The sequence below is a fragment of the Barbatula barbatula genome, assembly GCF_947034865.1.
Source record: "Barbatula barbatula genome assembly, chromosome: 16".
Classification (NCBI taxonomy): domain Eukaryota; kingdom Metazoa; phylum Chordata; class Actinopteri; order Cypriniformes; family Nemacheilidae; genus Barbatula; species Barbatula barbatula.
The window spans coordinates 9031016-9150948 of NC_136779.1; the positions used below are offsets into that span (position 1 = coordinate 9031016).

The window sequence follows — 119933 nt, forward strand, 5'->3', positions numbered from 1 at the left end:
ACAGATCTTTCGGTTATTTCAGGAGTAACTCAACAAACCACATGGACTTCAGCATGAGCAACAGACTCCCAGTCGGTTTAGAGAACTCGACACCTGCCTTCATGAATAAAGAAAACAAACCTCGTGACCGCGCGTTCAGTGAGACGGGAGAAAGGGGTCAACAACTGCAGGAACTCCTTCAGCAGAAAGCCGGCTCGCAGATTAACTCGGCCCGCTACAAAACCGAGCTCTGCAGACCTTTCGAGGAAAACGGTTCGTGCAAGTATGGAGAAAAGTGTCAGTTCGCTCACGGCTATTACGAACTGAGAAACCTGTCCCGCCACCCGAAATACAAGACCGAGCCGTGCCGCACATTCCACACTATAGGTTTCTGCCCGTATGGCCCACGTTGCCACTTCATTCATAACGCGGACGAGCGCAGAGCCGCCACGAGTAACCATCAGCCGAGACCTAGCCGAGAGATCGGTCTGTTGGGAGATAAAGAGTCCACCCTGTTTCTGACACAAAGGGAGAGACCGAAGCTGCACCACAGCCTGAGCTTTTCTGGATTCTCGAGCGCCCGCGGCACAGAGTCAACTCTGATTGACTATCCGATTTCCCGCACGCCCCCGCCGCCCACCTGCGCGCTCGGCTTCTACGAGGACGCGCTCACTCCAAATTCACCCTGTCTGAACGCGTTCGCTTTCCCCGATCAGGATCCTAAAGCGTTTCTCGCGCCCATTATCCCTCAGACTCAAAGCGCGTTAACGCAGCAGGCCGGCAGTGCCTTGTACGGCAACATCCAGACCAATGGTTGCCCTCCGTCACCTCCTTTCAAATTGAGCCACCTGCCCTCCATGCATCCTCTCTCAGAGTCTCCCGTGTTCGATTCCCCTCCGAGCCCACCGGATTCCCTCTCGGACCCCGAGGGATACCTGAGCGGCTCGTGCTGTTCCTCTGGCACAATCAGCGGCTCGGAGTCGCCCAGCATGGATGCAAATAGACGTTTGCCAATCTTCAGCAGGCTGTCGATTTCAGACGATTAATTTGCTATTATTCTCATAGCCTTTTATCCCAGTAGTGCCAACGTGTGTTTCAGGTCAACTGATTGTTAGCTGTTGGTTTGTTCCAAGTGTTTCTCATGATTGAGATCTAATATTTTCTTTACTCGTACAATGATAAACTAAGATATTGGCTTTTATAGGCCGTTTTCTATACATTTAAAGTGTCTTGAAAAACATTCCTAAAATGTTTGGCAGTGCCGCACAGAGGTGTAGGAAAGCACAAGCACTGGTTGTGAATGGATTGGGGACCCATAGTTTGACAATGGAATGTCAGTGCATATGTTTCTTTATTTTAAACTGAGTGGTATCATTGCATTTTGCATCATGGTTTGAAATCTATTTAACTTATTTATTGTCACGTGAAACTATAGCCTTGGGGGATATTTTGAGTCCATATGCTATTTATCAAGTCTAAAGCAATACATTTATATTCCTGTTTAAATTTGTGATCTCCAATATTAATCTGGAAACGGTTGGGTTTGTCTCACGATAATATATTTTTCTTTACTCGTTTATTTTACTGTAAATAGGTAAATAATTTAAGAAATTGTATGCTATTTATTTCAATTTTGTTTACTTTGTATATATTAAAAAGTGGGAGTGCCTGATGAGGTCACGCTGTGATTTCTTGTTTGGGAGGGGGACGATAGAGGATCAATGGGCATTTGTAGAATGTAGCCTGTCTTAAGGTCTTCGACCGTAAAGAACTAACTGACTTCACAGTATGACTTGGTTTTGTTGTTCTAGCAATGATAAAGACAACCAAAAAGTCAATTTGCACACAGTTATGTAATGTTTGCAGTCTAGTGTCAGAGAATGTAGCACACTCTTATCTTGAGGTTAATAACTAGCTAATACGTACCTGTTGGGCTCAAAGATCCTGCATAGTTTAACCTTTAAATTTGGTACATCGCTAAAGCGATCGAATGTAGCTTATAGATCAAGATGCCTTTCAATGGTGACAAAAATTATGTCTATTTTTAGATCATTTGTTCACACCATTCCTAATGAAAAATACTCTTGCTACTGTTCTTCTCAAAATGTGCCAGCCGGGGACATTCGGTGTAGTCGGTTCATAACCATACAGTTTTAGATGAAGTTATCAAACTACTTTGAATGTAATGAGTGAAAAGTCAGCTGGGGTTTGGTGGTGTTGTGTATACAAAGAGTGCAGAGTAAATTTGTACTGTATGTTTCTAATATTTCCCTTAATAAAGGCATTTTTGAACAAGATCTGCATGTCATCTTTTTCAGTCGGTGAAATAGAGAAGCAGCCCTTATTCGTGTGTATTTGTGGACTGAAAATGATTGTCTGCTCTCCATTCTGTCTCCTTCCTGTCCTCCTGCTTTACTTTGAGGAAAAAAATACATGTAGTACAAAAAGTAACTACAATGTCCTGGAGTTAGGTCTCTCCTGGCAGAGTTTTCAATAGAGGCCTTTTTGTGTGAATGGCAGATAGTGAAGTGAGGGGGGGGGGTTGTGGCTGCCCTCCACAGTAATATGTGGGAGGTCATTTATAGAGTCCTAGTTTGTCAAGCAGTGAAAATACAAACTCTTGATCCGGTTATGAACTAAAAGAAAAAAAAAGAAATGCATTTAGAACATAAGGCACACAAGTGTATCAGTGTCGAGGGTTTGCTTGTGAAGATACGGTGCCGTGCACATATTTACATCCTAAGAACATTTTAGGCAAACCTGGTTAATACTTCTGAAGGAGTCACAACCTATGGTGAGTGGTAAAACTGCAGGCCAAAATGTTTAGATTACGATTTGAACATCTGGTTGTAATGCATGCACATGTGCGGGGATGGGGGGGATTAGCGTGTAAATTTTCATGTGCAAAAGAAAGGTCATCCGCCATTAATGAACTACATCTCACAATAGCAGGAAATCGAACACAAAAGAAGATATTTTTTTAAATGTTTGTAACACCAAATCGTTGCGTCCCCATTGACCTGCATTGGCTTTGTGTCCATACAAAAGAAGTCAATGGAGACCAAAGGTTTTTAGTTACCAACATTTTTCGTAATATCATCTTTTGTGTTTTGCAGAAAATCACACAGGTTTAAAATGACAACAGGTTGAGAAAATGATGACAGAATTTTAATTTGAAGGTGAACTATTCCTTTAAGTAAACAATCTGCAGAGGTTTTTGGCTTTTATTAGTGGTGGCTATAGATAATCAATAATCAAGCACCAAGGAGTAAAACCTGAACTTTTAAAGCCAAGGATAGGTACAAAAGTTTACAAACCGTTTATTTGGGCGTGGCCATGTTTTCAATACGAGGGCACTTAGCCTTTGTATTTTGAGGAACAGAATTGTTTCACTAAAAGAGGACAGGCTCCACTTTGGCTCACGCTTATCTCCAGCAGCTGAGCACCTGTGACAAACAAACCAACTGGATTGTGCCTTCCTGTTTTGTTGTCAGAAATTGTGGTTTAGTAGAAGTTCCAGTGCTTCCATGCACAAGGCAAGGAAGTCCCACCCTCCTCCTCCTCTTCCTCAAGTGCTAGACCCTAAAATGCACTAAGTGAACACTTCCTTCCTTAAGCAAACAGTCCTATACTCCTTACCCTGTGTGTTCTGCCATTGCGGTGGCTGTATTGTCTTTAAAGCGTTATCTGAGAGCAACTGGTGGAAAGCCTGCACAATAAAGTTCAGTGAGTCATAAGAATGGCCTAAGCACATCACATCCATAAACACGAAATGCAAGTGGTGTTTACAGGCCTGATTCCCTAAGGATTACCACCCTCCTTGATTTAGTTTCCTCCGAGATGGGCTGAAGTCCATTGAAGAAACAGTGATGTTTGAACAGAAGACAAATCCAACCAAGAGTACAGGAAGACTCCAGAGGAGATTGATTCACATAGATAATATATTCAAGGACACAGAAATAAACAGTGGAGCAAGATGAATCTGTCTTGTCACAGTGCAAAACAATAAATGTAAAGACGACTTGGTGAGGTCTAAACCAAGAGTAATACATATAGCAAAAAGACTCTTTTGGGCCAAGAACACTTACTCAACCGGTTAACTCTCCAGAATTTACAATGTGCTTTGATTTCGAATTTGAAATGACTTAAAACTTTGGTTACAGTGTGCAAAAGTGAAATAAATCCATCCTCTCATGCGATTGGTTGCTTCTTTACCCTATGGGAGTTAGGTCAGTTCAAATTTACTTAGCTAATGAAGCAGCGTGTATGTTGACTCATACAGAGCTAAGCCCCCTGCTTACCTGACTGCTAAATAGGTCAAACACACACTTACGTCATTGTGAAGCGTAGCCTACATGAAACTGACCTTGAGTGCGAGGCTGATGAGTGAAAATATATTTTTTGTTTCACCTGACTGGAAATGAAATATTCACGTGCAATCATTACCGACCTCCTTCTGTGAGATGACTGGACATCTAGTTTGAAAAACCATCAAACGCTTTTTTTTTAAAGTTTTCACAGTAAGGAAAATATAAAGTTAAAAAAGTAGTTTAAAGTACCACCACAACTGTAATGTTAACAATACAGTGGACCAATAATGGAGGTTTCTTTAAAGGTCCAGTGTATGAAATTTTGCCGAATCTAGAGGTAAGGTTGCAAAATGCAATCAAAGGCTCACTCCACCCCTCCCTTTCGAGGCACTACGGTGGCTGAGGTGGACTAAGATGTTGTCACGTTTTCACTTGCCGAAGGAGATAATTGCTGTGTCTTGTTCAGCTCCCTTGCTCCCGAGATCATGTTTATGTATCATGCTCATGTTTAATCAAACCAGCTGTTACCTTAACTGCTGCTAAAATCCAGATTTATAAACGCAACATCGTTTGACAAAATCACTATACATTTTTACATTGAAGAGCGGATCTATGAGGTGATTTTGGCTATATCACTTGTTTTTCTCATGCAGCACAGCCTTTACGGCTGTTGCTCATCTCATCAAAGTGTTGTTGTGTTATGAGCGCTTTTTTATTTTAAATGCAAGTGATATTTTTATTGTAGATTTCGTATAGCAGAGACAATTCGTCGCATAATCAGAAATATGGGAGAATACACTGTTGATGTTACACATAGTTACAACTACAGAACCATAGTACAGAACATACGTGCGTACACCACACCGAGAGCTTGCACACAGACTCACACCAAGCATATAGAGAAGTGTGTGCTGGAAACTCTGCTAACCTTTCGTAAAAGTCATGATAAACCCGATCAGCCGTCTTCCCTTTCAATAACATCTCTGTCAATAACATCTGTGACTGCTGACGTTAAGGTGGAAAGGCAAGTTCACAGAGGAATGCATATTGAAAAAACACCACATTTTAATTTGCTCACTGTCATGTGAGAGAGAGGCGCTGTTGAGATGCTGCACGCAACAAGAAAGAAAGAGGCGCTGAGCGCTTGCAACTCTAAAATGAATTAAGCTGTTTTAAATAGTAATTTTTTAAAGGAATCATGAAAAATCTATTCATGGCCGCCAGTGTTTGATAGTGGGGCTGCGATGAATAAATCAATATGAGAAACAGACAACACAATGATATGTTGTTATGAATGATATGTCTTTTTGGACTACGGCTGGCCCCCATAGTCTAATTAATGAATGGGAAACACTGGCTCTGAATACATAGTTATGTAATGTTTATAACCAAACAGATCTTGCCCCCCTTTGACTCCCATTATTGGAAAATTACTTTATCATTTGTTTTGTTCTGTTGAACACAAAAGAAGACATTTTGAAGAATGTACGACAGCAAACACTTCTGGGGAAGCTTTAAATGAGCACATAAGTATTTTATCTTAGAGTTTCCATCCAACGTTATCTTACGTGATATCCCAAAATGCACATCCAACCTGGCTCATGGTTGAATTCTTCCTATTATTTTGAAAAGGTAAAAAATCTTTCATGTCAGTCGCTTGCCAACACCAGGCAACTGAATGTCAAAAGCAGACTTGTGGACCTGTCTCCAAATACTGCTCATGTGTCTTTACACAGATTTGGGTTCACTGGTTAATTCACACACATAAACCCAAAATGCAACCGAGGATTAGACATACTCTCTTCTCAACTCTCCTGAACAATAAGACAGTCACCAGCCGAAGGCCACATTGCCGCCCGCAGCTTTTGCAACACTTTAGCGGCAAAGGCCATCTGAGAGATTTGAAGACACAGAGTCTGGGCCACTTCACAGATGTTTATTTGAAGCTTCATTCAGATACTTCTTCCGTCCTTTCTGCGGTTCATGTTTACACAACGCTGGGGCTGTTTGGTTGTTCTTCTGGAAGCGCGTTGTATGTGCGCTTCATTTTTCGCATACTCCAGGGACTGGAAAGAAACTCAACACCACACAGTCATTGCACTGTGACTAGGTTTTCACAAATCAGAAAGGCATGAGGCAGCCAGAGGACAAATCGTCTCAGGGCGAATATCAGCGCATATAAACGATTTCCTGACTGACTCACATTCAAGGACGTTGCTCCTTCAGGAAAGAAGGATGAACCACCTTTATAGCACTTTGTGTTTGCATTCGAAATTCAAATTGATAAGACATGAGCAGAACTGTCCTATAAAAATCCTCACCGGGCAATAACTCCATCTGATTAATTTATAGATGTTTGATTTATGTAAACTTAGCAGCTTTGGGTTAACGGTTGCGTGGTTATTATAACACATTTAACATTTTGACTTTTTTGTTTATCAGCAGTATTTTGAAGTATGTTTTTAAAAATAGAGGTGGTCTCAATGTATCACACTTTGTGCATTACTGACATAATACACCATAATCAGGCATGTTGAGGGGGTAGGGTGCTTGAACACCTGCCTCTTTGGCCCTTTTGTGAAGGCAAGGGGCCCGTTTCAATAATGGGGTTCAACCAACACAGAGTTAAAAATTGGAACTCGAAATGCAAAACATTGAGTTTTTGTTTTAAGAACAGCTGATTTTAGTTAGTTTTATCAACTCTGGGTGGGCCAACCTTGAGTTAATTGTGTGCACCAGGACTACGACAAGCCATGATCAATGGAGCTCCGATATTACGATTCACCATGGCAACGGCACCAAAGAAAAAGCAACATGCAGCAGCAGAAAACACTTGAGAGCGAGACACACTTTCCGCTCTGCATACAGTGGATTTACTGATTTGCTGAAATGGTCTAGTGATAATTGTGATTCGTCATGGTGTAAAGGACACTTGTTAGGGTGTCAGACTTTCATGTCAAAGTCAGAATGATCACCAGTTTGAACCCTGCTCTGAGCAGATTTGGGTACGAAATTACCTACGTCCAAATTAATTCTTTATTACCTTTATCGGTTGATGTTATTGATGTAAGGATTGATGAAATGCTTTGATATATATACTCCGCTGTAAAGAAAAATAGTACAGTTTTAATATAAATATACAGGAACATTACAAAATTCCGCTTGGGTCCTAATTTGCTCTCTGGAAGTACATCCCTAATGCAGCCTCTTCACATACAGGATCCTCTATGAAAGCACATATGAGATTTTAGTCACTGAGATGGTGTCTGTGTGATCAAAATTTGTTCTATGCACCACTTGCGCTTTAAAGGGGGAGGAGATCGAAAGAAACTGATACAGAGTTTCAATGCTGTTTTTCTTATCATTATCATAAAAAAAATGAATAAATTCAGAAGAGGGTTAAACAGAATTATATTTTTAATTTGACAGCAAACATGGCATGTTTTCTACAACAGCAGAGACAGCAACTTCAGCAGCAACATCCAGAGCAGCCCCCTCAACATCAGCTGTTGTGCAAGATTGTAGGCAATAAGTTTAAAAACACTGTGGGCTGACAAAACTTACAGGGAAGTTATGTCAGCCCACAGTGTTATAAAACATATTGCCTACAATCTTATACAATATGTCATGATACAGTGGACACGTTTATTTCAAATAGTGACCATGTGCTACACAGCTATAACAGAAAGGAAACCTTAAGGTTAACTTAATTCACTTCAGTTTCTAATCCCAGACTTATTAATAGATGCAAACTTTAAAACATTAGAACGGTCTTTTCTGTTCTGTTTATTTTTCAAAAACTGCAAATGCATCTATTAATACAAGTATCAGCAAGGAATGCATCATGATATACAGTATTGATGTTTTGAACACAGCCCTATTTAAAGCCTTGTCCTATGCGCCCCTTTTTGACTTTGAGCACCTGCCCCATTTAAGGTCTCTGAAAAACACATAATATTTACGGATTTACAGATTTTTCATATATTAAAAAAATTGTCAAAAAACATAGTATTACAGAAAAAGACAGCGAATTTACTAGAAAAAATCTGTGAAACTGCAATTTTACCGGAAAAGGTTTAATTCTGGCGCCCCAGCTGCCACAAAAAATGTTTTACAGGATTTTTACAGTGTAGAAAACACATACTGTATGCTCACACATAATAAACTAACAATAAATACATAGTTATATTTTTTAAATCCTTGACATTGTGTACATTTTATAAAAAGCAATACAAAGTAATCTTATTATTTAACAAATGTACTCTTGTATTGAAAATCAACAGATTATTTTCTTTCGCCTTTGTTCTGAAAACTGTACCGTCAATGTTATCTTGTTTTTGTCATCTTTACTCTGTGTCCTGAGGCATAACCTCTAATGTCCCCAACGGTTTGCTTAAAAAAATGAAAGTTCATGCTTATTTTGTAGTGGGTGTGTCCAGAGAGACCAGAGCACAGTGACGTTGCATGTGTGGGTTCACACAGAAGTTGGGCAAGTCATGGTGTTTGAACTGCAGTAAATGCCCTCTCTAAATAGTGCTTTGTACATGAACACCCATCATTTTCACACTAAAATGCCCAATTTGCTCCCCTTGTTTTCCCTCCCAGCATATTCTACTGAGCATGGCAGAGGCAAACTGAGTAAACCACACAACAACACAAACATATCAGTTACACAGCTCAGCAGGGTTCTATATTCATGCAGCAAGTAAAACGCATGATGCTGTACATAAACAACAATGCATCACATTTATGCACTTGGCATACTCTTAATTTCAAAGCAATTTGTTGCACGTTCAAGTTCAATTTGATAGGCTTGTGTGTCTCATGGGGTGTGAACTAAGGATGATGGCATTTATAGAGCAACACTACTACACAAGTTGAGAGTATATCATTGAAGGTCCAATGTGTGAAATTTAGTGGCATCTAGCGGTGAGGTTGCGAATTGCAACAAATGGCTCACTCCATCCCTCCTTTTCAAAGTACTATGGTGGCTGACACAGGGCTAAGATGTCGTCACGTTTTTTTGCTGATGTGCTGAAGGAGATAACGTATTTATGAAACGCGCTCTGTGGAGCACTTTGTCTGTTTAGGGCTACTGTAGAAACAACACGGCAAATTCCATGTCAGGGGAACCACGAATGTAGATAGAAATTGCTAATCATTTGATGTAATAGAAACATAACGCATCATTTTGTAAGATCTTTATATACGTCTGAAAACAGAGTTATGTATATTATATTGCATTTCTGTCAAGAGATCATCCAAAAAATTACACATTGGATCTTTAATTCCAAAGCAATTTATAGCACATTCAAGTCTCCCGGCATGTGATAATCTCGGCATTAGTTAAAATACAACACAAATTGACGTACAGAATGTCTATCATCAAAAAGAAGGTTTAAGAGTGAAAGAAAGTGTCGTAGAAAAACCTAAAGTATTGAGGGCAAGATAATAAATGCACATGATTTATTTAAATTTATTATTTATGTATGCAGACACATGTACAAAGATCAACAAAACCCTCAAGGTCATAAATCTCACCTCAGTTACAGGTAGGACATGTATACACAACACCTCACCCCTGAAGAAAAAATAAAGAAAAATATGAAAAAAATCATGTTGGATTCAACTTGAGGGAAAAAATGATTCTTATGGTAAACTGGATGGCTCACAAACCACAAATCTGATGTAATGATAAGGGATTAACAACACACTGAAATGTTTATGGAGTAAACGGCAAGCTCTTCTCTTCACAACTTGAAAAAAGACAAAAAAACAAAAGCAGGCTGTGAAAGTGTACAGTAGAAGTAAAGACTTTGTCGTCGTCAAATAAAACTGACTGTATTTGAAATGTTTTGTTGGACACTCTAATGTAGTTTAATGGAAAAAGGACGTCGGACAATAAAGTGTCACTAGACTGCATTAAAAGCACAAAAGTAGTATGTAGAATTCCATTCATATCTTGAATGCACTGTAAGTATTTGTCAAATGCATAACTGCGAGGGCTGTTGCACTGTTGGTGTTGCACAATGCTATGTGAGAGAAAACACTCAGTTGTGCACTATAAGCAAAGGCTAGCAACAGTGTATTTAAAACACATTCCATTTTCTCCCCCAATTACGATTACTACCAATGAGATTTGCACAGTGCAGCAACACTCTGTATCTAGATTCTTGGGTGGATTATAGGTTGTATCTTGCTGCTCTACTGCTTCACTTGTTTTTACAGGCCCTCGTCCCTCACCTGATAAGCACCAGGCCAGACCAACAAGATTTCACAGTGCTGTCATCACAGCACCATTAATGGCAAAACAGCTGTGCGTAAGTACAGTTTTCACACATGCATTTGTACAACGCAGCATTGGCATGAATCACTGACAAGCTCTGTCACAACACTGACATTGACGTGTTTTTAAAAGACGTAAAGTGCAACAAATAGTGTTGGTCTCTCAGGTATGCCTGGTAGTTTAACCCTTTTAACCTCAACCAGCCGTAAAACCCATGATTAATGGTTGACCATGAGATAATGGAATTGTAAACCTTACAGCTCAACAGCTCAATTGTGGTTGTAATTCTGTGGCCGTGGGCACGTCTGCAGACAGCACAGATACCTGGTCCAGATGATGTCTCTGGTGTATGTTAAAAAATATCTGCTGAAAATGCACATGACAGAGATCACCAGCCAATCACTAGCAGTCGATTTACATCGAATTTGATGATTTGATATCGAAGTGATAAAAGTGAACACAGATGTGGCTGCTCTGAAGGTTTTAAGGGATAGGTCACCCTAAAATGATAATTATTTAATTGTTTACTAAACTAAATCACTTTCTTTGTTCTGCAAAACACAAAAAGAAAATATTTGGAAGAACTTTGGTAAGCAAACAACATTGGACCCCATCGACTTCCATTCCATTTCTCAAAATATCTTCACAAAAAGGAATATACAAACACAAGGGTGAATAAAAAATGACAAATTATTTACTTAAAAGTGAAATATACCTTTAATGTAATAGTTCTGTTTATGATATTTATTATTTAGAAAAATATTTGAATTTATTATATTATAATCAAAATGACAGAAACTAAATATAGCACAGACCCACCACCCTCTTCATCAAGGACAAATTAAAACGAATAATATTATTTTGAAAATAACACAGTGTTGATTGTTACTGTCATAAACTGTTGTAGGTAGATTTTACTTCATCCCAGTGGATTTAATCCTGATATTATGTCAACAAAATACTTCCTCACAGACTTGTGTTTGGAATCACACTTGTTTAATTCTACAAGATATGTGGGGGTAGAAAATATTGTACATGATTCTGATTCTATGACTAAGGAAAAACACATGAGAGATTCTGCCACACACAAGCTTTCTCTTGGTATCAGTGTGTATTTTCTGTCTTTTTGGCACATTTGGACAGCAGGAAGTGTTACACAAGTTTAACATGGATGACTTTGTGTATGGGAGCCATTTCATAAACTAGCGGGCCTAGAAAACCTTATAGGTATAGTTCATCTAAAAATGGAAATTATTAATAATCATTTACTCACTCTCTCTAGTCATTCCAAACCTTAAGGACTTTTTTTCTTCTGTAGAAAACAAAAGAGGATATTTTGAAGAATGTTAGTAACCAAGCAACGTACACTAACCCTCTTCTCTCAACAGCTAGTTATTAACTTTGTATTAGCACCTAATGTACTATTGCTCTTTTATGACATATCGCTTATTGCTCCCTAAACTCTTTGTAAGTCGCTTTGGATAAAAGCGTCTGCTAAATGACTTAATGTAAATGTACTTTTGTTGGTTTGCGCATTATATTAATGAATTAACACTGAACCACAGGAGTCGTACATGTCTTCACGGAACATCAAGTTCCAAAACAATTGTACTGACAGGTACGCCCATAAATTTGTGCCGTCTAAGTCAAATCATACCATGAACTGACGTAGATTTGTGGGGGTGTGGCTACACAAGGCGTTTCAGGCAGGTCTGGGTGATCATTCGCTTTTAGATAGAATGCATTTTATTCTGACATTTTTGCAATTATACGTGTCTCATATATGCAAGCGCAGCTTATATCACACCAAAGACAGAGAAAAATACGTATTTGCGTAAAACGGAGGGATGTTAAACTACTTGAGGGTGAGTAATTGATGGCGGAATTTTCATTTTTGGGAGGAGATTTAGAACAGATTAAAAGGACTGTTCACTCAAAAATAAAATTCTGTCATCATTTTCTCACCCTCGAGTTGTTCCAAATCTGTATAAATTGCTGACAGCGTTACCCGGCACAGCTATATTTTTACTCGTATTTGGCGGGTGTTCATTTCTGTTTGTGTGTGTATAAGAAGGACAAAGGTCAACTGTGATCTGTGTTCCAGTTCTTATATCTAGGTTGGACTTTCAACACTACCTTGACATGTGCCATACACACAGACTTGAGAACCACTCAAAATCAAACAGAGCAAAGGAATCATACATCTTTTAAATATGAATAAAATTGAAATGTATAGTGTATATAAGTATACACGTTAATAAAAAATCATGAATATGTATTTTAAAACATCCCACATCATGTTGGGAAGGCCAGCAACAGTTCAGATTATCAAAGGTTACTCTTTTAGAAGTGTCTGGTCCTCCTGAGCTCTTGTGAGAGAATGAGTAAAGAACAGTCTACTGTATGGAGCTTTTCTCCGGGGGGTGCAGGAGAGGAGGGAGCACACTTTCAAAGACTCCAATACAGACATCTGCAATCTGTCGCTTCAAGCAAACTTACCCCCTCGACCTTCTTTTCAAGCAAAAACCGCTGCCAATGAGGACGAAGAAAACCCAATCATGAATTCCCAGCGCTTGGCAGCCACCACATTCAGAACGTCCCTGTGTCTTTTGTGCCCGCTCTCAAAAAGGTTCCTTTTTTCTTCCCTCTTTCAAGCTTAAAGACCTTCCCTCTCTTTTCCATCCATCTGAGAGAGGGCTTGGAAGAGTCACAGGTTCGGTAATGAACTGCATGACAAAACTGTCATTAACATTTCCACTGAATGCGTTCCCTGACGGAATTAAGATCTCAGCTCTCCTGCATCTATTTCCCGCCTGGGATTTGTAGGGCTATATAATATCATATATAATTGAATTTCTATAATGTTATATTGTATGTTTTGCAAGTGTTAACTCATCACGCAGGATCAGGGTCCCAGACGTCACAAAGTTTCAAATGTAACACCATAAAATTAGATATTGGCCAAATTGTTAGGACTCTGTCCTTCCTGTCTCGAGCTTTCAAGCTCCCTGGGCAGAGTCATGACATTGCCACGTCTTTCGGGTTTCTGTTGTGTTATGTGTGGAGACATGTGGCTTTATGTGGTTACTTGATGCCACGTGTCTTCCTGTTATGTCTCTCAGCCCCACCCTCCTATCTCCTGTAATTTCATTAGGGTTTCATTCCCATCGTCTGTTTTGTAATTCACCTCGTTAGGGTTTTATTCCCATCAGCTGTCACCACTCTCCCCATGTAATCACTCCTCGTTAGTGTCTCCCTTTATATAGTCTTAGTTTCCCTCTGTTCAGTGTCGGTGCATTATCTATATATATGTCTATTGTCTATATGCCCATATGCCCAACACTGATGTCTTGCGTGCACGGTGTTATCCCCTGTTATTGGATAACCTGGTTCCTGTTTACAGTTTGTGAACTTATTATTTATCTTTCCTAAAGATTCTTGTTTTGTTTTTATCCCCCTCGTGGGAGGTGTTTGTTTCTAGTGTTTGGTTGCTAGTGTGTTTGTTCTTGTTTTTCCCCATTGCGGGTGTTTGAGTTAATAAAGTTTTTTGTTATACCTTCGTCTGCCTGCATCTGGGTTCTGTCCAAAACCATTTCGTGACACAAATATATTAGGAACTGCATATGGTCGTTGTCCTTCAGAAACCTTGTATGTCCGTATTTGCTGTTTTTCAGCAAATAAAAACATTGTACTTTTTAAGTGATTAAATACTGTTGTCAAGCACGGTTGTATACTTTTCGTTAGTTAGATATTTGCAAAACCCTTTGACAAACATAAAGGGTGACTAATAATGAATTAGGCAAACAATAAAAATCATGAAACATGGAGATACAAGGTTTAATAAGACAGCAACAATACATGATTTACAGTAAAACTGTACAAACAAAATATAGTTTCGTTTTATCATAGTTAGCTTTCATTTTTATTTTGTCCTTTTTGTCTTTTAAGTTTTATAGTTTAAGTTTTTCAAATAATATTTAGGGCAATGTTTTAATTTAATTTCAAAACACACAAATATTTGAATAGTCGTAGTTTAGGCAATCTAAAATAACCCTGGTAAATGATAACCCAACTTTTATGTTTGAAACCGAATCGTCCAAGCTTCACTAAAAAATAGTGACCCAAATGGTTAAACCCATAGTATAGTACAGTAAAAACTGTAAAACACTACTGTAGTATACTACAGTCACAGTAAATTGTATTAGTTTTCGTTTCTCTGTTCACTCGATAGGTCAGATGAGAGCAGGCCCACCAGCAGCCCACGATGCCAATTGGGTGCACCAGGCCTTGGCAATGAAGCCTCATGGGATTGTCCTTGAATGTTCCAAAGGCTGTCATGGAGACAGACATGCGGGTATTTACAGCTCGCTTTCTCTTGCCTCCTGTTCCATCTCCTGCTGTCCAGTTTGGTGGTGGGGGCGGGGACAGGGACGGACGGTCAAGGCTTTTGGGGTCTGTGTTCTGGGTTTATTTTCCCGTCATTGCTGCTGCCTGTGTCGTGAATCTCATTTGGTGGTTTATGGAGATTGACCAGGCAGGGGGTGTTTGGGTTTGTTGGGGTCTCTTTACAAGGCCCATCTGGACAGGTCTTGCAGCCCAATAAAGCATCAAAAGCACCCTGATATAAATCCACTTTGAGGTCCTCTGGTCTGGAGCAAACTGAAATGCCAGAGCTATCTACAAGCAAACATGAAAGTCCGTCACAGCTTTATGAAAACTCAACCCACTCAAGAGAGGTGAAATTGCTTTTGATTTGTCACAGTGAATTTGACAAACATCACAATCCATGCTTGAAACTAGATTCAAACACTAAGCACTAAATCCATCAACAGCTAAACCTCATGTGAATTTACATAGTTTGCCAAAGTAAACAAACAGGCATGAATCTGACAAGTAACTGTCTTAAACGGCATCGGTTTTCTTCCCAGGTGGTAGCAGGAAAGCATAACAATATAGACGTCAGAGTAAAACAGGTTCCTCAAAGAACAACATGCTTGAACATGTAATCTATGTGAATTTTAGTGAACGGTTCATAAAGAATTTCCCACGTCACATGCGGGAGGTACAGTGATCATATCACACTTCAGTTTACATAGGAACAGATGTCAAATAACTGACACATTCTTTAGAGGCGTGGAGAACATTTCATACTATCAAGCATCTAACTGAATATGAGAGGCTCTACAGCGCTAGCGGGCAAAAAAATAAAGGCTTCAAGTAGCATGTTTGGCAGGTTAAGAAACATTGTTTAAATCTGTCAGAAACTTGCACAGAAGTTTGACTAGAACAAATTTTACTTTGTTTGGAACCATAAAGTCATATTGAACATTACAATTATAGTCAAGTCAAGTCAGCTTTATTTATATAGCGCTTTTTACAATTTTCATTGTTACAAAGCAGCTGTACAAGAAAAAATGACTATAAGTAAAACAAAAGGTTATGGAATTCAAAACACAGGTCAAATATCAGACATACAATAAATTCCTATATGCAGTGTTAATTAAATAAGACTACCAAATTCTAGCAGCCCCCCCGGCCAGGCAAAACAGTGCAAAACAGTATGCAAACGGTGGCGAGGAACCCAAAACTCCATTGGAGGAGAAAAAAAACCTCGGAGGGAAACCAGGCCTAACCAGGGGATTCCAGTTCCCCTCTGGCAAAAACTGCAGCCTCTGCACAAGCTCAACAGTGCTTGCACAACAAGGCAAAAATAAAAAAAATTAGATTTAAAATTATAATAATCTAATAGTGGCTGAAGTTTTGTAGGGACGTCACTTCCTTCGTCCAGCATTTGTCAGGTCTAGGAATGGATTGCGCCCTGCCCGCTCCGCTCTTGTAACCTTGGAACAATGAGACAAGACTGGCTGAGAGTAGAGTACTGTTCTGCACTCTTTGATGCAACAAATGCATCAGTTGTTATTGGAAGTGTCCCTGGTTCCGGTTGATCTAACTAGTGCAGCCTAGATCTTTGAAATACATATATTATGATAATGTAGTGTATGCAAGATTAAAAAGACAAGAAATACATAATGTCTCTCCTGAGTGCTATCTATCAATGTGGGCACATGGGAACACGAGGGAACCCCAATATACTTCTTAAAGTGAAAGTTCCCCCAAAAATGACAATTCTGTCATCATTTACTCACCCTCTTGTCATTTCAAACCTGTTTGACTTTCTTTCTTCTGCAGAACACAAAAGAAGATACTTTGAAGAATGTTGGTAACCGAGCAGCGGTGGCTCCCATTCACTCCTACTGTGTGTACACAACACCAATGCAAGTGAACAGGGGCCTTTGCTGTTCGGTTAACAACATTCTTCAAAATATATCCTTTTTTGTTCTGTGGAATACAATTATACAAGAGGGTGAGTAAATTATGCCAGAATAAATTTTTGGTAAACTATAACTTTAACAGGGGAACACTGGAGCTCATAAGAAAGTACGTTGAAACTTTGAAAAGGACAAATTCTTAAAGTGGGCCATCAAATGTACCAGCATGTGTCATAGCTTTGACCAAGCTCTATGTACATATGCAACAAACAATCACTGGATTTTAAAGACTGGGCCCCTGCTCGGAGCTGCCCTGTGACAGCTGAGATTGGTTGGAATTGAAATCACAGTATGTAAAGATTTCTGCGACTGATCCTAAAGCAACAGACGTGCCCACACCTGCTCTTAACAGTCACACTCCAACCAGCTGAGACTTGCCCCCCACAAACAAACACAAATAAAGATCTAAAGTGTTGGCATGAGATAACACTGTGTTTGTTAAAAGGAAAAATAATTGTGTATTTTTACTGTGAGCAATGACAAAGACCCGTCAAACAGGCCCAATATGACACTTTTATAAGTGATTTACTAGGAAGGTTGTGTGTGTATTTACAGATATGGTTAATAGGAATGGGATGTTTTTTAAATACTTACATACATAGTGAAATGTTAAAATACCTTGAGGACATTTGACTTGCTCTTCAGTTACAATCTCCTAAAGCTGCAAAGAAAACAGAGACATTTTTTTAATTGAGATTTGCCCCGATTTGCAATGATAAGCATACAGAACCCAGTTTAACGGCAGTTTGTGACATTTCAAATCTATCGATTCGTGTTCATGGACTTCTTTTGAGTCACACAATATATACAATATACAATATGCATGTGTATATACATTTGGGAAGTCTTACATGTTTGACACCACCCCTTATCTCACCCCAAAGCCCCAAAACGCACGCATTTTATGAGGTGGCAAAGCAACGATAAATGCCCACCCTAACCCTGTCCCTAAACTTAACGCCACGGGGGCAAAATCATAATAAAACGTCTGAATGAGATCGTACGAATTAACACGAATGAGCCACCTCGTGAAATAGGTAGGAATTCCCATCAGATTGCATTTACTGTATATATATGAATAAATTCGAAAGATTTATATAATCACATCTATATGAAAATGATTGTATTGTAGAATACATAACAAGTCTTCGGACACAAAATCACTTGAGAATATATTTTGTGTTCCTCTGAGGAAGGATTCATACACACATAATTATTTTTGTGAGAACTATCTGTTTAACTCTGGGCCATTTTGGGGGATTTCCGCCTGAATATGGCATGCCGAATTTGAAATGCACACCATATCCACATACAGTGGTGTAAATACAACATTTTGGTGTCATATTCCAGGAAACCCCCTCCAAATTTCAAATGTATTGTATGTATTGCCAGTCATATGATTTTTTATTTAAATAAATTATAAATAAAGTCTGGTTTTGAAAGTGTATTACTCTGAGCCTGAGGGACCCAGGTACCTGCAGACAATTGTTCTTGATTCCAAAAGGTCTCAACAAATAGACAGAAAATATATTTTTAACTATCCAAGCTTTAATTTCACGTTGCTGACGCACCACGTTGATGGGAGACATTGGAAACAGGTATTTCACTTTTAAAACCATGAAAAGAGGTAGGAATGGACTTATTTTGTAGAAAACATAACCTAACTAAAACGATTTCAATTTCATACATCATAGTTCATTCGACTTGCATTCGATGTGTGGTAATATATCAATAAATCCAACAGGAGATCTTTTTTCTGTAGAATAAGACCTTTCATTTGATATAGAACTTGAACTTGTTTTATATTTGAGCTTTATGAAACATTTTCATACTCATAAACATATAAGATTTTAAAGGGGCTGTGACATGGGCATATGATGAATTTCAGCCTAAATAAGGTATTTTATGCACGATAAATGCAAAAATGGTGCACTTCTCAAGTACCTACTCTAACGTGGTATCATTTGAAAGCTTAGTTACAGAAATACATGTAAACATTAAGGGAATACTTTAATGACGTAATTTTGGACCCGCCTCACTAACACGGTGGAACACACTTGTTTATGTCTTTTCTGTTGTGAGGTTCATGTTCATAGAAAACCATGCAGACGCAGCATTTACCAGCAGTTCACATGATACGTCGTGGTCATGTCACAGGTGTACGTGATGTGATATCGTATCCACACAGCACCCAGAGAACACACGGTTGTGTTTTCTCACTCGGTTTAAAAGCACAGCTGCTCATTAAGTCACTTATGAGGTTTCTTAACACATGTGTCAAGCTCAAGGTCTAAACCACTGCTGCTTACGAGCTATTACCACCACTGTTACTGAGTAATGACGGCTATGGTACCTGAATGGAAAAACTAAAAGAACGAAATTAATTCTTACCCCGTCTCCTTCTCTCCCCCATGTGCACGCAAGCTCTTACAATATTTTACTGAAAAGGCTTTGCGGTGATTAAAACCCTCTTTCCTTTGGCTCCCCCAAGTAGAAGATAAAGGTGCATTCTGGGAACAATGATCTAGTGGAATGTAGCCCCAAACCCCTGCATGCTCCACTCTCCCCTCAACTAGAGAAAAGACTCTTTTGATGTGCAGTCTTATGCAGACAAACAGCTGCACGGCTCTTATGAAAGCCTTTTGCTTTTTATAAGAGATGGAGAGCTTGTGAGGTTCACAGGCGGAAAGATGAATACCGGTCTGAATTGCTTCTTAAATAAATCGAAAAAGAGATTGGAGCTAGCATGCACTCCCAGTTGCCAAGAACATGGATAAAGCATACACACATAAAGAGTGTGAGAAATCAATTCGGTTTCTAAGGAGCTCTTTGTAAACAGGAACATTGTGCTCATTTTGCTATGCTGGTGGCTATGTGGACCTTTTCTTTTCCGAATTGAACAGCTTTGAAACACAATAGCTGGAGGGGGAAAATTTGCACTGATTCAATCCATTGATTGACGTATTTTAGGGCTAATGTGTTTTATAAAGCCATGTTTAGGTGTCACAGGAGCTCTGTGTTTAGTTTTCTTCCCATTTCCATTCTGCTGCTGCCCTGTTGGCTCCTCCTATGACCTTCTTTTCCTCATGTCCCTCGAGTCGGTTACATAACTTATTTCCACTGACCTGCCCCCTTCTTTTCCTGCTCCAAACACACACACACACACATCACACACGCAGAGCTCTAACATATTTCTTCTGGATAATTCAGCTGGAGATTAGGCAGGCTGTGGGTCACAACCCTCCCCTGCCTGAATTGCCTATGTGAGTCTTTTTCAGAGGCCTGGACTTCATCAGTCCAGCACGCACAGTGTCAGGACTGCAGAGCTCCCTGCGTCTGCCTCCATTTTAAGGCCTGTCAGTTTAATGTGTTACTGTGTGAAGAATGAACTCTTGGAATGAAAGACAAAGGTAGAGGAAAAAAGGGCAAAAAGAAAAAGAGAGAAAGCGTTAGATATTTGATGGTTCAATGCCGATGGGACGTAACCTTCTTTTTGGGTGATGTAAAGGGAAATCCAGATGTCTACAGTCTGTCTACAAACACGTTCTATGGCCTCACATTTGTTTTTAATCTTTAGCTTTCTAAATTTATAAAATGACAGAAGGACCTAATCATGTTTGTAGCTAAACTAAAGAGCAAAGTGCATTGTATTGCTACGGTGAAATCTCACAAAAACTACTAACTAATGAAATACATAAATCTGCACGGATGTTGTTTTAAAGGTCCAGTGTATTAAATATAGCACCATCTAGTGGTAAGGTTGCGAACTGCAACCAACGTCTCATTCCATTCCTCCACCATCCCTTTCGAAGCATTACGGTGGCGGACACAGGACTAAGATGTCATCACATTTTCGCTTTTTGCCAAAGGAGATAACGTGTTTACGAAGCGTTCCATAGAGCAGTTTCTCCGTTTAGTGCTAATGTAGAAACAACGTGGCAAATTCCATGCAAGAGATCCCGCAGTGTATATAGATAGAAATAGCTCATTCAAAGGTAATAAAAACATGACACTTCACTATGTAAGGTCTTTAAAGACACCTCTGAACACATAGTTATGTTTATATATTGCATATTATTGTATATTATTATATTGCATTTCTGTAAATAGATCTTCCAAGAAATTACACACAGCTCATTTAAACTAAGTGTCCGTTAAAGGATATTTTGTTGTTTACATAATACCACTTACTTTATAAGTTTACTTATTTGTTATTTTTATTGATGCCGTAGCCAAGGTTAAAAATTACACGATGCATTGATATATCTGTGTCTCTGTTCTTCTTCCCCCTACAGCATATTCTCTGATGTCCACTGATGGATCTCAAGAGGAGAGAGTGCGTCATGGGCAGGTTATTAAATCCCATTTTGAAATAATATTTATGAGAGTAGGTGTTTAAACGGCCTGCGGCATCAGAGGGAGTTAGAGGCCAATCGGGTCAGAGGAGAGGACATCTTTGGTGATGGAACACATCTGGAGAGAAGATTCTCCAGGCCGTGCTTTCTGCCACATCATTGTGTGATGCAAATATAGCTAACAGCCTGTATAACTTCAACCTTACGTTTCCAGACTTCTGTGTTTCTGTGTACCTGATTCATTTCCTCTCATTTCACGCTTTGTTGTATATTTTGTGTGTTTACTGCAGATCTAATCTTCCAAAAGTATCTGCACAATGTCACAGATGCTGTTAAAATATGAATTTAATGTCCATGACGTCTCAAATTAAAAGGGAAAACATCAATAGGATTAATCTTTACCACCGATATCCATATGTCTTTCAACGCCACGGTTCAGACCAAAAATAACACTAGGTTTACAAAAGCTGAGAGTGAGAGGGATCGCTACAGATGGTACAAGTTAGCACGATTTACAATATTCTGTTACCCCCACACAACTTCTCACCAAACAAGTCAGAGATGATTTTTCATGAAGGATATTATGAGTAACTCACTCAGTATGTGCTGTATTTATAAACCCATGGGAGCCATTTTATGGAAACTATTTTCCAAAGCAGACTTTGCCAGATCTGTGGCACAGGACTCGTGCAGGAAAAGAAATTCCCTTTTTTATGCTGATCTGTCATCAGGTTTTTTGTGTCTGCAGTATTAGTTAAGGCAGCAGTGGGATTCATAACATCAGCCTGTCAGCCATAAGGGAAAAGCCTTTATCAATGAAAAAATCTGAAATCTCAATTGCGTTTCCTAGGTAACACTGAGATTAAAATTAAAGGGAGATTAAAGGTCCAGTGTGGAATTTTTTGAGGATCTATTGACAGAAATTCAATATAATAAAGATATTTTTCCAGAGGACCTTACATAATGAAGGGTTATGTTTTTATTACCTTAGAATTAGCTATTTCTGTATACATACACCGCGGTTCACCCTTAAAATGTAACATGTTGTTTCTACATTAGCCATAAAAGGACAAACTGCTCTACAGAGCGTGTTTTGTAATTATGTTATGTCCTTCATCAAAGAAGCGAAAACGTTACAACATCTTATCCCTGTGTCAGCCCCCGTAGTGCTTTGAAAGAGAGGGGCGAGTGGTGGAGTGAGCCTTTGTTTGCAATTCACAGCCTCACAGATAGATGTCACAAAATTTCATAAACGGGACTTCTGCTTAAGTAAACCTTAGTGATTTTTATCCTTAGAAAAAGATCCCAGTAATCTCAAATACAAAATTTAATACAGAGATTTCAAACTGCATAAATGCACAGACAAAATTAAATTAAATTAAATTCTAACAGTTAAATGGATTGCCTTTAGGACTGGGTGCGGAATCTCATTTCGCTGAAACCTGCCATTAACTTTGATGACAAGTGACTCAAAATGGCTAGCTGAATACATTTTACAAGAAAGTGAATAAACACGTTAACTTGCAAAGAACAACAAACACCGTGAGTGAAACTGCACAGTACAAGTCTGCAGTTTATATAATAAGGTGAAGCTACTGAAGATTAAAACTTGAATGGAACTATTATGACCAGATGCCAGCGAGTGACTCTCCAACCCTTTGGAAGAATTACTTGATTATAAAAAGCAATCCAGTGTAAGAGGGGAAATCCAGCATTCAGAATATGGCTTGGCCTGACAGAGCATCTGTAAATAGAGCTTCCATCCGTCCGCAAACTGTACCTCGCTGCCAAGTGAACATTTGAGAGTGACATGCAGGTCCCTGGTTTACGGTTGCACAAACCTGCGGTTCCAACAGTGGCTCGTAAAACACTATGTTAAATATGGAGTGACACAGTGAAACTGAAAGTCTGTCTAGACCCCGTACCTACTGTGACCATTACTTAGCTCACCACAGATTGTGGCAAACAATTGGTCGTGTTTGTTTTGCCTTGTCAAGACAACCCGGCATATTTAAATATGTTAACCAAAATGGTAATGTTACTCAATATGTGGTCCTGTTCTATGTGGAGACTATATCCTACTGTATTATTTGCCTATTTGGTATTTACTTTTCTAAAGTGTGTGTGCAATGTAATTATATACACAAGTGGTTGAATGACCCATGGATAGGTTTCGCTCTATAAGCTTCGCGTGAGACGCTAGCCACGCCGGCCCGGGTGAACGAAAATCCTCATGGCCTTTATGATCTTTGGCCTCTAGGTATGGATTAATGGATGGCCTTATCAGACTCATGTGAACATCAGTCATCTGACCTGCCTCAGAAAAAGCCACAATGACGAATAGAAATCCAAAAAGGAATGGTGATTCTTATATTTATATAAGAGACAAGTCATTCCACCCAAGATCATTTGTTGAAGTTACAAGAGTCACTCATCCCATCTGTGGCCACCAAAAGAAAGTCCTTCAATGCACACACATGCTAGCACATGGACACATACACACAGCTGAAGCATCAACACACAAAGAAAGCCTCTTAGAGGGAGCCCGGCGGCTTCAACAAAGCTCTCAGAACAGTGCTGTGATTCATTCTCTTATCGCTATCCAGGGGCCTGTGAATGGGCTGCTTCAGAGGAGTGGGGACTCTGGGTAATCTGACTCGCCACAGTTTATCTCCACAGTTGGAGTTTACGGAGCAGTGTGGGGCCGACAGGAAAGGGTTGGGAGCAGGATTCGGGCACATTGGGGAAGCTGATGTGCTGGGGTTGACAGCTGCAGATGACCCTGAGTGATGTAACCCCAGTGAGCTGCAGATGTTTAAGAGCACAGGAAACTGCTCGGAGAACATTATCATTGACCTTTTCCCCAATGCCCCCTGCCCTTACCAGGTGGACAGATCTAGACTCAAGCTGAGAAACGAGCACCGGCATAGCCGTCGACAACAGGGTCACTTCCCCTCTCATCTCTCAACGCTGGAAAGAACACAGGACACTGAGCAGAGCACAGCACTAGTGTAAGACCAACAACAACAACACAGATAAACACCACCACCTCTCAACTTTTAACGTTAGTCTTCTGAAGAAGTGACGTCTGTCTTTTCTGAAACTGTTGTGGAAAGATGGTAATAGAGAGATGTAAGACGAGAGGTGGTAGGGAAGGAACTGATGAGAATGGCGCTTCCTGTTTCTGAAGGAGATGAACACTGGGGGGTCCTGGAGTGGTCAGTCTGGTAACAACTTTTACATTTGTTTTGCTCTGTATTTATTGTAAGTGTTAGTCTACAATGTTAAATAGGAATAGAAATAGCTCTTTAAAAAACCTCCATCTGACCTCCCTGCAGCAAAAATAAATGTTTGTTAAAATAGCAAAAAGAAAGAGTTAAATTTGATGTCCATAATATATGAAATATAAATGTTCTTTATTTTTTTATCCTTACCGAATATAAAAAGCAGTAAATCAGTAGATACTACTGTTATTTCATAGTGCTGTTAAGACTTTCTCCAACAAGCAGAACCTGTTTTCCAGTTTGGTCATGTGACGTTCAACATATACCCTATTGTCTGGATCACGAGTCGAAGCATTGAACTGCACTGAAAACACTCAACTATGACTATCCACATCTACAGACTTGTGTATGTCAAAAACACCCAGAAAGAGAGAAAAAGTATGGTATGGGCATGTCTCTTATTCAGGGGGCCAGGCCCCACCAAGGAGTCTCAACAAACTTTCAAATGGGGCTCAAGATGACGTGACATAAAATCAGACAGTATTTTGAATAAGACATTCAAGTATTAAAATAAGTTATAAATTTAAAATCAAGATATATTTTATTTCATATTTTAACAACACGAGGGCGAATAAGTGATGATTTTTGGGTGAGCTATCCCTTTAACAGATGAAAAAGGAATGTTGCTTCTGTTTCTTATGATAACCATAAGAAGCAGGGAAGAGGCATTGACCCTACATTGGCAGGAGAGCACTGCTGTGTTTGTCATAGTCAGCTGGCCGACCAGCACCATGCTCTCAGATAACATGGCTCCGGAACGTTCCACCACAGGACGCCTGCTTTGTTGAGAATGATTGCTGGGACCCCTGTGGTCAGTGGTCACAGAGTGGAGGTCCTTCAGTTGCTTGAGTACGCTCAGCTGGAAGACAGTTTTACCTCACCCTCCCTGCCAGGACCCCACGCTGATGCACAGATTGAGTTGATTCGATAGCGCATGCATAAAGCTTCACTAAAATGTTTTTGGTTTTATTAACTTAAATCAGAAACTAAATAATTCTCATGTTGGTTTGTGCATTGATTATATAAATAAATTCTACGCTATGTTAATAAAAGGGCAATTTCTTGATTCCCATATGGTACAATTTGTAAAAAAAACGTGTTTGTCTTGCTGTCCTGTGAAATAAGGCCACCCCCTAGTGGACGCAGGTGCTGTGTCAACACTAAAGAAGACTGCTGTCTAACCGAGGACAGAAACCAGAGCCCAGTATTTTGGGTTAATGAATAACATGCAAACACATTTATTGCTCTATTTCTCATTAATCCAATCTCTCCCAAAGATAAATAACCCTCCTGTGCTTTTATTAGAGCAAGCTCTCCGAGCATTTTATTTGAAGTTAGAGAAGTGTTTCCACTGTAGAACTCCTTAAATATTTGGAAAGCTTACTTTACTCTGGACTTGGCTTAAGCCCTCCTTCTTTCATTTCTGTTCAAATATTTATCTGCTGTCCAGCAGCTCGCCGGTGAGATTGGCTCTGCAGTCACTCACAGAGGAATCATGTCTTTCTCGATCAGAATGAATGATTCTTATAATATCTTATAATATAGGCTGTATTTATATAATTGTTCATCATATAAGTCTTGTTTTTTAATAATGTGCGAGTCTACAAGCGCAATATAATGTTGCTTGTTTACTGCATACTATTTTGAGAATTTTTTTAAAGTTTCAAGTGCAGAATTCCGCAGATGTTTTCCAAACATTAGCACAGAAAATGTGAATGTGTAAAATGAGCAAAAACCGTTGTTGTAACGGAACAACGGTGGTACCCATTCACTTTTGTTTTGTGTCCATACAATAGTTCGGTTACAAACTTTGTTTAAAATATCTTCTTTTGTGTTCTGCAGAAGAAACTCATATAGGTTATTACAAGAGAATCTATATAGAATCTTCTTTTTTTGAGTGATCTATCCCTTGAACATTTAAAGGTATAGTTCACCCAAAAATGGTCCCCATTGACTGGACCCAAGTCATTTTTATGGGGACCATTTTGGGGTGAACTATCTCTTTAAATCATCTAGGTGCATCCAGTGTAAACAACTCATAAATGAAACAACGTCTTGGACGTGAAGAACCACACAGGATTTGCTGGAGATCCAATCAATTCTGACAAGACTCTCAAGTCGTTCTATGAAAACAAACTTTGAGCGTGCCGTGTTTGCTTGAGCCAGTAACCCACCGTTCTGTGCTCCCCCACACTCCACCTCCCTGACCCACCACTTCATCTGCCTTTATTAGACGAAGGCTATTTTTAAAACTAACACTGTTATGAGACATACGTAGGTAATTGAGGCTGCAGTTTCAGAGGCAGGTAGAATTACATAAAAAATTTAAGTTGGACTAACCTCCATCTGTTGACAGACAAACTGCATCTGTGTTCTCTATCGAGGCCTGAAGACTCTAGCATAATTTCAACCATCTCACAGACCTGAGTTCAGACAGACCTGAGTTCAGATAGACCAGAAGTTCAGACAGACCAGATAACAGCAATTAAACTGATTTAAATGTATTGACTGATATGAATGTTTTTCGTTTAGATTACAGATGGGATCAAATCATACATTGAACTACTGCCAATCTTTGCATCACCCCAGTCCACTAACTAAATATAGGCGTGATAAAGGAATACATTTCAGTTCAGGGTCAACATGGCCAAGCACATGCCACAACAGCCACAACCAATCTCACATTTGTCCCAGAGCAAACAAATGGGCTGCAGAAGCACGGGGAATTCCCGATGCAGTTACAATGTACCAATACAATTTACTCCACCTCAATAACTTTCCTCCCTTCCCACTTTCTTGCATTTTATTATCTTATTCTTTACTGATATCACTACACTCTCTGACAATTGGTTAGTATATTTAGATCAGCGGATTATGTAGTTGTCTTTAAGAATCGGTTTGAAACACATCTCTTCCGTCAACATCTGACCCATTATTACAGTATTCTACTTCTTTTCTACTTTCCTACCCCCCCAAAAAAATTATTCTTAGCTTTGAATACTGTGATAGTCTAACTGAGATCAGTTTTGCTGCATCTATGCATTGTTTTTCTTCAATAGGTGCTAATACAAAGTTACTAGTTTCAACAAAAGCTAGACCAATACCCGTTGAGAGAGTTCATTTGTCTGTCAAGTATTCACAGAAGAGATGGGTTTTAAGTAGTTTTTTGAAGGTTGTGAGAGATGTGGTTGACCGCACCGCATTAGGAAGAATGTTCCACCAGGAAGGAGTTGTGAAGGAGAATGAGCTGGAAAGCGATTTAATGCCCTTATGAGAAGGCAATACAAGGCACCGCTCGTTTGCTGAACGCAGGGTTCTTGATGGGGTGTAGGAGGGTGTGAAGGTCTGCCGGTGCAGATCCAGTGATAGTCCTGTAGGCAAGCACCTGTGACTTGAATCTGATACGGGCTTCAACTGGTAGCCAGTGGAGGGAGATATTTGTATAAATTTATAATTGTATATCATATAAAATTACTAAATGTATATTTCAAGACCCAACAGTGCCCTATGAGATGGAAACTATTCTGGGGGGACACAAGGGTTGTGAAGATAATCTGCCCTCATGATCTTTTGTGTGTCACTCTCTGCAGAACCATTATTGTTGACGATGTAGACTAATGGTACAGAAGCCTGCAGAGTGATCCTCGCATACGTAACAAAGAACGCTCAATGTGTTCTCATTATTCACTGTTCCCACAACAATTCATTCACAGGTGGCCCATAACACAAGCCATTCCGAAAATAAAACATTCACAGCACAAGCCGAGACTTTGATGGATCTCCTTAAAATCCACTGGAATCTCCATCAACAAGTCTGAATCTATCAACAATGCTAATGCAAATAATATGCTAATATAACATTTGTCCAGATGCAAAGACTTTGCAACAGTTAACAACCTTTTGTATGGGAAAATCTGTTATCATTTACTCACCCTCTTGTCATTTTAAACCTGTATGACTTTCTTTCTTCTGCAGAAAACAAAAGACACTTTAAAGAATGTTGGTAGCCAAAAAACATCAGAACACATTGACTTGCATTGGTTTTGTGTCTAATAGAAGTGAACGGGTACCGCTGTTGTTCGGTTACCAACATTCTTCAAAATAACTTATTTTGTGTTCTGCAGAAGAAAGAAAATCATACATATATTAGATCACAAGAGGGCGAGTAAATAATAGCAGAATTTTCACTTTTGGGTGAACTATTAATTTAAATACAATGAATAGAAGAATGAGGGTTGCGCTACAAAGACAAATAGATCATATAAAAGTCGAGATTGGATTGTTTTATGGCATTAAATACAGTTTGTGGCTTGAAACAGTGCATAAATATTAAATACACAAAATAAAATATCACAGTGCTAATGCTTGTAAAAGAAGATCAAGCACATTATATCTCATCTGACAATGTTGTTTTCTTTTAAAGGTCTAAATTGACAATCTAAGGGGGGTGTTGTGCTGTGAGATGTATGCAAACGTTGAGATAAGAAAATGACATTCATATTTTACACTCAAATTGTGTGTTTTTCTTGATGAATACTGATGATGATGAATGAGGTACATGGCATGTAGACCTCAGGCTTGTGTTATCAAATGTAAATGATAGTGTGTATAAAAGCAAACGGCCACACATATAAACTAAATTATTGAAAACTCTCTTTGTATGTGCCGTTGACTTTAAATCAACAGCTGTAATTTGAGACACTGATGCTTTGAAATGGTGAACTACACAGTGTATACAGACTTGGAGATGTAATTCGGAAGAAAAGGAACTGCTGAATGATAATTTTAAATCTAAAGATCTAAACCGAAAGAAAAAATGTTCAGTACCAGAAGGCTCAGTCTTTTTGTTACAAATGTAATTTTTGTTACAAATTTAATTTCCTATGTGTTCATTTGAAATTGTACCATACTTTTTTTGTTTTTTTTCTTGAGAAAAAAGTTTTTTCCTCATTCATAAGTGACGCGATAAACATGAACTGTATCAATGAGGTTGTTCTAAAACACACGGAGTACCACCAGCTAAATGTTTTTCTCATGTCAACTCATGTTCTGAAACTATGATCGATGTTAAGTAATTATGAGAAGCAAATATCTTATCCCATGGATAAGCTATTTATCCCTCATATTCTGTCTCCCGTAAAATACAGAAATTAAAAAAATATTGTACAACATAAATTAGATAAATTTTTGTTACAAAATTGCTGTTATTGTCTAAATAAAGGAAATATGAATGCATTTCCCTAATCTGCATATTGAGGTAACACTTCCCGTGTCAGTTAGTGAAAACAGATAAAAAATATGAAATTAATGAGATTAATATTTTCTTCCTGTTAAAATCATTCGAATGCACATCACATCTAAGCTCATTAAAACAACTTATAGAGGAGTCTATCATGACAAGTTTGAGACTGGACTCAATGTTATCATCTGTATGGATTTAGACATACGTCTTCAAATCAAGTAAAAAAACATTTAAAGACCATGCTTATGCCGCATATCTGTAGTATGATTACAATTGCTAGAATACAAATAGATAAAATATTACATTTGCTTCTCAAAAAGCTCTATTCCCTTCTCTTTAACTAATGGATTTTTTCTATCGCCTACATGCTTCATATGGAGACCATTAACCGTGCCATTTGAGCCTGGTTGCAGTGAAAAATGTTTAACGTCTATCAGGATGTCTGCTGTGATGTCATTACTAGACCTATGAGCACAGGGAGTATCATATGGGAGTAGGAGAGGTGGGAGGGAGGGAGGGAGGGGTACTGCTACAAACTGAAGCTTTCCAGATGATAGTACAAAAAAACCTCAAGTGATTTCATCTTAAAAGTCTGTTGATTCCTGACATGTTCATGGTTTTCAGGACTGACACGGAAAAATATAATGTAAAAGCTTTGCACCAACGCATAACCATAAGTCAGTCCATGTTTCAAAACACTTTCAATACTGCTGTTTGATGTTCTCTAAATAAAGCCAATGGCAAGAACCACCTAAGCGGATTTGACATTATAGGTCGTTTTCGAGGTAGAACCCATACAAGAAACACATGGTCATAAACTGTCCTTCTTGTGACAGTTTGGGGGCCCAGAAGCACCTGAAAGTGATCATAGGGTGAGGAAGGGAATATATTCCGTGACGAGGGTTTAAATAGTGGCCAATGCTGACACAACACTTGAATTCTGTGTTTACACATCTGTGCTCCGTCTCACTAGGCTCTTTGTTATTAGTAAAAGGAAGGTAAATAGAGGATGCTTGCTTATCTTTTCCCTGGGGATTTGATAGATAGATGCCCCTTTAACTCAATACAGTTGTGAAAATCTTAATAGTCTATATGTGCACATATATTACAATACAATATGTCATCCGATCAAAAAAAGAAATCTTGAACTAAAAGAAATGGATCCAGTCACGAATCATTACTCTCTGCTAGTTATTTTAATCTTTTGATAACTTTAACTTTTTTGTCAGAAGCCAAAGACACAAGGACGTTCGTGTTCATTCACACAATGCATGCCAAGAAATCAAAACAGCAAAGTAAAACCTGAATTCCGGAAAAGTTGGGGCGCTTTTTAAATTTGAATAAAATGAAAACTAAAGGAGTTTCAAATCACATGAGCCAATATTTGATTCACAATAGAACATAGATAACATAGCAAATGTTTAAACTGAGAAACTTTCCACTAAATATGCTCATTTAAAATGTAATGCCTGCTGCAGGTCTCAAAACAGTTGGGACGGGGCCATGTTTACCATGGTATAGCGTCTTCTTTTCTGTTTGAAGACATCTGGGCATTGAGGCTATGAGTTGCTGGAGTTTTGGGAATTTGGTCCCTTTCTTGCCTTATATAGGTCTCCAGCTGTTTTTTGAAGAGTTTGTGGTCGTCTTTGACGTATTTTTCATTTAATGATGTGCCAAATGTTCTCTTTAGGTGAAAGATCTGGACTACAGGCAGGCCAATTCAGTACCCGGACTCTTCTACAACGAAGCCATGATGTTGTGCTTTCCTGTAGCTCCGTGATAAGAGCATTGCGTTAACATTGATTGTGTTTACCGACAGGGGTTTCTGGAAGTATTCAAATGACATTCCTTTAGTAATGTCATTGACATATAATTATAAATATCGGTTATAAATATTCTTATATCAGCAAACTTTTAATTTTTTTAAACTTTGAAGTTTTATATTCCTTTATCGAACTGCCTGTAAAAACACATCAAAAACTTTTTTAGTGATTTTGTGTTTCTGCGAAATTGATGCATTTCTATTAGTCACGATTTCAAGGGTAATGGAAACGCAGTTACTGTTACATTCATATCCCTTGTGAGATGAGGAGAAATGGCAGACTAGTGAGAGAGGGAGATTTGGGCAACTGTGGTTTCTCATATGACCAACATTTATTTAGAGCTTAAAATGTGAGCCATGGACATTTGACCTCTCCGTCTGTTACTCAGCGGATCTAAAATTAGTTGTAATTGCAGCCTGAGGGGTGAAAAAAGGCACAATATACGGTCTGTCGCAGCCACGGTTTGGCGGCTACTCATTCCCAAGCATTTGGAGGGACAATAACAGCATGTCCTCCACTGGAAACATCATTGTAACTTCAGGCCCACTTTTGCTAACCACAGAAAGTACATTTTCTAGGAACATCACCCCCGGTTCACACACTCAGTCTAAACCAATCCAACACAGTGGGGTGTTCAGAAGAACATCCATCATCCATCACAGGAAATACAAAGTTTAAGAAGAATAAAGGCCTGGGAGGCATGATACACAAAATCAACATGCCATCAATACAACTCTTGCACTGTTTTTCGAAAAGTTTAATGAAAAAGTACTGACCTCAACCAGTCAGTTGAGATGTGTTGTGTAATATCTAATATGTGAATGCTTTTTACCCTGTGCTCTCTCTCTCTCTCTCTCTTTGATTTAAAGTTTACATGTCCTCTCCACATTTGAAAGTCTGAAATATTCCACAGTGATCTGACGCAGGTTATCTTGGCTCATATAAAGGGGGTGTAGGCAGGAGGTTCAGTCACTGGAAATAAAAACAGATGATAGAGCGATTATGATAACATGTCAAGCCCATCATGCAGAGAATAGCATTGTGTACAACAAAAGTTTAATACAGCCAGTTCTGCATGTCTCTTTTGAACACTTGTTTAAATATTAGATTACGTTCTAATAACGTAACATTCTTTTTTGCCAGGTGGTTTTTCATGGTGCAATGTTGAAGCATTTAGAGCTTTACATTTTTTTTATATAAAACAAACAAGATACAAGTTGTGTCATGTTTTCAGTCTGGGCAAGAGTTGAGCATTTTTGGGTGAAAATTGTTCGTTTGCGGTTCAAACACAAATCTTAGCGCTTAGGATTAAAGGAAATAATGCAGATTTTTCCGGCGAGACGTGATGAGCAAATGAAAATTGCGGCCAAGGTTTTTAATGCAAAATTCCACTGAATAGTTGTCTAATTTATCTGTGAGTCACACCTCAAATAAAAACCAGATGCCCCCGACAAGATGGAATTTCATCTATTTTGTGAAAAGATAGCGACCAAAAAGCCAAAAACAGGCATTTTAAATGAAGACATAAACCATATGCTTTGAGATAGCAACACACACACAAGTGACACAACCAAGACTCTCTACAATTGAGAAAGTATGAAGGACTGTGAAATAGCGAAGGATGTCTTGGTGGGGGAGGAACAGCAAGTTGCATGCACAAATCTTAGAAACAGCTGTTTCAGAGACTATGCCAAATTGAGAAAAAACAGAACCAAAAAATGTTCCATGGGTTCTGTTACTGTTGGTGAGCTTCAAACACAACACAAGTAGTGTTAACAAGTGTGTGATTAATGTTTTGATAATGTCAAAGAAATAAATAAAAGAACTGAAGTTGATGTCATATCGAAAGTTTTTGCGGACACGTAGATGTTTTCAGCATGAATGGGAATGAGTAAGAGTGAGTTACTGGTTTCATATTAATAGCGAGACGCTCAAATGAGCAAAGAGATGTTTCAAGCCAAAGTAACCACTAAACATAATCACACACATTCAGGCCTATTCATCAACTGTCAGAAACGCACACGCTGTGACCTTCCCCGTGAACTCCACAAGGCTGCTCAAAACGAAACAGATATTAAAGAAATGAATGGCATTGTGGGTAATGACACATGTATCTAAAAGAAGCTGACGGTCAACTCTGACTTTAACCACAGCATTGGTTAACTGGCCCTACATCCACAGTGAAAAAGTACGATGGCCAATATCTTATGACAGCTATGTGACCAGAGCACAGCACAACCTTCCTAGTTAAGGGGGAGCAAGAGAAAGAGAGAGATAGGTGCTACACGGCAAGGAGGCTCTCGGCCCTACTCTTGTCTGCACTTGCACACCAGATGCGCTCTGCCTCAGCTCTGGAATGTGTTTGTGAGAGCAGTTTAACCACTGACCCACCCAACCATTACCACAGAAATCTGATCCACACAATCCTCTCACCCTTCTTCATCGTGTGTGTGTTCTATCTGCTATCTAGCATCCTCTATATCCACTTTCTTACTATAGTATAATCTCTCCAAAAATGTGCTTAAATCTACCCACAAATTTCTTGTTTCTTCGACCACTTATTACTTGTACGTGTTCACTGGAATGCGAGCGCACACTTTACAAGCACCAGTTCGCGCTCATACAGACTCTTTCATTTCTGATTGTGTTTTAATGGTAACCCATGAGCCGTGACAAGGCAATAAAATTAAACTTGAGAAGTTAAAGATGGCCGTTTATTCTGCCACATAAAAGCAGAGGAGGAAGGTTTCTTTTTCCTTTTTCCCTGGCATAAATACAAAGCCCTAACAAGAACAGGATTAGTCGATGTAAAGTCAATAAAGCAAATTACAGCAAATAAATAAATTATGATCTGTTAGTATTATAATTTTCTCCAGTGAATATTGAACCCTCTAGTCTGTCATATGCTTCTCATCTTAAGTATTAACGGTTACAAATGTATAAATTAATTCGTTTTGATTACTTTTCACATTTACATCTGGCAAACACTTTTAGGCTTTTAACTAACAGTCTGTCCTAGGTATGAGCCTACATTCTATCAGTATGTGTGGCCCCTGGAATCAAGCATGAACGGTGTTGCTAAAGTAATGCCCTACCACAAGCTACAGGGTAATTATTTAATGCAACAACACCAAAATTCATCTTTCAAAGATAATTCGTAAAAAAAATACAAAACATGCAATAAAAACAAGCTTGGCGACCTATATTCCATCCTCCAGCCCCATACAGAATCTAAACTAGAACTGAAACTAAATGGCTGGACTGAGATAAAAAACATTACATAACAAAGTAACATTACAAAGTATTTTGTGTTTTATATATATATATATATATATATATATATATATATATAGGCCTATATATATACTTTTAAAAAATATATATATTTGCTGCGTTTCACCTCAAACGCGGACAATTAATGTCTGGATATAGTAACATTATGAGTATTTAATAGTAACATTAAAACTTTAATGTTACTAACGATTTAGTAGCATTAAAACCGATAAATCCATAACTTATTTCCGGGTTGAAGCGGCAACTATCGAATTTCTGAGAGTACGTTAAAACAACGTGCCAAAGACATGTAATGAGATCAAATGTTTCTGGATGGCAAAAACTGACATAAACATCCAAACAAACCTCTCACCTAGTGTAAACCCAAACAGACTGCATGACTTAATATTTTGAAACAGTAATTATGGCAAAAATGTACAATTACCTAGTTTACCTATGAACTGTATATATTTGTGTCACATTTTATCTGGATGGCGCAAGTTTTAACACGTGGTGAATTTCTCGGAAGTGAAATGACTTTGTTGCTTGAACTGAGGCAATTCTGACCCCTAGTGGTAACTAGAATCAAATCGAGTACACGGCTCGTTTTACCGTACGGTACCTGCCCTTTTTGTCATCACACAATGTATTTTTTTTTTATGCCCACCACATTTTCAAAATTGCGTTGCTTACCACTAACTTCAAGAAACCTAGGTGTTTTCGATTGAGTCTTCGTCAAACACCCAGAACAGTCATTTCAGACGCAATTTCCACAGAGATTCAAGCCTGAACAATGACCGCGCAAAACACTGCTCCAGGTGAGGCTCGAACTCACAACCTCGGCATTGCTTTGCTTTGTACTGCTGTATAAGTACCGCGCGCTAACCGATTGCGCCACTGGAGCTCTAGCGGCTCCAAGTAAAAAAACAGCTTAAGAATGAAAACAAGCGATGCAGTGTGATCGATTTTAATTGTCTTTAAAAATCTATTTTTTCGAAAATCATTTTTTGATGCTTTCTGCCTGTTCTCAATAATGCGTTCCACGCTCCTCTGTGGCAAAAGGACATAACTCTGACATCCATTTTTTGAAGTACAATTTTAAAGGGAAGAAATTTCCACACATCTTTATATGCGAATAGGAAAATGGGTGTGTTAGGTGAAATAACCCCTTTTAAATGGAATATGGTCGTAACCAATAATTCGTTTGGGGTGCTTGATATGAGATGTTAGCGATGTAAAGTAAAAACGCAAAAAAAGAGTTAGAGTTAGTTAGGGATAAAAAGAAAGAGGGTGGAACAGTCCGCCTACATTGGTTTCATTTCCCAACAGTTTGATGCAATCTTCCATCCGGTAGTAACTGAAATAGTACCAGTTGGTAAGTCTCGATTTATTCCCTTTATTTCCATTGCTAAATATATTAAAGACTAAGATATGAATAAAATTTCCTAAATATGTTTCATTAAACATTATTTCGCATTACCTTTCTGTAAATTTCTTAAATCATCATTTTAAAGGGAAACTCCACCCCAAAATTTAAATGCTGTCATGAATTACTCACGCTGTAGTTGTTCCAGACATGTATACATTTATTTGTTCGGTTGAACACGAAGAAAGATATTTTGGAATAAAGTTAGAAGGTCAGAAGCACCATTGACTGCCATATTAGGAACTTACAAAGAGTTTGGGGAGCAATAAGGGACAAATCTGCTTATTTGTGAAAATGTCTTTAATCTTTATTATGCATTTTGTTTTTTATTATTAAAAAATATATAAAATTCTAAAAGTTTGTTATTTCCCAGCAATTCAATGTAGAAAGAAAGAAAGAAAGAAAGAAAGAAAGAAAGAAAGAAAGCGTTTTTCTGTGTTTTTAGGTGGTGAAGTGAGGTAGTGCCAAATTCCATCATGAGGAACAACACCACTTGCATGGATCCTCTTCAACATGTTTCTTCATTCCTGAAGCCCATCTTCATTTTGGAGTTCATTTTAGGGCTGCCTGGAAATGTCTTTGCCCTTTGGGTTTTTTTCTTTAAGTCTCCATGGAAAGCCTGCAACGTCTACCTGTTCTGTTTGGTAACCGCTGACTTCTTACTGCTCATCGGCCTGCCTTTCCGCATAGATTACCTCTTTCGTGGTGAAGACTGGATATTCGGTGAAAACTTTTGCCGCTTCGTCCTCTACATCATATCAGTGAACTTCTCAGCCAGCATGGCTTTCATGACAATTTTAGCAGTCGACCGCTTCTTCAGAATACTTCGCCCACTCCATCCCATTTGTCGACTGAGTGTGAGACAAGGAATTATGATGGTTAGTGCAGTTTGGGTGGGAATTCTCTTACTTCGCCTTCCACCTGCTCTGACCCTGGATCTTCAGTCCCATACGAACACTTCGAAGCTCACATGTGAAGCTTCTCTCTCATGGAGATCACCATCATTGGGATTGAGGATATACAACTCAATACACATGACAGAGGTGCTGATAGCTTTCATACTGGTGCTCTTCTGCTTTGTGTGTGTTTTTTATCATGCCCGTGAACGCCAGTTGAAGGCCCATCGCAGGGTGAATCGAGCAGTGCGGTTGCTTTTGGTTATTGTGATAATGTTTGTTTTCTGTTTCCTACCGACTAGCATATCTGGTATTTTGCTTCAAGGGTTTCCGCGTTCTGAATACCTGCAGTTAAGTCTCCATATCTCTTTAGCTATAACCTACATGAACAGTGCACTTGATCCAGTCATCTACGTCCACTCTAATGCCTGGTTTAGAGATACTCTTAAAGCCAAATCCAATTCCGTGGTCCAGACGCAGTTCAAGATGAGTTTCAAGACTAACAAAAAACCTAAACATTAACCGGAGAAACAGTAAATATAATCTCATATATGTTATTAATGTGATATATTTATATTTAATGTATGAGTTGTATACATCCACAGAAATTATGAGGAGTCCATTTTACAAGTATTTTTTTAATTGATTATTTATAGGTATGTGTTTAGGTAAAATAATCATTTTTGTTTCAATGTGTGAACTACTAACTAATTTGAATTTATTTGCATAAAATTTGCATTAAAAACAGGTCAAAATAACAGCAAAGTTCATATTCACTTTTAAGCAAGACAACAGTAATATTTGTACATACAGTTAGGAATTGTTTAAATAGTTTTTTACATTGTAATCTCGTAATCTTGTCCTTTTTATCATGTTTTTATGAGTCTTGTCACGCTGTCTTTCACATTGCTGTTGGATGACTTTATTTCACTCCTGAGGTTTGATTTGGTTGAAATTCAACAGACACTGGACTGCATTGGCCACAAAACATCTAGAAATTCTGATTAAATTAAAATTTCGATATAGGTTTGAACATATTTTCACAGTATTATTTTATATTCAGAGTAAACATGCATTGAACTGTTTTCTTTACACAGATGTACAATCTGTACTGCGCTTTTTATTAGGCATATTTCAGTAAACGTGTGACATACAATGAAACACAACATAAATGTATGAGGCATAGAAATCAAAATGAGCTTATCTTTATCACGGTAACATGCTATATAAACAGCCTGGATAATGAATATTCCCATAGAGGAATGCAACGGTCTGAATTGTGAGAATCTCATTTGAAATGAATTACAGTTAATGCGAAAGTCAAGTGGAAAATAAATGCTGTTTCTTTTTCCCATTTTAAGTCAACATGCCAGTCATTTTCTAAACCAAAAGGTATTATTGAACACCTGAAATTGTAAAGTCTTTTGAAATATTCTAGATACATGATAAGAACAGTTATTTAAATTTAAGGGGAAATGCAAAAACTGGCATGACCTCCACAAATCATTATATCCAGTAACAAAACATCATCAGTTAAAAGAATCTATTGAACATGCTCCCAGTAAAGACCATTATTTAAATTAAGGAATCGTCAATAACATACAATACTGTCGGACAGAGATATCCAGTCCTTGTTTAAATACAATATAAAAACAGTTCACAAACATCTACTTGTCATGATACACACAGAAGATATAGAGAAATAAAAGAATCAAGAGCAAAATGAACTTACAAAGAGTACACTTAAACTTCTCAAAAGAGTCTTTTGAGAGTGGTTAGCATTGATCTGTACATGATACCTATGTGGCATGGCCAACCCCATTTAGTCCCTACAGCTGTTCTTATCAAAGACCTGCTGATGCTATACAGTACCTCGCTTCCAGGTGAAAGTGTTGAAATTAAGCTTGAGTATTCAGTACTTACAAAATGGCTAATTGCTTTATTTACCATGTGCCTTAAAGCTTTTTGTCCAGAAGAGGAAGCAAATGTACAAAAATTAAGAGAACTAGAAGCTTTTATTGGTTTGTGGCCTGTGCAATGCAGATTTAGGCAGCAAATGACAAACTGACAGAACAGGCTGAGGGATCATCACAGGCGAGCGTCAGTCATGGATGACGATCGGACCTCGCATCCGTAAACTGGGGTGGGGGGGCGCCAGTACAGGTACCTGCGCTGGCCCCTGAGGGATCCTACGTAGGCTGATCTGCTCACAAGGTTGTCTACACGCTCTTCTTAACTGTGAACGGGAGAGCATCCTTCTGGCTTTCCTAAAAGGAAATAAGAGAAATAAAACATAAAAATGATTAAAAATAGATTTTTGCAACACATGTCTAGACAGATTTTTGTATATTAAAGTATTTTTTGTGAGCAAGCGGGACTTAATTTATAAGACATTTGAAAGAAAATGTTTTAAATGTGTGATATTCTGTTTTCAGTTATGTGGTTTTATCATGTTGTACATGAATCATAAAATACTGATTAAGTATGACAAAATGGCAGTGATTCAGCATGTACATGAACTCATCTCTGACGGTAAGGTGGTAAATTGTTATTGATCATGTACAAACAAGATATTGCTAAAATATCAAGCAGAACTAACATGGTTTATTCTGTTTTGTGGGATCTTGATGTTGCATAAATTGTGTAGTAGAAACCGACAATAGACGAGTAGACACTGACACAAGTTGATGTGTGATGACAACATGCTTTCATAATTACTTGTTTGTGTAAAATATATAATGTAAAATCTATTCAACAATACCATTCAAACTTCAAAAAGTCCACGTGTTAAAATGCCTCTTTTGCATTGTAATAAATTTGCTTATTTGAGAAAACATCTTTAATCTTTATTATACATTTTGTTTTTTATTATTAAAAAATATATAAAATTCTAAAAGTTTGTTATTTCCCAGCAATTCAATGTAGACTCAGATGTTTGAATAGCAAAGAAAGAAAGAAAGAAAGAAAGAAAGAAAGAAGGAAGGAAGGAAAGAAAGAAAGAAAGAAAGAAAGAAAAAGAAAGTGCATGTTTTTCTGTCCACAGCTTGGCTTGACTCGGCACATTCGATAGATGTAACACCTTGGACTTAATAGGTGAAAATGACAAAAATAATGTTCTACTCATGACCAGTAGCAATGTAAGTAATGAAAAAGTGCCTGGGTCCCATGTTCATGCACAATGAATGAGTCCGACAGGTATCCATAGGGAGCGGCCTTTGGATTAAATTCCCTAATGAAAAAAACACGAACAAGGTCTCGAACAACAAATGCATGATTTTGATCTAAAATGTGCCGTGTGCATTCATAACATCCGTGTTTACTATATAAATCGCACTAAATGAATGAACCCAAGTACACATCAATTGGAAGGAAGTCACAGAAGACGCTGATGAATATGATGAGTCATATAAGCAACCACAAACACTACACAAACTACAAAGTGACTGAGTAAAAAACATTCAAGTGAAATGTAAAAAACTAACTAAAAAGTATAAAAAATGTAAATAAGAGGGAAACCTGGCAGTCTATTATGATCTTGTAAAACTGGTCTGAGCAACAGACCAAATTTAATTTGTCCCCGGGTTTCCTGCCTAGTTTAAGGGTATTCTTTCAGAACAGGGGCTCTAAATTTAGCCATGCATCTGTAGTGCTGGAGGCCAGAGGGAGTCGTGCGGGTCGTGGCTCAAATGGATGGGACTGTAATGGAAAAGCATTTTTCTTACGTCCCCTTACAGCTCCAGCTCACAGCTACTTAGACTTGGATTTTCTCAGCACCAAACCTCCTACAAATATCTGTATTCTAACCCACATTAGGAACATTATGCAGTTTGAGGTGTCAACGCCAAAAATAGCCAATCATATTCATTGCATTGGTTAATCCTGTGTCTGTTTTGGTCATACATTTTATGCATTTGGAAGACTCCACAGGTAATGTGGTTTAGCCTTTGTGTACGGTGTGTGCGATCTTACCATGAGAAGGTGTCTAACAGCTGCAGCAACAAAATGAGACAACAAACAGTCACTAGTAAGTAGTCAAGAAAAAACGGATCCATGAGACAGGGTAAATCAAAACGTCTAGTGTCCTCTACCCAACGTAACTAATTTGTAATTTAAATTAAAACATGTTTTATTTAATGTTCCAATCAGTACTCAAGAGCAAACAGGGATGTCAGTCATTTACATGGTGGATGCGGAAAATTCATGCAGCTGTGCATATTTAGTAAGGAATTCATTCAATTCTGCAGCTTGTAATCCTTTTATATTCCATTTCTGTTGACTGAGAATTAAAAGTGGATAAGTTAATATGTTCTGCATAATACTGAGTAATCGTCAAGAAATATTGTGAATAGGGTACTATGGATTACTGAACTATTCTGCGGTGCTTCGCCACAACATTACAGGAAATAAATATAATTTACATTGAGGTCTGTGTACTGTATTTCTGCAGAAACACTACCAATAAAGCGTTTAGACACACCCGCCTGTTTTTATTATAACTTTTTTTTACTGTTTTTACAATCGTAAAATAGTCGTGAAAATAAAGCTGAAATGCTCATTCAAAACAGCCAGCATTTGCCTTAAATAATTATTTTTATTATTACATTTGTAAGTTGTTATGTATGCCAAGCACTTTTGACTATCACTGTAAAAAACAACTATAGGATTTACCAATTTTTGTTTTTCATGTGCACAAGTCAAAATTGTACTTGATGCCTTTTGTAAAGGTTTTTTTCACACAGTTTTAAAGTAGATTTGACTTAATTTTTGTGACAAGATTTTGCACACTGTTTTTTAAGTAAAATTTTTGTAAAAGTACAAATAACACAATTTTTTTTGTCAATCGTACTTGATTTTTTACAGTGTACCCTGCCAACAGCTTAAAATAGTTTAAATTGTACTCGTTTACAACTAATGTTGAGTATTTATAAACATCTTAAACACAATTACAATCATGACTAACATAAAATCAAATGAAATCAAGTGTGTCTAAACCTATGGTAGTGTATGTTTGTGAAGTGTTATGTGATTAAGTTACCTGTGGAGTCTCTCTAGATTAAAACTAACCTCAATCTGCATCCCAAAATCAGGTTTCATTTATAGTAAACCAAAAGTGTTTGGTCCATGCTGCCCCAAATTAACAGGATCATGGATATTACTAAATATAGCATCTTTGTTACTGAAAGATCACAGACGTCTGTGAGATTGACTGACCCATTTCCTCCTTTGACAATTGCAGTTTAAGATCTCTAACCCGTCACTGTCAATGGGTATGACCAATGCAGTAATTACACTGTCACTAAAATCAGTCACTCTTATGTGATGGTTTAATCAAAATGATAGAAGGCTAATCAGATGTGTCATGCCATCTCGGGGATAATCTCTGCAGGTGCCAATCATGAAAGAACAGCACAAGGGCTTTTTGACACCGAGGGTTCTGTTCTGTATTTAATTTCCCTGACGGCTCCGTGCATGGGCCAGAGTAAAGTTAATCAAATGACTGCACAGTGAGCGAACAAGCCACGTGACAAGTTTGGGTCTGAGGGGTGGACAGCGAGGTGGGGTTGCACACCTCGTCTCTCTGGAAACCAGGAAGAAGCTGTCATCCGGGGCATCGATCCAGTTGGGTCGTCTCTTGCGCTGCATCAGGCCACTGCCACGAAGGTTTGAACCACCGGTGCTGCTTCCGTTATGCTGCTAGAGAGGAACAGAGATGAATATCTTAAATCTTCAGTCACGACCCAGACCTCCAGTGAAAGGCTTGTTGTCTTTAGAATTGTTTTTATAGATCGTTTTATAAACAGCTTAGAATCGCAATATAACAGTATTTTCGATAAACGTTATATTAAAAACCATAATTATAGATATTGTGTTTATATCATACAATTTCTGCACCTGTTTCAAGTTTTGCCTTAAGAGATACACATCTCTCCCTATGCCTCTATACACTTTTGAATGTAATTCATTGGCCAAAAAGTGAAATAAATAAACTGACTGGGAGCATTATTTATATGAATAAAATAAATAAACATTGAAATGAAGAGTTTATTTGCAAAAACAGATAACAGATATTGAAGTTATAAGTCATGCATAAGGAAACAATGTTATTTATTGTGCATTCCAATTAAAAACAATCAAACTGCAGTTGATTTGTTTTTATTAAGTAATAATAACAAAATAAACAGTTAACTAACACAATAAAACACAACAAAAACATGATAACATAATAAAAATGTGATGTTTATCATGAATTATTTTGCCCATGATAGTTGTGAAAAGTCTGAAGTTTTTCGTAGGCATTTGCATAAAAATAATATCTATATAAAAACTAGTGTTGAAGCAAGCCCACCATATTTACATTTGTTGTCTCATGAATGAACGGCGTCTGCCTTCGCGTTTGTTTAGCTGTCTCTCATTTCTCATTTCCATTGTACCCAGCCGCAATAATCTGTGAGAAACCTCTGAGGCTGAAGATTGAAGCTGTCACCAGAACAATTTCCAGCATCAGCAGCATTTGTGTTTGAAAGTCTTATGAGACCTAACTTTTCTCTTTCTCTAAGCAGCACAGAAGCCTGTGAGTTATTATTTTTCAGTACAGTAGAAAGAGCAGATTTACGGATCTGTATGCTTGAGTCTAATGGGATCTCAGAAGTGAAGTTTATGTCTATGATACTTACCGGAATGGGTCCCACGATATGAGCTGGGTTTTCTAAAAAAAGACATTGTGAGATATTAGTATGGTTATGTGGTTTACCTATTTTCTAACATTATAAACAGTGGGATACAAGTTATTGTATCGTAACAGTTTTAAAGAATCATTAATGAATAGAAATGAACATAAATTCATGTTTTAGTATTTGCCGTTTTCATTTCAACACATGATAATCCACGTTAGACCAGCACGGAGTGAGAATGTTGAAAAAAAGCATCTTGTGTACCACAATGCAAAATCAATGAAACCTGCGTGAAATTCTTCCGCTGAACACAGAATAAGATATTTTGAAGAATGTAGGTAGCTGGACCCCATTCACTTGCATTGGTTTTGTGTCCATACAATGAAAGTAAATTGGGGCCAGTGCTGTTCGGTTACCAACTTTCTTCAAAATATCTTCTTTTGTGTTCTGCGGTAGAAAAAAATTCATAAAGGCTTGAAATGACAAGGGAGTGAGATTTTTGGGTGAATTATTACTTTAAGCTATTTTTTAACCAATGACTGATTTTCAATGTGAAAATTTGCATCACACAGTATACGTTTAAAAGCACACAACCACCTTGTCCTGGTGCACCGGCCCTTCTCTCTGCGGACTCGACCCTGCTATGGTGATGATAGCTCCGTTTTCCCAACATGCCAAGCGGGCCGTGACTGGGAAGAGAGGAAAGAAGTCGCCGCGGGGGCTGCACCTGAAGGCCGGGGATGCGGTGAGATCGTTGAACGTGAGGTGCCGGACGAGATTCTAAAACATCAAAATATCAAAACATCACTGTAGCATTTTGGTTGTAGCAGTGACCTCGTACGCAAAGAGCAACAAAAAGTTCTCACCGAGATACTGCAGGACACTGGTCAGGGTGCTCCTCTGAGAGGATTTGGGCTTCATCGGTCGCCCCGTCATGCCTTCTGACACCCGGATCATATCTATTCATCAACCAGCAGTACAGGACAAACAAATGGAGACAGAGCCAAGTCAATGAGCTACAAAAAGAACTTCTCAAGCACACACGTACATCAACGCGAGCATACTCAATAGGTCAGCATGATGGATGCTGCTGTGATCCACCGCCCTGTGGTGACTTATCTCTCTGCGTTTCAGCACACAGAGTCGAATCGCATTCGCTTCACCGCTCATTCTTTAGGCCCCGGTGAGCATCCCCCCCACCCTGCCACCCCCCAAACTACAGACTATTGATCTGACCACAATGAACCCATTACAATCGCTCCAACTTTAAGCAGTTCGTTTTAAAATTCATTAAAAACTCCAGGAGTCGAAAGCAGTTTATGTCATTTTCTTCAGGCAGTTCTTCGTATTGTCTTGGCAGAGCTACTCGAAGATTTGCACTGATGTACTTCAATTCATTGCCTCTTCAACAATACATCTAATGTGGAAAAAGTGAACCAGGTATTGCATTATCTACAGACATAAAATCATTTTAAAATTGAGTGAAACCTTTGTGTCGGGCTATGCCTTTGGGGACGTGTTGAAATAGTGCTTCTCCGTTGGATTGTAAAGAGTAAATGCTAGTTTTAATTATTTTAATGGTGCAAACAGTATTGTATAGCTTGAATGCAAAAAGACTTCAAAAAAAAAAAATGAAATAAAAATTCTAATAAATATTTGACCTTATATGGCATTGGTGCATGCAGATTTTTACTGAACCTCATTTTGCTTTATGATTGTCTGTAAAGGACATGAGTTCCCATGCAAAACCAAATGGAATAAAATGACAAAAATGTCAGAATTAGTGTATCTCACACCTTGATGCAATGAATTTGATTATTAAGTGATTTTCATGCACATTTCTCATATATATCAGGCAACATGTGAAATGTTACCTAGTTAGCCAGCATGTTAAATGAAGTTGGAAGAAGGAAAGCAAATGCAAAGTTGCATTCACAGCAGCTTTTTATGAGTGTGCACATTCACTGAACACATCAACACAATGTCACGACCGGAGCTCATGCTATCAGAAGAGACAGACTTCACACAATCGCTGCTCTCGGTGTGCGTGCAACACGATGATGGACAGATACACGAGACACATGAAACTACAAGGACTCATAGGATGGTTTCAGCCATGGTTTTATTTGTGTTTGCTTGGGCACAAGACATTCACACAAAGAAAAATAAAAGAGAGACAAACCAAAGAGCATGCCCCCCGGGTCCCTCGAGATTCAGGACACCGAAACGTCTAGAACTTTTTATGGTTGGGGATACATAGAGTTGTGTATCTGGGGTGGAGACAGAGGTGAAATGGAAGCGCAGAATGAAGGATCGTTTGATCGGAGGAGGGCAATACGAAGGTGGGCTAGAAATGGGTGCTCAGGCGTGGGGCAGCTGACTTGCTCCTTGATTTACATGTTAAAACTGAATTACTTAAAGGTGCATGTGACGGAAATGGCCTCTGTGATGTGTGACCTCATCTGTGCATTATTTAAAAGCATGTTGGACTTGTGGTTTTATGATATTGCAAAAATGTTCCTGTCAATCAAACTGACTAATTCACTTTATTTCACAAACCTGGCACAATGTATTATTACTCTTTAGAATTATTGGCATCAATAAAGGGTTGAAAACCTAACCCTAACTCAAATCTATACAGTAGACTACTATAGGCACTATCAACACCACCAACGCTTGGTTTGGTAAACAAAATATCATCCTCAAACAGGGGTCTAAACTGCAATGCAGGTCTATTTCTCCTTCCCTCGGCTAAAATTTGATTAAGGCATTCTAGCATCACACTTCTCAAGACCAGGTGTCTTAATCAATTACCGCCATTGATCAACTTTCGCAGTTTTCAATTGACCATTTGATAAATTACAGTTTTAGTGTGCAAACTTTCAGAATAGGACAAACTTCAAACTTTGTCCCAAACAATATGCAATGTCTATATAGACCTCTAACTGATGACTCAACATTTTTCAAATGATTTTCCACTTGCTGTACCTCCTGTTAATTAGATCATACATTTTGCCAACACAGAGAAACCAATAGTCCATCACCCTTCCATTACTGAAACACAAAGAATAGCAGTTAACAACACTTCTCACAAATAAAAGAAACCTTCCTTCACTATGCCATTACATAGACACAAGACTGTCAATGTTATTTACATGATGGATCAGTTTAAGAATTAATAAAAGCAATTCCGTTAGCTACCTCACAATATAAGATAAATATTCTTTGTTTCTTAAGTACACCAGTTTGATGCAATGTATTCATTTGAGTTAAACATTAAAAGTTCTCTGTGCTTTTTCTTTGTTGTTAAGTGCATTTTTGAACTCAATTCTGTTCTCACAAAGGTACAAATGAAGTAAACGATTGACTGTCCATATACAGGAAAGACCAGTCATAAATTAAAGATGAGAAATAAACGCACATAATGTATAATAAAGTTTAAGTTCACCCCAATTATTGTATTCATTAATTTACCCTCGTGTTATTCTAAACCTGTGTGATTTTCTTCTGCAGGACACATTTTTAAGATTGTTGGTAACCAAACAATTTGGTAACCCATTGACTTCCATTGTATGCACACAAACCCACTGAGACATATCACAAAATATTTTATTTTGTGTTCCACAGAAGAAAGATCATGAGGATGAATGAACGATAAATGTTAATTTTTTTAGGTAAACTTTCCCTTTACCTACAATTCTGCACTTTTCTCTAGAGATTAGCTTGTGAAAGTTCTTTAACGGTTTTTAACCAAGTGCTATAGACCACACAACTACTCACACCTTATACTGTGCAATAATTCAATCTCAGTCAATAAATACATTTTGCAAAAAAGTAGGAAAACACAATGTAAAATGCCCAAAATTAATGTGTTCAAATGAAAAGTCCCATGCTAGTACTATTGACAATGATCGTTTTAGATATAGATTTCTGAAAATTATATATAAAATATCCCTGTTCAAAATGTTAGAAGATATCTGTTTTATGCAAAAGCTAAACGGCCTTCTGTTCAAACCAAACTGTCCCAAGAACTACACTGCAACCTATACTGCCACTCAATTCAGCCTATGTAAATACACAAATTCATACAAAAGAATGTTTATTGTTCACACTATAAAAAGAAACCCATAGTCCATCAATCAAACCCTGAAATACTTCCAAACCTGCCTACAGATGACAAAACTACATCTCCAAGCAGTACGAAGTGAAACATTAAAATGCTGCGATGTGATTGCAGGCCAGCATATTTGCTGAGAAACTAAAAGATATTTATGAAGGGGAAAAAGGAAGACTTTCTTCAAAAAAGGAATTGAAAAATATCAAAACATGTTACAAAAACATTATCCATAGTCAATTTAGTGCATCACAGTGTGCAAAATATAGCTTAATTCTAACAATGAAGCTTTAAATTTAAGGCTCTGACTATGATATGCATTTCAAGTATATTTACAATTTGGGGTTAAGCAATACCATAATATATTAAATTATCTTTTGTGTGCTCTTTGTGCATATAAAACGCTCTTCATCAAACACAAAAAACATCACAACATACTAAACCTAAGTCAACATGTATGCCAAAAGTGAATTTGAACTGAAAAGATGATTGAAACACAAATTATGGAGGACAGGCAGTCTTTATTGGAAATGGGGTGGGGGTATACAAAAACCGAAATAATAATATAATAACAATAATTATAATAATAATAATAAAAACAGTACAAGACAAGAATATGGAGGGGAGGAATGACAGTGAGATGTGGAGACGTGTGGTCAGGGAACAGAACAGCGGGGCATTGCGGGTGATGGGTGTGTGAGTGGGTGGATGTATGTGTGCATTTGTACACGAGGCTGAAGTTAGGAATTTAAAGAGCTCTTACACTCCGCCTTTATGGCGCCACAGTTAATGGGCACAAATGGGCGGCGCGCTGCCCGGCGCAGCCTGATGAGGTCACGGCACATGTGACGCGCCAGTTTGGTGAGGCGCGTTGCCTGCAGCAGGAACGCTTGCTTGGTCTTCATAGAGGACTTGGGACTGCCGCTGTTCCTCATCGGAACCATATGGGAAGACGGGCGGGGCCCGTGACCACGAGAACGCACCTCCTATAGAGAAACATTTGGAAATAAGGTGATTATACAAAGAGGAATCGAGGAGACATTTAAAATCATCAGGCTTAAATCTCAGTATTCGGATTGCACACCCTCGACCCCACCTCGTTCAATTCAATAACCCTTTCCCCCCTTATACGGCACATGACAACAAAATGTTGAAAAAAGTCCTTTTGTCGCGGTCAATAAGTTCAGCTACACAAGGCTAGCCAAACGAAGACAGAGAAAATAGATAGAAGGTCTTCTTCATATCTTGTTGGCTTGAAAGTAATTCTACAATCAACTTGATCCTTTCGTCAGACACATACTGTATGTCTCACTGTTGATCTGCACACTAAATACGTTTACTACTCACGGTGTGTGAAGGACTTGGAGGCGTCTTTTCCTCTGCCCCCTCGGCTCTGCTTGGCATCTTAAGCCCACCATACTTTTTCCAGTACATCCAACAGGACACGCACAAGCGACACTGCATGTTAGGAGGACCCCAAGAGTACCACTGGGGAGACTGTACAGCTGTAAACAAAAACAGGAGATTTAGTGATATCTACATAACCGGGTCTGATTATGAATAACTGGTCATATTCCGTCTTCGATAAAAATCCCAATGCGGCTTTATCCAAAATTCACAATTTGTGATTTTTAGCGGTGGTGCCATTTGTTTTTGACTTATTTATTTGTTCCTTGTCTTTAATGCAATTTCAGCGACAAAGGCTATTTTCATTGCCAATTTAAAGACATTCGAGGTACTTGTTACATATATTACATGTCGAGCCACTCAAAGAAATGTTGAAACTGCCACAAAGTCATTGTTTTTTGATTGAAAAAAAAAATCAACCTACAAACTGCTCACACATAGGGACAGGAGGAAACATGTTACCATTGAAACGCAAAGATGAAACTGGAAATATAAATGCAAACTCAACTAATACAATTACTATAGGCAGTTTTGACAAAAATGTTAAAGAATAAAAAACTTGCAGATAACTGAGGCCATTCAGCCTTCAAAGCTGAATGCAATTACAATCAAATCTTCAAGCAAACACTGAAAGAGGATTAAATGTTGAGAAAAATCTAAATCTCTTTATGCTTCCATCATGCATTCGTTACTATAAAACAATATTGATCCAAACTCATCCCTGTTGATTAAACACATTGGAAGATAAAAGGGTGAAAACGTGGCATCCCGTCCAATTGATCACATCGAGAGCCTGACATGTCCCCTGGGAAGAGTGAATTGATTGGATGGCTATGTTTACTGTAATTGGATGAAGAAGGTGCTTACTCACCAAAACAGCTCTCGCATGCGCGGCCGCCTCCGGCCGTGTGGAAACTGCCTGTGCCCGCTGCCCCATTCACAGTTGCCATCTTGCCGTTGCTTACTGAGATCTGGTTAGGGTTGGGTTTGTTGCTGTAGGGCAGAAAGCAAATTAGATTTCACACTTTAATTCATTACAAGAGAAGTGACGCATTTAAATAGTGCAAATTTAGGAGAGGCCTAAACATTTACAAGTATTCACACTTACTATGTGGGGATGTAGACTTGCTTCAGTTTGCTTTCTGCTTCGGCTGCTTTCAATCGTTTCTGAAGAAAACGATAAACGCACAAAGCTTATCAAGGACGATCACAGCCAACAGTCGGAATCTTTTTCGGTGTATAAGAACCTTTTAGCCATAAGAAAAACGTAAACAGCTACGCACCTGCTGAACGTATCTGTCTGTGGTTTTCCACATGTAATAATATTCGATGATGCTGGTCAGCGACTTCCATGGAAGCTGAAATAAAACATAAGTAACTTCAGAAGGACCACCAGGAGGTTGAACTGAAGATGCAGCTCAAGTTCATGTTTAACGGTCCAAAAAGCTCCTCACAATGGAGATAAACAAAATCTGAGCCCAGACTAGTGGAAGTGCTCCTATTTTGCATTTTCCATTAAAACACAAGCAAACGTTTAATTGAATAAGAAAAAATACTGAATAATGAAAAGTATTTGATCAGTAAACCTATTGTTTTGCAAACTCCTTTAAACTTATACCTGTAAACAAGAAAACTAAGGACCAAATTGTTATATTAACTTCAAGTTTTGTACACCACTATTAATTATAGATCTCTGTTAAAATCGTTGTGGAGTTTAAAGATCCAGTGTGAAATCTTTGTGATGATCTATTGATAGAAATGCAATATAATATACAAAACTATGTCTAAGAGTTTTTACATAATGAAGCGTTATGTTTTTATTACCTGAGAATGAGCTATTTTTATCTACATACACCGCGGGTCCCCTGGCATAATTCGCCATGTTCTGTCAGTCGTCGTAGTGTTTCGAAATGGAGGGGTGGAGTGAGCGGTTGGTTGCGATTTGCAACCTTGCTGCTAGATATTACTGACTGGACCCTTAAGTCTTTAAATTCACAGATCATTTATTCAGTCTATATGTCTGGAACCACATGCAGACGCACATGATTATTCATGAGCACATGCTGAGCGCAAGGAAGCGTGGATGAATCAGGCGAAAAAAATTAAGAAATCTACAAATCAAGCTGGTCGAGCCCCCACTTTTGGCTTACATTCATGCAAGGCTGATCAGAGTATAGAAAGGAACACAGAGGTGTTCTGTGCCGACAGCTGCTGTAAGAACATTCACATTAATATCCTGAGGTGCTGGATATGTATCTTTAGCACTTCATTTTGTCGTTTCTGTATTTTTTACTTCTGTGTTTCTTGAACTCAAGACATATCAATCTGAATATCAATTCGGTTCTTAATAAAAGGATCATGTGTAAAGACACTTAATATGTTTTTAACAAAAAGCAGGAAATGTCTTAATTTCTTTACAAAAATATGCAGGGTTAACATCATAGTTGCGGAATTATTTTTGTATTGTCTTTTGCAAATTTGTATTGAAATTGTCTTTTAAACCTTAATTTGGTTTTATTTTAGTTTTAATAATGTACATAAGCTTATCTGCTTTAGGAGGCTTGAAGATTTTCAGTAAAAACTAAAACCTGTGGGCTCTCCTCACTTCTACTATTTTTACATGTGGGTTTTCTCATATCAAGAGGTTTGATCACTATAATTAACCTGTACATTACAGGTTAGAGCAACCTCTGATTTTTCTTTCCTGTGCACTCTCACTATTGACACTAAAAGAACATTTCACACGACACTGTCTTTCACTTTGACACAGCTACTTTAAGTAGCTTTGAAGAGGCAAGTGGACGGTTTCAAGTTCAAAACAGCCTAGCATCTGACACGCACGACAGCGGATCAATCTCAGTTTTAAAACAATTAACCGATCAAGATGAATTATGAACTAGAAGAACTAAAAAACAATGAAATTGCAGAGATGAGGAGAGACTGTTTATCATTACTTTTCTTCTATCTTTCAGCCATAGTACAAATCAATCCATGATCATTCTTTCAAAGTACTTTAATATAAATCAAGTCCATCTCCACTAGACTACCGAGTGGTGAAGCAGCTCTTACTGTTTGCAGCAAATTGTCTTGGTAAAAGTGCCACAGTTTTGTTCCGTTTTAAAAATCAAACCACAGAGCAAAGGAAAACCCATTTCTCACAGCAATAAAACCAGCTTTTCATTCTGCTCAAACCATCACGCTGAAGATCTCGCTCCAGACCTGACACAAATAAGTACTCTTGTCTCACAAGATGAACAGATCAACTGTGCTCAGCAACATAAAGAAGATTCACGCTCCAAGTCAAATCCTTTCAGCTTTTTCGATCTTCTCATTGTTCAGCCATACGTCATTTCTTCACTTCGTTTCTGCTCCTTTTCATCCTATCATTAGTTCTCCTATTCTTTGTTTTGCGCCTCTGTAAAATTTCAGGTTTTCCTGTGACAAAAGTACCACACAGACAAGTTCTGTTCGAGCAGTTTATCTATTTCTAAAGCTCCTTGTGAACACGTCTGTTCTTGTTCTGTTAGGAGTGGAAATCCCTATGGATTCAATTCAGGGGTCAAGATATGATTGCAAAGCAATTTTCGATGCATCAATTTTGTAACAACTTGGCATAAAAGCCACCTCATCCACTGACAGAAGGAAGGTGACTTTAAACAACTTTCTGTGAATGTTAACCACTTACGTAACTACATCATTCTCTTTAAAACACGGGTTGGTTGTTTTCTGTTAACCCTGTTTGGATGTTTTTAAGTAAAGCTTTGTTCAGCCCTGTTGTTATGATGAACTGGTCTTAAGACTCCTTACTATTGTTTCTACAGTGCACACAGTTTCACAATACAAACGGTGTAGCAGACACACCTTTCTGCCCTTTGTGCAATGTTGCACATCAATTTGTACTCATTTATATCTATTTTAACTGAACTATTCTTCATCTTAATTAATTTCTACTTGTTTGTGGACCAATATATAACAAACCACTCACAAAGTCTTGCCGGATATCGTTGAAGTCCTTGCCGTATTTCTCCAGTGCCTCCTCGAACAGGTTCGCCTCTGAAGAACTCCACTCCTCCATTTCGTCTCGGCACAGCACAGGTCCTCCTTGAGGAACGAGGACGCTAAGGGCGCTGGACAGGTCATAGCCGAGCCGGTGGAGGGTGTCCATGGCGTGAAACTAGAACACGTGAGACAGACAGAAGGAATCAATGCCTTTTGTCACCTCTCTATCGGATATATAGAGTGAGAGAGAAGATGTGGGTGGGCACCAGTGTGATGTCTCGTGAGGCTGCTGCGGCGCTCATGTGTAAGCTGGGCTGTCTGACAGAGCTGCTGCAGTCCAACGCCCGGGCAAACGTACCAACAGCTCTGAACAAAAATCAACACAAATTTTTTAATATGCCATTTGAATTAAAAGCAACAATTTTGGTATCTTAAAGCAACAGTATAGAAGTTCTCAAGTGGGTTGAGACCAAGAATGGGTCCCATTTTTTGCAAGGAAAAATACAAGGCTACAGACAATTTATTAAAATCAACCAACAATTTTCTTTTAAGAATTGCATAAATGTGTGCATTTCCTTAAAAGAAATGTATGGATAAGCATGGTGTGCCTACAACTGACTGTAAGCATGTAGCAACTCAAATTTAAGAGACATTTACACTATGATCTATGAAAGCAATGAGACCAAAACAAAAAATCCTCTACGATAAGCGATTTGGAAACTGTCACCAGTTGAGGTCCAATATATCTGGGTCTCCAAAAAAACATGTAAGAACAACTGTCCCCTTTTGTTAATATGACATAGCTAAGAAGAAAATTTTAAACATACCGTGCGACCACCAAGAATTGGTCGATTTGCTTATTCGTCAGCGGACATTCTGGGTCCCACATCTTGGCCTCCAGTTTGGATTGGTCTCTGTCATCAAGTTCTCCTATAGACACATTTAATTTCACTAGAACCGGCTGTGTAAAACCATATGCTAAATATGCCATCAACAATCCTCTCAAGTAAGCCCAAGGCAACTTGTTACCGTGGCAACTAGGTGAATTAACACATAAATCAAGCCTGACATTAAGTAATTATGGAAGCTTAAAAAGTTCACAATAAAGACTTAATCTTGTGCTTTATAAACACTGGACTGTAAAAAGTTTTGGATGAAAATGTATGCTAAACGAAAAGGTCAGAATAATTGAGTTATGCAGGTTGGCTCACATCCAATATCCTTGTTGCCGTTTAGCAATCATTCAAAAAGATGATGCTCTGTATCAATCTTGTCACATTTATGTGTGTTTGCATCATAAAATAACTTCCAGTAGTACACTGTTACAAGCCTCCTATTACAGCGGAGTTGTTGACTGGACATCTTTCCAAGTTTAAGAGAGTGGTAAGTGTGGGGTCACAGACTGACAGAAGAGCAATTTCACACATGACTGATCCTAGACGCTGATACTGTAAATGTTCAGTTTTTCCATGTGATGCGCCAGTGCTCGCAAATCAAACTCGCTGGCAAAGTTAACACTGCAAATGAGCAGCACGACTCCTTTGTTCGAAGTTCCAGAGGCAACAGTTTCAGAGGCAACAAACTTCCCAAAACACAAAATAAATCACCTTCTGCCCACACAAGGGAGAAATAGAGTAACGATTTTTTGACCCCCGGCCATGTCCTCCCAAACTACAGGTTTGCATTTTACTCTAGAGTTCAAAAGCCAGGTACAGTATGGCATTCATATACTAACCTTCCTGTAGCATCTCGGGGACGTCAGCCTGAAAGCGCGGACCCACACGAATCTCCCCCTTGTCGGCCAACAGTGTCTTCTGTGTGGGGTCGTACACCAGTGAATAAAAAAATGTGTCCTGAGAGACAGAGAGAGAAAGCCAAATTTGACATCCAATCAACACAAAACAGCTTTTAAAATGTCACGAATGATCTTACCTCTTTGTCCAGGTAGGACAGAACAGATTCAGTCTCGTTCAGAAGTGCCACACTGCATTTCCCCCTGTTTCAAAAGAAAAATAAATGATTAAAAACAAAGCCTGTGTGAGACATGTTATGTCTTTCATACAGCTGCCTTTTATCCAGAGGCGGTTCTAAGGCAAGTGCATATCGGGGCTTAGCCAAGAGACCTCTACATATCTGTTTGGCGCCAATAGCCCTGTGGTTAGCGCGCCGACATATAGAGCCAGTGCACTTGTGGCCTGATCCAAGTTCAATTCCAGTCTAAAGCGTTTTTGCTTGTGTCAGTCCCCTGTCTCTAACCAAAGCTTTCCTGTCTGTTATCCACTGTCCTATCTAATGAAGACAAAACGCCCCTAAAATATAACTTTGAACGGCCCTAACATTTCTATGATAAAACAGCTATCAAACATTAAACATTTAGCTACTTCCATCGCGCTAGCTTTTTCACAGATAATGCGTACCATAACAGCGGCTTCTGTCCATAGCAAATTCCACCGCCTTTCATTTGTTTGGCCACCTCAATTAGATTGATAAGTTAATTTAGAGTCCATTAAAATTTTACTTCATTCCGTTTCTACACAGCAAGGTAGGCAAGTAATGTCGTACATTATTCAATAACAATGTGTGCAAATGATTATATGTATTATAATGGTTAAACAGCTGACAACTAATTGGGACAATAAAGACCTTTCTATTACCCTTAAACCCCCCCATACACTTTATTATTAAACACCTGTTTTCTAATATTTTCTTCATTTTGTTGAAGAAAAATGCCTGAATGATCTGATCTGTGATGTGAATGTAGTTTGGCAAAAGGTGGATTCAATCTTGCACTTATATGTAGCGTCAGAACTACTTGTCACTCATCTTACTCACTACGCCACAGAAGCTGCTGGAAAAATTTAAAAAAAGCAAAATGTAAACGGCCCCTGACTCGTACAGAACATGGTAATGAAAAATTTAGGGCTTTACTGAAAACCTTTGGGGCTTCAGCCCCCTTAGCGCCGCCCGCTCTAATCCACAGCACAGTACAGAGGGGGAGGAGGGGAGACAAACTAGGTGCAAGATGCAGAAGACTGCATGAACGTGTGAGGGTGATATGAGCACAGATGAAAAGGTGCGAAAAGAGCAGATGGGTGAGAGGACAATCAGGGAGGAAATTAAATGGTTGCAGAGAGGGCAGAAAGAGGAAATGGCTAACAGATAAGCACGCACAGTGGATCAGAATACACTGTAAAAAAATTACAAAGCTATTGAGGAGCGAATAAAAATAATCAGTCTGCTCTCCTTTTCTAGATGATTCAGTGTTTTACCGAGATGCTAACTGTAGATTTCTGAGCCATATGCTGCTCATAAACATTTTAACGCTTACTACACTTTAAAAGAAGGCAATGAGAATCTCCTGTCATGTTCAGTCTGGTTTTTTTAAATGAACTGTCTAAATAAGCGGATTCATTCAAATTAATGAAATGATTGTCTATTATGAAAAAAAGTGACAGGGTTTGAGGAAACTTATATTTATATTTTAATTTCAGTGCTTTTGATACAATGTAAATGTAACAAAAACCAGTCACAGCACTATGTCACAACTCACCACTGGGGTTTGTGAACCCCTGGTGGTTCACGTTGGAATTGCAGGGGGTTAGTGAGGTACAGTATATATGTCTACCAGAAAATGCACATAACAAGGTGTTTCCTTAACTTTGGATTTTTTTTTTGATAAAAATACTACTAAAACCTAAAAGCCCTGATTTACAAGACAGCTGCGCTTTGGCAAGATGCTACCATTATAGTGTCTGCGAAAACTACAAAAGCATGAAAAAACTGTGATGTGACGTGCAAACGAATTGCATGTTTTGCCACTTTTATAGTCCAGGATCACTTCCAGTATAGTAAAAATAACCAACATCATCGTCTAACCAGATTGTGCATAAAAATCACAATTTAGTTCGCACTCGTGTTTATGCAAGTTAAGTCTTCATCTGAATTTACTTTAAAGAAGTAATAAAATAACCTTGACATGTATTCTCTTAAATCAAAAACACAATCCATTATAAAGACCAGCAGGCCCGCTAGAACAACCACTCAACATTTATGGATCATCCTAGCCAAAAAACTAAAGAAATGAGGAAAGAAAGTGCCATTTGCTTTATTTGGAGGGTGATATCAATCTTGCACAAGCTAAGCAGGCCTCCCCAAACCTCAACACCAGCATTAATGTTGCTTGTAGGAGACTTTCCTTTGATTAGAAGCGCAGCTGCTAATTCATTTATCACGGGTGCTACCCTGGGGTGTTATCGGGCAACAAAGGAATGGATGTGACTCACAGCCTAGTGAGAAGACTTGGGGGTTATGCGGCATTGCATGTAAAAAATGCACCATAGTTTTGAACTAAAATGCACTAAAAAGACATATCACCATCTCAGCTGACAAGTGGTCAGGTGTGCATTGTGTGCGTTTACCTAATGTGTGTGGCGGGAAGGGACTCGTACTGGCGGGAAAGGAAAAGCTCTCTGTGTCGGAGCTGATGTTTCTGTTTTTCAGAAAACTCGGGCTCTACGGGACTTTCCTTCTCTTCTTCCAGGTCCTCTGTTCACATACAGGGAATTAGAATAGGGTCAGAAGGAACATACAAGACACGCACACAATAAAGATGACCATTTACATTGCATTATGATTCTTAATACATGGCTACGTTTTGAAAGTCTCACGCCGTTTCACATCGCACGCATAAGGCAGCGCATGTCCATTTTCTTTTTTTTCCTTATTTTATATCCATCAATGAGCAATCCAGAACTTCATCAAAGCTCTTTTTAAGTAGATTACAATACGATGATTTGTTATATCTACCTGTTTCATGCTCTTTTAGATCCACATAGTGCTTTGAAGGATACAAAGTCACTAAAGGGTTAACTCACCATAGAGTGACTGACTTGTGATGCGATCGCTTTTCTCTCACACATACGCAATATTAGCATATAACCAGGGGCGTGTCTAGGATTTTATACATGGGGTGGCAAAGGGGGACAAAAGCACAATAAGGGCTGGCAATACCTAAACATATATATATATATTCACAGTTGCATTGTCAGGATTAGCAACATTATATATTCCTAATTATTGGTCCCTATTACAGTTTGGTTCAGATAATTTTTCGGCTCAGCTTAAGAAGACATTCTTTTCATTTAACTTTTGTGGGTTTTTGCCAACATTAAAAAGGCAGAAGGTTTAGTGATGATTATGATGATGACTTATTTCTTTGAACAATATTAAAGGATTAAATAATGTTCACATAAAAATCGTTTAAGGAGAGAATTCTCCCCTTAGTGGACTATTACATGCTGTTTCAAAGCAGATTTACAAAGGTCACAAAATAGTGCCTTAAACTAAAAAATTGTCATATACTATGTGAAATTATACCTTATAATCCTTCTCTCAGATCTGTTTCCCAGCACAATTCAATCCAAATTTCTGCTAATTTATATTGCTGTTTCTGAAAGACAACTGTAGAAACTGGATATAACTACTTACCTGCTGCTTCGGCCTGATGATATACGCTGTGATCAGGCTGCTCAAACGCAGACAGACACGCATTCTCTATTAGAATATTATCAATTTGAGATTCTCCGTAAACCTAATCCAAAAATTATTGGTACATTACATTAGGACCCAAGTCATGACTGTATGGTCAGCGTTGGAGTAGCAACTGAGGTGGAAAAGCTCATCTATCGGGCTGCCACCCCTGTGGACACGCCACTCCATATAACATGATGTTTATATAGTTTTATCCGTTTTTTCAGAAGGTTATGTGATATGCAGAATATGCAGAAATGGTGCTCGCTGCATACGCGTGCGGTAGGAATGCTCTCTTCTGTTAACATGTGTGCCGAATAAAATATGCGCTGCTTACGCGTGCGACGTGAAACGTGCGTTAGACCTCTAGTTTACGGTTATGTTGCCAACTCTACCACTTGATTGCTGATAGCAAAACATTGAAACACAGTAAAGGTTTAACATCAAGCATAGTAAAATCAATAACACAAGATATCTCTGACATCTGCATATGCCAGCAATATGTCCTTGTATTTAAAATGGACCATTCCCCAATGAAACAAGACCATTACAATTATTCACAAAACCTTTGTTTACTGTACCGGAGAAGCTAAATTTAGTTATCTGCAATGATGAATGGTCATTAGCATTCTTCAAGCCTAATGGCAGTCTGAGACAGCAAACCCACAAATGTATCCCACTTATTACCTTTGATAATAGACTTGAGCAACTAATTTAGTCAAAATCTCAAAACTGGCTGAGCACAGCAGAACAGACATGTGAATTTGAAGAATCTCATTAACGTGTGATACAAATTGTGATTCGTGACCAGTTTATGAAGACAAATTTGTTGAGGGGCTCCGTTCCCCGAAACATCAGGAAATTAGAAAGCCCTGTTGCCCAATTACAGGCATCTGGTATTGTAAGTCTCCAGAAGTCATTGCTACCCCGCGGACTTGCAACAGAAGCCAAAAGCATGCGCATATACATGACCAATTGCAGCTGACTTATAATTATCATGCAAATGACCACTTACACCTGGCACGTAACAGACCGTCCTTGGTTTCCTCGACAATACACATCATAAAAACACATGAAGAGCGTTCACTTACTTGCATGTTTGTCAGCCAGCTGAATGAGGCTCTGTGAGATGTCTCTTCTCCTGTAGAAACAGACCACCTTTGCCTCCACATTGCCGCTGGCCGTCTGAAAAGAAATCAAAATGGGGCAATCTTGAGGCAACAACACGGAACCTAGCACCTTTTTCAATCAATACCAAAAACACCTGAACCCGATGTAGAAGTCTGTTGTTTAATCAGCAGTGCTGAATATCAAAACCTGCTGTGTCTGCACTCCTGAGAGTAAAAACAATGGCAAGCCGGTGTATAGGGGCATAATGTGCATGAACTAAATTTGATCTAGAGTATTTCATTATTTAAACAAGACTTTGTGATCACACCTTTCTCTCTTCGAAAAAATGCCTACAGCTACATTTGATTGTAATTATCTTCTAGACTAGTCAATATCCCACAAGGCTATTGTGCAGGACTACAAATCTCTGGAAGAGCTAGTGGAAAAGAATATAGACTGAGCATGTCTTTGGCACGGGGTGATTATTTGGATGCTCAACCAACCTTGTGGCAAAGGCTATAGCAGAATTGTCACCTGCAAGCTAATATGTAATCTTTTAAAGTAAATGTAGTCTTTTGACCAATACATCAAAAGATCTAACCAAAGGGTTTCTGCAGTTTAGCATTCGTTTTGACATTCACATCAGTGACAGCAAAGGCAGAAAGTGACAATGAAATGACTTCATATAACTCACGTTGTTATTCTTAACCAATGCAAAATCAAAACAATGTCTGGTGAGGCTAAAAATATAAAATACCAGTTGCATTTGTATGTCAGACCAGAATGGTATACTCATAGGAGATACATATTTTTTTGATTTTCTAAGTGTCTTGCATGCAGTCTTGGTGCTTTCTGTGAGGTATGCGTTCCATACACAGATACAGTTTCTCACAAAACAGCTGTTGGAAATAGTGGCAGTGCAAGGAAATGCTAGTAATTTGGCTCCTGTCAAGCTGGCTGAACACCATGTGTCGATGTCATGACAATGTCATATCCACACCCTACCGATGTACCCAATGACCAACAACGCACATTTCTCCCTCCCAGCCCCGGGGGCACCGTACCTTATTGAGTTCCTCTATTCTCCTGATCAGATAGGGGTTGCTTGAAGAATTCTCAAAGAAGACATAATCTGCAGCAGAAAATAACAAAATCATTATCTTTAACAATGAAAAGCAAACACCATGGCTTGAAAAGGGATGCAAAGACCAAATGAACCACTGCCGTATATGGATATGGATACCCCCTTGTTTAGACTTTGTAAGCGCAGTAAGAAATAAAATGGATACATGGGGCAAGTGCACCTGTTTTCAGTATTCTTACTAGGTTTAGCCTTATAATGCCATTTACAGAAATCATAACAGAACTGTTAAGGGCTTTAACGCTTATAATGGGAATAGTACAGTTTGTATGAACATCATTTTGCAACGGTTGATATGATAACAGACGATAATCCATAATGAATTTGTAATGCAAACCTTAACCTTAAACCTTGGAATGCTAAATGTTAAATTTATCTAACACCACTACACTTTATGACAGGGCTTCCCTTTAATACGTTTTCAGTGGATTATATGGCATTGCAGACTGACAAACAAACAAACAACACCATTCATGAAAATAAATATTTTGTCCATTTTCATATTGGTCAAATTCCGATACACTGTATCATTAAAGAGCACAACACAGACAGAAGGGTTAGATTGTAATTATGTAACATTTTATTAAACAGACTTCCCATTCAAACATCTATAAAGAGGATGAATTTACGCTCGATATTCAACAACCTTTGTATCGACGCGAAATTAACGATACCACGAAACAATATGAAATCCCGCGGCATTGACTGTAACGTAGCAGGCTAATTGCACAAACAAACAACGCGACGGATGTGGTGACAATTACAAGCTTGACAACAATATAACGTTAAAATAGTGCACGTCTGTGGTGTTTTTGGTAAATTAGGGTCGAGAAACTCAATCTGGTTGCTCCGCAGAAAACAGAGTCACGGGTGGTTGTAAATGCTAGCTCGCTTTGCTACCTTGCATCCCGATTGAGGACCCGTAACTAATGGATACGTGCCAAAAGAGAGACAAATGATTACAAAGAAACACATCGGCGTCAAAGATCAGCACGGCCACGACCAAACCCCACGCTTCTCTCAGAAGGATTAAAATCGCATTACGTGCTCGTTATACGCGCTCACGTGGATTTGTACATAAAGTGATGATTATTTGTTTATGATGTGGCTAGCTAGCAACGTAGCCCGCTTGCTAAATGCTAGTGCGGCTATGATAGTTTAAGAGGCCTGACCCACATCACAACCCAAAATATTCTCCATCCACGTTATTGCTACCTTTCACAAGGACATTACACGAGTTAAGAGTTTATAAGTGAGCGACTGGTAGCGGGAATCCCGCTAAAGGGAACCCTGGCATTCCAGACAGGTCTCACGGCGCTGGCCATGTTGTGACTCGCGTTTATTCAAAAATATAGACGGACATACCTCCGACCCGGTACATGTTGGCCGCCATTTCTGCCCTCCCGGAGTGTTAAAAAACCAAACCATAAACTAAAACAAAACAAAATAAGTACGTGAATCAAAAAGGCATCTACGTCTTCCGGCCGGGTTAAGATCGAGCTGAAGTAAGGTGTTGTGAGTATGGGGGATGAACCTCAGAAAGAATAGAAGATTTTTTTCAGCCCCCCTCCCGAGATTCACAGTACAATACAGTAACTCACGCGCTAGAAAAGGCTCGAGCGCAGCTTCCTGATGAGAGGAGGAGAGAGAAAGGAGGAGGAGGAAAGAGTGAATGAAATCCACAGCCTATACCCACGCCGCTCATTCCACACAGGATAAAATTATACTTTGTGACCAACATTATCTTATTTTATGTGACTCGAAACATTTCCATTAATTTAAAATACAAATAAATGTAATAGTAATGTAGACAAATGCGTTTTATCGTGCCTGCGCTGATTATTCTCGATAAAACCTTTTTATTTAAGTGGTATACATATTTAGGAAAGAAAATCATAACATTTGTGCGAATAGCTTATTGTGAGGGCTGCTAAATATTAGTAGGCCTAATAAAAAATAAATATTGCCGAGCATTGATTTTAATATAGAAAATATCATTTTCAGTATTGGTTTCCAAGTGTGTTTATCGGGGGCGACTCCCTTGCAATCAACAAAGATAAACCATTTAGATTTTAGACTACAGCACTACACTAGCCTACTGGTAAACCCCACACATACATCATAAAATCTTGGGAACGCCCGTTCGTTGGGAGTGCACGGTCGCGCGCAATAGGCTTGTCGATCTGTGACATCACTGCATGAAACAGCCCACCGAGGGCTGGAGTTTAGATGATGCACAAAGAAGTCACTTTTCCGCGGTTCTGGAAAGTGATACGCACGCTCAATCTGGAGTAAAAAAACTGATCTTAAATATTACGCGCCAGTGTTGGGTCTTCTGATTTTGCGAGTTGTGTATCTGTTTGACGTTATCCTCGTACGTGTAGAAAATAGTGGATTAAAACTATGATAAAGCCATATTGTACGTCATTTCTACTCTGTTTACTCGAGTCGTCGAAGAGAATCTGATGCAAAATGAAGTTTGGGAAGAATATTTGCATCCTAAACGTTGGTGGTACCAAGTATGCTTTCACGAGAGAAATAATTAAGGATTTTCCTCTCCGCAGAGTGAGTAGACTGCACAGTTGCGCCTCTGAAAAAGAGGTCTTGGAGGTGTGTGACGATTATGACCGGGAGAGAAACGAGTTTTTCTTCGACAGGCACTCTGAAGCTTTTGTCTTTATTATGCTTTACGTGCGATCGGGAAAACTCAGGTTTGTCCCGCAGATGTGTGAGCTTTCTTTTTATAACGAAATGATTTACTGGGGTTTGGAAAGCTCGCATTTGGAGTTTTGTTGCCAGCGGAGACTTGAGGATAGAATGTCCGACACATACACGTACTTTTCAGAGGAGGACATCAAGGCGGAGGTGGAGTCCAGAGGTGAGGAGGATCAGGTCACCAGGATCTCTTCTGACGGAGAAAACACGCGGTGGTTGGAAAGGATGCGAAGGACTTTTGAGGAACCAGATTCCTCTGTCGCGGCGCAGATCCTCGCATCAGTATCAGTGATTTTTGTCATTATGTCTATGGTCATTCTTTGCGCAAGCACTCTGCCAGACTGGGATACAGCAAAAAACAATACCGTGGAAGAACACAGGTAGGCTTCATGCTTGAAAGAAAAACTTCTGTGTTCTATGCTACAGCTATGCATAGTATATTTGCACCTCAGCCTTGTGCGCATTTCTTTCAGGATAGTTTCACGATAGAAGCAATAAAGCTTTTCTCCGCACTTTTTCCCGTTTAGATTAATTTGTTTTATGATACAGAATGTCCTTCATAAATTACACGCTTCTGCTTGTCCATGTCATATTTTTGTTCTTGGTAATGGCAGCTGCTTTGCGAGCTCTATTCTGTCCAATAATTGTCTCACCAAAATAAGCATGTTTAAACTTCGTTAATGGTGCATTTACAACTTTCGAGGCAGTTCTGTAATGAAAATCCTATAAAATAAAAAATTATGCTTTGCAGATTGCCCGAGAGACATGAGAAAAATTAGGGATGTTGTTTATGGATGCGTATACTGGGCCTATGTCAAATGAAGTGATCACGCAAGACATTTGTAACCATAAAAGGCCTATAATTTAATAGTTTTTACATCCCTCGACGCAGCACAAACAATCATTGACTATTACAAGTAGGCTACAGTGACAGGAAACTCATCTGCCCATTTGAATTGAAAGAACTCAGTTAAAAATAATATATCTCAACAGACGAAATAAGAAACAGATAGTTTATAAAATAAATGTTTTAATGCAATAATATGAACATTATTTTCTTAAACATATGTACAACTTCATGAATGACATCTAAATGTATTACGCTAAACTTTATTAAAATTGTTATATAAAAAGTAAAAATAAATATTAACAAGTAAAGATTATAACAATATTTTATTAAATATTCAAGCAGAAATATAAGCTTTAAAGTATTACAAATATTCTGCTGTTCAAAATACTTCAATTGGCCAGTAGACGTCGCCCCAAAAAACCTGTGACGTCAAATCATCAATTTATAGACATATTAATATAAATATCTAATGTAAATAATTGCTCTTTGTTTTTAAATTCTATACATTTGAGGTTATACATGTCCTTCCACAGCGGAGATCTAAACAAGTCGAGACATTTTGTCATTCACTGTTTAAGTCATAATTGTGGGTATTCCCTTGTTCCCATTTCTCTCTGTGTGGAAATATTTGTGAGTAGGGTTTTCTCCTCGTGTGTCCAGTGCAGTCTTGATTCCATGTTCCACAGTGGACATTGTGTGTCTCAGGTATGTGTTCTCATGTGAATAACAAGCTGGTAAAGGATGGAATTAAACCCAGCAAGGTTTGTTGTGCATGTATATGATTATAGATGGAGATACTGTTTGTTTATTTGGTTATATACCTTGTCTTTTTGTCTTCACTTTTAGGTTTGCTTTCAACTTCATTTATAGCCCATAGATGTTAAAACGTGTTCATCATTTCACTTTGTCCTGTTTAAAAATGCCAACCACTACATTTGTGGGCAGACAGCCATTTTAGCTTTGATGCTGAGTGAAAATTGTGGATTATTGTCTTATAAAGAGTCCTTATTGTGCAAAAAGTAAAATTCTTACTATTTTTGTTTGGTTTTCCAGTAGAACTATTTCACAAAAAATCTTAAACCAAGATATATTAACTTGACCTAAAATGAGATATTAAGTTTATATTTTTCTATAGCTATCAAAATATTGTGATTTTATGCTTCAAATAGGAAAAAATATGCAAAAAGGGTAACCTAAGATGATTAAATAGATTGAAGCTCAAGTTAAGTTTGCTTTTCTTGTTTCTTCAGTATAAAGTCACTTAATTTTGTCATCATTTTATTAGAAAACAAGACTTGGTATCTCATCGTGATTTAGGAATTTGTACTGGAAATCAAGACAAAAAATATCAAGAAGTTAATATTTTGCAGCATACTTCATACATGAAGTTACATATTGAATATTCAATAAAATATTTAAAACATAAATTTAAACTGAATTATTTTTTCTTTAAATAAAATTTATTGAAGTGCTTTTTATTGAAGGTTTCTCAGCAACAGGTTGAAGTGGTTATTATTTATTTGTTGATTTTGTGAAGGCTTATTAAAGTATTTATAAGTAAAATTATTAGAACATTAATAACCCCCCCCCCACCACCTATGGCGTCTAACACTTCTTTTTTTATTTTTCCATCTCTCTTTTTTCTCAGGATTATCGAGGCAGTGTGCATTGGCTGGTTTACTGCTGAATGTATAGTACGCTTCATTGTCTCTCGGGACAAATGTGAGTTTGTGCGGCGGCCCCTTAATATCATTGACCTACTGGCAATCACCCCTTACTACGTGTCTGTAACTATGACAGCACTGACGGGAGAGAACCCACAGCTCCAGCGCGCTGGAGTCACCCTGCGCGTGCTCCGAATGATGCGTATCTTCTGGCTAATTAAGCTGGCACGTCACTTCCTTGGCCTGCAGACACTCGGACTAACGTTGCGCAGGTGCTACCGAGAGATGGTCATGCTGCTGGTGTTTGTCTGCGTTGCCATGGCGATATTTAGTGCCTTGGCACAGTTGCTGGAGCACGGACTTGACCTGGAGACTAGCAACGAGGACTACGCCAGTATCCCGGCTGCCTGCTGGTGGGTTATTATCTCCATGACGACCGTCGGCTATGGAGACATGTATCCCATCACCATTCCGGGACGCGTGCTGGGTGGCGTGTGTGTTGTGAGTGGCATTGTGCTGCTGGCTCTGCCCATTACTTTTATCTACCACAGTTTTGTGCAGTGCTACCATGAACTCAAATTCCGCTCAGCACGCTGTGTGCGAAGTCTCTCTTCTGAGTTTCTCAACTGACAGTAGCAAAGTTCATCCTGAGATCCTCTGAACCTGCTGGTCTTCAGCTTAGTAAAATCACCTGCTCTTCTGTGCCTTTATTTTTTAATATAAAAACTGTAAATTCTATACTGATTGAGACACACAGCATCAGCATTAAGACCGTCTGTATCAACCTGTTAAAGTATATCCAAATAATAACATAAGTACCTCTGTACTGAAGGACACATTCTGGAATTTACTGACTTTGGACAATACAAGAGTATCATTTATTTCCTCTTAAATCTGGAAAGTGCACAGAAATCATAATGGCCAAAAGGAATTGCAGTAGCCAATGTTTGTGTTACCTATGAACAAAGACGATCCAACAGCATTACCCATATATGAAATGGACAACTGTGGCATTTGACAACTACAGATGGCCACGCTGCCTGAAATGGGCATCTGGCGAGACCTTGTGTCCTGATAGCGCTTCAGGCTAGAAGGAGCTTATACAGATTCTCATGTTTCCATGGAGAGGTCCGTCTGACTTGTTAAATCATTAATTCAGCTCTACAGGCCCTACAAGCTCTTCAGAAAGTGAAAAAACAAAGAGAACTTAAGAAAAACATTTGAGGTAGTGACATTTGAGAATGAAACGAAAGCAAATACTGTGAAACGATACACTTACATTTGGATTTATATTAAAGTCAGGCACAAATCGGAAGCTTTAAATCAAGTTGTTGCATTTATTGATCATATAATGGTACTAAATCGCAAAAAAACAAACATCAGCTGTTCCCCTAAACAGCGACAGATCTGCAACCTGTCCATACATGACTGTGTGATTCAAGAGGCGTTAACTAAATTGATTAGCAAACACCTCACCCACACACTCAGCAGTAGGAGAGCTGTCGCTCGCTTCCTTCTTCCTCTATAAACACAAGCACAAATCAAACCTTTTTCATTCAAGGGACCTTTCACACGTTACAATGTATTTAATACGGTATACTCGACAGATTGGGGGAACGTTCATAAAGGAAAATATTTTGACCATGTTATAAGACCTACAGATCTTTTCTAAAGCTAATAGATTAAAATTCAGGTCACAATGACATCAAAGTTTGTCCTTATGTCATATACTAATGTGAAGATTTTTTTAAATAATTGCACAAACATTGCTTAATTGTCACATCATACATCCATAAGGAAATGCCTTCAGATCTGTAACGTTTTGTAGCTATGAAAGGTATTGCAAGAGATTTATGCTTGAATGTTTTTGATGCTGTTAGGAAGGGGTTGAAGCACCCCATTAAAGATGCAAACAAAGTCCTATGTAGCTCTATTCTGTGACCTTAAATGTATTTTAATTGGTTAAAACAAGATATTTATGTGTATAAAGAAAATGAAGAAATGTTTATGAATTTGACTCTTTCTTTCACCTTATATATCGGAATTCATATTAGGGTCATTATGTTATCTACAGTAGACACATTAAGCATTACATAAATCTTTAATTAAAACAAACAGGCATCAATTAAAAAAACATTAAACAAATTAACAACTAAATACATATAAGCAGCACAATAATCAAACAATAATTTTATTACATTTGTATTGATTTTATTTATTTATTTGATTAAGCGCAAAATAAAGTTCAGTGTCTAAAAAAGCATGTATGTGACGTCATATCCCCGCGACAAACGCAAGGAAAAAGCCGGTTGACAGGCTGTCATCCTCACCTTGATCTAACTGGTTATATCTTAATAGCAAAATGTATTATAAATTAATTGGATTCACACAAAGACTGACGGGAGCCGCGTCATCCTCTGCCTGTAGTCCCCAGGTAAGATTTCGATTAGTTTTTTTAAAGGAACATTTAGTGACCTTAATCTGGCCACAGCGTGCTTCATTTGATCAGCATAAGTATTATAAATTGTTATCAGATGCCGAAAATAGCGTTAATTTGCCTAGCAGTATTTTTATTAAAAATAGTTATATTGACTTATTGTTTTAAACAGCTGGATAAACCTGTTCACAGTCACACCAGCGTTTTGGTGACATGTTGTTCACTTTAAGAACATATTCGATTTTCTATTCCTTTTCTAACACCTTATGTTTTGTGTGGTTAAACTATAGTAACCTACATTTGAATTGGCTTTAAAGCTAATTCATTTAGAACAAAATAAAGCATTGTTACCTAGCTTTTATCAAACCATGGTTAATTTTCATAGTCAAACAAGCAACTCATATCTTTGAATTGAATAAAAACATCTTTATATCACAGCTAAGGGTTATGGTTTCTAAATTAAAATGTTTACATTGCCAAACGTAATGTAAATGTCTTTTAGGGCTTGAAGACAAACATACCCTCTGAATCCCCCACCATCATCTTTGCCCCAACTAAAGTCGTATCTCAGTCAGGTCCTGTTGTCAACAAGGTTCCAGACCTCCAAAAAATATTCCAGGTATAAAACATTAATCTATATTACTAAATCAATAAATAGGACTGTTTGCTTTATAATACTGTTTTTCTCTTCCAATTTCTTTTAATTATTCCAGGCATCAGATGAGATACCTCTCCATCTGAAGCGAGGTGTTCCAGACAGACTCCTGTACAGGACCACCATGGTTCTGACAGTCGGAGGAGCTCTCTATTGTCTTGTTGCACTCTATATTGCGGCACAACCCAAAAAAAAGTTAATTGTACCCAGCTTTTTTTCCTAGACTCAGCATCATCTGGGAAATATAAATATTTGTTCTATTTATAATGAGCATTAGGAAAGCCTCTCAGTCTTCCTCCCATCCACAGTCATTTGTCAAAATTTATGCTTATGCTCTCATAAAATAATTGAAACTTTGGAGAGCTATAGCTGTATTTTTTAAAAAGATCCAAACGTTTATAATGCTGGTGTCAGAAAGAGCTATAGTTAGTCAATTTCTAATTTATTACTTTTAACACAAGTTATACCTCTTGAGCTCAGGGTGGTTCACGACAGATGTGTGGTGGCTGTCAAAAGCGACAGATTGGGAAGTGATGTTTTTGGAAGGGCTGTGAAATAGAGGGTGAGACCTGACACTTTTCAGTCGTGTTGATTGGCGCTGTTGTATAATGTTCTCATAGAGTATCCCAAGAAAGAATGTAAAAATTGTATGTTGGACATGTGTTGATGGTGTGCAGAGCTGGAATGGAGAGGATTACATTAATATGAAGCACTATTTAAGGGAATCAGAGACTGTGAATGCATCTGATGTTATGCAAATGTGTGTCACTGTATGTGATATCATATTACATCATACTACCATTTGTGATGGTCGTGATTAATATTATCCCAGAAGGAATGTTGCTGTTGCACCACATCCCCAAAGTTTATGTGTAGATCTGCTGGTTTTTTAAATCAATCATTTGTTTAAAACCTATGGCTGGACACTATACTACTAGACCTTTAAAATCAGATTTCTTTTAAACACTTTCTTTTACACTTGCAGACTTTTTGATCAAATCTGTAGACTGGCACAGAAACTGAAAATCTGAGCAAAAGTCTTGTAGTGTATTTAAGCCTTAAAATAGTTCAATATGTAATTATTTTTATTAAAGTAATACACAAACAAATTTGGGCCTCAGATTTTTGTGTGAAGCTGCTCAGTGTTTACATGCTATAAATTTTTCTTAATCAGTGGATTCGGTTCCTGGGAATTGAATGCATGATTGTGGTGTTGCTAGCTCTTACAAAGTGATCTATAAGCACATTTTTCAAGTCATGAAGCAGCGTAACCTAGGATAGTAATAAAAAATCCCCAGAAAAGGGGCACATTTTCTCAAGAAGAAAAGGGCAGGGGCTCAAGCACGTGCCTGTAACCTTCAATGTGGGAATGTTTTAATAGCTTTATGTAGCTTTATGTTTAAATTGCTTTTAGTCTACACAACGTAGAATCAAATTACACGTGTTTTCGTGATCATTTATGTAATTGATCTTTTGCGCTATATCCTCTAATATCTTTGTTTAGCGTCAAACACTATTTCTCTCATGCCAAAGATGAAGAGCAGCAGGCACATGCTCATTTTAAAGACAGTAGTGTAGACACGCAGAGGAGGTAAATAGAGACACAACAGTAAACAAAAATGCAGCAACTTTAAAAGTATTTGTTTCTGTCAGTCTGTTTACTGTTTGCTATATGTCTCCAACCTTTCAACCAGATTTGTGATATTTGATGAACCATAACGTTTTTATCTACACTTAGCATTATTGATCAGCATGTAAACATTTGTATATATATATATAAATCCAAGGGGGCTTAATTGATTAAATATTTATTTATTTTAAAAGAACATATTGTCCGGACCAACATTTGGAAGAAAACATAAAGACAGGACCTCTTGGAACTTTAATTGAATACCCCTGGTATATTGGATATATAAACATTACATTTTTCCCATTTTCAGATAATAGACTGAATACTGTTCTGTGCTGCATAGTTCCTCTTTTGAAAAGCTTCCCGTTCACATGGCAACAACGTTATGAGCCACGGTACACAAAAGAGCTTCCAAAACCCTTTGAGTCTGTCTTTTTTATAGCCAAAGCACTGCAGAACTGAAAAAAGGAGTTCCTTTGTTCCTAGATCTTATTTTTCTTATAAGTGTCTGTGTAGTCGGTCGTATTGACAACTTGAGGTTGACGGACTGTCTAACTGCATGCTAGCACTTGATAGCCTGTCAGAACACAAAGCAAAGTGAAACAATCTAGGACTATAATGAGAGGCTTTGATTCATCCAGCATGGGCTAGATTCATTTTGTTTTTCAAAAGAGCATCTTTGCTCACTACCGAGGAGAGACTAGTTAAATTATTGGCTGAGGAGGGGTTTTCGTAGGAACATTTTTCACACAACAAGATCAAAATTTGTTGTTCCTAGTTCAGATGGTAGCATTGCTTTAGCAGCGCCAAGGCTGTGGGTTTGCAGGGAACACAAATTATACACAAAAATATACAGTATATTTTCCATGCACTGTAAGTCTCTATAGATAAAAGCATCTGCTAAATGCATAAATTAAAATCATCTTTACTTCTTTGAAGCACTGATGTGAGACGTGTGTAGCCGTGACAACCAGAAGACTCTTTCCATTTGTGCAGATTATGGTTGCATTAGTCACGTGTGCATTTCATATATAAATGAACATAAACATTGAATGTAAAAAGTAATGACTGATCAGTAGCCAGACTTATTTGTGTTAAGCAGCCAGAAATACTGTTTATGTATATAGTGTTTGTGTAAAATACTGTTTGTATTGTTCTTCTTCAATTAATCTCTTCTGTATGCATACTTGAGCCTGAATGTATAAAGAATGGATTTGTTTCGTGTCTCTATTTTGAATTTCAAAATTGCATGTATTAATTATGTCAAGTGGCCCAGGCATTTAAAACTGTGTTGCAGATATGTTAATTTATTTTTACCTTCTTCAAGGATGATTTGTTCATTGTGTTCAATTACAGTGTGGTGAGAATGATTAAGTAGGGCAAGAGACTACTAAGAATAAAGTTTATAGATATGCATGTAATACATTTGAAAACTATTTGATACCCAAATAACCCTCAATATTTCCACCAATCAATGATGACATCAAATCATTCTACATATATTATCAAACAAAAGATGTGCACTGGTGTTCTGTTTTTTAGAGAGTTTGTATGAGATTTGTGCAAGGCCCCCAATGTCTACGGAGCTGATGTTGACTGATCGACCAATCTCCATCTGTAACCCTGCTGCTTGCTTGGCTAAGAAAAGCTCTCTGTCTTCTATTCCTCTTTGCATTGTACAGTCACTACTGCTCGTGTCGCCCCAAGTTGCCAGCTCTCCATTGAAATTAATGGGATCATGTCGCTTTGTCGCTTGTAATGTGAACTGGACAACAGCTTAACACTCTGGAAGGTTTCACAAGGTTTTCAATGCATACACCATTCGAGTTTTGGTTTCTGGTTTGGTTTGCTTACTTATAGGAGACAACTGACATTTTTTAATAAAGCTTTTTAATGATTCAACTTTAAACTCAAACACTTCACTACTTCAATATTCTTATTATTGCAAATTCTCTATGAATACACTCCTGTTTGTAAATAATTCTCTCTCATTTTTAAGGGCCAGCATGCAAGATATTAAGACATGTCTGGTTAAATAGGATACAGTATATTATATACCTACAATATGAATTACCAAATGTAGTCTCTGAAAAGTAAACCATTTTAGTAGATCACAGTATTTCTTTGCGCACAGTAAAATAATGGCATGCATTTTATCCTATATGTAAGCAATATTTAGTTATTTATATGTTTATTTTTGCTTAGTTTTTTTGTGAATTCTTTATTTTATTGTAAAGTTGCTTTGAAACAATGCAACATTAAAATAAAATTATTTGAATTGAATTGGCAAAAATGAAGATACACAGGTACCTTGCTCGTGAAACAAATGGGTACAAAAGAGTTCAAACAGATTTACTGTTTTCCTTCAGATGCCATTGAAGCACATGAGATTACATAATTTCTGTTCTGATGATTAATAAGTCTAGCTTCCTCTATTATTTAGTTTTATCGCTTTATGTCCCCTGATTATTCTTTGTTCCACCCAACACTCTTTCTTCAGTCCTTCACTCTGATTGCAGATTGCATGTCAATCACCTTTGAGAGTTATTGTTTGACCCAGAAAATCAAGTTTCAGATTAGTTTAAATGTTTTTCATATCTATTATTAAAGACTCTCGGAAGGTTACAAGAGATATGTCAGTTATGGGAGGCTCCATATGAGGTCCATTCACACCATATCAGTTTATGAAAATGTGGAGAACAATTGAGAAACGTTCTGTAATAGAGTCCGTTAACCCACCCTCACAGAGTTCTCGAAAGAACTAGAGGACGGGGTTGCAGTCTACAGCATTTGCTCTGGCTTTGGGCCACGCCAACTGTTCGTAGTACAAACACCCACAACCACACAACAAGCCAAAGCCTGAGAAATCTGCTCGGGAAACAGTCGATATTGGTCAATCCACATCAGGCATATGACAACTGTTGCAATGGAAACTTATCAGTATTCTAAATGCCATAATCCTTTGACTTTCAAATTGAATTTCTTGTGAAAACTTCACCTGCACCTAATCAAAGGTCAAAGAAAATAGGAAAGATAATATGGAAATAATGTTAGAGTACAGTATAAAAAGGTAATTAAAATGACCATACAGTTTATAAACAATTCATTCCTTTTGCAATTTGTTTTAACGTTCAACTATTGTATATTCAAAACAATGCTTTATAGTTGGGAAAATAATGTTGACAATTGTGAATTTGGTATAAACCTAATTTAATGCACAATGTTATCTAGAATCACTGAAACATATTCACTGCGGTCATTGCACATGGATAAAGAGTGAAGTATGGTTTGAAGAGATAACCATACACACACAAAATATGTCTGTAAAACAGGACCTATAAACAATTATAGTTTGATAAGACATTTTGTGATTTTCTATTCAACTGTCGCATTGACCTTTTCTGTCCGCTCACGTTTTTCAGTGTGATTGTGTTCTTTGTGTTATCTCACTCTTTCTCTGAAAATCAACAGAGGTTTACTGGAATGTCTGTAAAAGGCTAAAATATTGCCAAAACATTCAAGTGTTTACAGGTGCAAGAAATAAATAAAACCGATCTCTTCCAGAATGTTATGTCTTTTCATCGTCATCCAAACTAACTGAAGTTTAGGAAAGTACATAGGCCAATGTCTTTCATATTTAATCGAAAATGGACTACACTGGACTACACTGGACTACACTGGACTACACTGGACTACACTGGACTACACTGGACTACACTGGACTACACTCGACTACACTCGACTACACTCGACTACACTCGACTACACTCGACTACACTCGACTACACTGGACTACACTCGACTACACTCGACTACACTCGACTACACTCGACTACACTCGACTACACTCGACTACACTCGACTACACTCGACTACACTCGACTACACTCGACTACACTCGACTACACTCGACTACACTCGACTACACTCGACTACACTCGACTACACTCGACTACACTCGACTACACTCGACTACACTCGACTACACTCGACTACACTCGACTACACTCGACTACACTCGACTACACTCGACTACACTGGACTACACTGGACTACACTGGACTACACTGGACTACACTGGACTACACTGGACTACACTGGACTACACTGGACTACACTGGACTACACTGGACTACACTCGACTACACTCGACTACACTCGACTACACTCGACTACACTCGACTACACTCGACTACACTCGACTACACTCGACTACACTCGACTACACTCGACTACACTCGACTACACTCGACTACACTCGACTACACTCGACTACACTCGACTACACTCGACAGAAACTCACCACATGAATCAAAATGAACCAGCACAAGACAGAAGACACAAGGGCATTAAATAAGGGACCAAATCAAGAGGGGAACAGGTGTAGGGCATGAATCAATAAAGAGGAGACGATAGGGCGGGAACAGAGACGAGACTGAAGAGACGTGTGGCAAGCCAAATCAACAATAATTGCCTCTCTCCACACTAAACATGAGGTTCTGTCATGATCCTGCCACTAAACCAAGAGAAACATGACATGATGCAGCAGAATCATGACAGGTAGTTTAATTGCACTTATGCATTGCTGCCCTTGTGTTATAATAATTGCTTCCAAAATGACTGAAGTAGTCATACCTGTTCGTGAGATGGGGGCGTTCCAATACGTTTGTACATATAGTGTACATGGTCATACATCACATTTGAGTTAAAAAACAATATGAAACAACATGAAACGTTTAGAATAATTAAAAGACCCACTACTCTTTCTACCGTGTACTCACACTTTGCTCCATTTAACATAAACTACCAGAAAGAGAAACACAGGGTTTTTTTATTCTCTAAGCGTACTACATTTTTAAAATCTCTGTCTGGAATGTCCATTTGTGAGTACAGACGATAATAGCTGAGATCTATAGAAATAGAGAAAAAAACGCAACCACTTTTCCATACCACAAGGATAAAGCAAAATGGTCTCTTTCATGATTCACAATAGATACAACACACATAATAAATGAATTTTCACTTCACAATGAATCTCAAAAACAAATATTTGCAGTGTAGGAATGATTGGTGTTTGGAAAGGAGATAACAATCTACTTGTATTATCTTTGGGGGATCGGTCATCTGTCATTTGTATGCAATGGAGATTTTTACATAAAGAATCGCTATTGTTTCTGCCATGATTTTTATTTAAAATAAAGTGCAATCATGATGCAGTCTCAGCATTAATCTTCAAGAAGATTGCAACAAATAGTCTAGATATCAAGTCATTCACCCCAAGTGGACTGCAACATAATATTTGATGTTATTTATATTATTTTATTGTATGGATATAATTGGACTGTACTTTCGGAAACAGACAAAAATGTTCTCTCCAGGTAATCATGCCTTCCATTAGATCCTGATATCTCAACACAGTCATCTATTCAATTCTGTAAAAGCTCTTCTGTGATTTTTCCTAAGTCTGCAGGCTTTTTAGGGTGTCTAATTTGACCTCTCCTGTTTTAGCAGTGGCCTTTGTTACAAAACTCTGCTATTAGATGTCTAACACAATCATTAAATCACTGACAAAAGGCCTTATTTCTAATCAACTGGAAGAGGTCCCTATATGTTGTTCCCTGCGGCTGTTTCCTTTCAGCTTGATAAAGTAGCAGAGGCAGAATTCATCTGGAGAGAAGGCTGTTTAATCAATGCTAGTGTAAGGTGGTGAAAATGTGAAAGAAGAAGAACCACCAACCACTTACTGGCCCAATGGCGGAGTAAGTTGCTTGGCGAAGGCATGCGCGTGTTCCGTTTTTTCCAGCGCACCGGGTTGTTATTGTTAACATTATATTTACATTGCGTTATGTTTTCTGACTCCATATATAAAAAGGCAAGCCTTGTTTAATGATATTATTTGTATTTGATTATTACGCGTGATAATAATCATGCAATTTGGGTCAATGTTTAATTCATCTGTTTTTTTTTCAAAATTACACTCGTTCATCCGTTTCTCAGTGTCGCTAGAGTCTCGAGCTGAAACTCGTCAGTCTGGGTCACTGCCAGAGGTTCTATGACTAATAATGCTCAGATGGCCATTTCTATACCGCTCATTGCTGAAACATTATTTTATCTAGTCCCCTTAGACTATGAAAACTCAATTACAGTTTTTGTTGATCGCTTTGGTACTATTATCTCAAGTATGTGGTAAAACCTCACAACTGTTAATACAAAACTCAAAGCAGATCATCAAAAAGGCTGTTTTTTCAAACATTTTATCACATGTTCAGTTGACTAAGTACAGGACTACAAGAATCTTTCATAGGAAGCACTTGTCTTTCACAATACCATGCTCAAAATTATTTTGACACCCTTCTCTTCTGATTTGAGGGAATACATTTGACCAACACTTAATCCAACTGCTCTTAATGGTTAATCACAGAATCGTTTGGTAAACCTATACTTTAAAATTGGTTTGTTAGCTATGCAGTATATGGACTACACAATAACTTTGTACAAACATCTTAATTACATGTAACCACACATGATGAAAACTCATTATTGCTAATTGATTTCACATAGTGGTAATCACAATTGGTCACTATTTATGGTCGCCAACAGAGAGGAGGGCATGGGCACCAACAGAGAGGTCAGAGGCCGTGGGCACCGTCAGAGAGAAGAGCATGGGCACCAACAGAGAGGTTAGAGGCCGTGGGCACCGTCAGAGAGAAGGGCATGGGCACCAACAGAGAGGAAAGAGAACAGGGCATGGGCGCCAACCGAGAGGTCAGAGAAGAGGGCATGGGCACTAACAGAGAGGTGGGCATACTATGCTTTACCATTATATTTACAGTAAATTGTGATGCATGTAAATTCATCAAACACGATACAGTATGATCTTAACTTCACTCTGTCTACAGTATACTCTGTTCTACGCTTAGAATTGACAGAAAACCCCATAGTGGTGGCCGTGTGCTCATCACCGAGCAGGAGTGGTCAGTGGTGGAAATGGTGCGAGTTAAAAATGATATTCTGTCTGAAATAAAGTAGGCAATTGAGGAGGATAATGACACCTTTGCCAATGTGGCATCCATCAGCCTACCAACAATAGGTCGCATTTGAAAAGGCACCAGGTATCAATGAAGCACATTTACCTGGTGCCTTTTGAGAGAAACAATGACCAGGTAAAACAACTGAGGGCTGAGTATGTTCAGGAACAGCCCTATATATATATTATTACTGGTCCCTTTAATGCATCACCTACTTTATATGTATATTGGAACAAAACTGTAAAAATAATTGTAACAGAAATATAGATTTTTTTAGTAGGTGATGGCACTTGATGCTGATGTGAACCATCACAAGTACATATTTGTTGACCAAGTCCCTTGACAACGTGCTGGAAACATCTCCATGTGTTTCAGCTATTTTTGAAGATGGTGTCATAGGACGTAGGCCATTACTTGGCTCCTATAACGCTGCACATCTCATTGGGTTTCTCAATTAAATTGAGCCGGCCTGTCAAGGTGAAGGGGTAACCTATGTAATTGTGTGGGACAATGTCAGGTTCCACCATGCAGAGGTTGTTCAAGCATGGTTTCAGGCCCATCCCAGATTCATGACCCTCTACCTGCCGCCATATTCTCCTTTTCTCAACCCTATTGAGAATTTTTTTTCTCAGCATGGAGGTGGAAGGTCTATGATCGGCAACCCCTGGAGCGCACCACCCTCCTTCAGGCCTTGGATTTGTGATGACATCAGTGTAGACCAATGTCAGCATGGATTCGCCATGCCAAAAAGTTTTTTCCAAGGTGCATGAACAATGATGAAATTCATTGTGATGTAGAAGAGAATCTATGTCCAAATGATCATGACAGGCTCGATCCAAATAACAGTAATGTAATGTGTGTACACTAAATGTAATTTTTTTATTTATTTAAATGTGTACATTTCACTATTGAAAGTAAACCTTTGTTACAATTATATCTGAAAAATAAAAACAAGCACCAAGCCCGATTTGAAATAAAATACATTTTAATAAAATAAACAACAAAACAAACTTAAAATGCCACATGTCCAAATGCACACACAGCACTATGGTGTTCATTTTACAGTGAGAATCCCCCTGAACATCTTGCTAGCTTCCCTTAAATAGCTAGACCAAAATACCCTTCCTTCACACAAACAGCTGTGGAAATGAGACCATTGTACCAATCGCACTGACACATGTCAAATGATACCAAACCTGAAGGTTCTTTGTTTTTATAAAATATGGTATTTCTCAAATCCAGTTAATGGGTGACCATGGCGAGCTTTTTGAAGTGCTCTGAGTTGAGTTGGATAGAAAGAGGAGAGAAGATGTAAAGGTGTGAGTTGGCAATCATCATTCATTGTTGAATGCTGTCTCAGATGGAGATAAAAACCCTGTGGGGGGGTTCATTATATTGGGTGAAGCTCTGTGTTTCTCAGGATTGGTGTGGACACCTCAAATCCAATCAAATCACTTTTGTGCCATGGTGAGTAAAAAGCTTGGGAGCGTGCTCCAGACAGTGCAGAATACAATTGACACATTTAACAAATAACATAAACGTTTAACAAATAACATTACACACATTTAGATATTTTACAGATAACAGTGTACTTTCATATACAGTAAATACACTACTTTACACAATAATATACAAAAAAAATATACCAAATTTACAACATAATACACCTAATCCACAATGCACATAGTGGTGTTGATATGATGGTTGGTAACTAGATGTTTTCAGAGCCCCGGCCTTACACTAGCTCAAGAGCTTGTCGGACTGGAAAGAGAAAGAATGGGTGGTTAGCAACTTTCAGATGTTGGAAATAAACCTGTGATCTGCTTGTACTTATTTCATTAATATTCCTCTCATGCTCCATTGGGCTTCTGTTTGTATTTGTCATATCGGTGGTTGAAGCTTATGCCAAAATCGGTTGCAGCAAAAGTAAATTTGAAATTATCAAAAACCATAAGGGCTTGTTTATTATAGCTCTCCTGTCCTTTAATAACAGCTATGTTGAAAAGGGAAAATTAATATGAAGGTCTGCCTCTCTGTTTTAATCGTATTATGAATGGCAAGCCTTCTCTTTGTTTGTATTTTCCACTCTTGCTCCATAAGGGAATAAATTCAATTACACAGATTATCTTTTAGCCTATTGCAGTTTACCTGTGACGCATTTATCATTACAAAGCTGATTCCTCAAAGGATCTTGCAAGAAAACTACTAATAAGGATCTTTGCCCCAGCCTTGGGTTTTTCTAGATCATAAAGATGTCTCATGATAAAAGGTAGAACAAGGGATTTGTTACTGGTCTTTGCAGGAGGCAGTGAATATAGTCATTAGAGTTTGGAGTGAGGCAGGCGAGGCGCGATCACGGTTCAGATTAGATGTGCTTCTTCATGTTTCCTACGTGACCTGGTCATATGGGAGCCCCACGGTGTGATGCAGTCCAGCCCCTTCTGAAAATAGGCTAGCTCCAGCAGGACTCAGCATCTCAAATCAATGAGGACTGAAGAGTGGGGCTTTACTCCCAGTAAACTGTACATGTGATTCTGTAAACGAAACAATGAAATTCTCTGTTTTCAAGAATGTTAAAAAAATCATCTGTTTTTATTGTCCATTCCAAGCGTCAGTCAAACTGCAGCTGGGTGGTTTTGAACAAAAAATACCGCTTTTCATACTAAAACAATAAAACACAATAAAAATAGTCAAATTTAGAGTTATCTGTTTTTGGATTTTGGAAATGAACTCCTCTGTGTGCAAATGACTTGTTCTTACTATATGATGATTATAAATCTTTGTCCTAACATTTAACACTATTAATCCTCCTGTTATGTGCACATGTTATTTAGCAATGAATTAAATGTGTGGGGTTCTACTGACATAAATGTTTTAGTTTATGATAAATTACTTACATTTTTAATTGTTATTTGCTTTTTTGCTCACATGTTACATACCTCATATTTGTGAACAAACTCCATCGCACACCTGCAGGTGATAGGTGCGTAGGATAACAAGACCAAATAAGTATAAATAATATAGGTCGTATCAGCAGACAAGAAACTCCCGCACACTATGGTAACTTGCAAATAAAATACATATTTATCGACTCAACGTTTCGGTCACACGACCTTCATCAGGAAATATCTCATATTTGAAATAACATATTACAAAACATAACTTAATGATTTGTAAATGTCGTATTTGTAAATTTGTACAATTGTCTTAATTGAATTCCAGCAGAAATCAAAAGAATCTGTTGATTCTAATAGATTCAAATTCCAATTTTCAAAAAAAATATTTGATCATTTGTTTCCTTTTCTTTTCCGCTCTAGTTTCCAGGGCAAAAGAGAGCTTGTCATTCTAGCATCATTGTAACATTAGGTTATGACCTCTATTTCTTTGTGAACTGTAACCTGTAAACTGTAAGGTTTTACAATAGTTGAGGTGCCAGGTGGAACATCTTGATGTTCTTCAGATCTAAGGTAGAATGTGGGGACAAAGCAACTATAAAACCTTCATCAACGTCTGCTGTGAGTAGTATCACAAATATTGTATAATGCGTTCATTGACTTAATACAATTGACCAGTAAAGCGATACTGAATCTATTAAGCTCCAATAAAATTCTCAATTCGATTTATGACAAAAATCAATAATCGGCATGCTATAGAATGACTTGAACTGGCAATGGGGTTCAATCTAACAGGATTACTGTAAAAACCAGCACAAAAGACAAATGTCCAGAAATGACTCTTGAACCCAATAAACCATCTCGGGGGACCACCTTCTGTGACAAAATTAACTTTCTCTGTGGGGGGTTTTAACACAGAAACGCTCACTTAAAAATCCTCCAATCAGATTTATGGAAGTCATTATTTAAACCAAAATCACAGGCTATTTCATATTTCAGCCTGCTCCCTAGAAGAAATGATTAGGTAGCCTAAGTTATAAAATATGTACAACTTCGGTCCATGTTAAAATAAATAAAAGGCAAATATTTACATCCTCCTCATAGCTTCAAGCTTTAGTTTCCTGACAGGTCACACAAAGCTGCCCTGTAATTTCGTTCACTGCTAGAAGATTGATACATCAAGTATTGCTTTCTGCACCCTGGATGCGAACTATGGTCTGAGGCTAAACTTAATGCCCTCAATAAATTATAACTTCATATTTCAGAGCTAAATAAAAAATTCATGCCCATTCCTTCATAAGATCTGTCAAGTGTGTCGTGCTGCTCTAATATTAAAATGGCTCTTGTTTCTTTCTCATTTGCAAAGCTGTAGGGGAACTTCACCAAGTGGCTCCCCAAAATGCTCATTGGTTACGCTGATGTATAAATGCAGATTTGACCATAACTAATTCTATTCACATACATGCATTCAGAGAGCAATGAGGGTACTGGCAAACCTTCATGTAACACAAATAGAGTCATCTCTAATGATTTGCATTTTTGCATTTGACCGGCGGACTTTCTGGAAATCAATCTCAGGACCTTGAGAGTTGTCATTGCTACCATGGTTTACCAGTTGAGCTGCAGGATAGCAATGAACGTTTTCTGCCCAATGTGTTTTTCTCTTACAGTATATCTTATTCTCATTAATATCCGTAAGAGTGAAAAATAGAATTGCATGTCTGCAACAGACAGGGCAGCTCCATCTCTTGTTAAAGGGTAGACAAACAATGGAAAAGCATAAGTGTCCCTCCCTCCTCTTCTCAGTCTTTGTGCTCTGAGATCCCTTCAACAAGTGTCAGAAAAAAGATTGCTCTTTGCATTGGACATGAGGGATAGAAACACAACAAACGTATGCGGATAAGGCTAATGCATTGAGTGAGAAGAGGAAGATTACTTGAGCCTGACACTGGACTACTAGGCCGCAGGCAACCAATTACAATCACAGTGCAGGAAAGGCAATGTTTCAGAGAGCTATACATAATTTATTAGTCCTAATACTCACTGCACCTTTTTGTGTAAGCCTAGCACTGCGTTTCTCCACTTTCTTTGACTCTCATTTCTATTGAGTCACAGTGGAATCATCTCGTTTTTAAATTTAATAGGCTAGTCTATAATGTATCACACTCCCTTGAAATTGGTGTCATCGGTAAGTTAAGTATCATGCTACGATTCATAATTAAAGGGATTGAATTATGAGTACGAATTATTAAAGTGCATCAACTGTGTGAATTTTTTTTTCGAGCCATCACTCACGATTCTGTCATCTGACTCACTGACGGAATCACCTAGTTCGGTCTCAGTGTTATTGCAATAATACGTTAGCGCCACCTATTGGCTGCTGGAACTAGACGTTTGTGCGTTCAGTGCAAGTGTAATGAAGATTTGAAAACTAGATGTATCTGAAAAGGAAATTACGTTTTAAACACTTTAAAAATATACGTATAAATAAGTATGTGGTATAACATCTCCCTTTTCTGCAGCCGTTTTCTCACATTTTAAATTAAAAAAAGCAATGCACACCTAAATAACGAAGTGTAAGTAACAGTTTTATAACTCGGATTGACAAAATTATTAATTGAATATGATTAGTAATAAAATACATATTTTTCATTTTATTACAATTATTATATTATTTAAAAATTAACAACCCTTATATTTTCATACTTTCACATTTTCTGATTGGAAAAAATTATCAGCATTCATGAACAGAAAGTGTTCTTGAAATACCAATAAATAAATGTATTCTGGTAAAGGTAATATGATGTAAACATTATTTTTACAAATAGATTTTAAAGCAACCCTGCATAGTTTTTTATATGAGATCAAATGTGTAAAAAGTCTAGAGTCTTTTTCAATAAAATACAAATCCAATAAATGGTATTATACCTGTTACGGCCCCCTGCAAAGCCCACAGTTAGGTAATACATAATACACCGTAATCAAGGTGTCGTGAAACTGAAATACATAAATATTCCACTAGATGGTGATATTCTAGAACTTTTGTGTCTTGCTGTCTTTTCTATTTCTCTCCTTTCTAGTTCTGCTTTCACAATCATTTTCCGGTTTAAATTCTAGTATGGTTTAAAGCAGCAATGCGCATGCAATTTCAGATGAATTTAGGAAGCAGATTATTTTATCTGCACATTATTTTATTATAGCTATTCTTATTTCAGCAATCCATATTTGTCACACAGCTTCTTGTCTTTGGGATATCCCAAACAAGCTATTTATAGCATAGCCTTATTACACAGTTTAAATCTGATGTACGTAGGATTTATGACATGGCACTAGCAACTGTAGCAACATTTATTAAAATCCACAGTTATTCTGTAACCCCACAAGAAGAGTCACTCAGTAATTGCTGCATTGTGTGTGCGCAGTCATTTAAGGAAAATGTTAAAATATACCAAACCTTTTACATAAGTTAAGTAAAATGTCACACAGTAACCAAGTAACACATTCCAAAAGGCCCAAATAAATATTTCAGACGTTGTTCGCCATTACATTTCCAGATGTATGAATACCAAGTAGCTATTGCAGTTTTTCTAAGAAGATCTTCTGCCCAGACACAGTGATGTCAAAGCGAATGGGTGCGCCTGCAGCACACCGTTTTATGGGTGCGCGCGCACGCGCCCACACAAATACGCGCACACAGACACACACGCGCAAGGGTATGAGGTAATTGTTTGGTCACATGACTCCTGCGGTAGCTGTCAAAAGTGATACAGCAGCGCATCCTTGACCAGCCTGCCCGCGTCCAGCTGATTGGACTGCGATCGGGTGTTAGGGATCCTCTAGAAAGTGCAAAAACGTAAAACGTCATGTCAAAAAGACGAGTCCTTGTAACACAACACACATTGAAAGATCAATTGCTACATAATATAAATGACAAGCACAACAAGTTACATAGTAAAACAATTTGTTTTAAATGAATGGTTGGAAACACAACGCAGGAAACCACCCGTGATGTCATTAGAGCAACCAGGCAACCATTGGCGATTTCCTTTACGCGTTCTTTCTCTGCGGGTCTAAATATAATTTAAATTAACCGTCCTCTAAAAATTCACAGAAAAGGCTTGAAAAGCCTGGCTTCCATCATGACACGAAACGACAGCAAAGCTTTATACTAGGTCCCTTGATCCAGAGTTGTTACCCCGCCTTTGTCGCAAGTCAATCCGTGTTTGGCTCAAGAGTTATTTAGGAGGTGATACAAGGGTTGGAAAGTAGGGAAAGTGGAACAGCAGAGGGGTCGTACAGCGGTGTTCACGCGCCCCGCCATCGGGGATTTGTCGCTTTCACCTGGATGTCTTGACGACGCGAAGTCAATCGCGTGCGTCCTATGCGCTGTAGCGCCACGCGCTCGGAGTGTGCCAGTATTGAAAAAACCTCAGTCATGCCAAATTTGGGAAGCGGGGTGGAGGAAATGGCATTTCGGCTCTTTGCGCGTTTCAGACCGAGCTAGGGGCTGCTGGTGCTAGGCGCATTATCAGTAATAAAGCAGGACCGAGCAGCTGAAGATGGTGAATTCATGTGTTTTATGGGCATGGCAAACGGTACCGGCAGGATCATGTTGAAATGCGTGGTCGTCGGCGACGGCGCCGTTGGAAAAACTTGTCTGTTGATGAGCTATGCCAACGACGCCTTTCCAGAGGAATACGTGCCTACCGTGTTTGATCATTATGCAGGTAAACCCATCCGCATAATACTGCGACGTTATTAACGTTAACACAAATTCCAACGCGTGTTTGATAGAAACATTTATTTTAAGTTCAATCGGTGATAACTGAAGAGTGATTTGCATGTTTCTATGATGGTAACCACCTGTGGGTTAAGGGCGCAACTGGTGTAGCATCCCTTTTCCCGCAGTTATTACCATTGTAAATAAAACATTGCAAATGCGTGTGATATAATCATTTAAATCCAAAATACGTTTTGTTTTCAGTGAGTGTGACGGTTGGGGGGAAACAATACCTGCTGGGGCTGTATGACACTGCGGGTCAGGTAGGCTGAAGCCATTTTCTCTTTTTGACCCGGGTCTTTTTATTAGCCACGACTATTTTAGATGTTTTCCATTGAAGTCTTTCGTTACCTAGCATCTGTGTTTATGCGTAAAGAGAGTCGCCCAGTCCCTGCCAAACTCAACAGGTGCCTCCACACTGAAGTCCCTCAGGGCACAGATATAAACATGTGAAGCTGAAAACGCAATAACAGGATCACACATTTACTTATCATTTTATTTTGTATCAATCAAGTTTCTCAAGATGTTGCTGTTCACAATTAAAATCCTTGACCTGAAAGGCAAAACCTCTGAGGAAATACACTTACACTTACATGAATATTCATTAAAGGAACAGTTCACTCAAAATGTCCTCACCCTCAAGAAGTTCCAAATCTTTACAAATGTATTTGTTCTGAAGAATTTTTGGAATTATGCTTGTAACGAACAGTTCTTGGCCACCGTTGACTACCATTGTAGGAAAAACTGCTTTATAAATGTTTTTGTTACATTGAAAACAAAAGAAGATATTTTGAAGATGTAGGAAAGCAAACAGTTCTTGGGCACTTTTAACTACCATTGTAATTTTTCAGTGGTTGCTTAGATCTGTTTGGTACAAGCATTCTTCTAAATATCTTTCTCTGTGTTTAATTAGAGGGTGAATAAATTATGACTTGATGAATAAATGAATTATATCTTTTGGTAACTTGTCCCTTTAAAATGTTTGAGTTGCTACGAGTGTGCATTTTATGCGCCATTTCAGTGCATTTTGTGCGTCAGTTCAGTCTTGAAGAAATGTAGATTGAGCCTTGAGTCCTGTATTTGGTAATGTTCGTATTGCCCAAGGCGAATTATTCATAGGCATTCTGGGCTGTTACTTTTGGAAACATCTCAAATCTGAATGTGTCTGGACTGGTCTTTGATCCATGATTTATACTATGGGCTGCATGTCCAGTAAAACATTTTTCTCTGCTGACAGCAAACAAGCTTCACATCAGTTTTTCTTTCAAACCACAAGTTGAAAACGGCTGATTTCAATTAACATTCCATTGCTGTATCAATAAATACATCAGAGTGCATATAATGCTTTGTGTTAGCATAGACATTCTTGCATAGAAGACATGCAAAATGCACATTTGCATGCTGATTTTGCCAGTAAGCAGGTTAAAGTTTTTTAGCACATAAATGCACCCAAATTACTGTCAAATCCAACACATCCACTTTGAAGCTTACAGTCCTTGAATATAATGAAGGATTGCATCTTACATGGTTGCTTTTTTTCCGTTGGGTACCATCTAAAAAGGCCAGATGTGTAAAAGTATAGTGAAGGGCCAAGTGGTGAGGTTTAAGTTTCCAAGAAGTTCAAACATGGAAAATCCTTCCCATATGCACGTTTTATCCACACCTGGCATCAGTTAGGACCATACAGAAACCACAACTGATCAGTTGATCAAGAGGGTTCATTTAGCCCAGGAACAGGAAGGAAAGCTTGGGTAAAATTTAGAGCTGATGTTATACAGATGTGTTTGTCTTTTGTAATGATCATGAGTTATTTATTAAACATGCTCTGAAGAGAATATTTTACATTACACACAGAAACTAGAAAAGTTATCAACGTTAACAGTCTCTGATGCTGTATTTTTATTTAAAGTGACAACAAGCAACTTTTTGACCTAACAATAATGTCTCTAAAATTATTTTACTTGTAGGACTACTTTTAACTGGACGAATTGTACTGCCGTTGCTACCTAAGCAGCCTCCTATCAGCTGAAATTGCAATTGTAACTTTGGTGTACAATCCCAGCCTGTCCCCTGCTTTACGGCATACAAGTTTTACTCGTAGCCTTGGGAGAAGTTAACCAACAGCAGAGCAGACAATAAGACGAAACAAACCAAAACATCACCATGGCAAAGCCAGCCAATAAAACAAAGAGGGTTTTGTCGGAGGAAGCAAAGAAAAGAAAGCGAGAGAGTGTTCGGTCACAAATCCATATCGGATGGGCTCACACTCTGTGGCGCGAGCTGAAAGAGGCAACGGGTTGCAAAACGGATGGAGACCTAGCGGTCCCGCTCCTGGATTTGTAAATTTTTTGTTACCGTCCTGTGCTTTTGAACGTATTTGTTATTAATCTGTGTTATTGGCGCACCACCGCTTTCATACTTTATAACCTAAAGGTAGCTGAAAGATAATATATTGTTACCAGTGTTGGTTGCTGTTGTCGTGTTTCGTCATGAATTTGTGTAGTGCATGTAAATTAAAGACTAAAAAAACACCACTAGGGCTTTGCAATTAATCGAAAATGAATCGTAGCATCGCCCTGTAGTACAGCCCATAGAGTTGGCACCCGTGTGGTATACAACGTAGATGAAATGCTGATTTCAAAAACAGTACAATTACATATACAGTTTACATATACGTATCTGTGTCTGCCGGGTCTATCATCGGCTTTGTAAACAAACTCACGTGTATTGAGCTACCAGCGGGAAATCCTTACGACAGTTTTGACAGACAATTTCAATTATCAACCACGTGGGGCAGCAACAGTGATCAGGAGTTGCTTGTTGTCGCTTTAACTATTTTTTACCCTGTTACTCCCTTTTCAGAATTTTTTTGTTTCAGCATTTCTAATGTTTTTGCCTCATTGGGATGAATCCCTTTTGTTTTCTACATTTGTAAGTTGGATAAAAGCATTTGACAAATTAATAAATATGAAGGCAAAACGGGTATATGCAGAATGCATTCGGCTTTAAAGAATATGCGACATACAGCCACCCCAGGGAGTTTAACAAAGCTTTACTGGTTTACTTTTAACTGTCATCTCATCCACATTACATTGCACTTACCAACTCACTGAACCCTTTTACACAAAGGCACTTTATGGGCAACTCAAATAATAAAAGTAGGGTAAATGACAACGTTGCCATTAATCTCACCAAAATCTACATTCAGACATTTTGAGTCCACTAGACATTTAGATTTGAGCACAAAATGTTCTGTGAGAATAAAATATGAATATGAATCTCTCATACAAAAAACTTTTATTTTAAATGACAAAAGCATTTGAATTCAAATGAACATAATGTAACGATAAAAGTCTGGCTGTGCTACTGGGTACATTCATGTACCCTTTAAGCACACCCCTGATCCCAATAAGCTCATGTTATTAATGAAAAAATCTTGTTTATTCTAAACAACCTTTTAAGGTATACAGTACAGAGTCAATCACAAAAAACAGTCCACTAAAATAATTTATATTGGGAAATGAATGTTTTAAAAATTAGATTAAGATGTAGAGAACAGTTAAACGCAAAACATGACTTTAGCTGGGTTTTCACAGGCAGGACCACATTTATGTAGCCTCTCATTAAATGAATATGAACTTATATATATATATATATCTTATGCAAACTTGACATTACCTATTTGGTTTCTGATGGCTTTCTCTTTGAACAGATAACATGCCTCTTTCATCATTGGAAAAAAAACTAGTTCCATCTCGATGTTGTAATCTTGATGCATAAATAATTAATTGATCATTTAAAAAAAGATCACCTTTAAGTTAAAGCCATATGTGAATATTGAAGTCTGTTTATGAAGTATACTGTATACTTTCAATGGGGGATGAGCTTAATGGGAGAACACACTGATTTTAATAGGAGCAGCAACAATTTTTAATTAATACATTTAACATTTAACATAAAGGACAAGATTTTACAAAATGAATATTCAAGATTTGACATAGTTTAACATTGAACAAAAATATTGACAATATACTTTTTCATGTTGACATCACACTGAATCTTTGTGATGTTTTCTTTAAGCTCACCTTAAAATAATATGAAATCTTTAAAAATGACTGGAGTGTGAAACCGAAGACTGCAAATTTAAAATATACTGGATCGTAAAAGTACAATCCTGCATGTTTTTAACCCAGTGTTTTTTAGAGTGTAACCTTTCACCTGCTTCCATAGATGTGATGGTTTAAGTGTGCATTGAGCTGAAATGCTCTTCTTACTGAGCTTCAAATAGGGAACAATTGCCCCAGATGTGAACAACAGCGGTAATTTGGATTCTCTTTAAATCCAGGAGACTCCCACCCTCACCCTGTAAGACATTTTTCTCTTGCCATGGGCTTGAAGCTACCTCACGACAAACCAAATAACCAGAAGGGATTTGGTCATGGTGGAATGATGAGATTAATATTTTAAAAGCTCTCAGATCTTTTGTTTCTTTTATTCAAAACAGCTTTGAATCTTCCCAGGAGGACTTTCTATTTCTGGTTTTAAAGAAGAATGTTGAGTTTGAACCCATGCATACACTAACATGCATGTATAGTTATATAGTAGTTGCCAAAATTGATGTCCAACTTTGGACAATTGACATTTCCGCTCTTTGTTCATTAACAATGCATTAAAAATGTCTTGTGTGGGTTATTGGTGTGTTTGGAGTATGAAAATTTGAAGATGTCTTAAAAAATAAAAGATTACACATGTGCCCAGGAGAATGACGTTACCACAACAGAGGACCAAATGCTAATGACAGTTCACATTGCGATCAGTTTATACATTTTTATTTCAGTGAGCTTTTTGTTTTCTGTGCAGTTGTTTCTATATTAAAATATAATGGTTTAGTTTGCCCTTTTTGCCAAATAAATTTGAAATGTCCATTTGGCACCATATAAATTGTACTTGCACGAGGCATTAAAGGGAAATATTGAACAAATATGCCCCTCCTGACTTCACTTTTGCCAATACTGTATGTTTTATACTGTAAGTTGGGGCGGGACATACAAAGTGCACCAATCTTCGGCCACTGGGGATACTTCAATATGTAAATTATATTTAAGCATATTAAGTTTTTCGATAGATAAGCAGTCATGTTTATGTTCATATGTAATAATTTAGCAGATAAATGCAAAACGTTAGAAATAAAAAAGTTGTTTAATGAAATAACGACGACAATTATTTTACTGTGCATTAACACAATTTAAGTACTATTTTACAAACCCCAATTCCAATGAAGTTGGGACGTTGTATAAAATGTAAAAAAAAAGTGACTTGCAAATTCTTTTTGACCCATACTTAATGTAATACACCACAATGACAAGATATTTAATATTCTCTGTTACATCACCTTTCCTTTTAACAACACTTAATAGGCGTTTGGGAACTGATGACACTAATTGTTGAAGCTTTGTAGGTGGAATTTATTCTCATTCTTGCGTGATGTACATACAACTTCAGTTGCACAACAGTCCGGGGTCTGCGTTGTCTTATTTAGCCCTACATAATGCGTTACACATTTTCAGTGGGAGAAAGGTCTGTTGAAATAAGCAGGGACATCCCTGAAAAAGATGTTCCTTGGATGGCGGCGTTTTTGCTCCAAAACCTGTATGTACCTTTCTGCATTAACGTTGCCTTCTTAGATGTCACTAACACCCCCCAGTGTTCGCAGAGTTTTAGATCTGTTTTAATGACGCGGAGAGAGTTGAAAGCACAGCCCGTATATTTTCATTCTTTTACAAAAGCAAAACATTTTGTAGGTAATGAGTACACACAAATAAAAGTAGACCAATCTGAGTTTCGAATCAGGTATTGGTCTTATTTGTATGACCAAAATTACTGTAGTATTTCTCTGCAGTAATAAAAAAAGATGTGGCGGCGCGTTAAGACATAACGGAATAACACTTATTACAGATGCTGTTCACATTTAATCACTGAAGACAACCAACTGTGCTTATGTGTATACTCGCCAATACGGCATTATAACATTTATGTCTGAACATTTATGCGTAATAAATTTCGAAATTAACTCAATCTGACAGTTGTTGCGAGCAGTTTGAGAGGCGTCTGTGTCCCGTGTGCACATGTATTGTCTGAGTGCACTGACTGAAGATCGTCCTTTGAGAGCACACAAGTACTTGATTGGTTTGTATTTGTGAAATGGCATGACTTAAAATAATGTGCAAATGCCTATTCCGTCAACTGATGCGCGATCACTGAAGCTGCTCGAACTAGCAAATGCTCTCAGTGCGAGTATGTCCAATCCTTCCAGTGCCTCGTGACTCCCAACAAATCAGATGGGCGGTAGGTGGGCATTACTCTAGGAAAGAGAATAGTTTGCCAACGGGGCTCACTAAATCCTTGGCTGCATCCCTAGACCACAGTACACTTTGCATCAGTCATTCTCAGATGAGCTCGGGCCCAGAGAAGTCGGCTGTGTTTCTGGTTGCTGTTGATGTATGGCTTTCGCTTTGCATGGTAGAGTTTTAACTTGCACTTGTAGATGCTGCGACGAACTGTGACAATGGTTTTCCAAAGTGTTCCAGAGCCCCCATGGAAATTTCCTTTACCAGATGATGTCTGTTTTTAATGCAGTGCCGCCTGATCGGTCGAACATTCAGGCAACCAGTGAGAGCATTCGTGGGTTGGCCTATAAGACTGCTGAAGAGCAAGCATGAACCAGGAACACCAGAATGAAAGGTGCCGAACTCTTACTTGGACATTTCAGTTGATGGAACATACCACTCCATTCGTCTCCCCTCCTTAAGCCATACGCTTATCTTATCTTAAATATTCTAATCGTTGCTCAGCACTATATAGAAATTGTCAGAATGTCAAAATATTAAATTTTTTTAGAACAAAAGAGCAGCAAAAACCCTAATCCTGTAGAAGTGTGCTGAGGTAGTATGGTTTTCCAGAGGCTGTTGTGTACACCAGCACCAGAGCCAGAGAATTTGGAGTAAGACCAATAGAGGCACTGCCGTGTTTTGGACCACATGTAAACATGTCACTAATCAGGTGGTTTGTTTTAATTGGTAGTTAAAAAGGAGTATGGAGCATCTGTGCAGAATCTGATTCAACCTCCGGAAAAAGAGTAGAGGGAACAGACCTGAGTGAGGTTTATCTGGGCTGAGTGATCTACCTGCTTGCTTGTTTAGTCGCAATAGCACAAAGCAAGCTTCAATTAATCTGCATCGTTTGAGTAAACACAAAGCCATGAATTAAAATCCTTGAAGAAGGGCACAGGAACATTTCCCCTTCCCTCTCTTTATCTCCCACAGCCATGAATTATAATCTTTGTAGAACGGCACAGGAACGTTTCCCCTTCCCTCTCTTTATCTCCCATCCCTCATCAATTCCTCCCTCCCTGCATCCCATCGCGAATGTAAAAAACCATCCGTAGAATATCATCCGTTCTTACATTGCATTTCATACATTGCTTTCCTCTCTAACTTGTATAAGTGGAGCTTGTGGATAATTTTAGATGTCTCATTCTTTCATATTCCTGCTCTGTTATGTAAGGAATGAGGTGCTAACAGCAAAACGAGTATCAACTGCAGATTGACCCACTTATTGCACCACAGCAAATCCACATAGTACATAGATAAACATAACACACACTTCAATATACGGAGAATCAACAGAATGTATTGTATTGTACAATACGTCTTAGTCACACGTGACATACATACACACATGAGTTGAAATGTGATGTAATTCCGAGTACAGCCATGAATAAATGCAGTAAAATGGAGATCAGGGAGACTTTAATGGGAAGAACACTTTCTTTTGCTCTCTCTCTCTCTCTCTCTCTCTCTCTCTCTCTCTCTCTCTCTCTCTCTCTCTCTATCTCTCTCTGATTGTGGGCATCTTACAGTATTATACAGGCAGGCAGATTAGAATCTTATCTGTAATGTGAGGAATGAAAGAGGGGCCAAGACATTATGAATAAGATATACAACATTAGTGGTCGGCGATGTCTAAGCAGCCGTGAAGCCGATGGCTGATGTAATATTTATATAACACAATACAATTGAATAATAAATCTGATAAGCACAACGTATTGAATTTGAACATATTTTTTCTATATATTAGAAACTCAATAATTTAGGTGAGTCTCTCATCTTCCTAGTACTTGTATGCCACATTTGAAATATTCCATAGGTAGGAAGATAAATTATTAGTCTGTGTAGCAAGGAAAGGGCGTCTCTGTACAGATAACACATGACAGTCCCACTCTCAGACATTTTCTTTTGTAAAAGAGAGAGAGAGAGAGAAGAGTCAGGAGTCGGATTGTACAGTACCATGTGTGTAGAGAGATGGTATACAATTGACTGTATTGTCACAATCTTACACCAGGAGAAATGCGTCTATTCAGAGACAGCGTGTGTTCTGTGAGCGCAGATGTTGGTGGTATCAGCTGGAGGGTGAGCTTTATGGTAATGATGACAGCAGGCAGCTGTAAAGGGTGTTTCCAGGTTCCCTGCATTAGACTTCTTTTTTCCAATCCATTTCCCGCAGCGCTCCACAGAGCAGACCTCACGCACACACGCTTTCCACAGAAATGTCACATATTTCATTATTAACAAGCTCTGGATCGTGATAAAACATCACAGTCTTTTCAGAGGGAAAAGGCATTAATATAATAACGTTTTTAATCAACTGGTTTTCACATTTATCCATAGGCAAAATGTATTTGAACCTTTTTATGAACAGGTTGATTAACAATGAGTTACAATGAACTAGATAAATATATTAGGTATGTTTTAAGATATGTGGGGGAATCTATGTTAATAAGCAACTCTAAAGGGGTCACATGACACGGCAATGTGTATACATTTAAAAAAACGTGCATGTTTGTATCGCCTCTTTGCCCCTCCTTTCTGAGAGTACAGATATTGTACAAAGCCCATCGCTCTGAAAAGCGAGGTGTGCTATGATTGCCCAGTTAACCAGTGCATTGAGATTGGTCGAATACTGCAAGCATGTGACGGAAATGTGCTTTTACGATATTTGGAACATCAGGTTCCAAAGTAATTGTGCTGACAGGTTACCACCTTACTTGCGTTTACATTTGGGCGGTCTTGGGAAAATCATACAACTAACTGACGTAGTACACAAGGTGTTTCAGGCTGCTCTTGGTGAGCATTCGCTTTTGAATAGAATGCATCTTTTGCTCCAATACATTAATTTTAGCAATTTTACGAGTCTAATACATGCATGGGCAATTTATGACAATCCAAAGATTGAATATAATTTTAGGAAAATGTGTAAGGATAAAAATAAATGAACAGATAAATTGATAGGATAAACATAGTTAAATGGTCGACCTAGTAATGAACCGCAGCATTTAAAGGGACAGTTCAACCAAAAATGGTTTCAAACGTGTATAAAATGTCTTCGTTCTGCACAAACACAAAGAAATATATTTGGAAGACATTCTACAAGGATGCAACAATTTATTTTTGCAAGCCTACCCCTTGACGTTATTGTAAGTTAGTATCATTGCAATTTCATTTACTCCCTAACATGAAATAAATATGCAAACATGTGTTCTCTGGACAAGCATAAGTTACGAAAGAGACGTGGGTAACGTGTTGCCTTATTCTGTGTTCAGTTTTTCGCCAGCTGTAAATAATACCCTCTCCCACCTCATCCCCTGTAGAATGCTTCAACCGGCCAGAGGATGGGTGTATTTATATCATAAGTGGCCCTCAGGGACAAACATACACTTGCAAAAATGTCTCGCAGAATGTGGCGTATTCTGTCACTGTATTCTGAGGTGCTTTATAACTACAACTGTAATTCTCGAGCCGATCATAGATTAATATTTCTGCCAGAGAACAGCACATTGGGCCTTGGAACTTTGACAGTTTCAAGTTAAAACAGACAGATTATATATCAATTTACAATCTGTTTTGGGTCCTACCCGTTGATATAGAGCTGATGCAGACGACTGCTCATATGTGTTTACTGGATGCAGCTCACAGTGTCCAACTGGATAATCTTTGTGTGAGAAACCTTGAAGGGCATCATGGCGCTCACAGAAGTGTTTTCTCACTTGTAATCTTCAGTTGGCAGTCGCTGGTAAAGTCTCACAGTTTGGATGGATGCTCATATATACGAGAAACAGTCATGGTAAATAAATGTCTGAGGCTAACCTATTTCACGTTTCTATGCTTGAATTTCAGATCAGTGCGTGTCACAAATGATGCCAGAGGCACATGCTGTTATAGTTTAGACACACTCCCATTTAAAAGAATAACAGTGGATAATTGGATGCAAACACAGACAAACACACACCCAGGGCATGGAGACGCACAAATACAGACGGGGAAATAAACAAGCTCCCAAAAATATCAGTCACATGTCCTCTGTAAATCCAGGCTTATCTGGTATAGGGTCTCTGGTTTCTGTTGCTGCCTCAGAGATGTTTGAGGGCAAATGGGAAAACACTTGTGAATGAAATATGGATTTTTGGGTCGTCTAAAATCATATTAATCTGTGCTTTATCATTCATGCCGGTGTAGTTTCTGACTGCGCAACGGCTGATAATGCTTTATTGCAGGACATTTGTGGCCGGTGATTCAATACAGTGGCAGATGTTGTTGGGTCAAGATTTAAGATTTAAAAGAAGTGTCCATGATGATGTTCTCATCCTCCGTAAAAAAAATTATGTAACTCATAACAAGACTGTCTAAACGCACAGAGATTTGATTTTATGTAAAGAAACACATCTGCCAGTAACTTTCCGATTGCTACCAGATTACTTTATATATTTCTAGTTAAAAGCTTAATATTCTCTTGTCATGCTGTGTACATTAACTTTTCATTCTCGTTCCCGATAAAGATAGGTTTCTGAATAAAAAAATACTTCATAACTGATTAATAAAGACTTGCTTTTTTAAGTAAAACATGCTATGGGATTGACAGTTGTGGTTACGGTAATGATCATTTTTAAGGCCTTTTTTATGTAAAACATGTTAGAGTTTAAAAATAATGTATTCAAACATGATGTTTTGAATGAACTAAAAAGAAATGTGTTGATGCGAGTGTTAGGAAAATCAAGTTTGACATCTCGAAACCAAGATTTCATGAGAAGCACCCTGTTAGTAAAAGATTTGTAGAGGAGGATTGACACTTTGTGTTCCAAACACATACGGTTAAAGATGTGAAAGGATTTAATCTATATGGGAACTCTGTATCTTACTGTCAGACTTTTTAATGTTTCTTCTAAAACAATAACAAAAACATCCCTGAATAAGTCATTGCATACTTGTTTTGACCCAAAGTCCTGTGTTCTGATAGGAGGACTATGATCGCCTACGACCCCTGTCCTACCCCATGACGGATGTCTTCCTCATTTGCTTCTCGGTGGTGAATCCCGCAAGCTTCCAGAATGTAAGAGAGGAATGGGTGCCTGAACTTCAGGAATATGCGCCCAATGTCCCTTACCTGCTCATTGGCACTCAGGTATGCACACGTCACACTTAACAACATATGCATAATTTAGTTTATTAAAATATAGTTATTTAAATGAAAAGTAAAACGGTGGTGTGGATTCCTTGTGCATGTAAAACATGCGTGCAGTATAAATGTTTTTTTAAATATTCAGCCATCTTGTTTTATAAGCAGTTTCCAGTATTTTAGTGATGATTCATTTATGAATGGCCTTACAAACCTCTACAATACCTTGTGAATCACAGGTGTGGCTTGGCAGGTGCTATTTGTCATCAACTCCAGTCCTGTCAGGTCATGTTTATTGCTGCGTCTACGGTACCGGTCTTAATCAGACCCCTGAGTGAGGTGAATACAAATGCAGAGTAATCGATAGCAGAGGGAGCCGAAAAGAGTTGTGCAGAACTGAAAGCATGAGAACGCTTGCCTCTGTGTTTACAAAACTCCACTGCCAAAGTGAATCTTTACCAACATATGAATCGCATCAAGTTAGAATGGCTTTCCTAATATTTCCCGACATATTTTTCACCTCAACATACTGAGAGATTAAACCTGACATCTGTGAGTTCATCTTTGTTAGATTTGAGTATTTTAAAAATACAGGTCATATTTATATTCATTAATAATAATAAGTTGCTAATTAAAAAGAATGCATGCAATATGTTTGTGTGGGATAACATAAGGGATGCAATGGTTTAGTAGAAGTATAGAGAACGCCTCTATATACATCTGGGGTAGCTGGCAGAAAGTCAGAATTGGATGAGACGGAATTTTAATTGGAAACAGTGAAGACCGAGACCCTGCAAGGCAACTGTAGAGAAACTTTTTAGGTGAAAGGGGAGTTTGTAGACGTATGCAACCATCTGGTCTTGGATTGAATTTCCTTGCTGCTCTAAAACAAACCTCATCATATGGCGTCTCCTACTATTCTTAAAGAAATGTGAAACACATGTGCGCAGTTAAGAAGTAGTTCTACAACTGTAAAGATAAAAATGCTGTCGTTATTTACTCAAGTCTTAGATCTTTATACTAAACAAAAAAGGTAAAGCTGAATAATTCAAACATCATACTCATTTGACAGTAATGGTTCATTTTAGGTTAACTATTCATTTAACCGCTTCTCTCAGAATCAAAGTATTGGGCTTTCCGTGTAATTTTAGGCCTAACTATGTCTTGTCTCTTGTTTTTGGCTATAGATTGACCTGCGGGATGATCCCAAGACTATTGCCAAGCTAAATGATGTGAAGGAAAAGCCCATCGTGACAGAACAAGGCCAAAAGCTAGCAAAGGAGGTGAGGGACAAGGAAAGCTTCCTCTTCCTAAATGTAAAATGAAATTTTGAAGGCCGATTGCATATTGAGTCCGAAATTTGCATCCGAAATTTTCTGCACGTTAAAAACAAATACGACCTCACATTGTGTCACTCACATTTACACACCGCTTTCGATATTTTCGTTTTTTGCATCCGTAGCAAGCATTTTGAGAGGTGTTTTGACAATTCAGGGACACCGTACAAACGGAAACACAAATGCGCACAATTTCAGACTTTATGTGCAAAGACCTTCAGAACGAAAATCTTAATAAATGTTCAAAGCCTGAATGTCTGGGGTTCTCAGGAAACACACAAACTGACGAAATGTATGGTCTTAGTGCACCATGAGATAAAAGCACTTGGCGAATGCATACATGTGAAATTGTGCTTATGAGGTGATATTGGAAATAAATGATGTCTCATTAGACCGTTTCTATGGCTTTCCAGATTGGTGCCTGCTGTTATGTCGAATGCTCGGCGCTGACGCAGAAAGGCTTGAAAACTGTGTTTGATGAGGCCATTATAGCCATTCTGGCCCCTAAGAAAGGTGTACTCAAGCGAAGACTGGGCCCACGCTGCATCAACTGCTGTCTGATCACATGAGATGGACTTACAGACAACAATTGACGGTGATGCCACGATGAACTGACAACCAGAGAACAACCAATATGACTGGATGCAATCACCGACAAATAGTGTTCACAATTGAGGCTCATAGTCCAGGTTGGGGGGAATGAGAAGAACATCGTTCAAAAAGAAATGTTCTTCAAGGACAATTGAAACAAACACTAAACAATGAGATGGCCTACAAGGAAAATGGTTGGAGATTCTAAATTCTAAGAATTGACAAGCACAGAGAATCGAAAATGAAAGATGTACAGTAGACTAAACGAAAATCAGCTTTTCATGTCTGGCTCTGTGAGCACAAGTTCACTTTTAAGGTTGAAACCTAGACAGCCTCAACAGCACAACCAAACCCATGTGTCATTTACAGAAGTAGGACTTTATTCAACTTCAAATAGGGAAACCCTGTGTCTAGATTTGAGTTGCAAAACATTTGCATTTAACAAAACTCTTCTGTTGGTAATCACTTTATATTATGGAAGAAGAAGAACGTTGAAGTAAATATACTGCCATGAGGAGCATACAAGAGACAAAATATTTTATTCTACAAAAAACAGACTTTAATTGTTGTAAATGTGGCCTCAGAGTCAATGTCTTTTCTAGGATCTGGCTCTCACGCTTCTGGGAGGACAAAAATGTTTCAAAAACATGCCTGGATTTCTTTCTAAGTTACCAGTGGCTTAGGACTTAAAGTGCTTCTTTTCCTTATTTAAGCTTGTAAGTGAGAAGTTTTCGATGCAAGTGGATCCAAACAGGTGCAACAAGGAGGCCAGTCAGAAATCCAGCAGTTGCGCCAAGCGTACAGGAAACAGGCCAAACCTAGAGAGAGGATTCACAAAACAAAGATCAAAACCATTTAAACCTGCAGGAGCACAAACTGACTGCAAAATCACTGTGGTGTTTTACCAACCAAATTTTGTATACAAGACTGCTTTTTTGTTTTTTAAAGTAGAGTTTGTTTGTTGAGTGTTACTGTTTGTATTTGTGGCCTTGCCTCTCAGGTCTGCGCTGACTGCTTTGCATTTAGAATTTTTGCTTTGTATAAACAAGTGATTTTAAACGTTATTGGACTTTTCTAATTTCTTGCAGTCAATGCAAACTTGTGGAGTGGTCTTTAAAGCTTCCAGCACATTGTGAAAAAAATAAACATTTATATTGCAGTCAAACCGTAAATATGGAATGCAGAACAAAAATTTCAAGGCACAATGGATTTGTGAGAGAAAAAAAATGAATCCCCTATGTGCAGTGAATATAAGGTACATTTAATGACTTGCCTCAAAATATTTACTGTCTATAAAACAGGTTTTTATAACTTGTAATTTTTGACTTATTTCTTATGACTTTCTAGTATGAACATTTTTAAAAGTAAATTTACTGAAATTGAGATAAAATACTTCCCCTCAAACTTTGTCGCAAAATTACGAAGGTTTGACACAAAATCTCATAATTAAAAAGCTGTCAGTAAGATTGATTTCTCCATTATCTCATAACTTTGAAAATGATATGGGTCCATACAGTGGCTTGTCACACTACTTCCTCTCTAAAGGAACAGATCTGGATTCAACCGCCCTCATTTCTCATTAGTTCACACTCCTATCATGTCTTCACTCTATCCCAGCCAAACCGCCCAGCTTCCTCACTGCCATAATGCGTCAGCATCATATCTGGGGTCACGTCTAGACGTCTGTGTGCAGAGAGCGTGTCAAATGCACACATGGGAAACATCAGCGTGACATTTTAAGGGCAAAAGGAGGGCAAACACTGGTCTCTGATCGATGTCTTTGTACATGTCATGAATAATTGAACTACCAGAGCCATCCCTCTTTGCTTTGAGAACAGTGAATTGGGGATAGTTCAACCAAAAATAACAATTCTGTCATCATTTACTCACCTTCGAGTTATTCCACATCTCGGACCCCATTGACTACTGTAGTAGGAAAAAATACTTTATAATTTTGTTGGTTCGTTGAACACAAAATAAGTTATTTTGAATAATATGACAAACTGTTCTGGGGCACTTTTGACTGCCATTGTAATTTTTCCTACAATGGGAGTCAATGGGGTCCAAGAACTGTTTGTTTACAAGTATTCATCCAAATATCTTTCCCTGTGTTCAACCAAACAAAGTTCAATCAAACGTTTTGGAACAACTAGAGAGTGAGTCATTCATGACAGTATTTTTATTTTTGGGTGAACTATACCTTTAAGGAAATCACATTTAAACCGAGGGACTCCTGAAATTCTGCTGCAATTGCACAAATCTCAGTGGTTTTCTAAGCATAATTAACCTAGCTTTTCATTAATCAATACTGTTTAATGGGGGGTTTTGCTTTACTTGACAGTCTATAGCCGTAAATGACAGCAATTCATTTAGATATACAGTAAATGGAATTATCATCGCAGGCGGGACTCAACCGTGAATAACCCTCAGGAGAACCCCAGTTTAATCTAAGTCTTTTAACACTTTCTTTAATTCATGGAATTTGTGGAACTATTATAGGCTGCCACTGCAACATCCTACCAGGAAGCATGTAAAACACGTCATCATTACAGTAGAAAGAGGTCAAATATTTTGTAGTTTATGTTTAGACAAAAAACTAACCTGCCAGGGTCTGTCCCAGTCAAGGGGAATGGGGAAAGCTCCCAGCCAGGCTCCAACCAAACTACAACCAGTTGTAATCTGAAGAGATGTGTCCCACACTGACAACGCCCTGAAGAAAATCACATCCTTATCACTTTGCTGAACAAATTATACATATAAATAAACCATGTTCCTGTAGACAAAATACAGAAGGTTTATATGAACAAATATGGAGTAACTATTCTAACCTGACAAATCATGAAAAACTGCTAAAATGCTTAATTCAGAGTATATCCCTCAAGAGAGAAATTGCTTAAGCAGATATCACTGCTGTATAAACAAAAATCACATTCTTGGACACCAATCCCAAATAATTCCTATGGTCAGAGTTATTTTTAGCCTTTCATATAGGCTAAACACACAAATAAGCTTTACTGATTTTTATAATTCACAGTACAAAATGAGAAAGGATCAGAGCAGCTCATGCCCAACTCATGGGGCTATGGGGGGGACTTTTTGTCTAAGAGCATTAATTCTAGCACAGCAATGTGGATTTCAAAATGTCTTTTTGTGATTTAGTGTCATTTTTAAACAGCACATTAAAAGAATCCCTATGAAACAGCGTGTGCACTGTTGCACTCATTTCAGGTTGACCAACGTCTCCATCTAGTGGATAAAAGACATTGCTGACTATGACAGTGTCACTTCCATATTGTATACGAAACAAGAAACATTACAGGGGGTTTCTAGTGAAGTATGACTGTACCCACCCATCTCTGCTAAACACCCGGATCCACGCCTGTATATTAGGACCCAATATGCACAGGCATCTCAGTGTAGTGAATGTAGACAGCAGCACAGCGAGAGAAAAAGTCTCCAGGGCAGACCTACAATATAACATAAACCTTACAGATGTGCTTTTGATGAACTAAACAGACACATGTTGCAAGCACATGTTGTTACTTACTCTAGCAAAGGTGCACCGTACAGTACTACCACACTATGATAAAAAAGACACGACAGGAGAAAGTACAGACAGGATCTGAATAATCGATTGATCTGTGAAACAAACAAAAGCATCACATAAGTAAAACTAAGTTACATTTCCCAAAGTATTCTTCTAGAATTCGAGTGTACCTTGAAGCTTAATGTGTTCTTCTTTGTTGGTGGGCTTATACCTAAAAGCCAAAACACTGCAATGTTGACCACAGCTACAGATCCAGCCACAGAGTACAGCCAAACCATGTGGGTGTTATAAACAGAGAAGTTGTCCAAAAACACAGCAGGAATTACAGTTGCCAGAAATATGGAGGAGACAATAATGGCATGAGCTGATGCCATCCCCCTGATCTCAACATCCCACATGATGAAGGTTTAATACTGTACCTGTCAAAAATAATGAGAGTAATGCAGTTAGTGGACGACTTCATCAACAATTACAAAATCAGTGGTTGAAGAAAAGACAGATATTCTGCATTAAATGGCATGGGTTCATTCAATAAAATCAATCGATTCATTCAATACGACAAAAAAAAACATGTCAACCATGAATCATTACAAAGAGTTCATTATTTTACTTACTCTGATGTAAAGACTGACTGATGGAGCGCGTGTTTGTTAAAGTCAATATCCACAGAAAAATAACCTTAACTTGCTGGGTCGCACGTTTTACCAGCGCTCAATGAAAATGGCAAAACACCTTTAAAGACACAAACTGATACTGTTCTTTAACATGTCAGGATTATAAATAATGGAAATAACAGTAAACAATGGAAAGTCGAACACTTTATTTACTAAACATGATGACCGTCGTGTACTTCCGGTAAATGAAGCCGGCAATCACTTCCTACCGCTTAAGCAAAATAAAAGTGGCTAGAAAAACTAAATCAGTATTTCCCAAGAATTGTCTTGTTGCTCACAGAATCACATCAGAAACCAAATACCATCAAATAAATTCCAGTAGATGTAATTGTTATAATGACAATGATATATGGTCTCTACTTGTGATGTTTTGGCTATTACTGGTGGGATGTGGTCTGGTGGATGGTAGTCAATAGAACACTATTAAATCTTACTAGAATAAGACGACGCTAAACACTCTACAGTTTAGTTGCAAACACTTATATATACCTATATATAAGTAACAATATTTTTTATTGGAAACTATTATATATTTATAATTTGGAAACAAAATAATTTATTAGCCTGCTGCAATGCTTTATGTCCTATAATGCTATATGAAAACTCCGCTATATAATGCTATATACACCTCCATTATTTTTCAGAATGCAATTATTGTTACTATTATTATTATTAATTTAACTGTTTTTTGCCTATGGCTACAAATGGCTCGATTGAGTGACGTTTATCCTGGCTTTTATTTTGACAATTTACGTCACCACGACGAGGACATTAACGTTTCATGATTCATTTTCAACAACACAGAAGCGGACTGAAATTGTTAGTCGCAATTTTACGAGACGTTTTAAGATGGTTTGTGACAAATGTAAGTAGTTATATTGTGAATCAGTTTATAAATAAGGATATTGTTTGTTTTACTCGAGTATGTTTAAGTAATTCTGTCATTTGTAAGACATCTATTTATTGGGTTTAGATGATTGCTCGGTAGCAAGAACAGTAAAACAACATGTAAACATTACTGTAGACCTTCGTGTTTTACATTAGCGATTATAAACATATGCTGCGTATAGTATCATCCAGATTTAGAAATCACGTATGTCAATAAAGGAATACAGCAAATTGCATAGTTGTGAATACGCATGTTTTGATGTGTCCCACAGGCGAGAAGAAACTGGGGCGGGTCATCACTCCTGATACCTGGAAAGATGGAGCTAGAAACACAACAGGTACATTTACACTGATATTATTTTAATGGTAACATATATATAGTAGTACCTGGATGTGTATTTGATCATTTTGAATACATTTATGAATACTAACATGTTTAATTACAGAAAGTGGGGGTCGAAAACTCAATGAAAATAAAATGTTGACATCAAAAAAGGCCAGGTATGTTGCTTTGGGTGGAATTTCCTTTAACGTCGTAGTCTTGCTTCTTTTCTTGATGTGTCAATTAAACTTGTATTTAAAGATGTCATACCATTTTGCATAGATTTGATCCTTATGGCAAGACAGGGTTTGCCATCTGCAGAATATGCAAAAGTTCTGTCCATCAGTCTGGTTCACACTACTGCCAGGGATGTGCTTACAAAAAAGGTGAGATAGAAAGTCTTTAAATGAGCATAATCGGTTGTTGATTAGATTTTTTGTGATTTCTTTCCTTCTCTGTTTCTCTTTTTGCAGGAATTTGTGCCATGTGTGGAAAAAAGGTGATTGACACCAAGAACTACAAACAGACCTCAGTTTGATTAATTTTGCTTTGGGGGATATACAGGATTTCTTTGAGAGAGGGCTGTTTGTGTAAGATTATGTTTGTTTTTAATACAAACAAATATTGTGTTGAATATGATAATTTCAGATCACTAAAAAGTTCAGCAATTTGTAGTAGTTCTTTGTGGCAAAGGGCTGCACTGGTTTTAACTCTTAAGTGAAAACATTTTTCACTTTTGTCCTCTCTCACGTTATAACTTTAGAGCAATATATTGGCTGGAACTGTTTGAACAAAATAAATGCCTTCGAGGTTAAATTTGCTGGATAACCTGTTGGTTATTCTCATTTATTTGCAACGATTTATTATTATTTTCTTAAGTAAGATCAGACATCAGTTATTAATATTTCAAAACATCCTGACTGTGCCTTGGAAATTCAGATCAACCAATCATGTTCCCTGAAATACAGTCAGTTTACTCCATGGCAATTAGATTTCTTTTTACATTTGACATCAATATAAGCCTGTCCAACACTCACCTGGTTGTTATTCATCAACACCATTGCAAACAAATATCTATTTTGCTGTTTCCTTTAAATGACGTGAAATTATATAGTCCCATTCCTGTTTTAGATGTCCCTAAACCAGATGATTGTATGATAATATCTTTAGATTCTTGTGAATGCTTTTGCAATATGTCTAATTAATTGCCACATTTTAAGTGCAATCCAGCACAGCATAGCAATATTTAGACACTGTACATTATTCCCTTCCTCTCTATTAAAATGTCAGGGTGGGACATCTTTAAGGGGACAGTTTTTATTTCTGTAAATATTTATTTTCTCGAAAAATAAAAACAACATAAAAACAACATTTTCAGATTTCTGTCTTTATTGTGAGAAAGCAGGAAAGTTTTTTATCATGGCACTTAAATGTACTTGATGTTCACAATGAGTTTCTTTCTATACAATCCAATATTGTATAATGTAAAAAAAAAGTCACAGTATACAAACAAATGATGCAAACACCATCGTAATCTTGTCATTGGCTTAGTATAATTTAGACTTTTTAACTACAAATTATTCAACATTTGACCCCTTAAATATAACCATGGCCATTATTTAGTAACATCTTAAATTTTCTATATTTTTAATATGAATTGGTTAATTGTGTAAACATGTTACAGGATTATTTGAGACAAAGCATTAACTTAGTTTGAACATATTAAAAAGCTTAAACATAATTTATAACTAATAAAGAGAAACACAAAACAATAAGAGTACCTGTTACATACTAAAATGCTAAATGTTACATTTTTGTATCTATTTAATTGCCATTCTGTGGTAAGTTCTGAAGGTGCAAATACTTCACGGACTGTTTTTCCAAAAGAAAAGTGTTGTGTCACTGATCCTCTAAGATTCACATTTTGCAAATAGTGAGGAGCCCTGAGTTTCAGCTGCACACTCGTGTCACAGCAGCTGGTGGAAAGATCTACTGTTCTCTTAGCACCATGGAGGATTTTCAAAACAACCATTGACCTGTTGGAGGTCTAAAAGACACTAATGGAGTCGGAGCAGCAAAGTGAGGGTTACTATGCACTTTTGGTCAGGGCCAGGAACTCCTCTCGGGTCTTTGGATCCTCCCTGAACAAGCCCAGCATGGCACTGGTCACAGTACGGCTGTTCATCTTCTGCACTCCACGCATGACCATGCACATGTGACTGCAACAACAAGAGATCACTCAGAAATGCATAAAGCGTTAAAGTTATACTGAACTGTTTAATATTGCAAATACTTACGCTGCCTCAATGACAACAGCCACGCCTACAGGCTGCAGGGCTTCAGAGATTGCCATTGCAATTTGCTTTGTTAGGCGCTCTTGAACTGAAATGAAACATTATATACCGTATATTGTAATAATATTACCAACTGGATCGGTCTACCCTTTATTTCAAGTATGTTTCCTTTGTCATTTATATTACGCGTTACTTACCTTGAAGTCTTCGACTGTAGATTTCAACGATTCTAGAGAAAGCACAGCATTATCAATAAGAGTACGACAATATAAACAGATTATTTAGAATAATAGAATTAGACCCCCAAAAATCTTAAAAATATGCATTGTGGGACTTTTAAGGGTACAAACGTTTCAGTGCACTGGGAGGGTTTTGAGAATGACTCCCTGGTCAGTCCCCTGACTACTGAACAATGGAGCTGATTGAGACACGGAACTACTATCATTGTTTCTGTGTCAAATGATCACAGAGGTACTGGGATTTAAGCAGAGCGTTGTCAACTCGCACGCATGAGACGCGTTTACAAGCTCTCACTCTGCCCAAATTAATCTCACACCAAATAACAAACCAACATAAAGTAAATACAGCCTGACAACAAAACTGATCTTCTGATTGTCTTTAATGATTGTGTTAAATTGTTCTTATTATGCTTCACATCTTAACTGTTTTTACGCTAATAGAGAGGCTGTGCTTTTATTATGTTGCCCAGCATTACATGTTTTCAGGTTATTTTAAACGATAAAACTCTTTTAAAGACCCCTTAAAGACCCCCCTCTTTCTTTTAAAGAGCCCTTCCAGCAGTCTGTAGATGTCAGGCAAATTGATAAATCTTTTGAAAATTTGCATTAAATTGCAAATTGAAAAAAAGACCTTTGCTTTCACCTTATGAATTTGTTTTACTGTAGAAATATTTCATACACAAGTAATTTCAATACATAAATACTTTTCAGGAAGTAAAGTTTTAGCATTTAAAGTAAAACTTAAAAAAATAACCACTTTAGTAAGATTTAACAAATACCATATGTAATCTATAGTATCTGTAAATTAACCATCCAATATGTAATAACTTTGAAGCGAAGTCCTATATAATGCATACCTAAATAAACTAGTTTTTTTCATAACTGTTAGTGAATGATGTATTACTTTTAGTCGTCATTCAGAATCGAAAAATAATCTTAATCTCTATTTGAAACAAAAGAATTGTGATTCTCAATTTATACAGAATCGCTTAGGTAATGTCTGCATCTAAATTGCTGGTTATTTCAACTCTAAATTCACATCTTGCAGTGAACGTTTGTGTATGATATACATTCTTTTATGGGAGGTTTGCAATGGCAATGGTTCACACAAGCTCTCCACACTGGAGGTGGGAGTTGGGGGATTTCCTCATCACCAGAAGTCAGCAAGTCTGGCTTTTTTTCAGATGGGACAGGACACAGTGCCAGGCTTTGGATCTAAGCCTCAAGTGAATGGGCTATGATTACAGAAGAACTCAGCCACTTGTAACTAATATGTTCTCTTTTTCTGTCTCACTCTGATGTGAGAACAAGCGCCTTTACTGCCTATCTAAGACTGGAAAGCTTCATTGTATGTGTGGGTGTGTTTCATACTCACCTTGCAAGCTTACTGAGACCAACAACTTTTTTACTCGGCAGATATCCAATGTGAACCTAAGAATTAGACGTAAAATAATTTATTCAGTGTAGGTCTACTGATACTCATTGGAATGAACTCATCAACCTCACAGCATTGAACATTCTCTCTGGTCTAGGCAAATCCTGTTAAGCAGCTTTGTATTCGCTACTATTGTGACATCACCCAAAAAGTCAAATGATAACTTTTGACGACTAAAAGCAATTCACAGAATAATACCGTGAAGACAGACATACCTTGCCAAAAAATGGTACTAGGTGATGTTCACAAAGAGAAAACATGTCAATATCTTTCACGATAACCATCTCCTCATGGTCCTCATCAAAGATGGCATCATTAAGGATATCTGTGAAAAACATATCATTATTGCATAACACTTGCTTTTGTTTTAATCTCCTTTTAATCGCCTCCGTTTTCATAATACGTATCACGATAATTACATGTTCATGATACCAGTCACACATTGTTTGCAGATTATACGGTTACAAAGGGGACACACAGTATGGAGTGGCTGAAAGGGTTTTGTGGAATAACGAAAGAAACAATAGACAATAAAACCTCTTTCATAACTAAGTTTAGCTCAGAATGGAGTAAACTGCTGAGGAACTTAACAGTGATTAGTTTAAGCAGCACTTCTTGCCAACAAAACCACTGAAGTGGACAGTAGACAGTAAATTACAGCATTGAGGGAATACTGTAGTTATGCATGTCATATTCATAAAAGGCGAATATAAACTAGTTTATTGGTTTAGTTTCCCTCGATCTCAACTGGTAGCACATTGTGTAAGCCTAAGCAACATGTTGTGGGTTCGAATTCCTGGGAACACACAATGTATAGATGGAAATGTATCAAGTATGTGAAGCATCAAAGCACTTACCATAGATGGTTTCGTGATACCCTTTGGTCAGGAACTGCATGGCTTTGGCAGCACGCAGCGGAGTTTTGAGGAGACCCTGTCGGTCAGTGTTTTCTCCCAGACCTCGCAGTATGGTTGTGTACGCCGCTTCTATAGCCGGTAACCGCGATTCAACCTCCGCCTCTTTCCGGGACGTCTCGTTTTTGTGCTGGACAGCACCTTTCTTCGATTCGACCGACAGTTCGCTGAAGCCATTACGGCAAAGATACTCTGTGACAATTTTGCCATTGCACACGCTGTTCATTTCTGTCGCGTATTCCATTGAGTCTACTTTAATAGTAATTTAACAGAGAACAAATAAACTAAAGTCTTCAATACAACCAGAAGTCTTTTCTCGTAGATATTTCAGCGTTGTGTTGTATTTGCCTTGTTGCTTTGGGATGCCGTTGAGTCTACCACATGTCCGCCTCGGCTTGGCATTTATAGGCGCTCTCCACTATCAGTGTGTCCAATTGAGCACGTCGGCGACCACGTCAAAATATTTAGTGTGACCATGCTCTCTGCTATATCGTACACACCCATTTAAAGGTGTGTAATTGAATAATGCGTAAACGTCATGCAAAGGACGTTGACTGATTCGTGATTTGCAAGTCTGAATGAAAAGACACAACGGCGAGTGTCAAACTTCTGAGCACATGACCTCACGTGCTCTTACATAAGCTAGACCTCTATGAACTGCATTTGAAAAAAGCCTTTAAAAGCCTTTTGAAGGGTTAAAGCTGGTATGATGCTAGTACTTTTAATAGTTTTATATGGTGCTGTTACTAAAATGTTATTAAAGACAACGATTACACACAAAAGCACATATTTCGAATGAGATATTGCGCTTCTATTCACATTGCTTTCGTCATGAAGTCAAATGACTGTGGTTGTTAAAACAGGATCGTTATTTATAACGAAATATCAAAGCATAAAGTCGAGTCAAATAGTATTAGCTTCCAAAAAAGGTTAGCTGTTTTCTGTGGTAGGGATTTTTGATAGAATTTGATGCTTTTTTAGCAGACATCTGAATAATTTGTTAAAAATATGATAGATAATTGTCAAAATATACAACTGACTATTTGTTTAATATATAGTACAGTATGTATGGTATGTATATTGTGTTTATTAAAAGTATACACAATACTTTAATTATGCAATTATTTATCCAGTACAAATGTTTACATAAATGTCTACCTTTAGAACATAAAATAACACAAAATCCATGATCATAAACAAAAGGAGAATACTTCTTTATTTAATTTACAAAAATAACCCAGTGTGCCAGCACCAATCCATCAGCATGTTGCGTCATTTGCCCCCATTTGGGTACCAAGGGATCTGGTGAGGCTGACCTTTGAAATGTGAAATGCAGCGGCTAATATAAATAATTGTTTTTTTTAGAATCTAGGCAGGAGTTCAGCCTGCTTTTATCACAATGGCATTTATGAATAGAGGAATATAGGCGTAAGCTGCAAGATTCTGAAAACTGTTTCGTGTGATCTTAACAGGTGTAACTGTGGTGAGTTCTGCTGAGCGCATGGCTCGTTGTAGTTCTGGTCTGACATTGCACGAGGGATATTCTGTTCCGCTTTAACAGGCATGACGTCATCTGTGGATGACAAGATCAAGATATAAGGGCACGACATGAACCACAGCATCCATGCAAGCAGATCAAATAAGCCATGTTACCGTGGAAACCAGGCTAACAAAATGATTGCCCTGTGGGCTTTATGGACCCATGTTAATATGAGGAGATCTTAATGTAAAAATAAATTAATTAAATCCTAGAAAGAACAAGCATTTTTTTGTGGGGTTGATGCATGTAACTATAAAAAGTTACTCATATTTTAAGATTCAATTACTTAAAAGAATCTAAAAACACAAGAAAGAATGATTTGGAAAATAATCATTCTTTTAACAGAGTAGAAATTTCACTGCACTCTTGCACTTCAGGCAACTGTTATGGCAAAAAAAGATTTTGTAATGAAGATTTATTACTGGTGACTTATGAGATATTTATTTGTGTATTTATACAGTAGCACTTTTTTATTCAGTAGTAAGGGTGAGGGAGTCTGTTTCACATGCCGTGTACACTAATATATTAACCTTACAAACTTATCTTTAAGAAATCTTTATAGTTCTTAAAATAAGTTGAACTATGTTGTAAAGGTACTTCTTATTATGAAAATGTCAGGTTGGGGTGACAATGTGTATTATTTTCTGCTATAAAATATTGGTTTCAATGTTTCAACTGTAATGTTACAACTTGAATGCTGGTCATACATTCTAGATCCCCTCCTTCCATTCCCTGAATATTTCAGGCAAAGATCTTGTGATTCCTTAAAAGTTAATTCTAAAGCATCATGACGTGAAGCAATATTTATCTAAATTTCCTTACAAAATCTTGTGGCAACATATCTAGCTTTTTAAAAGTTGTAGAAGTCATACTTTCACAATTGAGTGTAGTTACTGAAGGTGAAGTTACAAAAGGTTTATACAACTCAGATAAAAGTTGTGTAATAATTTACACCACCTAATACAATGAAGCGGATAAATGAACGCATCATTAATCCAAAAATGTACCAGCAGAACAGATAACAGTACAGTTAGACAGATTTAAAATTGAAGTCAGTAGTGTTCTTCTCATTAACATTGCTGAATGACCATAACTACAGAAGTAATCATTTGACTCAGTAGAGGGCAGCATATTACTTATAATTTTCTAAAAAAATGAACAGTTGAAACAATTTGAAATCTGTTATAATGCACTTTGTCCTTAGACTGTCCTAAAACTAATTTAGCCAGAAATGCAAGTATGGGCACTGCCGTGTATCGGGATGACGTAGATCTTTCCCTTATCTTTCTTATTCTGCTAAGTTTGCGTTTCTATAATTGTGTGCTATTCTAATACACCATGAGACAACACGAAAGCAGTTTATAGTCCATTTTGTTTAAAAGACCAGCAGTTGATGCCTTGGCTTACAAGGGGATTTCATAAAACAGGCGGTCTTTGTCAAACACGTCACGTGTCTAGTTTGCATGGAGGGGACATGTATGGGATAACGGGAGACTCACTCACTCACATGATGTGTTATTCCAAGACTTTACAGTTTTGCTCACCTTCCCTGACAGTTCAACAAAAAGTACCACCCCGTTGAAAATACAAAAAACGGCGAAGGTGTGAATCTCTCAATTATATATTTTGTAACGTAGCCCATGCTAGCCGTAATACAAGTTAGACGACACAGCTTTCAGAAAACACGTGCGTTGTTGTCGATTTAATCAGTGGCGCAAACATTGGGTATATGCGGTTTCAGTTTGACGTTTGTCTGGCATTTTGAACGAGTTCAACAAATATTTTATTTAATCAAGTTATTATGTCAACCACTCGCTGTGACAGTCACATCACCAAATGGATCAAGCAAGGAAACGTCCTGAGGCGAGGAAGGTTGTTAAAGCTGTTTAGTCTCCCACTGTCACGCATTTAAGCTAGATGTCGGGCTCTTCATTGAACGTCAGAATGCGCCTTCCCCATTCGACGCCGAGCTGTGCAGTTTGAACGTCAGTCCTGTGTTCTTCATACAACGCGAGCAGATGCGTCTTCTGCAAACAGCACAGCACCGTGACACTGCGTGAGGACAGTGAAACTAGCGCGATGAATGACAGCAGGATGACAGAGACAAGAGAGCGCAAAATAATGTTTGTTAATAAAAACGTATTTTTTCACTGTGAATTTGTCTTTGTTTTTTCTTCAACGATGTTGTGTTTTCGTGAAATAGGAACCATAAACTAAAAATGTTTTAAAATAAGGGGAAAATTCCAAAGATCTTTAAATTATTTGTGTTAGTCTAATGTGAGTGTATGTTATCTGGTCTTATTTCGTTTTTCAATTAAAGTTTTATTGTAAAGTTTCAGTTAAAGTAGGTTTAACACAGGCCACTATTTTATCGTTGTATTTTTATTAAATATCTATCAATGAACCACAAACTAAGCATTCGTTGGGAAAATAATACTTTTCAAAGGCGAGGAGGCTATTTACGTCTTAGTCGTTTTGATAAGGAATAAATTTAATTAGGGTTTCGAGCACGAAGTGCTGAAAACCTATTGTTTTTGTAAGGATTTTTCTTCTTCTTCTTCTTCTTCTTCTTCTTATTTTTTACAAACTTAAAAAATGGCGAAGAAGAAAAGAAAAAATCTCCGATTTCATTTCCGGTATGCAAATTTTTCCGCTAATTAGCATTTTATGAAAAAAAGTCCCTGGATTTTTGCCCGATCGGAACCAAACCAACGCTGATGAATTCTGTGGAGTGTGAATGTAAATATTCATTGAAATTAAAGCTGCAAGCAGCATTTAGCGGGTTCGAGCACTTTTAAGGCACCTGAAGCATCTTTGCCTTCATCAAGTAGGCCGAGGACTCTCATCCTAAAACACCCAAGTGGACGATACTCTCAACGCCTGAAAAATTATAGATACGGTCAGCAACGGTTCATAGACACTACGCATGATTACACAGATATACACATATAGTACACTTGAGAGGAATCATCTTTTCAGGTTCATTTGGTCACATCCATTTAAGAAATGACCCTGAAGTTGCTGCCATGTGACTGCTGAGTAGCTATTTTGGTTTACATGCAATTAAACTGGTGTACATAATAAAGGTGCGTGTTATGTTTAGCAAAACAGCATCTTACAACCGGCCAGACATGTTCTATATTTATAGATGTGTAAATATGAAGCAACGTTTAATCTTTAATGCATTATATGTCTAACACCTTGTTCCTGTGAGACAGGAAACGTATCCCTTGTCCGATCACCATCAAATTTAGCAAGCTTGTTTAGTGTAATAAGATGTATGATTGTACTTAATGGCAAGACAATTGGATTATTTGTTAAGGAGTAGCGAGCTTTCAGGTACACCGTTCACTTGAATATAATAAAGGACCCTGTAATGGTCACGTAAATGAAAAAGTTGAACATGTTTTTGATAGTTATTGATCTAGAGAGTCTAGAGAATTGTACTGTGGTGGAAATTTTGAAATCGCTTGAAAAACCTAGGACAAGTTCGCAAAAGCAGCTTCTTAACATCATCACAGATAACTCACAAACTGTTTGATCGACATCAATGGTTCAAGAGCCAAATTTGTTTGGAATTATGAGACCTTTCATATCATATCGATAGTTTGTGTAAATGTCAAATGTCACGTGACACACAATTGTTAAGGCAACAAAAGGTGTGTCAATTTTGCCCTTTTTACTGTTATAGCGCCACCTAGTGTCCAAACGCCGCGGTATTTTGTAAGTCATCTCGGAGTGATGGTCTACACATTTGTTCCAAGCCCCATGATGATATCTCTAATAGTGCTCGAGTTATGGGCATTTTAATGTAATAGGCTCCGCCTATTTAAAATGTTTACGCCCCTAAGCAACCGTGAAAGGAAATTTCAACTTTTTTTCGATATTTATTTACATTCACACTCCAGAGATGTTATCTGCATTGGTTTGGATGCGATCAGTCGAAAAACCAAGGACTAGTTCGCGAAAGTAGGTTTATAACATCATCAGCAATAACTCACAAACCGTTCAATCGACAGAAGCATGTCCAGAGGCAAAGTTGTTCAGAATGAGAAGAGCTATCATATGATGTAAATAGTTTGAGTATATGTCAAATGTCACGTGTTACACAATTGTTTATGCACTCCAAAAACGTTTTTTCGCCCCCAGTGGCCGAATAAGTTCATATTTCTTACAGACCTTCAGGACCACGAGTCGAACAAGCCCTGCGAGTGTCGATTCGATCGGCCTCCGCTAACCCTGTCTATTGAGTGCTCAAAATTCATTGGCCGATGGCGGCCATGTTTTTTGCCAGAGTCCTTTTATACAGTCATGGAGCATGACACAAAGACACACCATACAAAATAATAAGTCGATCGGGCAAACGGTTGGGTAGTTATAGCCCTTTTCGAGTTCATGTATATTATAGCGCCACCTAGTGGCCAAACGCCGACTCCTTTTTACTGTGACCCCTGACTGAGAGTCTACACATATGGTTTAAGCCATGTGAAGATAGCTCAAACGGTTCACGAGTATCTAAAGAAACAACTTTGCCTCTGGACACGCTTCTGTCGATCAAACGGATCGTGAGTTATCGCTGATAATGTCAAAAACCTACTTTCGCGAACTATTCCTTGGTTTTTCAACCGATTAGAACCAAACCAATGCAGATGACTTCTGTGGAGTGTGAATGTAAATAATCATTGAAAAAAAGTTGAAATTTATATTCATACACGGTAGGGGGGGCAAAAACAGAACTGAGCGGAGCCTATGACACTTAAACGGACGTTGTTAGAGAAGGATTTGAGATAGCTTCACTGGGCTTTACACATATGTGTAGACCATCGCTCTGAGCTCACTGTAAAAATAACACGGTGATTGGACACTAGGTGGCGCTATAACATGAACAATGGCACTAAATACTGTAAATATGCAACGGTTATACATCTACAGGCTCTGATACGCTTTGAAAACAAACGTCTCGGCCCAGGAACTTCAGACTTCTTGAGTTTGAAAGCACCTTCTCTTCAATTTAAAAGCCAACAACAATGAAAATCGGATACTCATTAATTAATTGTCCAAATGATTTGATATTCAGAAAAATAACATTCTTGTAGTATACGTGCATGTTTCTGTAAGCATGCATAGTTTCTATGAGTTCATACCTGTCATTTTTCTGTATGTGTGTGTGTGTTGGACTTTGATCCTTCATGCGTGTCTTGAGGTGTGACCCCTAACCTGTTCATGAATGCACGACTGCTTTTGACTGCCTTTAACCTCGAAACCCGCTAAATGCTGCTTGCAGCTTTAATTATACTTTTTATTGGAGAAAAGGGAATAATCTGAATGTGTAAGATTTAAGATAAAAATAAGTTTATTATTCACTGGGAACATTACCCCACCAGCACATCTCTAATGGGCTACAACTCGGTTATACCTATGAGATATTTAAATAAAGTTTTATTGTTTAAAACTGTATAAGCTTTTTTAATTAAAGGTATTACTTGACAAAATGATAGATTATATACATTTGGGGGTTTTATTTAGTTAATAAATAAAAAATAATTTGGGGTTTTATTTAGTTATAAGCAAAAGGTCAAATAAAAAGTTGTTAGTCCCTTCATCCGGAAAAAAACAATGATCCGATTATTCAATTATCAAAATACAAATTTTATTAGCTCATCGACCCGGGGCATGGGGTACCCATCCAAGCTTGAGACCTCGTTCAGTCACCTGAAATGGAGGTTGCCGTCTGGTTTCAGGACCATGACTAGGGGGCCGGACCACGGGCTACGGGATGGCTCGATTACGCTGAGCCGTTTCATCCGGGCAATCTCTTCCTCAATAGCCAGTTAACGAGCCTCAGGGAACCGGTAGCGCCGTTGCCGGACGACGTCGCCAGGAGGTGTGCGGATCTCCTGCTGGATGACTCTGCCTGGGCCGTTCACAGAAGACTTTGTTGAACTGACTGACCAGGGCAGTGAGTTTGGTCTTCTGCGCCGGGGACAGCTGTTCCCCCATCTGGACCACTTGGCACGTAAGGAAGCATGAGGTCCCAGTCACGCACGTCCTCTGCCACCACCTGTCGGAGCATCCTCCTCAGAGTTTGATTGAATCACTCCATGAGACCATCAGTTTGAGAATGATAAACGGAGGTCCGGAGTTGCTTCACTTTTAGGAGGTGGCAGAGGTCCGTCATCAGCTGAGACATGAACGGATTTCCCTGGTCAGTCAGGATCTCTGAGGGGATGCCCACCCCGCTGAAAAACATGAAGAGCTCCTTGGCGATGGCCTTGGCAATAGCTTTCCCCCGGGGTAGAGCCTCAGGATACCGGGTGGCGTAATGCACGACAACTAAAATGTGCTCATGGCCCCCTGGCAGACCTCGACAGCGGGCCAACCAGATCCACGACGTATGACGATCCAGGGTACGATGCCGGCCAGCCAGGCTCTCGGTCCTGAGGTCACAGATTATTGGGCATTGGCTCGTCCTGGGGAGAGGGAGCTGCTGGTCTGCTTACCGGCTTCGAGGTGCCCCCTGACGGTCGCCATGTCAGGTGCAGCCTCCGGGATGTAACACTCTCTCTCAAGCATCGCGGGCGATTGATGCCTCCGCCAGTTCAACAGATTCCACCAGTGTCTGGAAGGTGGTTGGGTCTCGCATGCTCATCAGACCTCGCAGGTGTTGTGGCAGCGTGTGTAGGAGACGGTCGATGATGACTTTCTCAGAGATCTGGGTGGCTGTGGGCTCGCCGGTCAGTAACCAGAGATGAGCGAGGAAAATCGATTGTGCGGCTTGTAATCGGAACGGAACGCTCTCGCTATAAGTCCACTAGAACTGCTGGGTAACCAAATAAGAAATTAAACAGCACAAGGTTTTCCAAGAAAATATGCTTTTAGGTTATTCTTTCTTTCAATCGAGAGACAGCCTGCAGCAACATTACTTTGGTGTGTCCTATGGCTAGTGTCTAATTACATAATCGCCCTATACAGGGGCGTCATGCACCCATTTTATTTAAGGGGGCACAGTGTGCACAACACACAGATACATGTCCTTTACACACAAATACATACATTTTGTCATGATTCCGCCATCATGTCATGTTTATTCTTGGTCTTGCAGCGGAGTCATGGCATAGCCTTAGGTTTTGTGTGAGAAAGACATGGCTTTGTTTTGATTCTGACTTGTCATGTGCTTTCTCGTGTCTTGTCAGTGTTTCACGCCCTTTTGTCTCGTTAGCCTTCCCATTAGTGTTTCATTACCTTCACCTGCCCCTTAGTAATTATCCTGTGTTTGTTCCCTTATTTAATGCCCTCTTGTCTATTGTCTTGTGCTCGTTCGTTGTACTTGTATGCCGTTCTTGTACCTTGTACCTCTAACCTGCTAGAGTATAGTAAGTCTAGTCTTAGTGTCTTGTATTAGTTAGTCATTGTGAGTGTTAGTTCTAGTCTGTTTCGGTTTAGTCTGTTCTTGTATGTTCTTTTACCCCATTGTGGGCTTTTGTTTTCTGTTTTATATATTAAAGTCTTGTTAACCCCTTCATCCCGTTTCGCTGCCTGCAATTGGGTTCTCTGTCACGGTTCCTAACACATTTAAAGCAGTATTATAGAGAATATCTCTTAAGCCTATTCAAAACATCGCACAAATCATTGCGAGTATTACATTTAAAACACTATCTGATTAATTAATTAATCTTCTTCCCAGTAAATTTTTTACACAAAGCAGAAATAGACAAGCAGACGCTAAAGCTAAAACTGTATTAGAGCTAGTGCACACAGACCTATGCGGTCCTATTGAACCAGCAGATAAAGATGGATACAGGTATGCGATAGCATTTACTGATGATTACAGTGGGATGATTTTTCCATACTTTATCAAAGCAAAGAGTGACACGAGAAAAGCTACCGAAAATTATATGGAAAGGTAAAGTGCATAAGGTCTGATAACGGGATGAAGTTTACGGGGCAGGAGTTCCAGTTTTTACTTAGGAGTAATGGGATAAAGGCGTGAGACCAGTTCACCCTACTCACCCCGTCAGAACGGAACTGCCAAAAGAGGTTGGAGAACCTTATTTGAGATGTCACGATGCATGCTTTTGGAGAGTAAATTCTCAAAGCAATCTTGGACATATGCTGTACAGACAGCAGCTCAAATCCACAACAGGTGCTACAGTAAGCGGCTAGAGCAGACACCTTACCGTGTTTTCACAGGAAAAACTCCTAACCTATCTAACATGAAGATATTTGGCTATGCATATCAGCAGGAAAAGAAGAAGCTGGATTCTAGATGTCAAAAGGGGATCTTTGTAGGCTATGATAAATATTGTCCAGCATATAACGTGTATTAACGTGTATTATATGGACAGAAAAATTCCTAAAACATAGGCTGGTAAAATTCATCACCAAAAGTAGCGCAGATAGCCAGACTCAGACAGATTGTGACGTAGGGGACGACATTGAGCGTTATGGTTATACACTTCCAAAGGTAATCAACCAGGGTCAGGCACAGTCAAGGAATGACTGGTGAGACAGGTCTGTCCCAGAGAGATAGTACTCAGACAGAACAGGAAGGAAATATCCTAGAGTCAGAGAAAAGCTCCAAAGTTTGACAAGGATTACCAGTGTAAAGCTGAGTGTAATAAGGACGAAATTGAAAATTTAGATTATTTCTAGTGGTTTATGGTGTAGCTAAAACATTTAGAGAGGCTATGGACTCTAAGAAATCAAAAATGTTGAATGATGTGATGAAAGAGGAGATGAACTCTTTAAAACTTTCACTCTGACCCCACTGCCAAGAGGCAAACAAGCAGTGGGAGGTCGCTGGGTATATGCAGTGAA

The 119933-nt window shown here is 38.2% G+C and overlaps 9 protein-coding genes across 11 annotated transcripts in view; 6 read left to right on the plus strand and 3 right to left on the minus strand.

The window, feature by feature from the left end:
* zfp36l2 (zinc finger protein 36, C3H type-like 2) overlaps positions 1-1648 on the plus strand; it is a 2315-nt gene extending 667 nt beyond the window's left edge. Inside the window, exon 2 of the mRNA XM_079476698.1 lies at positions 1-1648. This exon is cut by the window's left edge and continues 94 nt beyond it. Coding sequence (XP_079332824.1) covers positions 1-1025 — 1025 coding nt within the window. The 3' untranslated portion in view covers positions 1026-1648.
* A 34550-nt stretch (positions 1649-36198) lies between these two features.
* On the plus strand, positions 36199-39472 carry LOC306905951 (oxoeicosanoid receptor 1-like). Of its 2 annotated transcripts, none has more exons than XM_079476950.1 (2): positions 36199-36256; positions 36706-38556. In XM_079476950.1, exon 2 carries the CDS (start codon positions 36784-36786, stop codon positions 37723-37725), a length of 942 nt encoding a protein of 313 aa, XP_079333076.1. In that variant the 5' UTR covers positions 36199-36256; positions 36706-36783; the 3' UTR covers positions 37726-38556. The 2 variants fall into 2 exon arrangements, with proteins under 2 accessions (XP_079333076.1, XP_079333075.1); XM_079476949.1 differs by having other exon boundaries at positions 36214-36256; positions 36753-39472.
* Positions 38295-62808, minus strand: mta3 (metastasis associated 1 family, member 3). Of its 2 annotated transcripts, XM_079476947.1 has the most exons (20): positions 62540-62784; positions 61098-61165; positions 60015-60108; positions 57813-57939; positions 55327-55390; positions 55130-55247; positions 54222-54324; positions 53661-53760; positions 53381-53569; positions 50679-50753; positions 50504-50562; positions 50267-50388; positions 49336-49493; positions 48752-48974; positions 44741-44833; positions 44472-44654; positions 43878-43909; positions 42773-42897; positions 41173-41192; positions 38295-39470 (listed from the first exon to the last, which is right to left on the minus strand). In XM_079476947.1, the coding sequence occupies exons 1-19, from the start codon at positions 62565-62567 to the stop codon at positions 41186-41188; spliced, it is 1968 nt and encodes a 655-aa protein (XP_079333073.1). In that variant the 5' UTR covers positions 62568-62784; the 3' UTR covers positions 38295-39470; positions 41173-41185. The 2 variants fall into 2 exon arrangements, with proteins under 2 accessions (XP_079333073.1, XP_079333072.1); XM_079476946.1 differs by lacking the exon at positions 41173-41192 and having other exon boundaries at positions 62540-62808.
* Positions 62809-63389: 581 nt separating this feature from the next.
* kcng3 (potassium voltage-gated channel, subfamily G, member 3) lies at positions 63390-68389 on the plus strand. The gene is made up of 2 exons (XM_079477319.1): positions 63390-64269; positions 66388-68389. The coding sequence occupies exons 1-2, from the start codon at positions 63647-63649 to the stop codon at positions 67031-67033; spliced, it is 1269 nt and encodes a 422-aa protein (XP_079333445.1). The 5' UTR covers positions 63390-63646; the 3' UTR covers positions 67034-68389.
* A 312-nt stretch (positions 68390-68701) lies between these two features.
* cox7a2l (cytochrome c oxidase subunit 7A2 like) lies at positions 68702-69785 on the plus strand. The gene is made up of 3 exons (XM_079477330.1): positions 68702-68837; positions 69343-69459; positions 69554-69785. Exons 1-3 carry the CDS (start codon positions 68766-68768, stop codon positions 69716-69718), a joined length of 354 nt encoding a protein of 117 aa, XP_079333456.1. The 5' UTR covers positions 68702-68765; the 3' UTR covers positions 69719-69785.
* Positions 69786-85090: 15305 nt separating this feature from the next.
* Positions 85091-100579, plus strand: rhoq (ras homolog family member Q). The gene is made up of 5 exons (XM_079476544.1): positions 85091-85774; positions 86032-86090; positions 97177-97341; positions 98523-98618; positions 99086-100579. Exons 1-5 carry the CDS (start codon positions 85618-85620, stop codon positions 99239-99241), a joined length of 633 nt encoding a protein of 210 aa, XP_079332670.1. The 5' UTR covers positions 85091-85617; the 3' UTR covers positions 99242-100579.
* pigf (phosphatidylinositol glycan anchor biosynthesis, class F) lies at positions 99786-103677 on the minus strand. The gene is made up of 6 exons (XM_079476543.1): positions 103425-103677; positions 102981-103229; positions 102811-102902; positions 102614-102730; positions 101865-101973; positions 99786-100081 (listed from the first exon to the last, which is right to left on the minus strand). The coding sequence occupies exons 2-6, from the start codon at positions 103206-103208 to the stop codon at positions 99968-99970; spliced, it is 660 nt and encodes a 219-aa protein (XP_079332669.1). The 5' UTR covers positions 103209-103229; positions 103425-103677; the 3' UTR covers positions 99786-99967.
* Positions 103678-104219: 542 nt separating this feature from the next.
* On the plus strand, positions 104220-106038 carry cript (cysteine-rich PDZ-binding protein). Its single transcript, XM_079476702.1, has 5 exons — positions 104220-104349; positions 104645-104710; positions 104819-104873; positions 104977-105080; positions 105168-106038. Exons 1-5 carry the CDS (start codon positions 104334-104336, stop codon positions 105230-105232), a joined length of 306 nt encoding a protein of 101 aa, XP_079332828.1. The 5' UTR covers positions 104220-104333; the 3' UTR covers positions 105233-106038.
* Positions 106039-106069: 31 nt separating this feature from the next.
* Positions 106070-110159, minus strand: LOC306905793 (GTP cyclohydrolase 1-like). The gene is made up of 6 exons (XM_079476703.1): positions 109520-110159; positions 108878-108987; positions 108603-108658; positions 107186-107217; positions 106992-107076; positions 106070-106913 (listed from the first exon to the last, which is right to left on the minus strand). Exons 1-6 carry the CDS (start codon positions 109818-109820, stop codon positions 106784-106786), a joined length of 714 nt encoding a protein of 237 aa, XP_079332829.1. The 5' UTR covers positions 109821-110159; the 3' UTR covers positions 106070-106783.
* Positions 110160-119933: the final 9774 nt, after the last annotated feature.

What these genes read in the sequence shown, in the direction of transcription:
- kcng3 (XM_079477319.1), top strand. Translation starts at nt 63,647, where the DNA reads ATGAAGTTTGGGAAGAATATTTGCATCCTAAACGTTGGTGGTACCAAG. An exon ending in AATACCGTGGAAGAACACAG is followed by an intron (nt 64,270 to 66,387) that starts GTAGGCTTCATG and finishes CTTTTTTCTCAG; the next exon opens with GATTATCGAGGCAGTGTGCA.
- LOC306905793 (XM_079476703.1), bottom strand. Translation starts at nt 109,820, where the DNA reads ATGGAATACGCGACAGAAATGAACAGCGTGTGCAATGGCAAAATTGTC. An exon ending in GTATCACGAAACCATCTATG is followed by an intron (nt 108,988 to 109,519) that starts GTAAGTGCTTTG and finishes TGTTTTTCACAG; the next exon opens with ATATCCTTAATGATGCCATC. An exon ending in CTACAGTCGAAGACTTCAAG is followed by an intron (nt 107,077 to 107,185) that starts GTAAGTAACGCG and finishes GTTTCATTTCAG; the next exon opens with TTCAAGAGCGCCTAACAAAG.
- mta3 (XM_079476946.1), bottom strand. Translation starts at nt 62,567, where the DNA reads ATGGCGGCCAACATGTACCGGGTCGGAG. An exon ending in CAACATGTACCGGGTCGGAG is followed by an intron (nt 61,166 to 62,539) that starts GTATGTCCGTCT and finishes TTTCTGCTGCAG; the next exon opens with ATTATGTCTTCTTTGAGAAT. An exon ending in CAGACAGATACGTTCAGCAG is followed by an intron (nt 50,563 to 50,678) that starts GTGCGTAGCTGT and finishes CGTTTTCTTCAG; the next exon opens with AAACGATTGAAAGCAGCCGA.
- cript (XM_079476702.1), top strand. An exon ending in TGGAGCTAGAAACACAACAG is followed by an intron (nt 104,711 to 104,818) that starts GTACATTTACAC and finishes GTTTAATTACAG; the next exon opens with AAAGTGGGGGTCGAAAACTC. An exon ending in TTGACATCAAAAAAGGCCAG is followed by an intron (nt 104,874 to 104,976) that starts GTATGTTGCTTT and finishes CATTTTGCATAG; the next exon opens with ATTTGATCCTTATGGCAAGA.
- cox7a2l (XM_079477330.1), top strand. Translation starts at nt 68,766, where the DNA reads ATGTATTATAAATTAATTGGATTCACACAAAGACTGACGGGAGCCGCG. An exon ending in CCTCTGCCTGTAGTCCCCAG is followed by an intron (nt 68,838 to 69,342) that starts GTAAGATTTCGA and finishes AATGTCTTTTAG; the next exon opens with GGCTTGAAGACAAACATACC. An exon ending in ACCTCCAAAAAATATTCCAG is followed by an intron (nt 69,460 to 69,553) that starts GTATAAAACATT and finishes TAATTATTCCAG; the next exon opens with GCATCAGATGAGATACCTCT.
- rhoq (XM_079476544.1), top strand. Translation starts at nt 85,618, where the DNA reads ATGTGTTTTATGGGCATGGCAAACGGTACCGGCAGGATCATGTTGAAA. An exon ending in CGTGTTTGATCATTATGCAG is followed by an intron (nt 85,775 to 86,031) that starts GTAAACCCATCC and finishes TTTTGTTTTCAG; the next exon opens with TGAGTGTGACGGTTGGGGGG. An exon ending in TGTATGACACTGCGGGTCAG is followed by an intron (nt 86,091 to 97,176) that starts GTAGGCTGAAGC and finishes GTGTTCTGATAG; the next exon opens with GAGGACTATGATCGCCTACG.
- pigf (XM_079476543.1), bottom strand. Translation starts at nt 103,208, where the DNA reads ATGTGGGATGTTGAGATCAGGGGGATGGCATCAGCTCATGCCATTATT. An exon ending in AGAACACATTAAGCTTCAAG is followed by an intron (nt 102,903 to 102,980) that starts GTACACTCGAAT and finishes TTTGTTTCACAG; the next exon opens with ATCAATCGATTATTCAGATC. An exon ending in CGGGTGTTTAGCAGAGATGG is followed by an intron (nt 101,974 to 102,613) that starts GTGGGTACAGTC and finishes GATTTTCTTCAG; the next exon opens with GGCGTTGTCAGTGTGGGACA.
- LOC306905951 (XM_079476950.1), top strand. Translation starts at nt 36,784, where the DNA reads ATGAGGAACAACACCACTTGCATGGATCCTCTTCAACATGTTTCTTCA.